Consider the following 124274-nt stretch of genomic DNA (forward strand, 5'->3'; position numbering starts at 1 on the left):
AATGAATGAACGCATATGGGCCTGACATTTATATGAAAGGCTGAACTGTCTGTCTCTGTTACACTTTGCTTTCACATGCACCCCACTTCAGTGTGTGTAGTTTGTGTCATTCTGCTTGTGCATATGTGTGTTTGCAAGTGACCCTCTCCTTTTCCAGCTGCAGCTCTCATGCTGGGGCCTCCTCCTGGTAGCCATTATGGGTGTGTGTGTGTATGCGTGTCTGGGTGGTCCAGTCCCGTCTCTCTCCTTCTAATAGTTTTATACTGTTCTGCCCTGGCGGTGCCCGAGGGCAATGGAGTGTTGGGAGTTGGTGATGGTGGTGGTGGGTGTTGCAGGGGGGGTGTGACCGGGCCTGTTGAGAAGAGCAGACGACAGGCCTAATAAAGCTTCACAGGGTCTAGGCCCATCGCTCTCAGCACTTCCTCCCCGCTGCCCTTTCTGCTCCCTCCTGCCCCCTTGGTCCGCCACTCCCCCCACCCCTTGCGAACACATGTGGTTCAGTCCTAATGGGACCCAGCTGGACTCCCACCTTCTCTCGCTCTGATGGACCCCAGCTCTGGCTGTCCTGTCTGTCTCCCTTTCAATGTTCAGTCCCAGATGGCACTCTTTTAGGTGAGACACTCACTGCTGGAGGTTGTTTTTATTTTCCTCTCCTTGCCCTTCTTTTTTTTAAATGATTTTTTTTTTAATTCAGTCTCATTCACAAGGATGAACAGTTGGGACACAACACAGTGAACAGATTAAGATATCCTGTGATGCAGCTGACCCTCACCAATGCCTGTCATCCTTCTTTTACCTCTCCCCTGTCCCATCATCACCAGTCGTTCAAACATCAGACTTCTCACAGCAGCTCTAATCAGTGCACTCCCGAGGAAACATTTGTTCCCCAGACCAACTCTGCTCCACCCCCCCCCGGAGTCGCAGACCTCAGCATGTACAGTAAACAGGGCGGTTCCAACAGCCTGTTCTTGAGTTTTTATGGTACTAAGGCAGAGCAAACAAACAAACTGGAGAATTTTATGAAACAGTGTGCAAAACATTCTCACACTGCTCCAGGGGGCAAGTGTTGCCAAGCCTTCTCGGCTGTAATTCAAGCAAGTACATATGAGAGCACGCTGACATGAAAGCAAATGTATGTGCATGAATTTACACATACATATCTTAGCCAGTGATTGCAGCACATGTGACATGACTGCCATGTGCAGATTAATTACAGAAGTTTCTTGTTATGTAACCACTGTTATTGCCAAAGTCTCTGTTGCAGCCTTTGAGCTGAGTTTTTAAAGATTTTTTACAGTTAACAATTATAGTGCGGCAGTGACAATTGATATTTAATATACATGTGGTTGTGTTCAAACTCTTAGAGGATGACAATTGACACATTTTTAAACACATTTCCTCTTTGCAGTAGTAAAAGTGGAACTATTATTGTAATCACACTAGGGACAGGCAGACCGTACCGCACAGTTTTCATAATACCTTATCATTCCAAGACCACAACTATAGTAGATGTTCACACTGATGAATGACTGAGCTCCAGCTGTGTGGTCCCTCTATAGCTCCCTTAGATTGTGTACAAGTGGTTCCCCTCCATGTTAGAGATGAGAAGGCTGGGTGCGGCAACCCTGTGTTTGTGCTCTTGAATTCATTATCTCCGACCATATCTGTCCCTGTGATCAGAGCGGTCAGGATAGTAGAGTAACGGGACAAGGAAATCTTTCTTCCTTTTTCTTTGAGCTACTCTTCCTGCATGCACACACCATATCAACATGAAATGTTGCAGATTTTTCATTCCTCTAATCGTACTAGCCTTAGAATTTTCAATTTGTTCTGTTAAAAGAAAGAAATTACAGAAAATGAATAAAACAAATATGAGATAGTAACCAAGAAATAATCAAACAAACAGAAAACTTTTGAGATACAAATGAATGTCTTGTAATTTTAAAATAACAGTGCCTGTTAATGTTTAAGATCAGCAAATGCAAGTAGATTTTTATTTGTCATTTATGCTTGTCGCTACGTAAATGACAGCTTAACAGACAGCTAATGTGGCTATTGGCTTAGTGCTATAGGCTATTACATTACATGTTATTACATTTTATACACACACATGATAAGATAATTTTAACTTAATATTTCTTCATAGTCCTTTGGTGACAGAGTACAACATGCAATTTTTCATTGGTTAAATTTCTGAGAGCAAAAATAGCCATATGAAACAACTGCTTTTGACATATAATTCTGGATTAATTATTATTCAATCTACTGACAATTAATTGTAAATAAGAAATATATTTACGTCCTGAATTATGATTATTTCCCTTTAGGATTAATCTTTTTTTTTTCAGTTTGATATAACTTGCTATGTATAAGGTCTCCACCCTCCCACAAATATTCTCGTCTAGTTCTTTGCTGTAAAAACAGGTGCATGCACAGCCACGAACAGCATATTGAGACGGTGTTGATTAAACGCTGGCATTTCATTCATCAAAATGTAACCATGATACAACACTGATTCATAGATAATGTACAACATTTTATCCTTTTAAACAACTAATCCACATTTCAACCTAAACTCAAATTTTTTAACCCCGGATTAACTTTCAATTGATAAGATTTGCTGTCTGAGGAGCAAAAGTTGTCAGCACAGCAACATTTGCAGTCATATAGATCCACAGATTATATTTATGTGAGAAATGCTGAATATAAACATATTGTAATCATCTTCGTTTAAAGCCAAATTCCATTGGGTATCTTTAGACAGAGGAAAAGGCGAGTTTAGGGGGAGTTTAGGTTGATGATCACAGCTCTACAATGGCCCACCCTGTTGCCCCTTGTCAGTCTGTCCACTGGTCTTCTCTGAGGTGGCTTTCTAGGGGGATTGAAACCATGACTCTTATTATTCAAATTCATACATCCACAGTGAACGCTGAAGCAGACAAGGCCCCATAGTGTTTATGTGCGGCAGACGCCCAGGCTAAACAGGAAGGGACATGAGACCGTCATCAGGGATTTAGAACAGAGCCCCAAATCCACAGGCTCTTTCAATGTGTATCAGGTTTGCCATTGATCATTTAAATTAATGTCGCAAACATGACCATAAGCAAAACACCTGCAGGTAACCACATAGTTGCTTGAGCCGCTTGGGTGGGGAATGGAACTGTACCCTGCTGTCAGTGAATTTGTCTTCACACCTGCAGTTGACTTGGTCCTGGTGTGCAGTGATCCTCGTGACAATCCAGGCTGAAGGCTGACACTATGCTGTCCATGCTGGGCCCCATGTGAGCTGCTCAGACAGAAAAATAAATACTGTCAAAGCAAGAGAGGGGAAGAAAAGAGTGTGTTTGAAGTCAGGGTGCTGCAGAGTGGAGCTGAGAGACAGATGAATCATCCTGTTTCAGAAACCTGAACGCGCCCTTGTTAAAGAGCAGCCATATGTATTTGTGTATGGTAGCAAAAACACAGTTCCAAGACTTGGCTCTGTGTATACACATAAGTCAGTGTAACCCTACACACTTTCCTGATGATGTCAGATTAGCATTAAGCAAAAGTTTGGGCCTGTGTTTACACCTGTGTGTATTCAGTGTGGTGAACAAGATGTCTGGTATTGTTTTTTGAGTAGTAAGAGAAATGTAAACAGCGGAAGGTAGTGGCTAAGGGAGAGTGGAAGAGCAGACGTTTGATTCCATGCGTGGGTTTCTGTGTGTCTATGTGTGTGTGTGGCACAGGGATGATGACATCAGCGGCTGGGCAGGGAGTAGGTGAAGGGGCTCTGGTCAGTGTGAAAGTCGAGTTTGTTACACAGACGTCGTCCAACTGCACGCCACACTCACAACAGAGCACTCAACCACTGGCAGAGGACTGAGGACTGGCCGATGGTGGTCTGCCAAAAGCTGTCAGCTCCCTGGCAGCTTAAATGTTTCAGTGCAGAAGTCTGGATTGAGAAAAGTAACAGCAAACACTGGTGTTGGATTTCTACATTAAAAGGTTTCCAACTTAACTTCATGGCCATATTGAAAATAAATGGTGTGTACTTTTGTATGCTAAATTAAACATCTTAAGGTAATTTAGAAATGTATCTTGCACTGAAACTTTCTCTTTTAAGTAAATTCTAAATTTATTTTTAACAACCTCAATGTAAGATAAGGCGAGAGAAGAAAACAAAAATAGAGTTGAGTAGTGAATCCCTGTAATCTCCAACATGCTGTGGTTCTGTCTGTGGATCAGCATACATCTGGCTATGTGCCAATCTAGTGTGAATGCTGCCAATTCCAGCAGGGAAATGGTGTGCGGAAATGACCACCTGTTTCCTTTCCTTCAGATTTTATATTCAGTTATACCACAGACTACTGCTATGAATGCTCATTTTGCACAGTTAGCAATTTTTGGGAGTAAATCCTTTATCTAAATCACAGCGCAGGCAGTCTATAATTTACTTTACTTCTACAGTTCCTTCACAGAAGCTCAGCTTCAGGGCTTATGAAGCACTTCCATTATTTATATGGTGGTGTAGCTGATAAAACCTTGAGCATCCTGAAGAAAAATAGTGTCAGTTGAGGTGCTTTTGAGCAGCGAAACGAATACCCTGACCAAGCAAGTGTAAGAAATGATCCCAGCAGGCATTAATGGTGTATCACTTTTTTGGTAGGGTTTCTTTAAGTATTTTGGTGAAGATCATTAAAGATGAATGAGGTCCAAATGCAGTAAGGGGAATGGTGAAACTTCTCTCAGACCAAGGCTCATTGCTTCTCTTTCTCCCTCCATCAGAAGAGGTGGTCCTTGGTTTTTCTGTAGTCTGTCTTTGATCCCTCTCGCTCTTCTCTCCCCATGATTCATACTTCAGGCACAGACAAAGACAGTCCTTCCAACAAATGCAGCCGCTGCCTTTCAGGGCCAAGCGTCAGGCTGTTGAGAGAAGGAGACAACAGGACACGAAGGGAAGCAGAGCAGAGGAGAGGAAAGGAGATGAGAGAAGAAGAAAGAAGAGAGGTGAAGAGAGGAGAGGAGAAGAGCACGCAGTTTCACCCACTCCGGAGGTCCCAGGCAGCCCCCTGCTCTCAGTACCCTACCTTCAGAAGACCTTATTCAGAGACTCACCTAATGAACACTCCTGCCCTCATTCAGCCCCACAATAGAGCCCTCCACAGCTATTGAGCCTGTCCACAATGGAGAACATCGCCCCAATTAAACCCCAGAGACAATGAGCAGGGGTAGGTGAAGGGGGTGGAGGTGTGTGTGTGTGATATGTGTGCGTATGAGGGGTCGAGCTGGGGGGTCAGAAGGGTAATGAACAGACCCAACGTAGAAGATCTCATCGGAGGTCCACTGAAGTGCTGTTGCCTCTGATGTACTATTTGGATCAGTAAGAAGCAATTAGTTGCCCATTGCCAGCACATGCAAAACCTTTGTCCCTCCCCAGGCCCATCTAGAGAGAGTTTGTGTGAGTGTGTTTTGAAGAAAAAAATAGGAAAGAAATAGGAAGGGCAATGACGAAGTGCAAACATCAGCCAGGGTCTGCCAACAGAGCAAACTGGGAAATGTCACCAGACCTCATTGCTTTAAAACCAAAGGAAATGTCAAAGAAAAGTCTCAGGGTTGTGATGACATATCTGCTGTTTTCAGGGTGTCAAATGCTTTGGTCCAAAAAAAGAATATCTAACATTCGGTCCAACATTCTAACCCAAAAATCTGAAAACATAAATTGACAGGCAGAGGGGCACTGAGGAACAAAAAGCAGCAGGGGACCCAGCGAGCATTTTTCTGGTGAAGAAGATATTAAAAAGCGCTTTGGACACTAGTGAAAGCGCATTCAGGATTGGTAAAACAAAAGCTGATTTACAGGCACTATGAAGACATTGATAGTCCACCAGAATTTGCAATAAGGTAAGTATGATCTGAGTAGGAGTGGCCTTATTGTTCTCCTCTTAAGTGACCGAACTACACATTCATCTAGCAAATGCAAATAACACCACAGTGCTATCAGCAAGGCAAAGGGGGCTCAGAGGGAAATTTGTAGAAACTTGCACATGCACAACAGCAGTATGCACATTTTCTTGTTTTATGATATTGTGCACACCAGCTCCTATAATAATTTCCTGGAAGTGTTCCACAGTCCACATATTTTCATATTTATGACTCTTTATATGAAACCTACATCTAATTTTAGATACTAGTGAGGAAAAACTTAGACATTCATGAATTCTATTAGATTATTATGTATTTTGTGACGTATTGATTTCGTAACCACGCTTTAGATGATCTTTTTTAAAATTGGAAAACAAAAGTTGCTCAATGACGGAGGGTAGGAGAAGAGGGAAGAAAACAGATATCAGTTTCAAATAACAAATATGAGGCCAAATCTCACAGCAATGTTAAAAAAATGCTACATTTAAATTTGTGTTCATGGGTATGCCGAGGAGATGTAGAAACAAAGCACCAGACCACACAGATAAAGAAATGTATTAATGTGTCTTGTGCAATGTGGTCCTCAGGCTTCCACATTATTGACACTGATGCTCAAAGTTTAGAGTCTGCAGAGACGTGACATTTGACTGAGGCAGAGGCAGGGAGGAAAGCCAACAAACGCCAGAACAAAGGCAGGAGCTGGGTCATGATAATGCAGCTCAGTGCAGATCCCACTCATGAATATGTCAACTGTGGAGGTGACAATGAAAATGGTGTTTGTGTGTGAGATGCATGCACATACTCTTATCGTGTGTATATCTTATTATGTGTGCTTACTAAAGTGCAAATAAGAGTTTGACCTCAAATGTGCATGTGTTGCCACAGTTTGTAAGCACTTTGATGTTAAGGCATGTGTCTCTATCTGCATGTGTTGCACCCCAGCGGGACCAAAAAGTCAATCAAATAGTCTGCCAGGGGAGCAGGTTGCATATTCCTCCAAGGGATCAATACCCCCTTGCCCCCGGGACTCCTGCTTAGTCAGTGGGGGCGTTGCAAAGCTGCTTAAATCCTTCGTACAGCCCTGACAGCTGTCTGCAGGGGACATTTCTGTTTTAACGTGTGTGTGTGTGTGTGTGTGTCCTTTTGTTTTGTTTTTTCATAATAGCTGTGGTGTCACTGTTATAAGATGCTTTTAATTGAGTCATTTCAGCATTTGACAGCTCAGGTCTTGCTTTTGGATGTGTGATTGCAAGTTTTGGAAAGTCTTTTTGTGTAATTGCACAATTTTCTCATGGAGCATAAACATCTCTTTAATCTGTGCTTCTTCTTAATGTTACTACATTGAATTTCATTTAGCCATCCTTCAACTGAAGGCTTGCGGGAAACAGATAAGTGCTTCAGGTGCTTTACTCTGTTTGTTGTTTCTTGGCTCTCTTTTAGAATCATTGGTTTTGTGCTGGATTTCTCTATGACAACCTCATCTTTCAGACAGTAGGCTAATAGCTTTGTTTGTCTGTATGCATAGCCCCCCTTAAGCTGCTCAGGAGCAGCAACCTTCATTCTCTACTCAGGCACTTTTTGTAGGAACGAGCTTCACTTTGTTCAGGATCTCATCTGCCCCCAATTTACTCTCTCAGTGACCTCCCAACCCTGACCTATCAGTGCAGCGTTCCTTTCTTTATTGCTGAAAGCCATATTGTTTTCAAATGAAAAAGGACATAAATACTTGCTAATATTCTAGAGCCTCACTCAAGTGGAACTGAGAGTTGTAGTAAATCAAAGGCCAAGAAGAGGAGTCCCACCACTGTTTCCATGTGTGTGTGTCTGTCAGTGTGTGTGAGCTCCCTTGTTGTGTGTCAGAGTATGTTTTTCTTTGGGAGTGTGCGTCTTTGCTGAATGGTGGAGGGTGTTCTCTTTTTTTTATTTCTTAATCTCTATCGTCTTCCTCGCTGGTGTTGCCACAGACCTCTTCCTCTCTTCCTCTCTGGTTCCTGTGGCCTCCCCGGGCTTCCTTTAGCCATCAAGACGAAAGACTGCTGAGGGACTTTGACGATGGCAGTGGGGGTGAAGGTTTGGAGGAACAGGGTAGGTATCATGTTCTCCCTCTCTCTCCTACTACAGATTTATGGGGGCTCAGTCCTTCTCTAAATATTTGCCTTTCCCCCTGTACTGTGGGAGATTGATGGCCTTTGATGTGGGGGGTTGATAGCGAGTGGAGGTGCAGAGGCTCAGGGTGTTGGGATGGAGGACAGGAGGAGTGTAGGTAAAGACTTAGGTCTATGGCCACTGAGGATCCTTGTGGTTCTGTTGATTAGTATGGTTGCTACAGCTGTGATGTGAGTTACTATATATCTGATGAGTGGAGGTAAGCATCTGCTGTGCTTTATTTGAAGCATTCGTGTGAATTGATGTATTTAGATGCTTTATGCATCTAATCTAGAACATTATGAAACCAATGATCCAATGGTTTTAAGATAAATGTTCAGGAGTAAGAGAACAAGGTCTGCCAATTACCTGCTCCATTGAGGATTATGCTAAAAACAATCCTATCCGGAGTCAGTTATAAGTCATAAAAACATCTGCTACAATTCTAACTCTCAATCTCTCCAAATCTCTTTTATAATTAATCGGTTTTATACTCCCAAATCTATGTCCTGATCCAGGAAGTCACCTGAAGTTAAATTTGTACGTTCACTTCTTGAAAACTACCCTCGCTAGCACTCCCTGAACACTAATTGCACACTCCCAAATGCAAAAGCCAACTTATCCCAGACAATGATGCTTGTGTGTGTGTAATTTTTGTTATTGCACGGGACAACGACCCCATTTTCTCTCTTTATTGTTGTCTAATCAATCTAAATAAATCCCATGTAGACATGCCATTGGAGTAGTGACTGCGCTGTGAAAGCAAATAATTGCTTTGGTTATTAGAGCTGAAAGGAAAATAAACAAGCAATTTTAGCTACCATGGTGGCAGTGCTGGTGACTCAAGCTTTCTTTTTTCGTCTTTGGTTGCCCTCCCCCATCAGCACATTTCTAATTCTATACCTGCCACGAGACACACATCAGTCTCCTGTAGCTATCCTCATTAGGACATTGCAGTGACTTCTACTATTATCATATCATACTCTTCCATCTAACGCTAAGCTGGAGCCCAGAAATGACATTTAACCTCTTCAGGACAAGGTTTGGTCACCATGAAGGGTAATGTATCTATACTATAAATGTTACTTTGTCTCCACAAAGTTGTTGGATTATACAAGTCTACTTTTCCCAGTTTATAGCTCAGTGTCAAGGTCTAAGTACAGGGGCCTTACCGCTGTACTTCACTGACTTTTTTCCTTGCACATGCACACACATATTTAGACCCTGTTTTTACTCAAATGCACATCTGAATCTGCTCATGTAGGCACAGATGAAGACATGCAAAAACAAACAAATGTACACAAATCATGTAAACACAATATATACTGTGTATGCAGATAGACATATAATATTCCAAGACACACACACACACTCACACACAAACTCCTTTCACCTCTGGTTCCTATTTGCCCCCTCTTCCCCAGGCAGCCATTGCTCCACAGCAGCGCTGTGTTGGTGACATGGAAGGGAAAGGGGAGGAACAGAGAGGTCATTCGGATGACTAATGGCAGAATTCACAGGAAACTCCAGGAACATTCCTCCTCAAATTATGCTATTAGCTGCTTTGGGGAGCAGGAGCATGAATAAGGGAGAGAGCGACTGAGAGAAAGAGGAAAAAAACAGGATTGGATAATATGTGTGTGGGTAGGATGGGGAGCAGAAGCCTTAAAACAACAGAAACAGAAAGAGAAAGGAACTCATAACCATTTGGCCTCCTGTTCTTTAGTGGAATGCAGTGCAGTGGCATTTACACGTTTGCAGTGATTTATTGGCGCTGGCGTCCCCCCCTCTGTCTCTGTCAATACAGGCCTCTCACAGCCAGGAAAAGGCCCTAAGCCCAAGGAGACAGTGGGCCTGAGCTTTTCTCGCTCTCCCCCTGCACCTGTTCCCTCGGCGGGGGAAATGATAGCCTGTAATTATGTGTGAAAGGGGCTCTGCCGGATAGCCAGTATGATAGTGTCAATCCGCTAATGTTTTGTATTGGACTCTGTATGATCCCATGAGCACGAGAGGGAGAGCTCTTTGAGGATTTGTCTCAATAATGTGACACAGTAATGCATATGCATGTGCTGGCTTCTGCTGCTGTGTGTGTGCAGTTATCTGCATTATTGCATTGGCTATAGTTGTCATGGTATGTTTTTTTTTTAATTTCCCTTAGACTATAAGCAATAGCATGCATGAGAAGTACCTAGTGTTACTGTGCTACAGACACTAGTGTTAGGCAGGTTCCCATCACAAGGCCTGCCAAAGCTACAACATTGTTGATGAGAGGTGGATCAAAAACATCAGCACACAAATATCTTGAGGGAGCACTTACAATCTAAAGGTTGTGTTTAGCTTGTACCCTCATTGAGTTGCTCATACACTACATTTCCATTCAATTTCGAGACTGTTAGGCTGTTACGAAAGCGAGGGGTTTCTTGTGCCAAAAAATTAGATGCTAGTTCTACAATACACTCACCAAAATGACTAAAATGCTACATTAGATGTCAAAATATAGCTTTACGTACTATTTTATCATTATCTTCTTAATCTCAATCTATATAATAAGATCAAGTATTGTGCTTGACAAGATTTTTACTAAAATCACTAGAGATTCTTGTCTAGAGAGAGGACAAAATCTCTTTCCCTGCTAACATATGTCAAACATAGCTGTTCTTCTTGTTTATGCACTTTTACTGACCGAAAGTCAGTGGGGACAAAAATAAGGGGTCCCGGAATTAGGGTTATCAGTTTATGAAGAGCACAAAAATAAATGCACACATGAAGTAGAATTAGGGATGGATTATTACAGAGCCCATTTCATGAGTACAGTGGACCACTTCAAAAACTTGTTCGGAAAGGTTTTGTTGCACTAATAGTAACATGAGAATTGGTATCTTTTTCTCTCCCTGCTCGACTGCACTCGCTGTGTGTCACAAAGACAAAGACACACTATCTAAAAGATGAAAACAGATGACCATACAATTGATTTTGCCAGAAAAAGGCTACAGTGTTTGATCAATCAAATCTTTGAAACGTGGTACATGTTCCCGCCACCAGGGTATTTCCGTCTAGTATACCTGACATCGTCAATAGAAAGAGTTGTTTAATTCACAGTACATTCTGCACTGCCATATTGACCCTATTACTGAAGAAACAAATGGTTTACCACTGTCGGCATTGTCAGGTAATTTAAAAACCTGTCAGAAAAAAATGGAATGCTATTCTCCTTATATCTGGGTCAGGTTTCTCTGACTGAGTGGCTTAACTTCGAAATGTTTGCAGTGTGACTCCAGTCAGTCATTAAATACAATTTCTGCCCTCCAGGTACAAGCCTCTGTACTTAGTGGACAGCAGAAAGTTTTTTGAACTTTAAATGTTTTGATGTCTTTGCCATGAGAAATTACAACTTTCCTCAGCTGCTGTAAAGAGGCCAAAGAAGGCTAACAGGAGGAGAGGAGCGGCCATTAGTATATGTATGGCCTGCTGTGGCAGCCATAGTGTGGGAAAAGTCTGTTCTCTCACTCATCCATGAGACAGACAGGGAGACAGGAAAGGTTATTTCAGTTTTGCCAGGAAATGTGTGTATTGTATATATATGTGTGTGTGTGTGTGTGTCTTGACAGGAGTCGGTATATACAGGAAACCACAGAAAGCTAACATTTGTCTCCACAAACTGCGGGAAAGGTTTTGCTCCACCTGCCTGATACAGAGAAAATCACAAAGCACAGTGGTCAGACGAAATAACCAACGATTTTCTCCAGCCACCACTAACTTTGTAAGCCATTTGACTTTGTGTGTGTTAGTGTGTGAGAGTGAGAGAGAGAGAGAGAGAGAGAGAGAGAGAGAGAGAGAGATTGTGGAGCGACTCTGTGTGAGTCATGGAGAGGCTGCAGGTGATTGGTCAGGAAGTGGTCATGTTATTATCTCTAATTGAGGGGTAATTGTGGAGCTGAGTTTACCGTACTGTACGTGTTAGTGTGTACGTCTGTGTGGATCTGTATGTGTTTCTTTCTATGTGTCTGTGTTTGTGTTTAGGTGTATGCAGAGTGGAAAATTACATCTACAGTTTGGGCTTACCGTGATTAAAAACAAAACAGAGTAAACAGTGGGCTTTAGTGGGCAGCAGTGGGAATGGATAGATGATCCGTATCCTGTGTGTAAGATAGTGCACTGCTCTTATCGCCAGGCAGACTGTGGTGAAAACAGGCGATCTACAACTCACTTAAGCTGCCAGCTGTAGGCAGTCTGTTTATTATAATGAAACTGATATTTAACTTTAATGTTTAATTGTCAAGTCACAGATTAATTGACTGAAAAAAATAGACTTAACTTGTTGCTGACATGAAGGAAGATAAACTTTTAGAGTGCACAAGTCTAATTCCTTGCTTTAAACCTAGAATTAAAGGGCCATTTCAAACATACTACAAAACAAAAACTATCTCTGACATACTGTCTGCTTCCAAAACAATGTAGAGAAATGTGATTTTGCTTGCGGAACCATAGCTACAGCTGCGGCACGATATCCTGCAACCCTAGCCCACTGAGCATTAAAGTAGCCTCACTGAATAAACAGAAACCCATAGCAAATGGGTGAGAAATTCTGCATATTCATTTATTTTCGTGGTAATTTGGGGGAACTAATCTATTAACGGTCAAGGATCTCTTACCATGCTAAAAAGCACATTTTGAACTGAACTTGTGCATACTCATATATCAATGATTTTGCCTGGGAACCAAACAAATCTGATAGGTCATGTTTCATTTGCTTGTCAAGCCTCCTCCTGTCCAAACAGATTTCTAGACAGCCTCATCTAGCCTTAGACAACCCCAGTTGTTTATGGAATTTTCATGTGGTGGCTTTGATACCATAAGCTGATGAGAGTAGTGGTGCTGCTAAGGCATGTTGGTGAGTGGTATGTAATCAGTTGTGTTGCATTGAGTGGATTGAGGTTTTTCCAACAGTGTACAGAGAAGGACTGTCACAATATCAGATTTTCACTCCACAATTATTGTGGCCAAATGCATTGAGGAAAACTGTATTATCACAAAACAATTGAATTACATTCAAAATCAGAGGTTATGAACTCAAATTGTACAGAAAAAAAACATTTTTGAATCAGTAATGCTTTGATTTTATAGTAGCATAAGTATACTATCAAGATAATACCTTTTTTTCCCCTGTCATTTCACAACCGTCATAAATACCGCTTATATTGCGAGACCCTCGTCCTGAGGCACTGTGGTCTGCATGTGTTGTTCCCTTGGAAATGAGAAAAAAAAAACAAAAACAAATGAAAGGCCGCAGATCTACTATATCAGTGCTACATTTAGCTCAATCTTAGATTCCCAAAATACAAAAGATTTAAGTCAGTTAGAATAAAGATCATCTTTTCAGGCTTATAGTGTAGTTTAATTTTTACGGGGGGGCGTATGGAGGTCGTTTTATCTATTTGTTTATTTGTCCTTTTTCTTAGAAAATAGTTTTGTATAAATGTAATTTTCTTGACAGCATGTCATTGTGCGCCGTTAAGATTTCTTAGCCCAGAGCACACATGTGCTGGTCAAACTCGCCTCCCCACAGAAAAACTGCACAAAGTGGTAGTAAAAGGAAAATATTATTGCATTGCCAGGAGTTGCTCAGGAGTAGGAATTAAATGTTGTTATGTCAATACAAGTTAGTAATACATTTGAAAATTAGATCATTAAGTTGTGGTCATTCGTTGACTTTACTAGGAAATGCATTATCAAGATGTGGGCACATCTTTATTTCTTTTCAATATGTGATGAAACAGCATGAGCACTAGGTAGCCCAACATCTGCATATTACATGTTAAACTGTTTTAAGCAGTCAAAGCATCTTTTACTATTGATGATATTTTTGTTAACCACAAGAGAATGCAAGATATCATAATTCATAAATATTAAAAAGAAATATGTATGTATGCATGCTTCAACTGGAATCATAGTGGTACAGAGCTTCCTCAGTTTTGTTAGTACAGCAAACAACACTTTTAATATTTTGTGGCTAACTCATGGCCATTCAGTAATATATAATCTTTCTCTCCTTTCCTGCTAATTTCAGCCCAACAAATGTCCCCACCCCCCACCCCCACATATAGCTGTCTGTTCTCGCCTACTCTTAGCAAGGATCTAATTGAGGGTAATCATTAAGATAAAAAGCCCCCTATGATGCTACGTGCATGTTCATTTATTTATGTGTGGTGTGTATATGGGAGAAGAGGAGGGTTGGTGGTGGTGTGAGTGTGCGTGTGTGTGTATGTGTGTGTGTGTGTGTGGGGGGGGGGTCCTCTGCCTCTACCTCATTCAACTTCCCCACCTCTTCTCCTCCCTTACTCTCTCCATCACCATTAAAATGCCATGCTGCTTCTCGACTCGTCTACCCTACTATCCCCTCAGCAAGCTTTTTGTGTGTTACAGAGAAGAGGCTGAACTGAAGCCGACAGAGGGAGATGGAAAAAAGAGAGGCAGGGCAGCCTCTGTTGTTGACTGGTACCATTGTGTCAGACCTTTGGGAGCACCTCCTTTACATCGCCAGATTCAGGGTGCTTCCAAAAGCATTCTACTTTTAACTCCTCTTGGTCCATCCATTTAAACCACCTTCCACCATTGGTCCAGAAATTCATGACTCAACTCCTCTTTCACTTTTATCAATTACTGTTTTAAAATAAAAGTTGAGTTCAGATATTGTCAGTTTTTTAAATTTTTTTTTATGTTCTTTGTATGGGAGGTTTCATGCATTTGTTACTCTCAATAGGATCACAGTACAATTGAGTTACTGAGGCTGGTGGCAAAATAATAAGTGTTTCTGTCTATTCTACAGAGCATCTGTAGAATATTCTCATACATAAACGCATAAGAGGCACAGTGCTCAAGTTTCATCCCTTGAACACATTTTCATTTAAACTTTAATCCAGCTTGAGTCTCCCTAATTGGAAAGGGTGCTCACAAGTATTGACTTAAACTACTTTTGACCACAAATATATTCTAGAATCACTAAATATCAGCCACCACACTGCATTTTCCTTATGATCACAAACTGGAACATTTTAGTCAACTTTAAGTGCTTTTGTTATTCTTTGAAAGAGAAAGCTGCAATTCAAGAACTACAATGCAACATCTTGTAAACATGTTTTCAGTGTTTGATTTTTTTTTTTTAAATTAAAGCATGATCCTATTAGGAACTAACACTTACAGAATTTTGTTACAATGACATTATGCACATTATGCGCAGTAATTGCAAAGCTCTCCACTTGAAGAGCACCCCGCCGTCCCCTCTCCCTACTCACCCAGTAAGAGCCAACGATGGTGTCATTGTAGAGGGACTGGTGGTGCGACCTTACAGAGCAGGGGGATGCAGTGATGGGATGGGGGGGTAGGGGGGCTTTGAGGGTTATGGGGTGAGACAGGGTGTTGTTAAGTGATCCAACCCCACTTGGCACCACTCTGCTCCCAACAGTGTCCGTTTCCCAGGTTTCAGAGTATTTCTAGCTCCCCAAATGCTCCTTTACAATTCAGTTTGAAGAAGTTTCATTAACATAAAATCATTGTTACATTTCTTGAAATAGTTCTTCTATGCCTAAGGTCCACCCTCCCTCTGGCACCTTGATGGATATAGTAATTGAGAAGGAGGCACACATAATAGACTATATTGAAACTGTTTGAAATGCAAACATGGTAGAAAAAAAAGTTTTAGAATGCAACTATTAATGCCAAAAACAACTGATAATCAAATAAATCATTCAACTGATTAATGATTAGTTAACACTATAATGTTAGACATTTACTCCGACAAAAGCCTAATTTACATTCGGAAACAACTGTCCTCCAATCGATTTGATCTCTATCTTATCTGTGTCTGAAGATATCCCTTGTGTAAATATATATATATATATTACTGAATAAATGCATAAGCTTCCTATATAGGAAATGTACGTTTGGCTTTTTAATAGTTTAATAGTAAAAGATCAAATTAAAAATTTTTTTCCTGCAAAAATTGTAAAATATTTTTGTCTTATTTGTTCACTTAAATTTGTTTAATTAGTGCATCTCATGAGTGCTTGAGTCATGTGGGTATAAGATAAACTGTCAGCAAGAAAAAGAGAAAATAGAAAGGAGGAATGTACAACAGTCAGAGTTAAAAAGCCACTTTGGGAACCTTTTTCTGCATTTGCTCACACTATCGCAGGTAAACATTAAAGCCACTAAGTATAACTGAGTGAGATTTCTCCTTTGACTGTTATGTGATTTGGAGATTTTGCTTCTATGCATGTGCTGTCACTGGCTACTGTACCTGGTTTAATGCGGTGTTCTGTGCGTGTGTGTGTTAGTGTTTCTGGTGGTTTTTGGAACAGTAGGTCATTGAGCAATCCAACAGGAGGACCCCTCTCCAGTACCAATTAAATTTAGCTGGTTGGTCGACCAGCGGCCGTCACCCAGGTTTATCCAGGCCTCTGGTGCACCAAACACACTTGCAGAGAAAATATTAACATAAGTAAGCCCTCTACTGACAACTCCCTCTCAAATTCTCTCTCTTATACCCCCCCACACCGCATTTCTGCATTCTCTCTTTGCCTTTTTCTTTCTGATTCTCCATCCTCCTCTTCCAATCTGTCCAGTAGAGAAATCTGTTATGGAGAGAGGAGCGACAACAGTGTAGCAACTGCAAACCACATGGATTGTTAGTGCTGGACCTGGTGGATGGGTAGGGGGCTCATGTAATTGTCCAGGCCCTTGTCACTGTTGATATAGGCTCTTCAGAAGGCGAGGTGATTTAGCTAAAAGCTATCTGTAGGCCAAGTAATTAGACACACCATTCAGGGTGGCATTAGCAAGGGCGGCTGTCACAGTGTCCCTCACACTCTGTGTGAATACAAACACACAAACACATCTCACTAAGGCATTATCAGGACACTCTGGGTGTTATTCAAACCATTAGCAGGGAGCAGGATGTTCTAGGCTGAGAACAAGTGTGCATGAATTTCTGCGTGTTTGAGAGAGAACTCTATGTTTGTGGCTATGTCTGTTCCGGTGTACCTGCTTATTGTGTTTACCCTCATGTATCATCACCATCGGCTGTTTCTGCCCACTGACACAGGCATTCTAAGATCGAGTTGAGGTAGTGCAACACACTTGACTTCCCTAAAGCATCCTGTGCTCCCCATCTCCTACTGTGACATCATGCACTCCCATTAAATCAATTAAACCAATCCAACACTCAGCTCAAAACAGACAGGGCAGAGCAGAGCAGGCACTGTGCCCCCCTGTTCAATGTGTACTTCAGTGGCATTCTAACCTAAAACCCAGGGAAATTGGACTGAAGTGTGTTGGATTGTCTAGCTATACTCACTCCAGGATAATGCCTTCTGTAGAGGCCCGTTTACATTTGAGACCTTGAGATGAATAACAATATGCCCAGTCTGAATTCTATTTTTTTTTCTTTTTGAGTCAATCCACATAGTTTGAAGGATGAATGGCATTCGGTACCTGTCATAAAATCTTGACACACCTTCCCATCCTTTTTTGATAAGCCTCTGTCCACCTTTTTGGCCTGAAGTGTATACCAGCACTTCTCTTTGTTCCCGTCCCAAGGCCAAGAGGTTCTGTTGATCACTTTGTTGACAGGATTCTGTATAAACTGACTTTGTATAAACTGATTTTAAAGGAAATTGATTGAAAGGTGGCGCATCGAGAAAAATACCAGGTATTCACCCTAGCAGAGGACTTTGCTTTTCGGAGAGCCTATAAGCATTGTATAAGATAAATAATCTTAATGCTAATGTTTTTAGGTTTTACTTTTTTACATATTGTAGTAAATTGAGGACATAGATGACAATTGCAATATTGATTCTATTCTAATTCAATGTAATCCCTCAGTCACTAATTAGGTACTAATTTACAAATTATAGACTACCGTGTCTTTTCAAATTTATTACGACATATTGACACAACATCTGGGCTACAAGTTTGATTTAGAGCTGTAGGGGACTTGAAGATGAAGATGTATTTGAAGCTGAACAAATGATAAGGAGTTTGAAATTGTGGCTGTCATGACTGTAGTTGTACGACACCGACTGGATTCTGTTTTTATAATTGTTTTAAATTTTTAAAGTAACTGAATGATAGTTAGAACTGTGAAGGGATAAGCAGCCATTTGAGTCGTCTTAGTTATGCAACAGTTCATGTTTTCTTTGTTATTTTAACCCTTGACCACCTTGAAGAGCTAATCCAACTACCTCAAATCTCATAAATTTAATATTTTTTTCTGTAAAAGAAAAACAAACCAAAAAAAACCCAGTAATTTTCAAATATAACAATATGTTTCAATGCCTGCATGAGACCTGGGAAAATGGCTCTATTTTGTTGTTTGGCTTTGCAAGCCCTATGAAAGGTATAACTGTAAGGTATCAAATAATCAGAAAGTATGTCCCCTTTTGGTTACAATGTTTGACTTAATGGGTCAGAATAAGAAATTATCAACGCATAGTATATTACTTAGTGCCATTAGTTATTATTCAGCAAAAAATAAAATGCAAAAAGCTTGCATAAAAAGCTTAGTCGACATAACTGTTTCCATAGGAATTGTTAGGGTGAGTAGCAGCAGATACTGCTAACCAAATTAATGGATTAACTGATAATCATCAAGTGTGAGGACCTCTATAAAAGTAATTCAGCTTGGAGAGACTCCACCAATTATGTAAGGTGAAACAATTAATTAAAATTTGAGCAGACTCAAGACCCCATGACGATGAGCTTGAGGCTGGAGCAGATGATGGCGCTTTACTGGTGGGTGGAATTGAAGGGGTGGTGAAAGCCCGTGAGACGAGCAAGAGAAACATGAAGGTAAAGCACCATTTTTTTCAAACTAAGAAGAGACATAATGGAAGATAGAAATTTGTAAGTGACAGAATTGTCTGTTTTTTGTTATTGTTAATTCAAGACTCACTCTCTCTGCATCTGCCCCAGAATTAATCCCATACATAAACTTGTTCAACTGTGACCTTCACAGTTTCCTCCAATTTTGATATGATGTTTATTCTTTGGAAAGAACTCTTTAAAAGAGTATTTGTGATATCAAGTTACCTATATACTACATACATCCCACAACACTTTAGATCCAATCAAAAGATTGCACTTTTTAACTTAAATGTATTTATTTGGCTACCTTGGGGGGGGGATTAAGATTGTCTGTAGTGGACAGCATGTTAAGCTGTCCGCTGCAATGACTTTCACATATTTGGCTGTCTCAGGTGTCAGGAGACAGTAAAACAGTGACAATCACTTTGTAATTCAAACGGCCATAAAACCAACTGGTAGCATAGCTGTTGCGTTAGCTTTACCCTGCAATGATCCGGAGGGCCTGGGGGAGGTTTGTGTTTGAGTAATGCAATTGGAAAGCACTAAAACACCCTCCTAAAAATGATTCCCTTTCTCTTTATTTTCCACTGTGCTCCCCTCTTTTCCAAACCCTCCTCCCGTTCTGCTCTCTCTTTATAGGGACACCGGACTCCCTGACAGTTTGTTTTAAATTTGACCGTGCAGATGTTTCTCTGGGTGACTGACTTTTATAGTTTAGAAAAGATTATATCAGCTTTCCCTGAGATTGTGTTACTGTATTTAAAAATGACTGGAGAGTAAGTATGGGGCTGGGGAGTGGGGAATTGTGCAGTGGGAAAGGGAGGGGACATGGGGGGGTTTGTAGGTCTCTAAATCCTGGGTCTCCTCCTCGGCCTCAGCAACACAGGCTAGACAGGGAGTTGCTGTGGAGCAAGGAAGATGGGGGAGAACAAGTGGGAGGACAAGGGGGAGGACAAGGGGGAGATGGAAATCACTGGAAGGAGGTTAGAGTTTGCAGCAACCAGGTCTGGCTTACTGCATTAGACACAGATTTTTTTTCATTTCAAACGACAACACCGACTTCAAATTTGAGGGTATTGTTTTTGATAAGCGGCTGGGGCAAAACACAGTAAAGTGACTCGAAAGGAGGACAGGGTTAGACTTTTTCTCTCTATATCCATGCAACACCTTCTCCCTTTTTCCTGCAAAGTAAAAGTCAACGGCACTAAGCAAGTTTTCATCAGTGAGAAATCAAAGTAAAACCATGAGATTTGAGAGATGGTTTCGAGCTGAAAGTGAACTATTCTACTATTCAGTAATATTCTACTTATGCATAGAATGAAGCGATTGTATTATCTAAATATCGTGTCATTCCTAGTGTAATATCAAAAGAGGCCCCAAAACATTAACAAGGGGGAACGGATGAAAGAGACCGACATTAAGAGAGACAAATGTGTAATACGTCTGTATTTTTTATATTTTACAGCCTTTTTTTCTACATCAATGTCAAGTTGAATCAATCAGATCATTCATCCAAATTCTCAGAAAGGGAAAAACCCATCAACAGCAACTCCTAATGTTTCCTTACAAAAATATGCAGAATAGCAACAGTAATGATAATTGAAAGATGAAAGAAATGGAAGGCAGCCATTTAGTCTGGCTGGCACTGTACATCCAAGAAATTTTAACGAGAGATGAAGAAAGGGTGATGTGGAGGTTTTCTTCACAGGTTCAGCCTGTTTGTTTAACGAGAAGCTCTGGTTACATTCATTAAACCATGGGCTTCTGCTTCACTGTAAAAGTGTAATGCATACGTTATCAGACTGCGTGGCAGAGACATGTTTGTATCGCTGACTGCCGTCCTGGCGTGCTAGCTGACTCCCTGCATGCCGGTTGACTGATCTGATGGCCTGGTGGATTACTGAAAGATCAAAAAGCCCGACATGAAACCTTCTCAGAGAAAAACAAAATATATATCCAGGGTTAATGAATGAGTAGCACAGGATGAGTATAACAGGAAATTATATTTCTCTGATGACAATTCAGCAGTGTAACTGACTGAGGTTAATTACGGCTGAAGTTAATTGTCCATCGGTTCCCGTTGTGGTTCTGGTGCATATAGCAGCATCAAAACAACTCTTACCATTAGAGCTATACTTACTTGCTGCATGAGAGGAAATTGGGCTTAGCGGTCGTAATTTTCTTTCTGCGGTCGCCCACCAGTGCTGAGGAAATGCATAGGAAATGCTGAAGGACAGGACACTGACTCCACTGGTTGCGGTGGACTTACTGGCACCCTGTATGACCTGCTGTCTCTCTAATCCATTTCACTGAATCACCACTACCTCTTAACTCCCTGTTTGTAAGGTGAAAAGTGTGCATTACTTCACTGCGCTGGACTAAAGATATATGATCTGTTCACAGGGTCATTGTGAAAGGGTCATAAGTGCAGCTCGAGCTATTTCATGCAATACCTTTACCTAAAATACATAATCTTTTCCTGCAAATATAGTTATATAGAATGCACTAAAAATAACTCATTCTTGAGAAATACTGTCTATTCTTTTAACTCAACAGCCAAAAAAGACCACACATTCCCTTCAGTGTGTATCCAGAAGCTTCTATTACACATCAAATTCACGGGTGTGCATTGCCAAGACAACAATACTCAGCTGTCTGACCAAAACAATTGTTCCAGCCATATGTATTGTAGAGATGGATGTCTTAGCTGAATTATTATGATGATATCATATGAAACACTATGAAAGGACACAACAGATAACTAAACTAACTAAAAGTCAGCTGAGATTGTGATCTTGCAAAGCAACACTGGTACGAAGCTAAGCTAACAAGGATTAAACAAAACATAGCATACGGTAATATTTTAAATGGCGTTACACTTTATCTTGTGAGGGTTTTCTTTTGGGGATCAAGGAGTAGTGGTCATCTAACATTTCAACCTGAGCGTTGGGGCCCATTTAGATGACTTTATAGGAATTGGGCCTTTTCTAGTCATAGCAATCTAACTTAGACTGTGTCTGAGCACACTATGTGCTCATGTACAGACACCCCATGGCTATGAATATCTCCAGTTATTTACTTTCTGTTACTTGTTGGCTGGAATAGTTTCTGGATTTTCCAATTTACTAAACCAGAGTTTTACAAACACTTGCATTTTTAAAAGTGTGTACGCAGAGACAGGTGGCAGGACATGAGTTTATATCTGCTGATTCTAATAAAATCTCTACTGGTTTAGATTGCCTGACTCTCCATGGCTGACCTTTCATTCTCAGTAAAATATTAGGTTTTGCTTCCCAAGTCTCCTGCACTTTGGTTTAGGTGCGGGTAAAGTCGTGGTTTCAGTTAAATGGAAACAAAGTGAATATGTCCTGTCTTATAACAATGCACTGCTATTGTTAATGCCCATCTTCTAAAAGCCCATGGACGCTCCAATGTCTTCACAAGCTATCCTGCTTATAATGAAAATAGTCAATCAGTTGCTACTAATGAATCTGGTATCGGAAGTCTATATTACAGGGAAAACAAATTAAGTTTACTTGACATTTTCTTTAATTCTTTTGGACTTTTATACCATAGCCACAACCACCAAGGTTAGAGGCAAAAAGTATTATGCAGAAGTTAGTTGCGCCACCACCTCTTCACTTCGCCCTTCCTTTGGCTCCTTCAGGAAGAAGCAGAGATTGATAGTTTGCAGTAATGTACATGTAGAACCCAACATGATTGTCTTGAAATAGATGAAAGGGCATGTCTGCCTTGAACTCTGAGTGGCTTCTATCTTTTTATCATCTCCTGTTCTGTTCGCCCCTCCAGGCTACTCAGAGTCGAGGAAGATGGCAGAGGAGACAAAGAGCCTGTACCTCCACCATCTCGCCTTCCCTTTGTAGCGCTCTCTCCATTGCTGTTAGTCACACATGATTATGCCCTGTCAACGGCCGACCAAGTGTTGCTATTTCCCTGTAATAGCGTGACAATCAGTGTCAATCTGTGCCGGGCTCAAATGTTACTCACACAGTGTCTCCTTTGACTACGTGTTTTACATATGGTTAGCATACACAGATTTAGGCTTGTCTCCACGCTGCTCACCCTTTGCATGTATTCAGTGTTTGGAGGATCTGCAGCACAGTGTGCACGTATACACTGTTAATAACAATGTGGATTCATTCATATCAATACCCACTTGAAACAATATTGTAGTTTACATCTAAAGGATACACAATTGACTGTCTGCAAATCAGTTATGGTTCTGTGGTGAGAATGCACCACAAGATAAATTGTTTTCACGATCAACACCAAAGATAGGAATGAGATGAGGGTTAAGAAAGAGCAAATTGATGGGAGAGGAAACAATAGACAAGACAAAAGAGAGGATTCAAGGCAAGAAAGGAATCGATTCTCATCTCCCTCAAGTGCTTCTGCCTCACCTTTAATCTATGGAAATGTATGGAGTACATGAAGTATAATTGTAAGGTGGACTCTGACCACTGAAATCTTTCAAGTGCTTGTTCCAGGAGGAGCCACAGATAAGGCCGTGCAGTAATCACTTTAGGTTCACTCCGCTGATAATGGGGAGGGGATTAATTTATCCTGGAGAAGAACAAATTAAGGCTCTACTCAGTCCAGTGCTCTGTCACACAATAGCATATATAAATATTTTATCTTGGGCAATCCAGGTTGGCAAAGGTTTAGTACATCTCCATTTACACAAGGGCCTGCTCTCCAAGCTGTGGCCTCCGCTCCCCTCAGAGCTCTTCTCCTGACGAGTGCCTACTGCCCCCTCCTTCACCTCCCTGTCTTCCTCCTTTTACTTTCCTCACCATCTCCCACTGATATCGTTCTTGCTCATTTCTCCACTTGTGCTCTCATCCATATGAAACCTCGCTCTCTTTTGTCTAATCTGTGCTTCCATCTTGTCCCTTTCTTCAACACAAAAATCTAAATATTCACTGAGACTGAAGTTGCACGGCTCCTAAGTCTTAATCCCCTCTGACACAGACGTATCACTTGTTGACAGACAGTGTAGAGTATAGCGTGAAAAACAGGATTCAGCTGACACAGTTGAAATGCCACAGTGATTTACGGACCTGTGGATAAATCAAGTTTGAGGCTGCTCTGTATTATAGAAACAACTTTCTTTCCTATTTAAAACTGGAGCTCTGATCCTCTTGAATGTTTTTGATTGCAATAAATTTGCCCAGGCAAAAATGTGGGGTTTGTTATTTTAGCATCCTGTTTCACTTGCTCTCCAGCTGAACAATAAAAAATAAGAGTGTGTCATACTATATTATAGGAAATAGAATAATATTGTAAAACAGCTTTCCATTGAATTGGACCTTGCTTTGCTTATGCTCCTTGTAAAGGAATACTTTCAGTTATGGGTCTCCTGAATGTGATTTCTAGCCCACAGCTGAATTGGTGCAGTGTTGATCGAATTAACAGTAATAACTGCTGTGTTTCTCTTAAACTAAAATTAATTTCTATTTATATCAGTAGATGTTGGCCCTCAGTTGGATTTAACCTTAGTGTTTTTCCAATGCATGCAGAGATGCTGTATATGGATGAATAGGGCCTAATGGATGTATGAATGTTTGATGTTGTCTTGGTGAGGGTTCAAGTGAAACCAATCTTTGCATGCAACAATTCTTTACTTCCAATGTAAGCAAAGGTTTAATGTTGGTACTTTTACTGTAAGTTCAATACTGGCAAGTTTTTGTTCCATTCGATATCATGATGCTATCTAATTGTTCTTTATTGAGGGGCTACATTTTAAAACGTTGCTTCTATTCTCATTTACAAATTTTTACCAACTCCACATCTACTTTGCAAATTAAGTATCTACATGAAACATACGATATGCTTAAAAAATCTGAAGGATGGCTGTGTGTGAGACTATGGGGCTATTTAATGTACACACTTCAAATAAAACAGAAAAGCCTATTTACTTTGACTGCATCGGTATAATCCTGTGGTCTAATAGTTGAATGTCAGGCAGGCACACTGTTAATTCTTTTGTAGCCAACATTTTATACTTTATAACACTTTAAAAAAACGTACATACCAAGTTTACTTTAATTCAACTTGCATTCGTTTTTCTACAAGATATTAGTACTTATAAATAAGAAGTGGGCTAAATCTAAATAGCATATTTTCACCATTATACAACCTTGAGTTGAAATGATCGTGTGTTGTCGTGTTGACGTGAAGTTGTTCTTGTGAGCAAAACGAGGTAATTAGAACTCCAGCAAGCCAGTAATGACTGCTGTGCGGGGGGAGCGCGCGAGGTCATGCTGACACCCACGGTGAGAAACAGCACGCGCCCCTGTTCCGTGTCCCGCCTCTCAATGATGAGGCCCGTGCTCTGATGAGAGGGATTTAATGGATTTATAGCGGTGGAAGATTCCTGTGGGCCTGTAGGCTCCATGCTTCGCCAACGCTAACGCCTGTAATAAATTGGTGAGCCGCCTCCAGATTAACACGACCCAAAAAGAAGGAGGGAAAAAAAAGCATCTCAACTGCTTTCCCACGGATGTGATGAAAACAGGTAGCTCAGGCCAAAACAGATGCTGCACAAAGACCAAGGACGGTAGTAGGCTTGGCACTGTCCTTCCTCACATGGTAATGCTGTTAGTTACATTTGCCTCGGTAGACCATAGCTAAAAATTGAGTTAGCAATCTTGTATTTAAGTATTTAGCTTTCATGACACCTTATACTTCTACCCTACGGGATTTAAATTGGAAGTGCTGTAACTTTTACTTAATAATATCTGTCTTTTTGAGGTAGGATATAGTGTCACTTAAATAAAAAAAAAAACATTACACACACAGCACATGTGTGGCATGTAAAATACCTTTTTTTTCCCATGAAATAAACAATCCAACAGTTTATGCAAGGAGCTAAATTGATTGGTTAATCCATTTATAGACTGATTAAGAATTCACAAGCAGCTATTCTTAGAATGATTATGAGCACTTATGGTATCATAAGTGACAATCAGTCAGTTGATGAAAAAAGTAATCAGCAGGTTAATCCATAAAACTTTACCATTAGTTACAGTACTTTGTTAACATTTACGATGCAGGAATACGGAACTGGTGAACTGTCTGGGATGTACCCTGCCACTCACCTGTTGGCAGCTGGAATAGGCTCCAACCGCTCTACCTGCTGAAGAAGATAAAGCTGGATGGATGGCGAAGTGGAAGAATGGGTGGAGTACTTTCACAGTGTGGTATTAATATTTACTCAAGAAGATATGTGGTAAACGTAACAAAAAATATACTGAAAAAGTATGCTCTGGTGTCCTCTGGGAGTAGGAGTAAGACTGAGAATACGTTCTTTTGGAGAACAATTTGAATTATATCTGAAGCCAAAGCTGGGAAAAATTCTTCAGAAAAATTAAACAGTTTCAGTATAATAGTTAAAAAAGATCTATATTTGTTTTTGTTAATGTTCTGGAGGTGCAGCTGTGAAGCTGTGTTAGCAGTGAAGCGTTAGATTTAGTGGCACAATTCATGACTTTGGTTGCCTGTTTGATCCAAACTTTGCACATCAAGCCTCTAACCATCTGTCATTGAGTCACAGTGCCCTCTGCATTGGTAATCAATAGGCCTATAATCTGCTAATTTATTGTTAAAATGTCCATTGATCAAGCCCCTCCCCCGGGACAGACAGCGCTTAAGCCTATTTTGACAAAGTTCTTAATGTCATGTATCTCAATTAGAAACCAAATGTTATTGTCTTACAAGGTAAGTTATTATTGCTAATCAAATATTGTGGCAGTTTGTAAAATATACAATATTTTATGAGTAGAAATGATTTAATTTAGCATTTTCACTTGTATTCATGATGGATAACAAAAATATCTATATTCATATCACATCTAATTCCATTATCCTGTCTTCCAAATCTCATCGGATTCCTATAATTCACATCTAAAAGCAAACAGTGGTTGAGAAAAAAAGTCATGAGCACTTACATGCGTTTACAAGTTAATTTTTCCTTTCTCTTCCTGCTTGCCACTCGCAGGATGAGGAGGATTCCAGAACAAAAGAAACATTTAGTGTCTCCTTGTTTATTCCTGTGCTCGCTCTGTGTTTATTCACTTCTGTCACTCATTTTTTTTATTTTTTCCTCTCTCCACCTCCTTCTCCCCTGCGGCTTTCTCTCACACACAGCCGCAGTAATGGCGCTGCAGCAGGGAGAGAAAGATCTGGGTGACCATCTGAAACCAATTATGGCGGCTCTGCAGCCACCCAGAAACTCAGTGACGGATGGGGATCTTTGTATTTATAGCTGGGATAATTGGCAACATTCAGACACGCACACACATAACACGCGCACACAACACAAGGAAGTACAAAGACATAGACACTTTTTTAAATGTACACACAGTTAGTTTAGGCACACATTGTGTTTACACACAGGAATAGACATCGCACACACGCACAGGCCTCACAGATGGCAGGGAAGGTGCACAGTCCCTCAGTGTATGCGTGCCTTGCATGCAGTCAAAGTGACGCACCCTGTTTATGAATCAAAGACTTTTGTCATGGGAAGACAAATAAGGCTCAAGGATGGTCAGAGAGGCATGTTTGTGTTCTCCATGGTCTAATCAGAGATGATGTTTACAGCCAGTCCTGCAGTCAGGACAGAGGTTGTTCATCTCAGCTATCTGTCTCGGGCTGTCAGCGTGTCAAACCTGCATGTGAAAACATATACAAAACACATCTGCCTCTTGTTAGGCACCATAAATGGCTGCCATGTGGTCTGCTGATAAATAGGCCAGTCTATTTATTGGAGCACAACAAATTGGCTACAAACATTGACAAGGAATTGAAGAACTATAAATATTGCTACGTGATGAAATCTTTAAACGTGCTACAGGTATTTTACAAGGGTCCCACTACTTTGCCTTTTTATGTAGTGGGAGGTATTTCTTTTGACGGCTTTCTTCTTTCACACACCGCCTTGTTAAATAGGTGGGGGGACAATGGCACTCTCACACTGAGCATGTCCAGGGCTGAGGGTAAGTAGAAGGCTTGGCCGCACTAAAGCTGAGCAGATCTGCCACTTGAGAACGATAAAGAGCCCTGTTACACCCGAACTCTCTGAGAGACGTAACCAGAAATTCCTGAATGAATCGGCAACAGACAAGCCCTAAACCCCGTGTAATTACATATTTGGAGTTTATCGGGGTTTATGCGAAAATGCACGAGTTTCCCTTCCCTGGTGGTCCTTAAACACATCCATATGTTTCCATTTCTGCTCCTCCCTCTGCTCTGTCTCCCTTTCTCTTTCTCTTTTACCCCTCCTTTATCTTCCTCCTCTGATTTTCCCTCCACGAAGGATGGCTGTGGCGTACAGATGGATGATATGACCCATTGGAGTGGTGTTTTCCTATTGTTAAGTTGTTGCTGATGCTCTACACTCACAGTATGACAGATCCAGTTTGGTGTTTTAGGGTGCGCTGAGGCCATCAGCACCGGGCCACAGCTCTTGGTGGACCTGTGTGCAAACATAGGAAGCCGCAGCCTGTCCACATTGTACAGACCGGAGCACACACACAAACGTGGGGAGGCCTTCTATCGTGTGTGGGCCGCTTTTTTCATGTCTCTTCCTCCCTGTCTGACTCTCTCACTTCTCTCCCAGCTTCTCCCTGCTTGAGAAAACCGATCTGTTTTAAAACACGTGCTAAATATTACCATATTTACATTTTCCTGTTTCAAGAAGGCAGCAAAGTAGGAGTGTGTGGTGTGGATTTTTCTTTCTTTTTTTCCCCTCTTAGTGGAAAGGTCTCAGTCTGGGGTTAGGCTTTGTTTGAAACTTTAAACCTTTTTCATGCTTATTTGTTTTATGATTCTGCAGGGCACTGTGTTTACACTGAGAGTGCAACATCTGGATTAGATAATTTGTTGAGAATTAACCGGGCTTGAATGCTTATCAGCCCCTTCTGATTACATCTGTTTGATGTTTCGTGCTTTATTTTTTCAGGATTCATCATTTTTCAGCCGGCTCATCGGTATTCACTTGTTGCTGTACATTTTTGTTAGATATTCTTTCAGACAAATGCAGTTTAAGTTCGTCCACACTGACTTAGCCTATAATCACCAGCAAGACACACACATCCTTCAAGAGCTGCAGCATCTCTCCCTCCTGCAGCAGCTCTGACCTTTCCACAATGGCTTATTTCCAATTAAATCTCACATGTAATGTTTGACTTTCCAGTGACGCCAGAGGTTAGTGGAGTGGACATGTCAGCAGCAGTTGCTGCTATGGTTGCATGTGTGGTTGTGTTAAAAGAATCCATTTACTGATTACACCCATAACCCTCTTTACAGAATAATGTAAAACTTGATGATGTTAATAAAATGTATATAAAGTGCACACATCAGTAACTCACAAAACGTTGCAAAAAAACTAAGGAGCTCCAGACTCCTGGAAAGGTAGGGAAAAAGCTGCTCAAATTACTTTAAACAAGTGAAAACATTTAAAAAAAGAGACTGTTCCAAAAAAAAAAAAAACAGAGTAAAAAGAACTTGCAAAAATGAGCAGATGAACAGATAAAGACAGATACATATATACATAATGTCGTGTGGAGCATTCATCTCATGTATTTGAGACAACTCTCATTCCTGCCATTATGATCGTGTTCATTTTTTTTTATTTGTAATAATTTCCGTTATTCCCTCTCTGCAGTACTCACAGGATTCATTCGTCTCCACTCTTCCCTCACTCCTCAGGTTTACTTTCTCTTCTCTTAATCACTGTCTCTCCTGTGTATTTTATTTGCTGCAACCGGCAGCGAGAATACGTCCCTGTGACACACACTTAGTGAGATGGATGTGCCAAATATGTTAACAAACTCACGTCAGTCATTGAAGTTAATAGAGCCTCATGAGAAACTGCTTTGCAGAAACACACACTGGAAATCTTCAAACCTTGGCGAGTCAGTTTAACATCAGCCTGAATGCAAAGTTTCATGCCTCTAGTCTTAAGTTTTGTTTTTTTCCATTATTATTATTAGTAGTATTACCCTTATTATTATTATTTTTTTTTAATTGAGTGACACAAGAATATCATACAGTCATACTTAAGAATATATAAAATACTGGTATGGTTTTCTATAAAAAGTAATCTGGTTAGAAATCATTAAAATGACGTCTGTACCTCTTTCTTTAAGTATGCAGAGGCTTATCATTTGATTTCTAAAGGGTTGATTCAAGGTGTTTTCCTACATGACAAAGACCTTTCTCAATGTATGTCCAGTGCAGGCTTCATGTCTTCATGTCCTTTTTGTATATGCTGCATGTTAGGGGATTGGCTCCTAACCTAATTTTACCCTCACAAATCCTGCTGCAGGCAGGTACACACCTTGAATTTAGCTGAAGATCTTTGTGAAGATATGTCTAAAGATGGGCTTTTAGGATCAAGATCTGAACACGAATCATACACAGTGAAAGTTAAGTTAAGTAACACCAAAATGATCAAGTCACTCTGAAGTTCTTTAACAGTTAGCTTATAGACACATGATGTAACATTTATTTCTAGCTCTCATCAATACTTTCTTTATCTGGCTAAAACATGTCATCCCCTGAGCCCCTGTGCTGCTTTATCTCCAGCCTGCAATCCCTTACAAAGCCGCCTGCCGTCCCCCGGGTGATCTGCCCTGTTCCCTCTAATCTGGCCGAGCTGCTGTGATTCCATCACTCCCGTTGAGCCACACAGAAAGATTAGTCAGCCTCTCCGTACAACAGATGTGTCCAGTGCTGATTTGTGTGTGTTTTATTGACTCTGGCCATCTGTTAATACAGTTGCTGGTTTCTCCTCTTGTGTTTGTTGATGCACACAGACAGGGGAGCTGAGTGCCAGAAGAAACATGGAGCACAGACGAGAGATTTAGAGATAGAGAGGAAAGTACAGAGGGAGAATGATTTGTAGATATATTTCAGAAAGGTTGCTAGTTTAAGTGCTAGCTTGTGGCCGGCTGTGTCCCCGCAAATAGAACAAAAGTGTTTGCCCTTGTTTTTAGTATAGTTGGAGAAATGATTCAGAGTAGCAGATGAGCAGTGTTAGCTGATGAATGACTCTCAGATGTTGAGTGCTCTCACTAAACAGTAAGAGCTTAAACTCGCTCACAAGGAGGAAAGTGAAAGATTGCTTTAGATATCTGAAATTCCTTGTGGGACCATTCCTCAGATTCTCTCTCAACTCTGAAGGCACATAAGCAGCAGTTGCTGTCAGCAATCCAGGGATTGTTCATGCGTTTGTCTGTATATACGTGTTTGTGCATACTTATGTGCATAGCAGAAATGTCTTCTCTTGCAAAAGGATGATAATGTGCAACAGTTGCAGTCACTTGTGTTGGGCTGTTGTCTCCTGATCTCCTGTACATTCCACCCTGACTCCTTGTCTTTATCCTTTCTGTGTCACTCCTCCTCACAGACTTCACTCCCATGGTGTCTCTTTCCCTCTTCTCCTGTCTCACATAACACTTGTACGAATGCCTTGGAAGCCACAGAGCTTATGAAAACTTCTGCCTCACATTAATTATCCTCTGTCACACTAAAGTGCCTAAAATGTGAGATAGATTACATCTTAAAGCTTAACCTGCTCACTCAGCATGAACTGCATCATTTAGTTTCCACTTTTTTTGAGAATATTTTCACACTGATCTGTTTCATGTGTCATTTTCTCCCTTGCTGACTCTTTCCCTTCATTTCTCTCGGCCATCCCTGCTGAAACTGCCTGTTTGCTCACCAAATGGAAAGTTAAGAGTAGTCCGCATTTAGCTGCCTTCTCTGTATGACATCGAGGATTCTCACTACCCTCTCTGCCATGTCACGATGATGGGATTTCTTGACATAGGCATCACTCGGTCAGCTGAAACCCCAGAACTCCATGTGAACCTGCTGAAGGCGAGGTGGCGTCCAGCCTGAATAAACATAAAGTTAGGGGGAGCCAGGGACACAGCCTGTTGGTCCTAAATGTGGAAGAAAAATGTTCAATAACTGGGCCTGTGGGGAGCAAGCAGGGCCAAGGCATTAACCCCTTACACATGCTCACTGGGAGCAGGTAGGAGTTGGATGACAACGGCTCTTAGAGACACATAGGTAACAGTCGGGATTGGGTCTGGGTCTTGCAAACAGGAAATCATTTTCCAGGGGAAAGTGCACAGAAGCAAAGATTAATTTTCCTTAACCTGCCATTAGATTCTCTTGAAAATAAAAGTTAAAAGCAACCACAAAATTACTGTTCCAACCATATAGAAGTGAACCGTAACTAAGTGCCTGTTAGCATTAAATCAACTGCTATTTTAACTTACATGTCAGCTGAGTACATGTGAGCCACTTTGTGTCTCTACATTCACCCTCTGCAGAAGTATGGATCTACTCTCTTTGCCCCCCCCCCCATTGAATCCCTGTTCCCCCCTTCAACTTTCACAATCTAAGTTTTGAGACCAAGTTACACCAGCAGCAGGAGTCTGTGGGAAGGAAATCGCTCACAGAGAGAACAATGAACAGAGCCAGAGGTGTTACGTTAGTTGTGTCTATGCGAGGCTAGCTCAGCCAGATTTGGATAAAATGATATGAATAGTTCTGCATAGTTCAGCCTGCAGTAAGAGCGACATGGATGGAGATTAGCCACTTAAAACAACACACATAGTATGATCAAAACAAGCATGTAGTGGCATGCTTAAATAAGAGTTGGGCATACCCGGTCAAAAAAAGGAAAAAAAAAATTCATCAAACTCAAAGAAATGTAAGCTCTCTGGTAACTTTTAAACATGGTCTCATACCATAGCTCGTCAGGACTATGCAAATGTGTTCACGGTAATAATTTGGAAAACTAACTTTATACAAAAAAAAATAAATCAACAGCTATGTGCTCCTCTAAGCAGCTGCCTGCCTCTATATTTGGCTTTAATATGAAAGCGGTGGATTTTCAGGTAGCTGTTTCCTTAGTTCTTCAGTAGAAATTGGCAATTAACAGGAAGTATGGAGGTTAAATCTGGAAGACCTTAAACACTATGTGGGAGAACTACTACTGGAAAAAAAGACATCAGAAAGATTCGGCAGTCTCTGGAGAGGTGGTGTTCTACTATGCAGTCCCACCTGCACAAATATGACCACCATGGAGGAGCCATTAGATGACCTTTGCTGTGCCCTCGCAAAACTCACCATCATAAGCTTGCAAATTAACACCCAAACAAGCCTGGTACATTTTGGACACAAGTCACGTGACTAGATTAAATCAAAATAGACATGTCTGGAGAATAAAAGACTGGAGAATTTTTCTTTGAAAAATCTGTCTGAAACTGTTCAACACAGCGGTGGAACAATCGTTCTTTCGGGTTGTGTTGCAGTCACTGACATAGGGAACGATTTGCTGGCAATGAGAAAAAAAACCCGATTAATTTGAATGCCAATAAAGTCTGAAATCAAAATTCAATTTAAAAAAGGCTGACAAAGATGAAGTTGAAAAATCATAGCTTATACAACATGATATCTTTCCTAAACAAACCTCGAAATCCACAATGGATCATAGCATGGCCATTTTTTTTGCATGAAATACTGGACACAGAGCCTCTGAAGACTGAAAGACTTAGATGGCTCCTGAAGTCTTTCATCGTGAAGTCATGAAGTTAATCTCTCTTCTGTCCGTCTTTGTTTTATTGGGATAAAAAGATTATTTTGCTTCAGATATTAAGGAAACGTGTCATCTTTACAGTAACTGAATACCTTCTGTACTTCAGGTCATCTGTTTGTGATTTGCAGTAATAGAAGTAGCACTTCTTTTTCTCAACTTCTTGACACTGTTATGTGGTAGGGTTAAAACATGCAATGCCATAGACAAAAATCAAATGTATTTTTTGCATTTTTATTATCCATCTGTAGCAGATGGATTCAAAATGCTGCTTCCACAAATGTAAAAAAAAAAAAATGTGTGTGTTTTGTGTGTTTATAGACTGAGTATGTAAATTTGAAGTCATTATTAGCTCTTGACTTCAAACAATTTGCCAAAACACATATTCACTGTTTAACGGTTGGAAAAATCTGTGATCTTTAACTGTGCAGTGATGGCACATCAAATGCAATGAAGTAATCTTTTCTCACCATAGTGGCCCACCCTTTTCTTCGTCATTGTGTTTTAGGGAATAAAACCCTTTTGTATGTGATCAGCCCCATCACCACCTGCTCCATGTTCCCCCCTCGGTGCTACCTCACAACCTCTGGGAAGCGGTTAATGCTTTAATTGGCACTTAATTAGTTAATTGACCCCGGCATCATGGAGAATTGGGGTAACAGGGGTGCCCGTGAGGGTGGAGAGGATTGGCCCAAGGTGCTTCCTGTGTCATATCACCAGTGGAGGTTCCCATCAACCCCTTTGAACTTGGACACAAACACTGGAAACACTTTCATCGGGCCGATGTGTCATCACAACCAGGTCCCATGTATATGTATGGGACTGTCTGAAAATATACAAAGTCCAATTTGCCCGGGACAGGCCAACCTCAGGATAATGAATCACATGTGATGTGCATCTGATATGTAGCCTGAGTCATCACCAGATGTTTCAACGGGATTACTTCCAGTTCTGGAGAAGAGTGGTGGATGTTCAAAGAGAAACCAACAACTCTTCTTGAAGACAGACAAAAGAAGTCAACAGACCTTTTCTGCCGTGATGAGCAAAACAGCAGAGTTTATAAAGATTCAGCCCTGGAATGCTCTCAGTGCCTCTGGAAAGCAGACCAAAGTGTTTCTTGTGTGAATAATTGGGAGTACACATGCCAAATGAGAGGAGTTTTGAGGTCAAGTACAAAAGAGGAAGTAACTTGGGCACCGGACCTTCAGATAAAAGCTTACAGGTGTAACCAAGTACAGTGTTACACATGTAAGCAAGCTGTGGTGCTTGTTTGTTCTGGTGTCTGTTTGTATGTTGAAAATGCAACTCCCACTGCGTAATGTGTTTGCTCATTCAGAGCATTGCTGCACTCTGGATAGTGTTCCTTGTCTCCTTCACTCTGTTAAAGCACATCTGAGCCTGCGTGAATTTGTGAAGCCTTGAGAAAACCTCACACAAAGGATTGAAGCCTCTCGTCCCTCCTTGCATCTGCTAGCTGTCTCTTATCTGAACTTCACACACACAGATGCATGTAAAAATGCACAACCTAATATACCTGGAATTGAAAGTATCATCTGCTTTCTTCCTCAAGATTAAGGGTATTTATTTAGGGAGAAAGATGGGAGGCCTGATCTGTGTGAGAATCTGTGTGTGAGTTCGAGCATTTGCCCCTGTATGTTTGTAGCAGTGTGTGCATCAGAGAGGGACTCCCAGCAGGCAGTGTTGTTGTAGGTGAGGGTGAGGAGCCCCCTGATGGGCAGCTGTGGCAGAGAGGCTAGCTTTGATCAAAGGCCCAAGAGGAGGAGGAGGGCGGGGAGAGCAGCAGGCCAGGACAGACAGGAGGTGAAGCAAGGGCTGCAGAGTGGGAAACCCAGGATGACTGTGTCCTTAAATCCACGATGGGACCCTTCAACCAAACAACCAAGAAAAAACACCTGCTTCTCTGCTACCATACTGGGTCTGACTCATCGGAGTGCACTATTCTGACTGAATTGAAGTATTTGAAAACTTGTCATGTTGATCGGAGACAAAAGACTACTAAAAGTCACATTTCTTTCTGAACAAATGTCCTTCTTTCGGAGAACCACTGAGAGGACGCCGAACGCGATCCCATCTCTGCAGTAAATTTTCTCTGATGAGATTAAAAAAGCGTGCTCTGAGTATTCCAAACAATTGAATAATGTATTTATTCAATAGGCTCTGGGCACCGTATTGATTGTCGACAGATTGAGTTACCAGAGATTGTGTGGGAAGTCTCGCAAAAGGAGACGACCTAACCAAGGGCATGTGTGTAAGGAGCTGTGCGGCTAGACAAATGTATTCAGACGAAATTCATGTGGCTTAGGTCATTCAGCCTGCACATTTGCCTTGGGGGAGATGGATTTAATCAAGGCCCTCAGTTCTACCAAATAAGACGCTGTTGTTGTGACCTCTTGCTGTTTCATTGTTTTTTTTTTTTTTTACTTTTTAAAAATCATATTTATAAGTGTGCTTGTCGCTTCTAAACGCCCTTAATAAATGTACTTTATTTGTCAAAATATTTGGTATAACGTTCACGTTTTGTGTTATGTCAAACGAGGCATTTTCCCGGTGGAAATAACTGCTGTAGGTGTAGCAAACCCAGCAGAACTCAGGAGCTGAGTTTTATATTTGCAGATCGTGCAGCCTTGGAGTTCGCCAGCTTTTTTTTGCCAAGCACAACTACAAACAGCCCTCCATAGCGAGCCTCCATTGGCTCTGAATGACTCCGGGAGAAAATAAAATTTGACTAAATAGATTAATACCCGCGCGACACTTCAGCGGACCTGCAGCTGCACCGTCACGCATGGCTCATTCTGCTGGATGTAAAACATAAAAATGCATATACCCACTCCACCCCCCTATTATTATCATTATTAGTCGCAGTATCATTATTATCATTATCATTAGCGTTATTATTGTTGTTGTTGTTTTATTCATTATGAACATTTTTTGTTTTAAATTAGGAAACAATTATTGCCACAATTTTATTCTATAAGCTTTTAAGGTATTTTCATATACACAGTGAAATAGATCAATAGGAAAACAAAGACATTCAGTTAATTACATTTATTTCAAGACAATTGTGCATGAATCATGTCTTACGTCGTGTAGTTTCATTGATTGCTGGTGTTATTCAGTCTGTGATTCACGGCGGAGCACAGCAGCGTCAGTGAGTGTGTGGAAATGGACAACATGTGTTTTAGCTCTGACTGCACGATGCAGCTTTACAATGATGGAGAATCATTGTCTTAACCCCTTCACTCACCTGGATAATGTCGCTTCTCTGTATTGCAGTTGACGACGTTTAAATAAGGATAAAGATGGATTAGGGTGAAATTAAAATGGACAAATAAGAGGAAGAACGAAGTCTGGCCTCAGCTAGACCTCGAAAATGGATGTTCAATGTATTCAGACCCGCCTTTGTTGGCAGGAGAAATCAGTTATGACAAATGAGTGGGGGCTGCTGGTCCGTGGAATGGAAGCAAGCAGACAATTAAAGACAGCCTGAACTAGCAGTAATTAATCTTCACATCGTGTTATTAATGTATCAGTGTAATGACCGGATCATCACTCGAGCTGTTTCACACCGGTTTAGACAGACTTGTCCATTTAAACACTTCACTGGTCCCTCGCACTGAAGTGTGATTAATTCCTCCATCTCCACCAAGAAAGTCAAGTCATTTACAGTCAAGGGAATGGTCCAACTCTGAGCAAAGCAACACATTTAAAGTAGACTTGCTTTGATTGAACGAAATCAACTTTGACACCCTTTTTTAACATTTTTTAATTGATGTATTTATTTGTTTGACCTGAGCTACAGTTTAGCCTATATGCGTCTTTTTTCGTCTTGTGATGCAGGACATATTTTTCAGGTTTCCTTGTGACTGATGCTAAAACAGACATTGACTTCCGTTGTAATTATGGCTGTGTTGATCTCCATAGAGAAAGTATGACGCTGGGCCGCAAGCCCGGTCCCGCTGCTCTGCATGCAATGGGAAACGCTGGCCCTGCGCAGAGCCGTTTAGTGTGGTTTTAGAGGAGTACCGATGCCATATGCGCTGTCTGTCTTGCGTGATGCATGTGCGCCTTGTGGGGTACACTAGAAAAGAAAAACAACGATTAGACGCGAGTGTGTGTGTCCAAACAAACGAATCAAAGGCCCGTTGTGTTTGAGGGAAGATGACTGGTGGGGGAGAGATCTTCCCCCGTCTCTCTTTCTCTCTGGGCTGACCCCGCGTTTGAGTCCTGCAGAGAGGGGCCGACACACACAGATGGATGCAGTCTTTCTTTCTGTGACGCCTCTCAGTCTTTCATTAGCTGTGTTTTAGTCTCAGTTCATATGGAATCAGTGCAGCTCAGTTAATCTCACTCTGTTATTGAATAATCTATCTATCTATCTAGAGGGGGAAAAAAAATCATAAAAACATCCTTGTGTCTCCGTCCTACAACAAACAACCAGAGCCTCTCCCACACAGGGAAAAATACAGTGTTGTAGGCTTTTCCTGCAGAGACGTGAGGATGTGGTTACGCTCCATCAAATATAATGACAGGACCAAACAACTGTCATGCTTAGGTCATTTTATCCAACAACAATATGGGCCATGATGATTTACAAAAGCTGCTGACCACGCTTTAAAGTGGAAATGGTTGCACAATGACGATATATAAAAAAACAAAACAAACAAAACACAGAAATGTTGACAGAATCAAAAATAGAAGTGTGCTATTTCAGACTAGTGTGTGCGCAAAAGCGCAACATAACCCAGTTGGGTTTATCTTGCTTTGTGATTTCTGTGTTTCAAATGTGAATGAATTTATGGCAGTAAAATCAACGCCGAGCCCTTGGTCAGAAGTGGCACGGTCGCGAATCTGAAGTTATTTTAGAGCAATAAATACGCGTTTTCTCCACAGACGTGCTCTCTGTCGTGTGAATTCTCAGCACAACTTGTGTGGGCCTGCAGCGGTGGAAACCTCATGTCCTTTTAGCACCGCTGTCCCGACACCAAACTATCTGAGCCTCAGCCACGGTCTCAGTCCCTCCCAACCTCCCAAGCAGCACACAGAGGGCGTAAAGCTCCAGAAGTATATCGAATCTGAATAGACCGGGGGCCAACAAAGTGTTAGAGCCGTGGGGCCCCGGCAGTGCAGGGTCTGTGTTTGCAAGTCTCCGGTGGTAGAGACGAGGCGGTGCATGGGGGCTGCCGGTGGAGGGGGCTTCCAGAGCATTAGGCAGTAATAGGTTTGGGATGACCTAAACGATTTGTTGACTGGGACAATAAATCTGTTGTGTGTTTCTTGGCATGCTGAGGGGAGGATTACAAGTTGTCACACAAAGGAATGCAAATTGCAAGCCAAACTCTCCGAGAGGCCTGTGGAGTAGCCAGCTATTTAGAGCATTTGTGCGGATCTCTGCTTCTCTCTCTCACTATTTTATGTTTCTCTATTAGTCCTAATAACTGTGAAGGGCCTGAGAGTAGCCACTGTATTCATCTCAAATCAATAGCTTTCCCGCTCCAGGCCCTATAGACCTTTAAATTTGCATTCCATGCTGTGAGATGACCAGCAGGACAATTGGCGTTAAGTCTCTTTCAGGCGGCCAAATGGAAATCTTGAATCCTAAATTACGTTTTTCTCAAGGCTCTAAAATCCACTACACGTGATTTTTATTTTTTGCACTTTTTTTTATTAAGTTTTATATATATATATGTTATGGTTATATATACATATGCGTCTGTGTTGTTATTGTTTTTTCCCAACATTGTACAACTCTTGATCAAAAGTTTGCGGTGCTGGATTCACTGCTCTGGCGCGGCAGGCGCAGGTGGATTAAGTTCTGTTGCAGAGGAATTGCCGCGGACATCAGTTTGCCCCTCATTCACACCTCCTCCTAGCGCCCGTAGAACGAAGTACACCAGCCCCTTCCTAAATTAAGATAACTGCATTTCTAGGCGGCGCACGGGCGGCATCAGCCATAACATCGAGGTCTAAAACCAAATCAGCTGTGACGTCTCATCATACACTCTTATGGTTGTTGATGAGAAGTTGTTTGAGCACGACGGTCACTTTGGGTCTCGTCAGCGTGCGCCGGTCTCTGGTCTGTGCGCCTCTCTCTCTGTTTGGAGGCAGATGTCTGAGTTCGAGTGGACTAAAACGAGGGGCGAGGATCAGCACGAAAACTCTGGGACTGTTGCTCTACAATCTCAACAGTAGTCGGCCTGACTTCACAGATTTCAGAAGTTGACGGCTCACACCAAGAGGCCCTCCTGAAAAAAATATTCCAAAAAGGTGTCATTAATTTGAATGTAAATAGATCTAGTAGGTTAGACAACCGTAATGAGTCTCCACAGAACATTTCTTCTGCTAATTTATTTGTAATTTTGCAGGAAAAACTATAACAAGCTAAACCAGGGAAGTTACAATGATTATTGCGATTGCATAAATTCTTTGGGACAATCCGCCACACTAACATTATCACAAAATTAACGGGGAATTTACATCAGCATATCCAAACAAAATAAGCGTTTCTTTCCACTGCAGATAAATTACCATTCCAACAGGGCCGTAACTATGCTCACTGCTCAGATATCAACATTTGCATACATTATCATATTTCAAATAATCAGTGGGAAACCATTTTTAGTATAGAAAATAAATAAATAAAATGAAATAAATAGTATTCAAGTGATGCAGCTTAGTATGTAGCTGACAAACAATATACATGTGCAGAGTTTATATCCCAGAGACCTCAGAACTGGGTAATGCAATGTGTTTCATCTGCCTGACACTGAAGTTTGTAAGTTGAAGCTACTTTTCCTGGGTATTCACATGCCTAAGATAAAAAAATTGGGAGACCCTATTCTCCCTTGCTACTTTAAACTGCACAGCAGAGATAGTTTAATTAAAAAACAACATTAGCTTAGGGAAGCTGCACTCCTTGCAGTGAGGAGTGCCCTGTTTTCAGTGCTGCACCGGGCAAGAAAGAGAGCATACGTCTGCTTACACTCCCACAGTCTTTGTGGCCCAAAGTTTGCCAATAGCTTTTAACGGTGTGATTGTAAAACATTTTGTCACATGAGAGTGTTACAATGATGTTTTACAGCCACTGGCTTTCAAAGGTGCGCCTTAATATTGCTCCCTATAACATTTAAGACAAGTCCAGTGTGTACAAAGAGTTGCATAATGCCATGCTCCCTTATTTCCAAATGCAATTAAAGACAGTGTATGTGAGTTCTGATGTGGATCGTAAAGTGAGTAGTTAGACGTGGCCGAATTGAGGCACATGTTGAGCACACTTATAAAGGTTCTAGCATGCTCATTTGTACAGGAGCTAATGAAGATGGATGGAGCAGGACAGAGATAAATGATACAAATCACTTCCTCTTTTCAAATATCATGTCACATTGACAAAAATATACAGTTTGCTTCCACTTAGTAATGTGTGTTCCTTTATCTAACCTGTCTTTAATGAGTGCTGGTGTTTGAATGCTGATGTGTTGGCCAGGTGAAGTCTTGTCGGCTGCCTCATATCTGAGGCCAGCAGAGAGGGCAGGCTGTTTAAACAATTTTTTTTCTCCCAATCAACACAATCATAACCCCTGCAGAACAAAGACATGAATATCCATTTCCAAGGAAAAGGGTGAGTGCCCTCTCCATGCCCCCCTCACCCTCCTCGCCCCTCTGTCTTCTGTAGTCGTTACCCTGGTAACCCCATGGGCAGAATGCAGATCAGGGGGACCAACGAAGCAGCGGCCCCTTGTCTCCCCTCACAATTCGCCCTGATGATGACTAACACTTTTGTTCATGGAGAGAGCAGGTGGGAGTTACAATACGCTTCAAATCATTGTCCACGCGAGATCTCCCCTTTCCTCTGTAACGTCCCCCTCCCCCTTGTTTCCAATCTTTATTCTAAAATGTTTTCTCTTTCTTTAACTCGCAATTTCTCAGCCTTAAAAAAGAAAAAGAAAAACTGCATCCACTGTGTATGTTTCATTTCCCCTTTCTGTGATTGGTCTATTCCTGTCACTCTGTGGTGACAGCAAGCCCCACAAAGCTCACTCACAGCAGATGTGGCAGTGGTTTGCGAGAGGTCAGTGTTATCTAAACAGACCCATTGGGCTATTTGCTATAGCACCCTCCATCAGGCAGGAAGCCCTGAGGAATCAACCCATCACTTCAATCAGCCACGACAGCATACAATGAATTTATAATGGCCGGATCTCGGCGAGAAATGAAATCAGATGAGAACCTATAGAGAGAGAAAGGTTAGGGAGCAAAAGATGGAGAGCAGGAGAGGGGAAAGCGAAGAGCCTGAGGAGGGCTGAGTTTCGGTTGGTGTCAATGACCACTATGTGGGGGAGTGTGTTGTTTGTTTGTGGTTTGAAACAAACAAGGGAATGTTGAGGAGCAAGGATATGAACTGCGACTTTGTTTGACAGTAAACTGTACAGCAAGCATGTGCACGAGGTTACAGCCTTCGTTCGGCACAATACACGTGCGCATGTTTGTCTGTGTGCAACATTTCTGTTTAAGTGTCTTATACATACACTAGAAGCAGCAGTTTACATGCATTTATGTGCATGCTCTGGTTTGTGCAGTTAAGTGTATTTATTGGCCTGTGTGCAAAGAGAAGCGGTAATCTTATCACTGTTCAGAGGGTAAGTACATGTGACAGTAGATATACACAAACTCCTGATCAGTATCTTGATAAATTGTCAGATAATGACTCTTCAGGCAGATATGGACGGTCGCTTCAGTATGTATGTTTTCTTGGCTTGTGTGCAGACAGATTGGCTACAAGTCATGATCCAAAAGCAGATCACGGCCCAGTTTCAGCTGCTCCCTCCTCCGTGTCCGCTCCCCGCACAGCCTCTGACCTTTGACCACATTAACCACTGCAGTCAGACTCATCCCTCTTATCACCTGCAATCAAACATTAAAAGAGGGAGGGAGCCAGAGTTACTCATAAAGTTGGAGAAATATGAACACAGAAGGGGGGTGAGTAATAGATAAAGACAGTGAGAGACAGAGAGAAGAAATAAAGAATAAAACCAGAATAACTCAAATCAAAAGGTGCTAAGATGGCTCACAAACAGAAAGGAGTGAGGACGAGTATGAAAGGCAAAATTTGAAAAAAAAAAGGATGACACTATACAGCAAAACCACGCCACCGCGTTCTGCACCGTCGCTTCCTGTCTCTATAAGTTTTGTGTCTAAAACAAGCAAGGCAGAGTTCAGCTGAAGGCAAACAGGCTGTTTTACGAGTACCATTCTGCAATTACCTGTTACCTTGACTGTCGTGGTTTTAAGAGCGGCTTGGCCTTGGAGTTACCTGGATACACCTGGAGGGGAGTGATAAAAGGAGCAGCGGGTGTTGGGAGCGCAGGGTGGGGATGAGTTACTATCTGAGCGCCATATCTACTCCCAAAACTCCATCTGTCTGCCCGCCTGCTGCTCCGCGACGGCTGGCGCCCATACACATGTCCTATCTATCTGTCTGCCTGTCTGCCTGTATGTCTGTCTGATCCAGAGTGTGTAGGTTCATCAGCCAAACATGAATACATGTCGCTCGGCCATCCCTGCGCACACACACACAAACCCACGCACACCCACACACACACACACACACAGGCTGTTCAAGATTTTGGGCAGGTGGTGTGCTCATAGTGATGGGTAGGAAAATATTTGAAGTCCCCAACCTTCCCATTTAACATTCTCACCCCATGCTCTGACCTTAAAGACTGCACGTGCATGCATACAGTGTGCATGACTTTATTTGTGTGTGTGAGAGTGTGTGTTCTCTCAGCTTTTAGCCTCAGTTAGCCCACCAGACCCCCTCAGTCCTTTTCAAACACCCATGCAAACACATAAACACGCAGCATCCTATTAGCAGGACTTATCAGAGCCTATTTGACCTCCACCTTCTCCCTGACCTCCAGCTCCGTCCCTCAGGACAGCCAGTCAGCAAGGCGAAAGTGTGTGAGAGTGTGTGAAAGGACAGGGGGGGGGGGCTGCTCGACCGTCTGACTGTGAGCAAACACTGACGTTCAAACACACAGCCTCCTCCACCCCTTGTATTCTCCCTTCTACTGCCGTGTCCTGGCTTCCCTTTCCAGACGTGTGTTGGATCAGGTCATCTCATTCCTGTTTCTGTAATACTGCCAGAAAAATACAGTAAAAAATTATTTTGCAGCAGTGTTATCGATTCATATGACTTTTTTCTCTTTTCAGGCACCAAATCTTGTCAAATAGATGATCCGATTTCACAGTGCTTTACCAAACTTGGCAACTTTAAGGGTTTTGTAATATTCTAACACGACCACCCGTTATTTGAAGTGGATAAAAGTTTAGTAATGATATCGATGAAAATTTTGGAGGACCAAAAAGTTTTGTTGGCCAGCTTCTGCTTCCAGATCCTGTTACACATTTCAATCCCTACTCCTGTCTATTATATATTGCAAAGTTACTCTCGTGGGATACTTCATCTGCAGACAGACCAAAATCAAATAGTTTCTCAGTCATCTCCAGCAGACCTACAGCCAAACATAATGCTTTCATTTCAATCTCTTACCTTCCTAAATTGACGCCCCCCCCCCCCCACCACTACCAACCAGACTTCTGAGATGTTTAGTGGAGCCAAGTTTCGCTGCTGCTGAGCTTTACAGTCCAGACTTGGCGAATTTCTAATAAGGAAAAGATATCAGTTGCTGCGAAGAAAAGGGCCAAAGTTAAGGCAGCCCAGAGAGCTCTCTTTCTCGCACATTTTCTTTCTGTCAAAAGGGAACAAAAGGGTTGTTAATCAGACGACCTTTCCCCTTTGCTTATTTTAGGGTCAACTGATGGCCCATATTGCTTTGTAGTAAGTGAACAACATAAAATATATGTTTATGAAAAGGAGAATTAATCACAGTGGATATCTTTGGATAAAGTCATATTTGTTTTTTATACGCTTCCTCCAACTGCATCTAGGAGGGCTTTTATGTGGCTGTAATTACCATATTTCATTAGCGTGTGGAGTGTCACCGCTGGAGCATCAAAGCGGTTGGCTCTTCGTATATGTGCGGCAACCGCTGCCAGGGAAGTACACAACTATCTGTTTTTTTCCCCAGAATAAATTCGCCCTCGCCTGTTTTTGAGTGCACTCTCTCCCTCAAGCTGCTGTCGATATCAAAGAGAACCCATTCCGCATGTGAAGTGCCCCTTGTGCGGAATAATAAAGCAGTGCATCATGGCAAAAAACTGTGAAACACAACACTCTCACCACCATCCCTCAATACACACAAGGACATGTCGACACACACATATAAACATGGAGGTACAAGCACACACGGTATTCCTCCCTCCTTTGTACCTTCTTTACTCTCCTTGGTACACATTCACTCTTTCTACCTCGGCACTTAAAAACATACCATTTTGTCTTATCATGTGTTGTAACACAGAACTACACTAGAGTGCAACATATAGGCCTATTGTGGTTCTTGCAGTAAACTACTAAAGTTTTCTGTCAACACAAAATGAGCACAATTTTATTTGTGGGGAAATTTCTTTTAATTAATTTAATTCATTATTTTTTTATTACTTATTTTATACGAATTAAGCATTTTTTTTATTTCTAATTCAGTACTTTATTATCAATAAACAAATTTAACCGAATAAACAAATCGATGCAGATGATGCTTTTTTGCCTTAACTCCACTTTACTGACGACAGACATAAGTTCATTTTGTTGACTACACATTGTGATTTTATTTCAGTCACAAAGAACAATCTAGTTTGGTTTGTGTTATGTGGAAATGTTATTTTTTGTGTTGAAATAGTGACGTTTGAGTTGTAACAAATATCATAAATTTTTGCACAGACTATACTTTCTGCTGTAATTATGAATGAATTATGAAAATAAAAAGGAGAAAAACCCAAACCAGACATTTCTCGAGCATTTAAGACTTGCACCTGTCTTGTGTTAAGGCACGAGGAGGCCATGGAGCTCGTTTCTGCTGCTCAGAACACCACATCCTCAAGGGGACTCGGACAAAAGGAATAGAATAATGTCTCAACCAACACAAACACAGATGAGCAGCGAGCTAACAGAGCGCCGCTTTGCCACCACTATCAGCAGGATTATCTAAAGGGAGATGAGCTATCAGTCGTGAGGCTGAACACACTTTTGTTTTCCCTGAGCTTTATGGCTGTTCTCGGCTAGACAGAGAATCAAAGCTCTCCACAGGGTGTGGGTAGGCTGGACAGATACGTAATCACAGGTGCAGTTTTTAAAAGATGACATTCTCTAAACATCCCTCACAAGCAACCGCAGAACCACACTGTGTGGCTCTGACAGACCTGCTTGTAACTGAGAGACGGCAAATGTGAATATGACTGTCACTTGTTGACTGAACTGTGGTGTAACTAACTCCTTCAGGTGTTATTGCTGTGATCACTGTACACACAACATCAGTGAAAGCAACACACCCTTGAAAGGCTCTTAACAGCTTCAGCTGCATGAGATCGATGTTCTCCTTGGCTCCAGTGACTCTTTATTAGGTATTGATCAAAGATTAAGCTGTAACACTTGTCTCATCCCTTATTTTGCATTTATTTGTCATTATGTCATTTACACTGTAAAGGAGAATATTCATGTCAACAGCTGCAGCCCCTACATTAAAGAACAGGTCAGAAGTTAACATATGACCCCTTCATGATGCTCCTATTTCTTCTCTCCCATCCCTCAGTGTGTTGTGAGTTGTCAGTGAGAACCTTAACGTCCTCTCAGGGAAAACTTCCTAGTTTGATTCTTAATCCTTTTACCAGAGGTGATTTTTAACAACTTCCTCGTCCCTTTTTAGTGGGTCTGACGCCTGATCCACAGAAGGTTTCCTCAGGCCCACTAAGCCTTAACCTTGGAGTACCCCTCCATGTCCCTAAGAGGCCCAGTCCAACGGGGAAGGAGAGGAGGAGGGGTGGAGAGACCAAGGGGTGTCTGAGGTGTGCAGAGAAACCAAGGACCTGCCACATTATATGCTCTAACATGACTGGCAAATCCACCACGGTTAAACAAACTTAACCTTCATTTGTGAAACGGTGCAAATCAAAGGGCAAAAAACGACTTGTGCAAGTAATTACCACCGGGGGAGAGCAACAGGGTGAAGGAAGGATGGAAGAGAGGGAGGGGAAGTAAGGGGTGGGACGAGGCTTTGGTGGTAGCGATGTGGGGGAGGGTGGTTGGTCTCATGGACAGATAGGCGTTAACAGGTTGAATGGAAGGAAATGGGAATCATTTAAGGTGAGGGGCATTTTTAATGAGTTTGCTCAGAAATTGATTTTCCACTGTAATCTTTTATTTATATGCGGCTGGCGGCATGTCCCCGGCGGAGTGAGGGTCAGCCCTCAGAGCACCCTGTCAAGGCCCCCACTCCTTCAAACAACACCCGAAAGCCCAGGGAAAATGGTATTCTAACTAAGGCAAATATTGCCCTGTCTTGGCTTAAGGGGCTGTTTGTTCTAGAAAAAAAAAAAAAAGTTGCTCTTCTTTTTTTTTTGTTTTTGCCATGTCTTTCTTTTTTTTTTTACGTTTAAAAGAGGACGGCCCTTCTGGAAGATAAGTATTAAAATTAATCTAGCAACAAATGTGTAATAATGAATAAAGTTTCATTCATATTTATCGAAAGCTTTTAGATATTTGATGATATCTCAAAAAGATTGGGTAGCATATTTGTAATTTAGCTGAATGTACATTGTTATACATGTTTGACATATTTAGATCATTTTGGTAATTTTTGTTGTATTTATGAATTACCAAATGACCAAAAACACAAGTAATATCTAAGAAACACATATTAATTCTATCTTATGCAAGAGCCTATATTGTTTCATGCATTTCTTTATGGATTTCTGTATATTCAGGTATGAAGTTTATTATTTTTCAGATGCTCAGAAATGTCAATAGAACTGAAGAAGAAATCTGTGAAAAATGTTTGGAATAATCTAGAATTAGGTACAAGGTTTATTAAATTTTTTGCTTTGTCACTGTTTTTTTTCATCATAACTTGAACATTGTAACGTGATAAACACTGATAAAATTCTGATAAATTTCAATTTGAAATAATTGTTTGTAAATTTCATAATCACAAATATTTTTCCAATATTCTGTTAATGCAGTTTTCTTTTGATTTCTAAGCTTGTGTCAGAATAAAATATGTAGTTTTCAATGGCTTAAAATATAATTTGGCAATAGATTTTGGACTTTTTGTCAAGATGTTCTCACATGGACATTTTGAAACCTGATATAATTTCCAAATTAATAGTGCCTGTTATTTTCTGTGCATGTCTTTTCTCGCTGCTGAGTTCGATGCCTGCAAACGACTTTTCATCTGCAGTAAAAATATGACTTTAGTGACATCTGGTGGCAGAAGTTTGAACTACAGCAGCGCAGACTTGCAGCCCAACTGTGTTTTTAAAACGGAAAAGAACAAATTGCGTATTTTAATTGTGTTGCCCGAAAATAGTTTATTTCATTCCTGTATTAGATGTATCTATATGATCACGTTTTTGTCACTTAACTGGGGAATCAGTTTAAAACAGTTGAGATAACTAATTTTCCTTTTTCTTGTCCATACTGTGTTTTAGCTCATACTTAAGCTGTGGCTGTTGCTCCACCTCTAAAATGCCTCTGGAGACTATGAAGTTTTTTTTTAATCATATTGATTCTTTACACAGTCTGGCTCTCTTCTAAGGCTTACTATTACCAAAATGAAATGGAGATACAGGTCCAATCAAAAACAAAAACTTTTTTTTGTCTTCTATAGATAATAGTGTAACATCACTGTAAACCACAATGATCAGTTTAAAGTAAAATAATGATCTGAAGTCAGATCTCCCCTTGACCTCCCATTTTAACAACTTCACAGTCAACCGAAGCGCTCCACCTGTCACTGCTACTCAGAGCATCAAATTAAATGTATTGCACCCAAACATCCATTCTCTTTACCCATTTTATCCTGTTCACGGTCTTGGGGTAATGGGAGTTTACTCCAACTGACACTAGAATCATAAGTTAACCTGATGTGTATGTCACTGGTCTGTGGGAGGAAGCCAAACAAAACCCAAGCAGCCACAAAGCTAACATACAAACTAAATACAGAAGATGTAACACAATACCATGTATGTCAATTTCTCTAAATATTTAGTAAAATGAGATTGTTAGCAGTTGTTCCTAAGATTGAGCCATATTTTAAAGTTTTTTCTTGCAAGATGATGAAAAATGACTTCCTTCCAGCTAAAGATGGAAAACAAGTGTTTTTGTAGAGCTCACAGTAAGTTAACAGCTACTTTAAGTTCTTCTTTTCACAATAAAAAAAGCCAATTCAACCACTATGGCTGTGGGAGGATATTCAGCTGAATGTTGAGCCAAAAGAATCTCAACCTGGTTTTTAATATGTGTAAAAAATTGTGTGGTCTCAAATCACAAACTTCACACATCATGGCCCTTTTTAGGTAACCATCTTTTTGTTTGTTTCTTTGAAGTAGTTCATTTTTAACATTTGACTCAGTGCATCAGCTTTAATGTGATTGTACACTCTGATTTACAGTTACTCATTGATCAGTGAGCAGCACAGACTCAGGAGAGTGTTTTTTTAAATTCCATATGTTTTCTTGATTGCAACCAGCAGATGGCAGATTGAGCTTGCCTGTTGCACAAGTTTCCCCCTTCAGCTTTAAAATCATAGCTTCTCACAGTCCCACTTCCAATTTTTTTTCTTAAGAAGTGAAGACATTGCACTTTAATAACCAGGGAGAGAATATTTCAGTGAAGTTTGAATAAAGTGATCAGTAACTTTGGTTCATAAGAGTGTGTGCAAAAAGGAGGCAAACATCACACTTTTTTCTTTTTTTGGCTACAGTTAAGAAGCTGTTATTGATTTATTCTTTTTCATTTTGCTTCCACTACTGATATGTCAATTGGAAGGAAAAACTCACAATGCGCTTCAGTAGGTTTTAGTTTTTTTTTTTCATTTATCTTGAAATAGCAAGAAAATATATTCTTTTTTTCCCAGAAATAATAAATATACAATATTTCTTTATAAACAAAATGCACAATTTACAAAATGGCAACCGAGTGCTCCACCTCATGCACAATACTATATGCATTAAACTCATTCATCACAGAGTTAAACCTGTTATTAGTATGCTCTATTGTAATCTTCAGGGTGAATTTAATTGTTTTATACAATATTACAATTTCATTAGGTTGAAGACTCCGACTCTTGAAAATTACAATTCTTCATTGTGCTATGTGTTTGTTATTCTAAACATTCATGAGGTTTGGACTTGCCAGTCTACAGTTTAGTACAGTCCATTTATTGCCCCTCTCAGGACTAAGGGCCTTTTCCACACATTTTGAAACTTGGCGAGTTCTTAAAGACTTGGCATTCCAAGAAGGTTGAAGCCAGCCTCCCTCCCTCCCTCCCTCCCTCCCTCTCTCCCTCCCTCTCTCCCTCCCTCCCTCTAGTGGAAGCAGACAGCAGATTGTCCCGCCTGAAGACATCTTGTCCAGACTGAATCTTCTCTACATCTCGTGCCTGCATGTGCTGATGATGGGCATTCTTGTTTGTCTTTATCAGGTACATTCCACTGCTCTAGTATAGATGCAGTTGTGTCTTAAGTGTTGGTCTGTGAGATAACACTGTCTTGCGGTCAGGAGGTGAGCAGCAGATGTGATAAAAGCCAGACTAACATATAAGACAGAGTGAATGAGCTGTGAAGTAGCTGGGCTGAGCTGGGACTGGGCTTAGAGGAGGAAGGGGAAGGGAAGGGATGTTGCTCTGTAGCGTAGATCTCCATCCGTCTGTGCTGCTCTTGATGGGTCAGTGGAGGCTCCACTGTCACATAGCCATTGAGTATCCTCAGATGAGGTGGTGGGGTTGAACTGGAGTAAGGAGAAGGACACAAAAAAATCAATTCAAACTTCAAAAGTAAAAAAAAATAAAATAGGACTGATACCACTTTCATGTCTTTACTCTAACTCTTTCATCTGAACCGACAACTAGTCTGACAGGAGAAAGATGACAATGAGCATGCACTTTTTTGGTATTCCAGTGCACCTTTTACTCATGCGTGGAGTATAATTTTGAATGATTTCAGTGGGTTCTGCAAGATCATCATATTTATAATGTATCCCATACATTTTCAGCCACCAATCCCATACTGGTCCTTCCTTTATGGAATGAATCTCTTTAGTAAAGTCTCTATAGTAATTTTTTTTCAGTGCTTCTACAGTGCTAAATTCTATATTGAGTTTCTTTATTAAACTAAATATCTTCTAAAAGCTGAAATTGGGTCACAGTAAAGTGATTATAATAGATATCTCACCCATCCCCAATGCGAACCCACAAGTCGCTGAAGAGACGGGGTCTCCCATGGCCACGGTGAGCTTTGTGGGGCCGCTTGTGTCGTCCAAACTCCTCTAGCTGGCTCAGGCTGTCAGGGAGCAGCATGTGAGGCAGCTCCTCCACTCCAAGGCCAGGCATGTCTTCTGGTTCTTCCAGTTCCATCTCCGAACCAGTTGGCCAGCTGGTGGGACTCGCTGTGCTGATGTCAGAGCTCTCCTCACTGGATCCTGCTGAAGGCAGCTCAGGATTTGGCTTACTTCTGGAGCAGAGGGAGACAGAAAAGAGCTCATGGATGGAGTCAACTAATACTTTACTAGTAATATTAATACTTTTCATTATATTCATTATATTAACTGAGCATAATCAGAGGTCTGGAATATTTTACGTAAACAGCAGATGGGAAATAGGAAGCCATTTGTGTGTGATTCTGTTGCCTTCCTAAGATTTTCAACCTGCTTTGAGTGAATGTTGTTTTTTTTGTGGTTTCTGACCACTCAGTTACTTTCCACTGCCAAGCCCTGACTTCATTCAAGGACATGAACACCACCAGGAAAGACATGCCCTGTTAGTACTGTCCTGCATGTCTGAAATATCTAGCAAGCAACATTAGTGGCACTTGTAATTCTTGTGCCTGCTGTAAGTTGTCTATTAAAATTAATATCTGACCAAAGAAGACCACCCAGAATCTATGGTCAGTCCTTGAAAACCTTCAGCCATACTTTTTGCTTTCACCTATTACTCACACTTTCTTCTCTCTTGCTCTCTTCCCCATCAGCAAACCCCAAATGTGACTGTGCATTTCAAGGTTAAACATAAAAATGCTGCTCTGCGCATCACGGTAGTTAAACTGAAATAAAGTGCAAGAAAAAGCCAATTAAATCCAAAAATACAGCAACAGTATTTTCCATGCTGATGTCAAACTTTGATCTAACTAAATCAAACAATTAATGATGGGCTGCAGGAGGAATCTTTAAGTCATGATTTCCACCAGAACTGCTCACTCATGAGGAGTTATTTTTCTTCAGTCATTATAAATATAATGGTTTCCACGACTGCTTTTACAAGCATCGATCCCCCACCGCTCTCCTCCAGGTCCCAATGGTCAGTGCGATGATAGCTCAAGGCCTGCGGTCAAGCTACGCTGCAGCCAGACTCCGCTCTGGTCCGATCTATCAGTCAGTCAGTCAGGAACATAATCATTCTTCAAGACATTTTACCAGTCAGTTTGAAACACTCCAAATCTGAGGCTTACAGCTTTCAGAAACACCTCTCGTGCAGACATCTTGTGGTGTTTAACCCCCTCCCCCCATCACATCACCTTGTGACAAGTGCTCGCTTGCATGCAAGTGTGTGGCCACGTGTGTGGCATACATGAGTCTTTTGTGACCGCAGTAAGTTCACTTGTCAGCTTTTATACCACGAGCCACTGCTGGCTGAGGCCTACAACTGTGCAAACAGGGCGGAGGGAGATAGAGAGGGCCACATTTGCAGCTGTAATTTGCAATAAAAAGTTTGTAAAAGCCCCAAATAGATGAACGGGGATGTTTTCACTCTTATAAAAAGGTTCTTCATGTTGCGCCTTGTTTTTTTTCCACTCACACTCCGATTCAAGTGGCTGTTGTTATTATTTTATGGCTCCATGGATCAAGCCCCAAGGTGAAGGAGGAGCTGCTCTATGCCAAGGAGGCACAAACACACGCACAAACACGAAGGTTTGTAGAATTTTTTTGTGAGGAAACTCTGCAGTAGTGACTCCAAATCTCCATGTGAGTCTCGTATATCGAGTACATGTGTGAGCTTTGGAGCGTTCAATTCTGCTTCCCTTGCTCCTTGGCATTGTGCATCATTCCACTCACCCTGCATGCACATGCGTGTGCATGTGCCTCTGTGTTGTGGTGAGAACAGGCAGAACCACTATTGGCAGCTTGCTTTGGCAGCCACAGGAGAGAGGGAGGTGAGGGGGAGAGGGAGGAAGGTGAGGGAGTTGACAATGTATCAAAGGGATCCTGCATAGCTGCGCTTTATTCATTACAGAGCCCAATTTGGATCGTATCTACCATGCGCTCCAATAAATCTACAGAGATTAAATGCTTCAATTCTAAGACTTAGATAGCTGTGTGCTGGCTAAGTTGTGTGGAGGCACAGATAGGGGGCACAGATGTCCATATCCCTACAATATAACCAGCACAAAAGCACTGCATAATCACCTGGTCCTTGTCTTTTTTCTTACTCATTATCACGTCACATGTAAGTTGTGACTGACTACAAACACAAAACACATACTAACAGAATAGAATAACAGGTGTCTTCATCAATGTCTTTGCCAAATGTGTTTCAAATAGTTTGATCCCTAAAGAGTAACCCAAGCGATCTCCTGCTTTTGTTGTTTTTCAGAAACAGATGTTCGTATTACTTTGTTAACACTGTGCCTCTGCCACAGTGCACCTTTGTCTGCTTACTCACTCTGTGCTTGATGGCTCTTGATGGTCAGAGGGTGTGTGGAGGATCTCATAGCCCTCTCGCCTGAGGATGTCCAGCACACTGTGATTCCCCAGAAAATGACCTGACAGCAGACAAAAAGCCAAAAGTCACAACAAATTTGACTTAGAAATAATGGACTAAAATCAACTTGTTGCTGAGCATGCATTTAATCTCTGACAAGCCTGGACTGTGCTTGCTGGGGACTAATTAATACAGAAACACTGGACAAAAACAACATAGAAACTCCCCAGTGCTTTGCAGTGTATGCAGCAAAATGATTCCATCGTATCTGTGGTCCACAGAGGAAGTGATGTTGGCTCGTCAGCTCACCACTTTAGTCAAGACTTGAATATTTAAACAGATGTTAGATGATAATCTTAAACTGTTGTCACATTTACCTGTGTCCAGACATTCATCAAACCTGTTTAATGATGCTATTGCAGTTTCTGAGCTTCCTTTGTTTGCTTTTTGTGATGGTAAAGTGTAACCCCACATCTTAATATCTGCAGTTGTGTGACAACTTAGACGGATATTGTGTCAGAATTTTCCAAAGGATACTAGGCAAATCTAACTAATAAACCTGGCAGAGAATGAGTTGTCATGACTTTTGCTTTTGCTTTGTAAGTGACCAAACTGGACTTGTTGTCTTGGTTCTTGAAGATTGTGTAAATGTTCAAAGCGAAGTCTGTAAGCCTTAAACTCCCCACCAGTCAGTTAGAACTTAAGGGGCCTTTCAGAGGAAGGTGAGATGTGAAAAGAAAGAAGTCCAGATGCCTTCAATTTAAGCACTTAAGTCCCACTTTGGCAAGTATCAGATTTTGTAAACACTTTAAGTTGAAAGCTTTCACTTTTCGTTTAGGGGATTTTCGCTCATTTTTCGCAACAAGCCTTTATTTTCTGTTGAATTCTTGATCCATCTTGCAAGCACTGCTGTTCTGATAAACAGTTTTCAGTCATTATTGTATCATAAAAGCATTCCTCTTCTGGTTTTGAGCTTTTAAATGTGTTAACTTTGCTTTCAGAAGTCGTTTGTAATTAAATGAATCCATTTTTCCCTCTAGTTGTTCCCTTTGCTGATCATTGCACAACAAACCCAAAGCATGACTAATCCACCCCTGTGTCTCACAGTCAGAGAGGCGTTCTGCAACTTTTTTTCCTCAAAACATATACCTTTGCTTACGGTGGCCTAAGACATCATTCTGTTGCAAAATATACTCACAGGGTACTAAATGTGTACTAATGTCACTCTGAAAACAGTCCACAAAGACACAGTTATAGACTGAAGTCATGACAGAAACACATGACAGAGGTGAAGGATCTGCAACATACAGTGAGATACAAGCACTGTACAAATTCAAACCTGCTTTTATCTATTGCCCTAAATTGTTACTCTCTAATAACCCCATATTGTCGACACTCAACCTCTTGTTTCCCTTTCAATCCTCTCTCACTTTCCATCACCTTGTAGGTGATTCCTTCAATCTAACATCAAACAAGCAGGCCTCAGCCCCATGCTGATGAAAGCTTTTTTTCTTGATTTCTCCCATCACCTGATAATCCTGTGCCTCACTCAACTCACCAATAAGTAGTAATGTAGCCTGACATCACGTTCACTAACACACACATACCCTAACGGAGGAATTCATATTTGTGCTCACACACACGCACACATACCTGCACGCACAGGAATTTGCACACGCACACACCTCAGCTTTCTCCCGCAGCTTATTAACAGCATGTTGACAATATTCGAACTTCTTATTTGCGTTCTGTCGGGGCCGTCTGCCTCCAACTCAGCTACTCACTCCCTGCCAGTTTTATCATTATAATGTTCCTGATCATTCCTGAAAGTCAAAGAAAGAGGCACGCGGTGTTACACTTTCTTGGCAGCCAAGTTCAAAGCACTGGGGGAGGCTGCGGAGTGAGAGGAGGCTTCTAACAACAATGTCGGCAAGCTCAGATGGGATTACACAGAGGACTGAGTGTGAGTTTTTGTCTGGGTGATGGTGGGTATATGTGTGCGTGTGGGTGTGTTATGCAGAGTAAATATCCTTAAAGGGAGAAATTATGTCATTTTCTCAATTATAACTACAGTTAAAATATGTCCTTAACCTTCAGTGCTTGCAGTCTTTTTTTGTAATGATGATTGCAAAGAGAAATGTTAAAACAGATTACTTTAGTGGAAAAAAATGAACAACAACTAGGGCTGGCTTTAATGATGCTATTGGCCTATTAGTCAGTCTACCACTTTAGAGGACTGAGTGGAGGAAGTCAACAGAACAATTATGCTGTCCAGAGGATTTAGGCTACCGATATGAGTGAAAATGCAACTTTTTACCAAACCCCCTGGAGCTGGTGGAAATGTTTGCTTTAAGTGAAATGTTTCAACAACTGTTGGATGGATTGCCATGAAATTTTATAAAGATATTTATGGTTTCCAGATGATGCAGTCTTATGCCAATAGTGATTCCCTCAAGCATGACTACGGTTGACATTTGAGGTCTGGAGTAAAATATTTCATCATTTCTTGGCTGGATTGAATAGACTGTATTAAAATAGACGTAGCAACTCTGACATCACTCATTGGTTTGTGGACTGTTTTGATGCCTGGAGCTCAATATTTTTGCCTGTGACCTGTTCTTTTTTTAAACCAGATGGGACAGTTTGGTCTCAGATTCCAAAGGACACCCTGTGCATCTCTAAGATGCCCGGGGCTTTGACAATATGACAGTATTTGAAGATCAGGGAGCAAGAGAAAGTCACTCACAATGTAACACTACACTTGTCTTCTTCATCATTTCTATCTACTCTAAATGTAACCAAAGTTTACGAAATTAGCACAATGTTGCATTAAAAGTAGCAGCTGAGAGCATAAACTCAAAAAGAACATGTTAGCAAGGTAATAAATCAAGTGAGAAGAAGGTGTATATTCTGCATAGGCTTTTTACATTGCAGATAAAGTAGGTGCTTCCAACGCTGACAAAGGAACAAACTGCATTTGTCAGAAACTCTTAAGGGCTGATCAGTGAATCGCAACATAAAAACTGCATAAAAACTGTTTCTAAATGCACTGACTTGATGCAGTCTTCACTAAAAACAGTAGATGTCACTACTGGGAAAAATTCCCCCTGGTACACTGCAGGCAAAAAAAAAAAGAGGGCGTCACAAAGGAAGTACATTATTGATCCTTAAACATCACTTCCCTTCTCTGTGTGACTTTTGAGTGGTTTTTAAAGTTCGATATTTTCACTGTACCAAACATTTAACTGTACCTTTTTGGGTTTGATGGATCGTATAGAATCCTATGCACACACGCGCTTTACTTCAGTTCTTCCTGCTTTTCAAACGTGCCTCACAAAATCAGGAGGTGCACGCCTGGTTAAAATCACAACTAAAAGCAGCCAACGTGCCAAGTAATTTGTTGTAAAATTTGGCCAAGGCTGAGAACGTGGGCCATGAACCTAACTTTACACCCACACGTCAATGCAGAGGGAAGCCTTTTGTGTCAGTTTTGAACAGCCAGTGAAGAGGTTTATTTAATAATCAGACACATGGAATTAGCACTGTGGAGCGCTGTATTTTGAAACAAACTATGTATGTTTTTTTTGTCTAAACCTTACTAAGTCATTTCTATTCCCAAACCTCAACGCCTAATTTTAGTGCCTGAACCTATTGAGGATACCATGCTACTGACACTTAGCCAAGTAGTTTCAATACATAAAACATGTCAAACGATGTGTAAAAATGAAATCTACAACAAATAAGGTGAAAGACAAAAAAAGAGGCTTTTTTCCCCCAAGACTTTAAGCCTACGTCAACCTTTAGGAAACAGTCAGTTTAAGGATATCATACATTTTTGGTACATCTGCTTAATAACTACAAGTAAGAGTGAGAGTAATTCTCACCTTTCTCTTACATTCTTCTCTCTCTTTCATCCCCTTCTAACAAGATGGCTAAGCCAAAGGCAGCTCAATCAGTGACTGCATGCTGACAGATTCAACCGCCCTCATATCTGTGTCAAGCAGCTATTTCATTAATTTCTGCAGGCTGAGGGCAGAGGAGAGCACGTCCTGTGTGTTCGCCGTGTGTGAGGTCAAGCTTGCTGTTTCACGTGTTGACTTGATTTCCTCTGCTCTGGCGTCATTCATGACACACGCTGAAAGAGTTGTGCGTGTACGCACTTTAGTTTATACAACAAGATTGTAGCCCCCTTTCAAAGTGGGCAAACAAGCATGCTGTGTCATTTTTAAGACACACTTGTTGTGAATGAGATATTTTTCATTTCCTTTCAAGTCACATGCCATTTGGTGTATCCAGGATCACAAACATGCCCCCACTCCTTAAATAACTCACTGTACACTCAAGCAAAACACTGCAAACACTTCTGTCTGGGGCTCAAGGCTGAAAAACCCCATGCTTACGCACAAACAGTCATTCTCAGGGTGAAAAACCCCACTGCTTAATTTGACTTGTTTGAACTTAAATTGAGGGATTGCACGGTTCTCCATGAGTTGGCGCAATTTGTCAAACAAACAAAACACTGGTACTTTTGGGGGGAAAAAAAAGTTTATACTCAAGCTTTTCATCTGACAACGGTGGCATGTGCAGTGTTTGTTTCATGTGTGGGTGAGAGAGAGATAATAGCTCTTGAATGTGTGTGGGGGAGACTGAGCCTGTGTGTTTGTTTGTGGAGTATCCAGTAAATAGTGTGGTGCTTCTGAAGCAGAGAGCAGACCCAACAAACAGTTCCATTAGCTAAGACTTAATGAGAGGTGAGCTGATGCCTAATCGCTCCCCTGCTGTATTTAACGCTCGTAGGCAGACTGCAAAGATAGTACACTGAAAAACATGCTGCTGCATGTAAATGTTACTCCCAGCGCAATATTCCTACAGTCACTGGTGGACATTTTTCCATTTTTCGCAACAAAAATTCTCTATCAAAGACTTGACAAAGACAAAGAAACACTTTTTTTGTTTGTTTTTGAGTTTCTTCTTGGATCTGTGTGACCACCCTCTACTCGCTGTGGTTTTGGTTATACAGTTATGTAAATATATTACATAAGCACTGTTTCCTATCACTGCATTGTGCGTAGTGTGTGCAGATGCCTTTGTGAAAAGCTTTAAGATTAGTTGATTTAGGCGAGAGCAAAAATCAAGAGCCACTGTTGCTTTCCCTGTAAGATCGGACATGTCGAACCACATATTTCCCTGAATCAAACCAAGAAGGTCTTTTTGGGGGCCTAAATCTACTAAAACAGTAACTAAAAATGAAAGTTAAAGTCACCCGTAAAAAAAACCAAACAGAAAACAGACAATGAAAAATTCCACTCAGGAACTGAATCATGGTTTCTTGATCTTGTATTCATTCGCTGGAAAAGGTTTACTTCTATGGAGTTTTATACTTGTGTCTACCACGGGAATGGAGGTCACTTTTTCACCATCACGTGAGAGTCACTTGTTTATTCCATGACAAATTCTTACTCGTACGCAATCAGTATTGTGCGTGATCACGTGAGAATGAGCATGTTCATGTTCTTTGTGAATTTGGAACTGAACAAGGGTGTTTTTAACAAAGCGACAGTGAACACAGCTCTGTCTTGTGGCATTAAATGATCCTCTTGTCAACAGTGAACGTGTCATGACCTACACAGCAACATTCCCACAGCAAACAGCATGAAAGTAGCTCACAAAAAGGAGCATATCAAAGCAAAAGTGGTTTTCAGAATAGAACTAAACTAAAAAGCGGTTAAAGCAGAGAAATATGAAGGATTATCTGTTGTCGGACTCCCAGACCAGATTTTGTCATTTAGCCTCTGGTCTGTTTTCAGTTTCTTTTAGGGGTCATGACATTTTGCTATTGATGGTTGTTTTGAAGTTGCATTTTTTCATCTGTTGCTGAAGTTAGTATGATAATAATTGTGAGATTAAAGTGTTTGTCGCTGGCTCTTTGGTTGTTAATATGCTTTAATCAGTGTATGAATGTGGTAAATTGCAGCTGGGAGGACTGGGATTTCAGGTTGAGCTGCCTAAATCCATGTCGATTCATACCAGCCGTCCAAACCAAATTATTTAAATTTTTCAGAGCTTGAGCAAAAAACAAACAAACAAAAAATAACAAACGTGATTTAATGATTTAATTGGCAAAATGGCCTTTTCCTCAAGATGAATTTGAAAAATACATGAGAAGCCTACACACGTGGAATCTTGGGAAACTATGTCCAGAGGACATTAATGTTCAATCATGTTCTGATTGCTCTGAACTTCTGTTTTCCAGAGTGAAATCAATATTCAGACTCCACTTATTATTACTATTCATTTGAAACTGGGACAGCGCAGCTTCTACCTTCGTCATCGCTTTCATCGCAGTGGTTAATCTGCCAAGCGGTGGCTCTGGCGAAGACCAAGGCACAAACAACATGGTAATGTGGCTTCAAACCACTTACAACCACTCACATATCACCCAGCCTCTTTGCTTTTACTTGTCAATCTTCTGTCATCACTGATACGGTTCATTTGCTTCAAATGCTTACATAAAAAAAAAATCCCTTTTCAGGAGCAACCACGACTTTTTGCAGTGTAGATGCCTTTGTTCAAGGTGTTTCCCCCCATGCGGCTCTTGAGAGCAGAGTTAATGATCCAGTTACTCCTCTGTTTAATAACCCTTCCACCCTGATTTCCACTAACAGTGGCAACCTAATGTACTCCATTCATGACTCTGTCTGTGTTTACTGCGGCCACTTCTTGGCTGCTGTCGATATCTTAATTTGTCTGGCTTTTAGTACTTTTAAAGTGCTTTTTGATTGTTTAATTGTTGCTGTATTAGATCCACTATTTGCCTGTCTTTCTCTCAATTTCTTACCTCCTGCAGGTTTTAATGTGAATATATTACTGTGTATGTCAAAAAGTTGGACTGATTTATGTTTAGTTGCCTCTTTTGCTTCTCTCCATCCTTCTTAACATATATTTGCTCATAGCTAGTGTTAGTTAACACTCTGATCCTCACCACTCCAGGCTCAGCCTCGCTAAGCCTCCCTTTGTGCCTGGCTACTTTAGTCTATCCCTCCATCTCACTATCCCTCTCTTTTCTAAAAGCATCCGTCAAAGTGTCATGTTAGTTTTGTTAGGTTTTAAGTTCGTGGTTTACTCTTTCTGGTTTAGTCTTTCTTTGGTTTTGCCATGTTTTCCTCAGTTTCTTCTGCCCTGCCATCAGCTTCACCCACATCACCTGTGTTTTTCCCCTCAACTGCCTTCACTCACCAGCTGCCCTCCCTTCAGTATTTAGTCTCCAGGTTTTTGTTTTTTTTCATGTTCAGTGCCAGATCCTCACCGTCACTGATCCCATGTCCAATCAGGTTTGTCCTTGTGTTTCGCCCACAGTCATAGTCAGGTTTTTGTTTTGTCATAGTCAAGTTTTTTCAAAATCATAGTTATGTTTTTGTGTTCCGGCTCAGCCGCGCTTTGTGGTGTTTTACTTTTGAAATTAATTTGAAATTAAATTTATTTTTTTGGATATCCTACCTTCACCACGCACCGGACACCACCCAACGTGACACAAAGTGCACTGAGAAGCTGGGAGAATGGCAGGAGGACAGGGGAAAATGGAAATATAGTGAAGAGTTTGGCACATGTGGTCCATCCAAGAATTGAGAAAGCAGGATGAGAATTATGTTATTTTTCTGTTTTTCACAAACAAATGTGTTTGCAATTACATCATATAAACACTGCATCGACTGATATGCGCTGGTGGTTTAAAGAAAAAAAAATTCCACATGGCTTGCAATCAGACCACCTCATACTCACCTCAAACAAATCGTAACAGAAGAAAACTCAAGGCCGAATGGCAGAAATATGACTGGAAAGTGGTTTTAGACAAAAGAAAAAGAAGGATGCAGGATGGACAGGGGGTGGTAGAGACTGGACTGATGTAAACCCACCGCCTGAACAGAATGCATGATGGGTACTGTTGCTTTATTATGGTCCAAACAAACACAAGCTGTTGCCTCAGAGCAACATACAGATAAAAGAGAGCCCAAATGGTGGTGGTGGTGGTGGTGGTGGGGGGGGGGGGTTGAAAAAAGGATATAGAAGACAAATCTAATGACTTTAAAGGGTGTGTGCTTCTTTAGATTTGTTTAGGAATGTTTTGCTCGGGTGAGTGTCCAAGAACAGACAGACGTAATAGGGGGGAATTCATCTAATTTCCACATGTTTTCTTAAATGTGTGTGTAGGTGTTAAATGGGTGACAAATGAAAGCAAATACATTCAACCTGCTGGACCACCATGACTTCCCAGAAGAGCTTCAAGGCATCTTTGCATATATTCTACAAGCTTCTTTTTTTTATTTCTTTGTCTTTTAAAGATATGTAACTAGCAACAAATCTAGCAATTTCTGCACTACCTCAGACACTGTCCTTAGGATGAGTGTCTCTACTACTGTTCTTGTCTGAAGACAGAAATTCCTTTGTGTCTAATCCAGATGGAGGTTGTACACTGTGAGTGGAAAAACATTCTATCACATCAAACTTCCTATCGAAGCGATTATTATTCCACTCAAGGTAGTTATGCGGGGCAACGACCCATTCCATTTTGACAAATCATTGCCCCTTGAAGAAGAAGTTTTGTTTTACATGTAGATGCAAAATTCAAAGATTTGTGGACTCTCAAGTCTCCCGCACCGAGCATGAGAGTAATACAATTTACAATCTTCCCAGTTTCTCATAACATGCATTTATTTTCTCACACGACGAAAACGTTAAATTAGCAACCGATGACGCTGCAGCAAAAAAGAAAACTCCGACACCATCAGGGTTGAGAAACTTGGCAATTTTATCGCCGTAATGAGCTGCTTTTCAACCTCTTCAGTGTTATTTTTCAAAACAGGGGCGAGTGACAAATTTTAAGACTTCAAGGAGAAACTTCCCCTGTACTGCCTTCCAAAGGGCAAAGTTTTCCCGTCGCAACAAGAGCACTTTCTCTCTCCTTCTACTCTCCTCTGCCAAAGGCAACTGTGCCTGCCTGCACATCCACAGTCTTGCTTTGTGGTGCTCTAAGAGGCTATGGACAGTGTGGGAAAACATTCAAGTCATTCTTTCGCTTCTAACTTTCTCCTTGTGAGGTCACCCTTACATGTGAATAGGCTGCACTAACGTACTTTGATGTTGGTTTTTGTCAAACAGCAATATGGTCAGATAGAATTCCAGTTCTACAATCACAAATACATCAACAATTTTAGTCATTTGAACTGAGATCTACTAAGGATACATCATTGTCGTGACAGACATGACAGTCGGATACATGACAGATATTTTTTGTCAACTTCTGTGTGAGATGCACCTGTTTGTGAAATAAGAGAACATCTTCCTCTGACTTACTCGATGTAGTACTACCACACTTTCCTTAAACAACATATGAGTAATGTAGCAAAGATTTTAATAAGTCCAACATCCCTGCGCCTTGCTGTGCACTTCCATTTACAGTTTAACAGTGCTGGGATCCCTCTATAAATCACACAGCAGCCCTTGGATTAACAGACCGGAGCTGGAGAAACAGCTACCCACAGCGCTTGAGGAATAGTTGAACCACTGCCTTGAAAACAGAGCACCGCTTTCACTTGATGTGTAAAATCTAAAATGGTATATTCCACCTCTCAGTCTTGCTCAATGCTTCTAGAAGGGGAAATAATGGCAGTCTGGAGTCTCCCCACAGACCAAACTCACCTCCTCACACCTCTCGCCCATTCCTCATCTCCATAATGACTTCATTTCCTTTGCATGCAGCGAGACGTCAGTCTGTCTCCCTGCACCACACTGAGGTGTTATGAATGACAACTGTTGATGGGACTGTTCATGTCCAATTCTGGTTGACGTTCTGGTCAAATACAGAGATCAAGAGAGCTGCAGGGATCAGATCCAAAGGCCGACCACAGCAGTAGGCCATGTAGGAATTGCTGGAGGGAGGGCTCAATGGTTCATTGTCTGAAGCTTTAAAGTGATTCCTCACATTTAAATACTTAGATCGTGTGAGTTCGCTACTGCAGTTTCTTTAAAGCTCTGCTGTTGCGCTGAAATGGAAAACAATAGATGAAGTGATGGGAAAGTAGAAAAGCACAAAGAAGGAAAAATAAAAAAAGTAAAGGGGTCAGAGCATGTTAAATTAAAACTGCCACTTTCGTTTGTTTTGATTTCTCTGAGATGTTGTCTTCACTGTGTGTCTATACACACATGTAATAGAGGAGACTTTGACATCCTCAGAAACCTTACAGAGGTCTTTGAGGAAGTAGAATGCTAATGTGTGTGTTCTTTTGTTTCTGGCTCGTAAATGATTGCATATATGCACTGCTGGCATAAATTACATCGACTTGTTTTCAAGTCCGCATGATCTCAGTGAAAAACATGAAAGCGTGCAGATATGTGATTGCATGTAGCCTACAGCAGGCATGAGAGTTAATGTGTCTGTATTTCCGAGCTGCGTCTGTTTCTGCAACGGCTGATACAAATGCCTAGCATCTCAGAACCCAGAGGCCGGCTGGTTTTCATTCTCTCCTTTTAATCAGGATCTGATTTACACCTGGGAAAACAGGTGAATGCAGTTAAGCAATACCAGCGTGACCACTGGTCCCTTGACGTGAGCCCATTATTCTTACACTCTGGACTAGCATGGTTTTTGCTGTGAGCATGTGGGCCATCTGAAATGTTAAAAGATCAAAGCAAAGAAAACTGAAGCATCAATTTGTGTATGAAATGTAGCATTAAACTTACTGGCTCCCAACAGGCAATGAGATGTTCTTTCAGCTGCTAATGTACTGTGTAATCTTTGAACAAGCTAATGAGCTGCGCTGATTTAATTAGAGAGGAATCCACCCAGTGTAGCTAAGAGTTACCATAAGACATAAACTCACAACCCTACATTCCCAAAAATGTACAAGATGACAACCATAACAAAGCTAATTTTCTTTCAACAGTCATTAACTTAAATCAAGAGCTCTCTTATGTAGCAGATAAAACTTGGACTTTGTGGTTTCTACATATCCACAAACATTGTGGGAAACATTTTTCAGCTATTTCAAAATGCCATATTCTAATGCTATAAGGTCACATGTGCATGAAAGACAAAAGGAAACAAGTAAAACTCTTTGTGTCAGACATTTTTCCCTCAGTTAAAATGAAAGGAGACAGCAGTAATCAAAAGGCAGCAGAGTCAATGAAGAAGGGTGTTTTGCTATTGTTGTCACTCAGGAGATTGTAAAAAAAAAAAATCATAAAATGTATTAATCCTAAACAAAAAATGCAAAAAAATCCCTTTTTCTGGTAAAACTCTGCCTCTTGTGATGATAACTTTTAAAGACCAAAGTTACAAAATCCACCTTTCAACGAACATTCTAACATTGACACAGAGGCAGGATAGAAGTATCCTTGTGCTAATCCACCAGTTTACCCTTCAGAAAACAACTCTGGCCACTGAGTCACACCACACTCATGTTAAAAATAAATCTGGATGTGTGCTAAGCCCAAACTGTTAGCAGAAAAGCACTTAGAATGTCTTTTCATCATTCCTTCTCTTCCATATCTGTCTTCTTGAAAGAGCAAAAGACTCACAAACACATAACTCCCATACATGATATCGCTGTCACCTCATGAAATACTCTCAAACTATGTGGAGTGGAGTACAGAATGAAGAAAGACAGAGATAAACAGAAGCAAGGGATGGTAATTGTTTCGTAAATTAATTTGATAAAGGAAAAACAACAACAGATGGAAAGGACCAAGAGAGCAGTCTTAAGCAACAGCTTTGTAACACAGACACTAATGGTCAAGACAGAGAGACACAAGGATGCAGTTATGCTAAAGACAGACAGACAGATGAGGGAAAGAATTGAGAAAAACAGATATGTACTAAGAGAGGAAGAGTTGCAGAGACACAATGACATGCACGCCAGGAAGGCTCTTTCCCTCAGTCATCACTTCAACACCACAACACCGCAAGTGACTGCAAAACACATGGGTCCACTCTGTCTGCACAATGGGCTATTATAGCTCTGTGCAGCGTAACATATGCACAAAAATCAACTTTCAAGCAGATTTAAAGTGGCGCAGACTTCAAAACAAACAAAACTACACATGTACTTTTGACAGTGACTACTATTTTTGGTGATAAATATCTGGGGATCATATGACTTTTTGTCACAAACATACACAGACACTCGTGTAAGTGTGTGTGAAGTGGTGTCTAGGCCGTGGCAGCGTCAGGAAATTCCATGGGATGTTTTCAATAAGAACGGGCAGCAGGAGCCAAGGAATTGGCAAATGAAAACCTGCTGAAGCACACCACAGAGCTCTAGCAACAGACCGTCTACCCTCACGGAGCTCTTCCACTCCTCAGCACAGATAACTCACATGTGCTTGTATGGATGTCTTTAGCTTATGTTTGACCGAATCACGCGGCAATGGGATGCATTTTGTTGAGCGAGAGATACAAAAAAATGTTGAGTTTCATTTGTATTTACAATAGCAACAGCATCAAGTGTCCAGTATGCGTGTCACATGTTGCTGAGCATGCTTCCCTTTATCATTATTATGTATATTATTATGTAATAATGTTTATTATTATTATGTTTCCAAGGAGGAAACTGTGATTGGTCCATATGAAGACAGCTACATCATGCTACAGTACCCCAATTACATGACAGTGATGGTAACAGTGAGCAGCAGTGACCGCAGTGGTGTACAGGAACAGCATGAGAGAATTTTGGGAGACAGAGGGAAAGAAAAGGAGTAGAGAATAGCAGAATTGAAATGTTTGATAAAGATCAGCTTAGTAAAACTGTGTTATGTTGCTTTTAATGGCGACTGTAATGATAATCAGAAACAGAACATTCCAGAAACCACTAAAAGCTGAAAACACACAATAAAACAGAGATTATTTCGGAAAAACACAACTTAAACTGTTATAACAAATAGTATGAGCAACAAATTACATGTATGTAACACACTATGTAACAAATTACAAAAGAAAAAGTAAAACAGCACATCACAAAATTAAGGGGGGAAAAACAACAGTTGTCAAATGAATTGTTCTGTTGTCTGATTTGGTGTTTGTGGTTTTGCCTCTGGGTTTTTTTCTTTTTTTAATCTTGTGCTTTTACTTTATTTGGTGTTTTCTGTTTCTGAAATGTTCTGTCTTTGGTTTTGTTGTTGTTTTAGTCAATGTAGGCATGTTTTGCTCACAAATACAATGCCTGTTTGATCTCTGACTTGGAAAAAAAACCCTTCTCCATAAGTTTCTAACCCATGACAACTTTTTTGTCCACCTCTGCAAAACAATAAAATCTCATCCATCCATCCATCCATCCATCCATCCATCCATCCATCCATCCATCCATCCATCCATCCATCCATCCATCCATCCATCTTCTTCCATGTATCTGGACCGTGTCACAGGGGCAACAGTCTAACCAGAGATACCCAGATGTCCTTCTCCCCAGCTACTTCCTCCAGTTTTTCTGAGGGTACACAGAGTCATTCCAAAGCCAGCTGAGAGCTATAATCTCGCTCGCAGATCCTGGGTCTTTCCCAAGATCTCCTCCTAGTGAGACACGTTCAAAACACCTGCCTCGGGAGGCTTCTGCAGGTGTCCTGAACAGATACTCGAATCAACCTAAACCAGCCTTTTCCTAAGTTGAGGAGCAGTGACTCTACTCTGAGTCCTTTTCAGATAACCAAGCTCCTCACTCTGTCCCTAAGGGTGAGCCCATTCACCATTCAAAGATGCTGATTTCTGCCACTTGTATTCACAATCTCATTCTTTTGATCACAACCCACTGATAATGACCACTGGTGAGGGTTGGAACGTAGATCAATTGGAAAGTCAACAGCTTCACCGTCCAACTCAGCTCTTTCTTCACCACGACAGATCTGTACAACATCAACATCACTGTGGATGCTGCTCACATCCACCTGTCAGTTTCACAATGCTTTCTGCCCCCACTCGTGAACAAGACCCAAAGATACTTTAACTCCCTCACTTGAGACATTGACTAACCCCCAGACAGGAGAGGGCAATCCACCCTTGTCTGACTGAGAACTATGCCTTCACATTTGGAGATGCTAATTCTCATCCAAGCTGCTTCACATTAAGCTGCAAAACTCCTCAGTGCCTGCAGGAGGTCACTGCTTGATGAAGCCAAAAGGACCACATCATTTGCTAACCAAAGCTAACCAAACTGGAAACTCTTTGGCCCTGGGCTTTCTCAATTCTGTCCATAAAAGTTCTGAACAGAATCTGGGACAAAGGGCAGAGGAGTCCTTCACATAATGAGTCAGACTTACTGCTGGCAATGAAAACCAAGCTCTCACTTATACTTTAGGAAAAAACAACAAAAAACAACAAAGACGAAAAAAAAACTTATTTTTTAACATTGTTTGCTTCAGGGAAGTCAAAAATGACAGAACTCTAAGCTCCAATTTCTTACATGCATGTAAAGCATAAAAAAAATGTTTTCTGTTGTTTCAATCTTTCACCTTTTTTCTGTTTCCATGAAGCTGCTTTTATTTGGACATATAAATGCACCTAAATATTGGATGGAAACATGACTAAATAGTTTTTAAAAACAGCTGAGCTGTGTTCAATATTTTTGGCTTACAATAACAAGCTTCCTATTTCACAAATTTAGTCATTTAAAACGGTGCCAAAATTTATATTGACTTGAAAAGGTTTACTTTATTGATGTTTTGTTGGATTTTAGTAAACTCACTACAAGAAACTTCAACTAAATATAGAGAATTACTCACTAATATCTGTCTAATAGGCCATTGTCAACCATCAATATCATTAAATGTTGGCAGTGAGACTGTAATAGTGCTCAGTTTGTCTCTTGTTACCACTTGGGATTACTCAATTACACCTGTGCAAACCCCATATACCTCTGTAATTTGTGATTAACCTGTTGGTAAAAGTGAATGAAATAAAGAATGTGTGTTTTCTGTCTGTGATCACAGAAGCATGGGCAAGAAGCAGGAAAAGGAGCAGAAGAAAAAGCTACAGGGTAGCATACACTTAGGCTACAGAGAGGTGTGGGTTACAGTGAAAGAAGAGGGGGAGGCTTGGAAGCAAGGTGCTGAGCTGAGCAAAGATGGATTTCCTGTCTGAAATACTTTAAGCACACATCGTATAGTTTAATTACTCATTGGTAAAAATCCGGCATTGGTCTATGACATTAGTAACTAGAGGCTGTTGACCTGAAAGCTGCCCTGGCTCCTTCCTGACAGTCCTGTTTTTTTTCTGCACTTTGTTCATTGTGGAAGTTGCTTTGGACCAGTCCAAAGCAAATGCTGTAAGAGGGGCCATTAAAACAGTTGTATGGAAGAAATTCAGTGCTAAACACACATCCAGCCAATGGACACTAGCAGAGGTGTTTAGTAATAAATATATCATGGGTCTGTCAAAAACAGATGCAAAACATCCCGAGTCCCGCATGATGATTATTCCATTTTATAATCCACAAGAAAAGGTCTGTAGTTCACTGCCTGCAGTTACACACGTCATGTTAATGTGATTTGAGATCTGACCATAAATATTGTGTTTTACGTGATCACATTATTGTACGCCCACATTTGGCATGAAAATGACTGTAATTCATCTCCCTGGGCTGTATTTATTTCAAAATATGTCTGGATAATCTTAACCCTCGCACCCCTTCTTCTCTTTATTTCCCCAAAATACTCAAAATGTGCTCTGCTGTGCATGAGGATTATAAGCGGAACTCTTTTCCTCTTTTACAGAACTCTAAAAGCTTGACGAGAAAGGCGAGCATAGCCAGAATTCTGGGGGTCCAGGTTGTCAAATAAATACATCCTGGCATCATTGGATGATAAAATTTCATGGCTGGTTACGGCCAGTGGGAAAGTGGGACCAGCAGGGACAGTTACAGGACTGTAAAGACATGTGTCAGTGTCGTGAACAGAGAAAAAAGACACGAGAAGAAGGGAGTGATTTGTGATTAGTAGCCTGAGAAAGACTATTAAGACTGATTTCTTAAGCCTTTTATCTCAGTTTTGTATATCTGTAACTCATAGGCCCAGTTTGCTTTTTGTAGAGCTTATTTCTAGTGTTTATTTCTGTTGTATACGCACTTTTGGTGAAAAATATTTTTTATCAATAACCCTAAACTTTAAAGATCTGCAATTATGTGTGAGTTAGAACTATTGGCTATTGGGTCTTCCCCTCATGGTGCTACCCTTTGCTTCAAAGTTCCTTTTTACTTTAATCTATCTGTAGCATAATTGAATAGATAAACTGCAGGCATAGTGACGGTTTTAAGAAATCATGAGGACATTGTTATCAATCGGTATTTTTCATTTTGTATCACTAGTTTTTGAAAAAAGCAGCTCCATTACCTTGCTGCTTCTGTAGTAAATCAAATACTAACTACATGCAGATTGTGAGCATAAAATCAAACAAACATGTTGCCTGAAGTATTCCCACTCCTTCATAAATCTGGTCCTTATTGACTTATCTCTGCTTTTCTATCCCAAAGCATTTTACTGAGACTTCTGTGTTTACTGAATACTTGAGAGTGAATGTGTCTGCGCATTCTGTACAGTAAGTATGCGCCTCCATATGCACTGGTATGGTCTGTTAAAGTATGACTCTCAGTGTGTACGTTAGTGTGTGAGAGTTCACACAGCAGGAAAACTGTAATGGTTCCTATCACTTCACACTAGCTGTCAGTCTTGTCACATGCAAGGCGGCAGCCTGGAGGTGACCTGACACACATGTTCAGCTCTCATCTAACCAGGCCATGTTGGACACGCTGGAAAACTACAGTAATACAAAGCTGCTTTGCTGGAGGACAAAATGTTTTACAGAAACCAACCTTGAAAACATGAAGCGGCATCTAATGTGTGGCTCTGTGACTGCTCACTTTAACTACTCAAGTGAACCAAATGTCCAAATATTCCAGTCTTGTTTAAACTGATACATTGCTTTGTCCAAAAAAGCCGGGATGCTTCGTAAAATAGGAATACAAATACAATGGAATGTTTAGTAAATTCTTTAAACCCAGTATTTCATCAATATAAGATATGTTAATGATTTTATTAAACATATGATCATAAAATTTGATGCTATCAACACATTTACAAAAAAAGCATAAAAAAGGGCACGTTTAATTCTGCTCTGCATCACTTTTTCATTTAGCAAAACTGACTACTGCTGTTGTGTGAAAGCAGTTTTTTTTCTTTTTCCATCTTATTTGATAAGATTCCTGCTGCTCAAGAGCATGGGTTTAATTTTCTATATTTCTATGATCATAATTAGCCAGTTTAGCCATCATATTCTTTAAATCTGAGGCCATGCTGTTAAAATACAGTTTGGCATTGTCTAGCTAAAATAAGCTCTTCCTAGTAAAATTCATAATCTTCTTGGCATCATATTGTGCTCCAAAGCCTGTAAATATGTCGCTTATCATTAATGGTGCCTTCAGAGATGCTGGATTTTTACTTAACTTTCAGGACTTGTTTTCAGCCTTGTCCTCTACATGAAGAAATTTCTAGAGATTCTCTGAATCATTTAATGGTGTACAATGAAAATACCGGCATGGTTTTCTGTTTCATTTTAAGCTCTTCGAATAGTGTTATGGTGTATGTTGTCCCTTCTTTTCTGTCCTCTCAAACAACAGCTGGTCGAAGCGAATGGCCACCCTTCCTGAGTCTGGTTCTGCCAGAGGTTTCTTCCTGTTAAAAGGCAGTCGTTTCTCTCCACAGACACCTCATCCATGCTCAGGACGGGAGACTGGACCGAAGAGGAGTTTCGGTGCAATCTGTTGGTTTCCTGAGCTAGGATATTGTTTTTTGAATTGGCTCTGTATGTATGAATTGGACTAATTTTGAATGTAATTAATTGGATTTGATTACAGTGAATTGGACTTTAATTGGCTTGAATTGGACTCTATCATCATCAAGTGCCTTGAGACATTTATTGTGATTTGGCGCTATGTAAATAAACTGAATTGCATTGAATTTCTCAGTTTAAACATTTGACATTTTGTATTTCTGCAATTCTGTACTAGATATACACCTACATATATAGGGTTTCAATGATTTATAAATCCTCACATTCTGTTTTATTGACTTTTTACAGAGTCACATTCAGATTGTTATGAATTGTTGACAGTCTAAGTAGGTTGTATTACCCTCAACACACACTGACACATATTCATCCACAGTAAACAGCACAAGCTTTTACATGAAGTTATTTTAGATGCAAGTACTTCAGTATTAGTTCAGTTAGGGCAAGTTTTATTGTCTTAGAGAGATATTTTTATCACATCCCTACCAAACCTGTACATTTCAAACAATATTACACCTATAAAAGGTAACATAGTAGATTATTCTGATCCACCTTCACTTGCCTCCACTCAAACTCCGTACTGGCTTTTTTGTCCAAAGATGCTGGACACAATTCAGTCATTTTATGTTACTTTCACTGATTCATAAACGAAACATGAAATACAAGAAGTACACTGTCATCAGCATGTAATTACTCTTGTATTGGTAATTTGTGTGTTATTACGCACTGTCACTCCTCCATCACAGACTTACAGTGTGCAGTCACATCTGCACAGTTACACACAAAGCAGCTGGATAGAGAGCTGTGGCCCTGTCCAAACAGCACAAAGAGCACAGGGATCAACAAAGCCCAAAGGAAGCAACCAAGCATTCTGCATTAATCATACACTGCGGAAAACACATGCACGTGCATACATACACCCTAGAGGTAATGCCACCCATTTTCACATGCAAAAACACAGATGTATGGTTGTACAGTAAACAGACAAACAGATACGCACTCACCACCAGTTCATGGAAGCAAAAATTCTTACATGTGTGCCTCTGTATATTGATACACTCACGCACACATGCCCGTTTCCCCCAGGACACACTACCATGCAGGAAACACTGGCAGCATTAGCCAGGAATGCTAATTGAAACAAACAAGTTCATGGTTTCTTCATTTCTGAGGAGGGAGTTGGCTGTAATTGAGACTTCTGTGCATGTGCGTGTCTGTGTACTCCTGCGTATACGCACATATAATTTAGCATGCCAAAGATCTGGGAACCATTCCACACCATTATTGTCCTGCTTTTTCTCAGGTTTGACTTTCAAACACAAATAAGAGAAAATTTGTTCACCATAAACAGACATCAGTATTGACAGAATTTCTCTTCCAGACTTAAGTAAACCCGATCTCTCTTCCCCTTCACAATTACATTCAAACACACTCTCAGCTCCAATAACTGTACTTGGAAAGATTTAATTTAATGTGAGAGAATCCGATTGGAGTTGCTGCCATGATGGATCTGTGTGTTTGGCCTGCAGGTTAGAGAGGCATCCCAAACCAGAAGGTCAAAGGTCAGCTGTGTGAACATCCTTCCTAATGTCCAGCGGCAATAAACATTAACCTCAACCTCATCATACAGATTCCAGATGTAATGTCAGGGATTGCCTTACCTGCACCAAAAGCAAAAAAGTATGTCTGGTTGGGATTTCTCTGCAGCAGTGCAGACACCCGCCGAGCCATTCGCTCGTTGCGTTTGTAGATGAGCTCCTGGCGGAAGTAGCTGTCAATCTGCTGGGCTGTCAAGCGGTCGTGTGCTGGCAGAGAGCTGTTGATGAAGTGAGGCAGCTGAAAGAAAGAGAGAGACTGTGAGAAAAAGCTTTCAAAAGCTTTCAAGTTGAATATCTAAAGCAGACGTAAAAGTTGACGAATTGTTCAGATTATGCATCAAACATAAAAGGCAGGGCATTAAAGACAACTGAGATGAAATAAAAGGAGAGGGCCCAATGTGGGTACTGGTGCCCCAAAAAGAGTGAGTGTGACTCCTGGCAGCTAGAAGTGTTTCTTGACAGAAAACAACCAATGCAATGCTCCTCAGGCTGACTTTTAGATGAGTTAGCGTCAACAGATCGAGTAAATGTGAGCATGGAAGACTGCTTCCACTCATATATACCTTAGTGCGTATGCCTTACTTGTTCCACTGCCTGAACGTCTGTTTATGTGTGCGTGGAAAAGTACAGTTTATCAGTAAATGAGTGTGCTTAATTACTGTGTGATTTATTATGAGCCAGGCAGGCAGAGACAGACCACGTTGGCTCTAATCCACTTTTGGCTCTATCAGTGTATTCAACAGGTTGTTAATCTACAAGGATGAGTTGAATTCATCTGTAGAGTAGCAGGGGGGTTAACATGAGGGTCTGAGACATCCAACTTGATAAGGCACACTTAAGCATGCATGTTTGACCACGTATGTAAAGCAATAGACACATTCAGACACATAGGTGTACAAAAAGAAAATCAATGAATAATTTTTCAAATGTTGAGAGTGCATTTATGTCATTCATGCATATCTTTAAACTACCAGAGTTAAAAAAAAAAGTTCTCTATGTGTAAATAAAACATAAGGAAATTACGAAGCAGATCTCTAACATGACCGTGCAAAATATAAAGCCAGCACCTACTAAGTCAGAAAATGCAGCCCTGGTAAAAACCTATGTCCCTATATCATTGTGTGTGTTGGAGGCTTCAAAAGATCGTTAGCATGATATGTCTGCTTGGACAATCAGGCTGGCCATAGACTGAGAAAATATATATATATGATACCCACACCAAGGCTAATTCAGATTCCATACGCTACACAGTTACTCACATTTAAGTGCATTATTTTTTACTTCTACAGTTAGCCTGTAATTCATGATAGATAACTAATTTTAGCCACAGATACCCAACTTGATGCAGGTCTGATTGTTAAATAGGTGGGAAACAGATCAGTTGAGTAGGTGGTCCTTTCGAATGGCCTACAGCGAATGTATGTTCACACTACACACAAAATATGCTCATATGTGGCGCAGACCACCTCTGATTGTGGTCTGATTGATCATATCTAAACGCATTCAGGGTACATATTCATGTTAGCATGTTAATGCCAGGTGTGAACATGGCTAGGAGTTCACATTGGGCCACCCTGCCTTCGGTTTTCCTTCCAACGCTGGAAATAGTGACAGAATGGAGAGACTGGAGACAGACGGTGGTGGTGGGTGTTGGTGTTCCAAGTTTAATATTCGCAGATGTGTTTATGCGGATTTGTATTTGAGTGTGACAAGAAGACACATGCATACAAAGTATTACTGTCTACAAGTGGGTGACAAGTTGATACAACTGTAGAACCACAGCAAATGGTGCGTAAATGTGTGTGCATGTGTGTCTCAGTGTGTGGTTTCTGAATACATGGGGGGATTTATTCTACCACATGTGAGCAAGGTGCTCCTCAGCATCCATCCAAAATCTGTATCTGACACATTTCCTCTCACTCTCCTCACCGCTCTTCCCACAGTCTGTTTTACATAAAAGTTGAATGGTTTTAATTCACACTTACACCAGTCATATAATTCTTGCTTTTGTCATGTGCGTTTTACACACCGATGATAAAATATAATGTAGGACGGACACTTTTCTCTGCACTTTTGACTTTTTTCTGTTTTTAGGATATTCACCTCATCTGGTTATGAATGTCACCAGTTCAAATTTAACACCTGTATGAATGGCTACTAGCGAAAAAAAGAAGATATTTATGGCATTGTCTGTGTTTTCTCAGGGTGAGTGACCCAGGTTCATCCTGATAGAGTGATAGATTGATAGAACCCAATGATTCATAAATAAAATGAACCACACTTTGCTGAATGTGAAGGAAGAAGTTAAAAAGAAATACAGAATGGGCTGAAAAAAAGATGTATGATTACTTTGATGAGTGAGGATAGAATGACTGTTCCATGACAAGAAAAAAAGACTGTTTGGTCAAAATAAGGTCAAGGTGGGAGTGCAATGGTAAATGCAGATAAGCTATCGCAGGAAGAGTATTAGCTGCTTTCTATCCCGGCCTGTTAGGGAAATTTAAAGTGACAGCAAGATGTTTCCTCCCCTCCTCAATACTGGTACAGCTCTGTATTCATTTAACCTCTACTCAGCTGTTTTTTCTGAGAAGTTGCTCCTTTCTGGGATATGTCCTATTTCTTTCTTTTTTTCTTCTTCTGAGTTTATGCGGGTCAAGATGAAGGATGTGATTTGGAGGGGGAGTGTGTCCCATAATTTCCCACCAAGAATTGGACTCTTCCATTTTTTACATTCTAACAATTTTCTTCATATCCATTTAAAAGAAAGAAAAAGGAAACGCACACTGTGTCCCTGAGTCAATGCCAAACTGTTTGCAGGTATCTTAGGTCTGAGTTAGAATTATTGCTCACTTAACTTTATTTCTTGTGTTTTTTTTCTAACTTTGATCTTAATTCCTTAAAGGATTTGGAGCGTCTTGTGTAATGAAACACTTTTTACCAGGTAGTGGTCTGTGGCCTGTCATCAGCTTCTTTTTATTATGATGAAGACTGCGCTGGGAGAGCATCAGGAGGGCTGGAGGCCTCTAAATGAAGTCCCATCTATCAAAAAAGACCTAATATTTGACAGCCCCAGAATTTCATTTTCACACACACTCTCATCCTGGCATAGATCACAAGACTATGAAAGGGGGCTCAGACATATGATTGCCTACCAAGTTCTATAATGACACAAAAGAGCAGGAGGAAACTGCTGTGATTTAAAGCACTTATGAATAAGACAACTGTAGCCATGACAGTGGGTGAAACTGTGTCTAACAAGCTCCTCGTAATCCTCAGGGAGAAAGAGATGACTAGAACCATATAATAAGCAAGAAAGATGGAGAAACAAGAAAAAAAAGTCTTGTGTTTTGGCATAAGAACAGAGGAATGGTGTGTGTGCTTTCCCATCTTTTGTGTGCCTCTAGAGCAAACGATGTGGAATCTCTGCAGTCAAGCAATGAGTTGAGGTTACATGGTGTGTTGGCTTTAATGGGACTTAAGGATCAGTTAGGGAGGTTGACATTGCAGCATAATTGACTTATGAGGGGGGGCTTTAGAGTAAATCTGCATTCGAGGATAGAAAGTGCTACTGCATGTGGTGTTTACCATGTATGTATGTGTGCTACATACTGAATAGCCTTTTGAGAGCTGGAGGGAAGACTGGGGAAGAGGCCATCAGTAAAAGAGCAGGGGCTACATTAAGAGAAGGTGAGATCCTGTGTTTTCAGCTGTATCCAGAGTTATTAAAGTGTCAGAATATCAAGTAACTCGAGCTTGAGAAGGATTAATATGGCAATGTGAAGATTTGTGGAATTAATGTGAAAGCCTAAAAGTTTGAAGTGATGATTGTGTAATGGTAGAGAAGCGGGTGTGAGAGTTATGCCAACTCAAATCCTGGGTCTTGGCAAATTTGGGTTTTGGACGTTGGTGCAGATGTTTCTGTGCTTAAGATGTAAGTGGCTGGTATTTTGTCTAAATCTTTTACTATACAGGAAATTACGACTAGACTACACTTTTTTTTTTTGTCCCGAGAATACACAGAACAGTAGCATTTTCAAATCTTTTTTCAGTCAGAGGAATCGTCATTGAGTGTTCATAATGGTCACTGTATGAATTGTGAATTATTTGTAACATGGCAAAGAGAAATTGCAGACTACAGTTTGGTGCCATAAGAGGTTGTGATGTAGAGAACAAAAAGAGGAGAAGATGATTAGAAAATTAAAAAGTGCCAGCCAAACCTTAAATTAAAATATTATGAGATGGTTACAAATTCATTTATATTGACATGGCAATAAATAAACAAAAGGCTCTCGTGACCAGTTGCTGTCATTCTTGGCTGAAACATTGCCAGTGGCATGAAATAGAATAACTTTGTGTGTGTTTAATGTTCACGCATTGATTATTTTTACCAATCATCTGCAAAATGGTGATGATAAGAACTCTTTTGTTAATTCATGTAAGGCGCTATCAGGATGATATTGTGTACTGTGATCATAGCATGAAAGTTATTTAGTATCTGACATCTTTTGGCTACAACTTTACAAACAGTGAAGAAACACTTTATTGGGAGCATAAATACAGCACATTGTTGTTGGACCACGTACAGCTTTGTAAGTGGGAAAATGTGGCAGATAATATCTTATTTTGTGTGTTTTGGCAACGTGAAGTAATGGCATCAGATCATTTGTAGTGTGCTGGGCAGGTGGTTCATTTTATGTTTTGTATGTTTTTCTTAGTCAAACTCTAAAAAGCCAACAGTTCTAATTGACTTCAGTTGTTCTGCAGAAGGCTGACATGACACTGAATAATGAGTAATGAAAAGGGAGTGATCATGTTTCTATTTAGGATGAGCCATCTCTTATCTCTGAAAATTAGACTGAGAAAGAGGAAACTAACCTGCGAAGTGTCATGGTTGAAGATGATGGAGCTGAGGTCACCGCAATTGTAGTGTGTGATGAGATCTTCAGTGGTGTAGGAGCCTTGCAGGCTTCCTGCTCGAACACCCTCGTGCTGCAGCAGTGTCTGGTTCAAAGCAAACAACACCTGCGGGAAAGGAGAGGTAAAGTCAGAAGGGATGCTCTTACTTTTGGCATTCACAAACTTCAGCACAAACTTTAATACAAATGGGGGAGACTGTGCAGATACAATTGACATTCCTCTTTAAAAACCAAACAGGCCCTTTCTATATAATGAAGCTGTTATGCTCATACAAAAAGCATTTCCATTTCTTTTTGGATATTTTTATACACTTTCCATACATGCCCACGGCAGGTAGAAGCAGACCATAGAAGACATGGCGAGACTCCACTGAATTTCTCCTAAAGGAAAGAGAGAACTTGGAAAAAAAGAGAGGTAAATGGAGAGAAAAACCTTTAAAAATAATCCTTTCTCTTTCACCAGGACCAGGGTGCTGTAAATTTACAGCAGCCATTAAAATCAAAAGTAAACCCTCTTTTAGAGAGAATTTATGGTGTGCAGCCGCCAGCCAGTCAAAAAAACTCCACAGCTGTCGAAGGCACCAGGGGTTAACCTCTCCGCTCACGCCCTCTACAATCCCACGCCACCTCTGACTGCCCTGGCAATCGAGACTGACTTGTCAATCACTATGAAGCTGTCTTACAGTAACCAAAACCAGTATGTTAGATATTCAAATGTTTTCTTTTGACTGTATTGTCCTGCACAGATTCATATAGTTCTACATTGCAACCAGTGAGACTCAACTGGCTTCATTGGAACAAAGCACTAAGCTCATCATTGCTTCAAACGCCACTGTACTGATCCATGTCTACAATCCTAATTACCTAGAAACCTGACTTCGGAAAATACTGCTGGAGGAACGTCAGCATCCAGACTCAAATGATTTGTGGAGCAGCTTAAGGCTGATACAGCTGCACAACTGATTGAGGCCGATGTCAAAAGTCTGGGTTGTAATTCACACAATCATGTTTTTGCAATCATAATGCCCATATTGTGCACATTGAATGTTTAAACTCCAGGTAACCTTTATGCGGGGATAATCACAACCAAGCTCTAAGCTCAACCTTGTGACTCTCCCTCTCCCTCTGTCTGATTCCAACCAGTCTTGTGGGCTTCTTTTAGCTTGAGTCTGCTTTTTTCATAATCCAAAGAGACAACTAATGAACCAGCAGCATATATAACACTGTCATTACCCCCCTTCCTTTTCCTTTCTTCTCTTACTCTGCTCTTTCTCCTCTTTAACCTCAGAAGAGACTGCATCCTCCTCTCATCCCTTTACTGGGAAAGACCTCTACCCCTTCCTCTGCACGCCAGAGAGCTGAGTCTGAACTTATTCATTCCTTTTGACACATTTCACCCAACTACACAAATGCCACGCTGTCAGCCTGCCAAAGGCGAACAGTCTAGGAATGGGTCTTGATCAAACTGTAACCATTTCAGGCTGACAAAAGACATAACTTGAGCTTTCCTCAGCCTATATCTCTGAACCTACTTCCCAAACCCACGATCTGGATTTGTAATGACATTATACATAACTTAAGTTTCTATTCACAACTGATGTGAGATTCATAACCACTCATAAAAAACAGGATGATGCCATCCCCACAGAGATTAAGACTAACAATTGTAGCAAATTTTACTGCAATTTAAGTTAATTCTATGCCAGTGAGTTGCCACTGCCTGAAGTTCTTGAACCACCAAGCTCTCTGCCACATCTCAAGGTCTTTCCAAGAAAAACACCGCAGCAAGCCTTGGGCAGACTCAGGGTGAGGAGCTGGCAGGATACACACACCTGCCAGGGTTTCTGTAACCAGGCCAGCTTCCATAGTTTCCCTTAACATGGCAAAGACACAACAGACATGAGAAAGAGCACATGATTGGTTGAGTTGTTAAGGGGGTTGTTCAATATTGTCTGTCTCCTGGGCAAAGAACATCTCTGCAGCTGTAACCATGGTGCCTGAGTTTGAGCTGGCCAGAATGAGAGGGCATGTCAGTCACTGTAGGGAGGCAAAGAGGGGGAAGGAGGAGGAGGAGAGAGAAAATGTGCAAACATTTCCCGTGTGCATGTGTGTGTGAGAGAGAGTCTGTGCGTGTTTGCATGCAAGCGTATGTATAAATGTGAATATGTCTGGGCGTATGTGTCTGACAGGGAGGGTATTCTCATGCTGAAGTGGCCTACTCACCGTGACAAACCAACCCTTTTGCAACCGGGTCTCTCTAAAGTAACAAACATTAACCCTGTTCACCCCATAATTTACCACTGCAGGTCTTGCCTCTTTCTCTTTTTTTTCCACACATTGTCTAACACATGCGTGAGAAACTCCCATTGTAATTAAATAAAAGCTTTATTAGAACTAAGCTGGAAGGGGAAGAGTGCATGGATGGTCTTGGAACCTGCAATCTGAGCACAGCACTCCAAAAATTCATTAGCGAGCATTGGCAGGAAATCAGAAAGATTGGGTCCGGCAGGGGTGGGAGTAATGTAAAATAGAAAAAAAATCTGAGAGATCTTTTAAGTTTCAGAAAATGTGATGTATCCACAATGTGAGTACATTGCGGCAATTGACTTTAAAGTGCATGGCTGTTAGCTCCAATAAGGTTGGTTTGTTTGAAGTTTTTACAGGTCTGAAGCATATAATGAGTAGGTGCCAATGACAAGGTGCTGGAAGTGAATGAGCTCACACTTGTCAACTGCCTCATTTCACTATTATGCCTCAGCAAATCTGAATAGGAGAATGTGAGAAATGGATAGAGCAGAAGAGCTGCAGGCTGAAAACAACCAAAAGAAGTGTAAGGCCAAACCCTAAAGTAAAGCCCTAAATTTATTTGAGACCTGGGTAACTTGCATCATCCACAAGAGCAGGTACAAAAAGGTCCCAACACTCACACCCATTTTCCCAAAAAACACCTTTTGAATGGCTAATATTATTGAAATATCATGTTTTCAGTGCTTGAGAACATATGTTTGAGTGTCTGAGGTACCAATGACCAGCTCAAAAAAATTAAGACATAACACAATCCTGTCATTTTTTTGGGGGGGGGGGGGGGGGGCACCAACGTTTGAATATATCTCCTTAATGAGCCGTTTGGATTTGCAGGGTACTGTTACATCACACTCACATCTCAGAGCAGAATTAACCAGACTCCTCATATTTGCGTCAACCTACTGTCTCCACCTACAAATTCCAATTTTTTCCTGTATCGAGGAAGTGGGAAGAAAAACAAATGTTCTGCCCACGCTTTTCTGCTTTGCTGTTGCTATTAATTTGCCCAGCCAGATGTTGTACATTCAAATTTCCCATTTGTTTCTGGAAAGGCCAGTACAGGGATAATCACTATTCAAAGAACATACTTGTGACACCGGTAAAAGTTTGTCAATATAAGTAACGGTTCTTAATGTTAACCACTCAAAATTTGAACGAAAGACAGAGAAATGGACCAACTGGGAAGCCCAGGATTTATAGAGCTTATAAATGATGGAGGAATTACAATGGGATTTTGAACAGCTGGCTGGCCATTACATTACTTTAGTGTTATCATCTGTGGTGGAGTGTTTAACAACTGGATCTAGTTCAATGCATGACGTGCAACAATACTGTTCCTAAAAGAGGGATCAGTGCCAGCTGCAGATGAAGGAAATGTAAGTATTTGATAATAAAGTTGCCAGTCAAGTGTTTTTGCTGCAGTTTGATGTGGGTTAGTCTGAGGTTGGTTTGGTGTGTGTGTGCAGCCCACTTTCACGGAAAAACGGAAAATAGTCACACAACAGAAAACTCACGCACACTGACAAATAATTCAGAAAAAGGTATTTTGATCTGATACGTTGTTACAGGCCATTTTTAATGCAAGCCACAATGTGTTCTTAACCTTGTTTTTATACCTAACCTTAACTAAGTGGTTTGTAATGTGTAAAACTGTGACAAAACAGAAAGAGAGTGCAACACGGAAACACTGTCTCAATGGAAAAATGACATTTCAAAGTGAACTTTATTGAAAGCACTGGTAGTGAGGATAACAATCGATCTTGACCTTTTGCCATTTAAATCTGATACAAGAGTCAATCCATGAGTCTTAAAGACATTGTTTAACCCACTGGAGTTTTTTTTGTGTGTGCTGACACACACAATAAATTTACTTGACGATTTCACATTTCATTTAGCCACGAGACTGTAATACTGTACAAATGTGAGCTCTCAGGTTATGCACTATATGCTTTCTGATATAGTAATAATGTGTTTCAAGAGTTACTGACTGTAATTTGTGTCCAAAAATACGTTTGCATGGCAAAGTCCCGCAGAAAAAAAAAGAAAATAGGCCTGCAGGACAACTGGCTGCTATGACCAGAGCTGTAAAAATACAGCTAAAAAATGGAACTGTTTTATTGTTTTCCTGTATCATTTAGACTAGGGTATGTCACAGACATTTCATTATTTCATTTCATCACAGAAAAGTATGTCAACAATTAAGAAAAGACTTGATAAGTCTTTTGTAATGATACTATCCATTATGCATCTTTTCTCTCAATGATACAAGACTGAAACACAAATTGTTGTTTCTGAAAACTGACTGAAAAAGAAAGTAATAACAAATGAAGGGAGGAGAAATGGCAATGCCGAAGACAGAGAGTAGAGAACAAGAGCCATAGCGAGTTAAAATTGTGAAAAAATAAGGGAAATGAAGCCTTGTCCTCTGCAAGGAACACGTGGCATAGAAGATCCCTCTGCAGTGGTGAGTTTGGGTTATTATGCATAAAATGTAGGTATTAATAAGAAGTCAGGTTCCTTCAAAAGCTTGTCATTGTCAGTTATGAGATCTGAGATGGTTTGTTCTCTCATAAATTTTATTTTTTCCCTTTCTTTATTGTCTTTTCTCACTGTTGCTGACTCATTTAAATAGATCTAAACACAATATTGCTTTAGTGAATCCTTTCATTTCAAATATGGACACGTTTCATCTCACTAACAAAACAATCTCTCTATGCAAATGTTTTTTGGCAGATTTTTTTAACTGGAAGTGCAGTGTTTGGATGTGTTGTCCTCAAATTTTGGCAATAACATCATTTCTGTCACACTTTTAAAAGTGTAACAGAAAGATTGGATCAGTTAGGCTCTGTTTTGATTGGTTGTTTCACTGTCAACTGAGTTTCATCATATAGAGGTGTTGAAAGTTTTTTTTTTTATTACATTAAGCACATGTTACATTCAAAATTAATCAGGTTAATGATGTGACATGTGAGTTACCCTTTGATTAATTTTACGAGCAATGAATTGTTATTCATAAACTTTTTGGCACATTTGAATTAAACAAAACAGAAATGGGAGCCCAGCTTTGTCTCTCTGTATTTATCTCTGGTCATTTAATCAGCCCCCGATAAAGAAAAAAAAACAGTCCAAACTGTTTCAGGGTGGTGCGTTCCTCTTGACCGCTCCCGTTTCCCTGAGAGATGCTTGTATTTCATAGCCTGAGAAAGAGAGGAGCTGGACCTCTGACCCAGGATACACACTGCTGGGCTCCTGTGGGTCGAGCCAGCTACCCTGTGGGCTTCAGCTATACAGACCTTGAGAGGGAATTGGGTTCACAGCACCCCGGGGATGACTGGAGGGAAGGAGGTAGGGAGCTGAAATAACATCCTGGGCAACCCAAGAATAGGAGAAGTGCAATATCTCATCCCAGTTCCCCACAGAGCAGCCCATAAAGGTTTGGATATCAGTGTATGGGATTGCGCTTATCCCTTCATGGCCACAGGCGAGAACCATAATAGAATCATTGAAAATAAGAAAGGAAAAAAAATGCCTCCAATTTTTTTAACTCTCACTATCTCGGTATGACTTCATGCTTGAACATGTATGCAGTGGCGAGGCTATTTCACAAGCCTGCAGTTGTCTGAGCCTTTACTTCTTACAAGCTCTTAAATCCACCTTGAATACATTAGCATAGTAAGATGGTGTCACACACAACCACTTCAAAGTTGTCCAGATGGTCTCATGTGATATCTTTACTGTTGTATCCCACAATTTTATAAAAAAAAAAACCTCCAGACCTGATGCCCTTTTTTTACTCTGTGAGAATCATGTAGTCTGTCAAGGGCTTTTAAGGCAACATTTGAGGACCAAAATACCTTAAATGCAACCTCCAACATAAAAGCATTACCAGAACAGTTTTACAGCCCTTCACCAGCTTTCTGAATTTGCTTATTTGAAGGTAAGCAGCAGTTTCAACTCATCACATCTGGCATGAGCTACAACAACCCAAACCATTGCTCCCTTCCAAATCTTTATCCCTGCTAATACCTACCATACACACATATGCATGCACACTAAAAAAAAAAAAAACACGTATACAACCACCCATAAGTACACATGCTAACAATTACATACACCACAACCCTCTTTGAGCAATATGTGGATATGAACCACATAATGCAGAAATCACAACACCGCTGTTATGAAGACTGTTTCTCTTTTGTCTCTGCCTCTTTCTCTTCCCACTTCCTTTCTGTTTCCCTCTCTCGCTGTCTCACTAAGTCTCTGGCTGTGCCTGGTCTACCTCCTGTCTCAGCCCAGGAAATCCAGGGATTACCAGGGGGACAATCCAAGCAGCAGAGGCCTGCTGCTCCCCTTCTTTCCCCTCCTTCTTCCTTCCATCCTGTCTTATTTCCTCTCTGAAGCAGGGGGTGTAGATCTAATGATGGGAGATATCCCTCTCTTAGTTTGGTATGGTAAAAAAAAGAGAACAAATCCCCTAAATGTCAACTCTTTTCTTGTATTTTTATTATATTCTGGCTAAAGTTTACACGCTAAAACCTCAACGAAAATCCTCCTTCCTCTGCTTGTTCTCCTCTTTGTGTTTAACGTCTTCTATGGACACCCATACATCCACTCCTATAGAACCCCTCAGTCTCGAGAGTGTGCTATCTCTCCTCTTAATAAGGGTTTCCAGTGAGTGGGAGGTGGGGGTCTCCTCTACACTTGTCTACAAATAAACCCTGCTGTTTGCCTTGGCAGCACAACCGCTGCGTCAGTCTGGCTCTGGCTTTCCTGCCTCTACAGAAAAAAAAAGGAAAGAAAGAAAATAAAGTATCGCTCAAACCAGGGTGACAAAGCGAGCACCTGGTTCCTCACTGTGAACGCCTACCAGTGAGTAGTGCAGGGTATGAAAGAGTGGTGGGAAACTACAGAGAGAGATTCTAAGGGTGCAGATATATGGAGACAAAACAATATATGACAGCATTAATGTTGTCACGTTTTGAGTTATGTTTTGTCTTGTTTTCAGGTTTCTTTGTTAATATCTGGTCATGTTTTTTTCCCCTGTCACTTAGTTTCACTCCAGTCACCTGTTTTCGTTCACAGCTGCACTCCATCACCAATCACCTCCCCACAGTTTCCAGGTTTCCCTCAGTCATGGCAGAATCCTCACCTCACTTCCTATGGTCCAAGTCTCGTTTGCTCATGCTTTGTCAGGTCAGGTTTTGCCTCACAGTCTCATCTTATTTTCAGTTAACCATAGTCTTGTCTTGTTTTGTTTTATTTCCACAGTTAAGATTTTTGATACCCAGCTCAGCCATGCTTTTTGTTCTTGTCTTGCTTTTTGCAAATAAATCTTGTTTTTCTTGAGAGTTCTGCATCTGGGTCCTCCCTGTCTCACCATGCTTCTGACAAATGTAAAGGAGAGAAATATGCCCATCTTTTTTCTTCTGACTGAAGAGAGTACATCTGAAAATATGAAGCCCACTTTAAAAAGGATGACTTCAGTTCAAAGCTATACATCAGTGTATATCAAGAGGAGTCTTGCAATAAATATAATCACAAAAAGTAATGTGAAACGGGTTGCTCAAGTGTGGATTGAGCCCTAGAAAATGTAGTAGAGTCACTATCCACAATTACAAATTGTTAGGACACTAACCTTTCCTTTGACTGTTGTTTCCATTACATTTACATACAAAACTATAACATTACTTTTACCCATGAATAATTTAATGTGTAAGCCCTAAACAACATTTTTCAAACTCTAACCATTTATTTTGTGACATCTATACCTATATTCAAGCCTTACCAATCACAGGTCAGAGCAAATGAGAAAAGTGAAAGAAGTGATGAAAACATTGTGTGGGATGAACAGACTGAGTTCTCCTTCTGACAATGCTTCCTTTCTCTCCAGCATTTGTCCCAAAATAGACAGTAAGAAGTCTAGAGTTGATGTCGAAACAAATACAGAAAGATGTCAAGCGTCAGTATAATAATAGTGAGATGTAGAAAGACGTTGAAACCACCTTATAATCACACAGTGAGGCATAAACTGCTTGTCTGTGAGGAAATATGTAATGAAAACATAGTCATTGTACCATGTTTGAGCCTTTTTAGTGAAATGTTTTGTTCTGTGGATCAACCAAGACGTTACAAAGTCCACAGAGGCTGGGTGGGTTTATTATTCAGGTTTTTTTTGTTGTTGTCATTTGTTTTTTTTAGATATTCATTGTGCAAAACACATTACTATCACCACTGAGAAAAAAGAAAGATGGAACTTTCTTTATGTTCATTATTACAAAATGGTTTATTTCATCAGAACCTCAAGCTAACCGAGTACTTTTTCCTTCCAAAATTTCCAACCAGTGTCTTTAAAAAGGTAAACAGTAACTGATCAAAAAAATGTTAAATTCTGCATGTTTTTTTCAGTGAAAAGGTTACTAACTATTATATTAATGAAAAATGACACAAAGATAAGACATAAAGGCTTTTTTGTCATGTGGCTTTGATGCATGCCAATACAAAAAATAAAAAGGAATGTAGTGGATAAATAGCAGGCATCTCACAATTTTCCAAACACACATAGCTGTCATGTCACGTCATTTGATGAGAGACGTGGTTGCTCTCAACACTTGCATTTATATTATTTCAAGATGTAGCAACTGTTCGTTCAAGGACAGAAACACAACATATATCAATCCAATCCACTGAATTCCTTTTGTTTTTCTTGAAGAAAACGAGATTAAGGCTTTTGTGTCAATGGACATTTGATCAGGTCACGCTAACCATACCTCTACCAAAACCCATAGTACACCTCCACAGTAACTGCCTTCACTAATCCCAACACATTTCACATTCACGTTTTTTCCGAAGGAAAAACTCATTGAATTCCATTGGATTTATCTGGCCTTCCATTATGATGTGTGATGCTATGCAAACCAGATGAGCTGGGGCTTCTCCACGTCATGAGAAAGAAGCAGTCGTGTATGTTTAAAACATACCCCAAAGCGGGGGCCCAACGACTCTCTCTTATCTCCTCCAGTCTGTTTTGGTTGAATTAATAGATTTAGTCAGAATAATTCCCAAGAAATGATTTGTGCTTTGCGTAGTCCACATCTGAAGGCCGTTTGAAACACGAGAGAAGCACATACTCTGCTGAATGAACATAAATTGTGTAATACAGGAAATACTGCATTCAGACAGAGAAACAGCAAGTGTTTGAACAGCTAGCAGAAGCTGAAGTAATTCCAAAAGTGGAATCCATGCAGACATTTCTGAATGTGTATGTCTTCATGGGTCCCTCAATCATAACACATCATTCTGATCAAATGATGTCATGGCAAGTTGAGTCAGCTCTTCCCTTGAAGAAATCCCTTTCTAGAAAAAATTGAAAAAGAAAAAACTTGAAGCTCAACCTTTCACAGATAATACATCATAGAAAGCCCACCAAATGTTCATATTAATAAATTTATCTTTTAAAAAAATGTGACACGATCCTGCAGAAGCTCTTTGGAAAAAGAGAACTGTCACCTATTAAAGTCATTATGAGCAATATGAAAGGAGGCCTTGGAAAAACATTTTCTTTCAAAACTACAGTGTCAGGGTCCAAATGCATAAAACTCTTAAGTTTGATAATGAGAGCTAAAGGCAGAAATGTGCAAATACATTGTTTTGACCAAATTTACGAAGCCGTGAGTATCTGTGGTTCTCTGTTATAAAGCTCATTTCACGTAACTGCTCGAGCCTGAACCTGATTACCACTCCCACTTCAACCCGTGAATGGATCCAGACACTCGCCCACTTAACCATTTACATTTAAAGCAGAGCTTGCACCGCAACTAAATAGATGTGACTATGAAAGCAACAAGAAAGGAGAAACACAATTTCATAGAAGTCTGTTGTGCACATGCAAAGTTACTCATAGCACTTAGAAAAGCTTAAGACAAGAAAGAAAAGAATCATGATCCCATAGTTTTGTTCAAAAATTCTGTTTGGTTTCATCCTATATTTTGTTGCTTTTTTCCCCTGATCTCTAAAAGTTGAGATCAGAATATTAGGCTAAGGGAGCTCTAAAATGTGTGTACGTGTGTACTATGAATGCTACGAATAATTGAGGTTTGCAGATTCACACCACGCATTCTTTTTGAGTAGGGAAAGGTTTGTTCATGGTTTTTGCGTCCACATCGTTTATGCATCTGGTCTCTTAAATATTTGTAATGTGTATCTTGTCTTTGTGCTACTTTTGACGAAATGCAGGATAACGATTTTGATGCAGAAAGACCACAGCTATAAAGAAAAGTCCCACTGAAGTGTCACATTGAGGGCATATAAATAAGAAGAAAGAGAAATTAAATACAATAGAATGAAAAGAGAGACAAAATGAAGAAGTGCAAGACACTTATCAGGAGATATAATCCATATAAAATCCATGAGAGTAAAAAACAAACGGAGATAAAAGGCCATATGTTTACAGTTAACCAGTAAATGTCCATATGAGAGGAGGAAGCAAGCCTTTTCCCCCTCACCTCCTCCTCGTCCTGCTCCTGGCTGAGCAGGTCTGCAGCACAGCTGGCCAGTCGTATCCTCCACACCATCACCCTTCTTCATTCCCACTAAGCCTCTTCATCCTCAGACCTGTCCGCATCCCTCCCACAACAACTCGTGTCTCCTCATCGATTCTTAAACACTCAATCACCACCCTTCCCCCCTTTCCGCTCCCAGGTTATGTGTTCACAGTAACAAATCTCTAGATTATACAGTTCAGCCCTTCATCTCTCTCCCACCCACCCCAACCGTCCAAACTCTTTCTCTCTTTTCTTTCATTTGAAGCGGATCTCCTTCCACCATCACTGATCTTTGTTTATTTAGCTTTCATGTCCTTCCTCTTTCCTGTGCTCCACATCTTACACACTTGCACACTCGGAAGCGGTGTGCAGTTGTAACTCAATGCTTGTGTGCATACGTGCATACGTGAGGATACTCTGTTTGCGTTTCCATAAGCGTCTGTCTTCACCACAGAGTTTGTCTAAATTGCACAGTGCTCTCACTGTCTAATAGACTGGTCTAGCATAAGTTGCAGTAAGTGGACCAAGCTTCCTCTCCTCTCCTCTCTTCCCCTCTGTCAGTCACGCCTCTGTTAGGCTCATTGCTGAAGCTAACAGAGAGTAATCCCACACAAGCACACCATTTCACGGCAAATCAGCTGGAGAAATGTTCGATTTCACGCAAGTGCATTCAGCCTGCAGAAAAACAGAGAGACACGGAGTACAAATGCAATGTGAACCTTTCAGGCACTGAATGAGGAGTGTGTGTGAGACCGAGTGTTAAATTAAGGTTTTTTTAGGGGTTGAAATCCCACTGTAACCAAGGTTTGTTCTGCTCAGTCATTTCCAAACCCTCTGTCAGCACATCCAGTTAGTCCAACTCATCTCCCCAGTTAAAACAAAGAGAAATAAAGTGTGGACAGAGACACTCAAATCCAGTTGATTCTAGCTTTTCCAAGTCAAGGTTCACCTAAAAGCTGTTTGACCATCAATAAGAGTTCTAATGTATTTCACAGATCATCTGTCCATTGTAATTTGATGTCTTTTGTATTTCTTTTTTCTCTTTTTAAATATAGAGGAAAGACAAGTCAATGGGTAGCATATTAGCCTCTGTCAAAAGGGGAGGTATATGCCCTCCAGGAATGTCAGGGTCGTCTTTTACATGCTGTAATCTGGAATGCAGCCTCACCAGTAGTAAGGCTGGATTCGGGAATCAGCTGGGTTTTGTCCAGAGGTATAGTGTGTTTGAATACCACAGACTGCCTCATGCATTCACTGAGGCTGAAATAGCTGTTGGAGGTAGTCAGTAAATAATGAACCTCCTGGTTATAAGCTGGCTGCAACTGCATTTAGCTGTGTGGACCTACGTTTTGATGTGAGATGGGCTGGCGCTGCGTTGGTTTGAATAAAGAAACCATGCCAACTCCTAAAACCCCTCCTCTGCTTCACTCTGTATGAATGGAAAGCAGACGAAGAACTGACTTACAGACAGTTTTCATGTGCTGGGTTGATTGGGAAAACAGCTGAGAACATCTTAATCTAGTCCACAGTTGATGCTCTGATCATAGGAATCAATACTGCACGCTCACAGAAATAACACACACAATGAGTGAACTCAACCAACTTCCCACAGGCGTGGCAGCTAGAAACTTGTACAGATGAGGGAAAACTCAGCTGATCAAGCTAAAGAGGAAAAATTAAGAAGAGGCACAATATGTGAAGAAGGAAAGTAGATTTGGAAAACTAAAAATGAGGTTGCATAACAGGGCTTGTTGATATTAAAACCGAAGTTGTAGCACATATGAGCTGTAGAAGAAGGGTATGTTGTCCAATAATAGAAATATGGGATGTTTGATGCCCTGCTCCTCTTGCCCACATGTCTAAGTTTCCCTTGGCAAAATACCGAACTTCCCAATTTTAATGTGGTGCATGTGTGTAACAGAAGTATTATTATTATATATTGACAGTTTCTGGAAGTTTAGGCCTGTGCTTTGTGTCATTGCGCATTTCTTTGCACTCGGCTTGCGCTTTTCTTTGTGTACACAGTTTAATCTTTAACATAGCAACTATTTCTTCGGGTATCCGCAATGTCTCTCCTGAAAACAGGCCTCCATGTTGTTCTTTTGTTTCTCATCTTTGTTTATTATGTTTTCTTTTTCTGAATGGAGACTAATCCAGACACATGCATAGTCGGCACACTTAATCCATGTGGTTACAAATATTTGGGCTGCAAGCAGTCAGCTGCAGAGGGACTTGGTAGACTCCCATGGACTGATGCAGATGACAACATTTGACCTCACACAGGCCTTGTGTACAAATGTGTGCAAAGCATGAATTGCCTTGAAAGGGGACATAATTTTGAGAGGGTCTCTTTCAACTCCAATTATACTTTTTTCTAAAGTCAACCGAGTAGAACACCAAATCCCATCAACAAAATGAAAAACAGCAGCTAAATATAAAAGGTCCCACACAGGACAAGAATTCCAGACTTAAGAACATGTTAAAGTATGGCAGGAGAGTTACCACACGTGAGTTTAACACCTCTATAAAATGACTATTAACTTGATCTTCTTTTAAGTGGAAATCTTCATTTATGAAGTTGGGACATCAGCCAAGCTGTTTATTACGATGTTCAGAAGATTTTGCTGTTTCATACAGCGTTCAATTACCAGGATCTGTTCAAACTGACAGTTAAATCAGACATCAAGCCTGTGCAGAAATGTGGACTTGTGAGGAATTAATCATGTTTACGAGCAACCCTTGAATGAGTCTGCCTGCACCATCAGAGCAACTAATCGACGCTGGAGGGAAGGGAGTTGGAGAAAACATGGATTTGCGTAAGTGTTTAAGTGTATTTGTGTATGACAGAGAGAGAAAATAGAGACAGAGGAAAAATATATTTGCGTGTCTGGAAGAGGGTGGCCAGAGAAAAAGACGAGGAAGCCAAAATAGAGACAGAGCAAAACAGACGAGCAGACAGGGAAAACTCACCGAAACACTAAGTGGGAGGCAATGAAGGGGGAATGAAGCTAGTGATAGCACATGGGAGGTAACTCCTTTTTGCTGCCAATGGTTTTCAAGGGTGGAAGGCAGAGTCTGGACAGCATGCGGTGGAGGGGATACAGTGACGCTGGCCATAGATTAGTAACTCTTCCTCTGGCTGGCCTTGACTTTTAGCTGTGCTGGCTGTCACATCAGAGACTGGGCATTTAACTGCCCTCATAAGACTCTCATTATTTCATAAATCTGAAGTTTAGGCAGTCAGCTATGTTGATTTGAGCCCCTGCCAGGGCTTAAAGAATGTTTTTATAATCTCCTTAATTTATTTACAACCTTGATTCATTCTAGTCTGTATATGCATGTGTGTGGGTGGCTGAGACAGAAAGAGAAATCAAGAAAATTACAGAGTAGTGATGGACAGAAAGAGAATCTGGTGAAAACAAGTGAGCCCTTTCCCTCTTTGCTTGTGTGTGACTGTGTGCACCATCCAACAGGAGCTGTGATGTGATAATTCTTGAACAGTGCCAGCAGGGATTTCAATTTTACCACATCTGGTGTGCACATGAAATTAACCTTTCATGAATCTTTCAATTTCTTTCGTTCTGTCACATTCTTGGCCGCTCCTTTATCTCTGTATTGTCTCAGTTATCAAGACTTTGATGCCTCCGAGTGTTTGGCTTTCCACAACATAACTCACCTCCTTAATTAGAGTATATCATACTCAAAAGCATGCTTTTATATGAACTATACATTTATGTATAGTTACACTTTAGTATAAAAATGCATCTACATGTCAACATTTATCACTGCTCTTTCCCAAAGCACACCATGTCCTTGTCTGTGGAAGGAAATGTGCCAAAAAATGTGTTTGTTTAGTTCGCTAGACATGCAAAAACGTGATATATACATTAACCAATATTCAATATTCATCCTCCTGCCATCCAGAGCACTCAGCTTTGTAGCCTACAAGGAAAAGTGCTTGGTATGAAGAAATCCAATATGATTAAGACTATGATTGCTGCTTCTAATAGTTTTAGCACTCATACCATCTATTAAGGAAAACATTGGGTTTGGACCACAGCTCAGCATAGGCCTCTGACAGAGAGAATAAGCCTGTGTGAAACCTATTATTCAGCATTTGAGACTGTGTGTGCGTACTTGTAAGTGTGAGTTGTACATACATCAGTGATGAATATTGGATTTTTTCTCTTGTGTGTATGTGAAATTGTGAGCATGTGTGTTTGTGCATCCCACAGCAGATCAAGAGCAGGCTTGGTCAGCCATGCTGAGGGTTTGTGGTCACTCTGACCAAAGGATCACAGGATTGTGGCTTTAAATGGCCCACAAATCATCAAATAAGCCACACCGATGGAGAGGAATGTTGGAGCAGACGGGAGGAGTACTAGATAAACAAGATTACAACTTCTGCAGTTTGTCTTAACAGGAAAAACCAAGAATAAAACCCTAGGAAGAAACAGCTCATAGCAGAAGCAGAACGGATTACTTCAGTGTGTGGGGCTACATAATTACTGCATTATATGTGGCTGTTGAGAGAATTTTTACTGACAAATTTGCCCTTTTGTATTTGCAAAATATATTTCTTTACCATGACCTAATGTATACAGAAAAGCCTTCTTTGCTTGTTTGCTGACTTTTCACTCGAGTTTTCCTCAGAACAAGAAATTAACCGGCTTAAATGACAAGGCTAGCAACAGTCTGTCACAAATAGTTTCTTAACTTCCCCGGTAATTTTGTTTATGTTTTCCAATCTTGAATAGCCTCTTCTGGGACCTATAACCAATATACATTAAAAATCTTAAAAAGGAACTTACAGATCAGTGAGTTATCCAAGAACCTAAGACCAACCCATTCTGAAGGCACCGTATTACGGTAATTTTTAAGGGTGCCATAAGTGCAACAAATCAACAGCGAGTGACACATCTTTAGTCAGATACTGATGAGGCGGCTCAGCATGGTAAAACTGTGTATCAATCATTATCAAATGTTCTGCACTAATATTTGAAATCCACTTGCAATCTTTTCCTAAGCCTAAACAAGTAGTTTTAATGTTGAACTATAATCAGAAAAACTATGTTGCACAAACATTATGAAGTGGTTGTGATGTTTAAATCTAATCAAGCAAATCCTTTCTGGGCTATTTTAGTAACTAAATTGTGCTGCAGTGAAGTGCAGTGGGCCTTTTTATTTTTTTTTGGATAAAGTTCTTGCGCTGAGGAAAAAATTTAGAAATTTAGAAAAAATAACCAAGCACAAGCACAAAATATTCTTCCAGTTTGAAAAAATTTTATCCTAAAAGACATGCAAAGTGTTTCTTGAGCTCACTTGATGGGAATTTAAATGGGGGGGGGGGGGGGGGTGTTGTTTGATCAACAATAGATCAACTAATTGGAAAGAACTGGCAATGCTGTTTCTAGTCTGTTTCTAGGGCAGGTGAAGTCGCAAATCTGAGTCAGAAAACAGAAGTTTATATGTTGCATGAAAACACTGGAGGCAAATTTAAAGGTGTCCATAAACAGAACATTGTTTGAGTAGAACAGAACATTGGCAGCTACAACACATTTCATGGAGGGCAGACTCTAAAAAGTCACACACACTATATTATGACTCAGGGACAACCTTTGTGTTATCTCCCACCTGATTACTGCCCGAAACTGTAAGACAACCGTCTGCCTGAACTGGAGCCAGAGACACACAAACGCATTCTCAAAGTCTATTACGCACCTTAGCTTAATGGGTCGAGTCTTAACGTGGAAACAACTTCCTACCCAAGTTGCTTTGAGTTTCCAAAGCTTCTTATTTAGCTTTTATTGTCAAAGACAAGATGCCCTTTCACTGGGTTGCCTTAAATGTTTTATGGTATTCTAAATATATACATATATTTTTTTACATCCTTTTACTTGTGTGTATGTATTTATGATGCCATTGTCTAAACACAAAAAAGTTATTTTTTCCCACACCAAGCCCCTATCCCACCACACTCCCTGCTGGGCCAAAGCCTATCTTAATTAACACTGGGATTTTTACTAGATCACTGTTGGTTTAGAACAGGCTACACTGCTTTGACAGTAATGAAGTGCTGAAGTTAAGGCTAAGGCTCCATTGTGTTAACAGAAATGAGAGAGTGTCACACTAACACGATGTTATCAGCCCCACTGAAAACAATATCTGTCAAAGTCAGTGAAAGGAACTGAGTCTGTTCAAGCAGTGCCACACTGTGGGTGTGTGTCTGCAAATGTTTATGTGTTCTGCTGCATGCATCAGTGTGTGCCAGTGACCCTATCATCAGTGTGGTTTCGGGTGAGTAGCCGTGGTTTCGATGGCTCCATACACTCACACACAAACATAGGGACCTGCTGATAGATGTTTAACACAGTTAAGGGTTACAACAGGAGAGTGGAATTGAATGATTGTATTCTGTGGCTCCCACAAAAAAACGCCCTGTCATTCACAGCCATTGTTGTGAAAATACCATGAAAGAAGTAACACACAATTAAACATATGCTAGAAAACATACATGCCTACAGAAACACGTCAGTCTTCACAGATTTTTTGGAAAGCCCATGGACACACCAAAGTTTATCTTTTGAACCACCAAGACAAGCTCAAGAACATGCAACCCTGCAAAATAAAACTCTCTCCAACTCCCCATTCCTCTTCTTTTTTACTATTTACTATTATTCTTGTATCACCTACCTTTCCTCTCCTCAGACCACATGTGAAAGTGTCATTAGGCAAGACAGTGTACTCTACATTACCTGCGATGCATCCATTGGTGTGTGAATGTGTGTGAAAGAGGAAAAAACGCACTGTGTAGCCTGTAACACTGTATAGACATGTCGTATGAGTGTGTATGCGTGAATGTGCCTTGTAGTGTAAAAGTGATATAGGTAGAGGTCCTTCCTTTAGCGTCTTGTCACATGATGGGACCAACCAGAACGATTATAAGTTTAGATCATGCAAAAATAAGCCTACAGATAGACATGTCTCTTGCATAGAATTAAGTCAAGGACCTTCCTTTAAGAACATTAATAATGCATTAATACTAAAACCCCAACTACAGTTGATTAGAACAGAAGGTTATACAGTGAGCCTGCAGGGAGTACAGGAGCGGTATGTCAGAAACCCACTGAGGTCTAAAGGAGAATAGAGGGGATAAAAAGTAGAGGAGATGAAAAGTTTTGCTATCTGGCTCTGGTGCTTTTCTAAGGGTGTGGTGGCTTTTGTCATTTGACACTCTAGCCGGACATTTCCCGGCTGTTGCCAAAATGGTAGATGAAGTGTCGTGTGTCTAAATGTATATCTTCATCTGCACTGTGCACTGTGCATCTGTGGTGTCTGCAACAACACAGTCACACGCTGTCTCACACCAACACACACATGCATAAATAGAGCGGAGTCCTGCAGGATGGGTGACACTGACACATGTTTATCATTGAGGGGATTGACTGGATTCCTTTCATCTGAAAATGGCTGACTGCCTCCTCACTCCCAGCCTGACCCCTCGACTGCCTTTATCTCCCTTTTGCTGTATGTCGGGCTCTCTTTCACTTTCTCTGGAGCTCTCCCTTTGTGTCTTGTGTCTCTTAGGCACTTTTTCATCTCTCCTGTATTTAACTCTGACCCTTTGGCCTACATCTGACTCTGCGCCTGTTTTATTCCTCCTCATGTCTTTCATTCTGTTTCTCTCTGACGACCCTTACCACCCATCTGCTTCCCATCTGAGCCCAGATTGACGAGTGGAGAAAGCTGGTGGTTAGGGCCACGATGCAATTAAGTGGGGAACAGGAGGGAGGAGCACTTATACCTTACATTTCCAATCAAATTCCTAAATATTATCATTGCTGACTGATTGATGTATGTGTGTGCGTGCAATTCAACCCTCTGTGTGTGTTTATGCGGGCACATTCCTGCATGCATGTGTGAGAAAAAAAAAAGTGTTATTAAGCTTCACCAGGGATGTTTGCCTTCTCATAATAAATGCACACAGATATTTGGCACGCTCTGACACCAACCCCCCCAGCACCACCTTCACACGCACATATGCACACAGCGGCTCTCAGTGCGAATAGCTGTCAGTCTCTGTTAGGCTTGGCATTCTCGTTAGCAGGCGGTTTAGATCCCCTTTCAGAGGAGCTGAACTCAGAACCTTACCCCCTCTGCACTTTAAGAGAGTGTCAGAAGCCAGCACTGGCAGGGAAGCAGCAAACATGAAGGAAAAAGGACAGACAGGAAGTGAGAGCCAAGGAGCTTTCATGATATCGGAAAGTTTGTATTTAATCATTTGTTGAAATAGCTTCCATGCTACGTGAGTTCTAAATTTCACAGAGCATGTTCCTAAACAGTTTCGAAGGCCACCTCTGTTTTCATCTGGAATAATTGTGTCTTCATCTAAACCACCGCAAGATCAACCTAGTGTGTATCAAAGGCCAGCTGTGGGAGAAAGAAATCATGCTCACCAAAGCACATTTACCTTATGAATAATGTTACCTAAAGATTCGATTACATTCTTTCCAAATGAGCCCCTGAAGAACCCACTGCTGATTAAAAGGAATTTATTTGTGTTTCTCTGTGAGACAAAGTGGAGCTGATTTTTTATTTTTTACAAGAGCCAGATAGGCAGATCCACCTGGGTGGGCAGTTGTACCCAACCCAAGCCAGACATCATTCGGAATGATTTAATCTACAATCTCTGATGACTGCAACACATCCAAGGTAAGCATTTGATTTGTGAGAAAATTGCTTCAACAGAGGGGAACATCTACCATCTATAAGTTTTTTTTCCCATATACTGTTCTGCAGTATTCTTCCCAAATACTGTCCAAAGCATCCCAGGTTAGCCCAAAATGGATGGAATTCCGGGGAACATATTGTGGATGCAAATCAGACTTAAATTTATGAATTTATCTGTTGTGTAGGTGAGCTATCAAAAGCAAAAGCTAATATTTCACAATTGGTATCATATGGCCAGAGTTGAATTTCATGTGCTCTTCCAAATAACTTCATGTAACGAGCTAGTTGTGACTAAAAATTTCCACATTAAAATCAATTCCTTGGTTCACTGTAGTTCTAAAAAAAAAAGATAAATTAATGACAGCATTTTTGCCAAACTTTGAGGATGGCATTATTAAATGCCAAACAGCCCTCTCTGCTGTACAAGAGTCACAGCGAAACTATGAGTCAAATATGTTTATGTAAAAGTCTTGGAAAGATAAATCCTAAAGTAATATTACATGACATAAAGTAATCAAAAAGAGAAGCTTTATTAGTCAAGCAGAAATCATATCCATAAAAGCATCAGGACTTTTTGCTTTATTCGCACCCTTTCTCATTTTTTCGGTTTCTCTTTCTTCTCTTCTTTGACCAACTCAGCCCCTGCCCCACCATTCTCATCTTCTCTCTCCCTGGTTTCCAAGCAGCCTTGCAGCCTTTGTTTGAGTAGGAGGCCATTTTGTGTAAACAGCAGCCAGCTGAGATAAGATAGTCAAGTTATTGTGGCTTATACGACGTGAACAGTTAGTTACATCAGTATTCCTCATCTGATAAACGTGCTGTTCTGGCTCTACATGTTTTTTTTTACAAAGTCTTTCATCATTCAGACAGATTGAATTCTCACTTATTTCAATATTGAAAAGAGACTTGCATCATTAGTAGTGCAGTGTAACTATAGTAACTTATTACAAGCAGCAGGTGATAGAATACACAAACTGCATAGCACAATTAGAAGGGCTAACGTACCATTTTTCTGTACCAAAGTCACACAGATGTAGTGTCTCATCTGAAGTTTTTACCATAATTCTTTTGGATGTTTTAATGAATATACACTTTAACACTATCAGTTCTAAATTTCCCAGAAGTTGGGCAAAAGGATATGTCTTTCACACTGAGGATGTCCACATCTTAAAAAAGCACATTTTATCCCTTTCATTTTCTAAAAGCATTGCTTTTAAGATTTCTCTGAAAAAAAGCTAACACAAAGAGACTTGTACATAGCTGAATGTTTTGAGGAGGGTTTATTTGCACAATAATTAACAGAGAGAATTAGTTAGAGTTAGTCTGCATTGCGACTAACTTGTTTGGCTGTGAGATAATTAATCTTGCTTTGCAGAAGACCAACCTTTGTTCACTGTTTTTAATTACTGATTGTTTGTTGAAGCACAGTGAACATCACTGTGCTTCAGGCACATTTAACTCCAAAATGTATGTCATATGGACCCGTAATCCACCTTAACCTAATTGCAGATGCAGAAAGAATGTGGCAGTAGCTTACAAGTCCAACATAAACCCTTAAACTGCTGGATGTCGCAACAGAGCATCAGCATATCAGTCAAAACAACTGAAAACCAAAGCTAGCATGGAGTGCTTCAGACAGCTCATACATTTCTCTGTCTCAGAAAAAAACAATATAAAGGCAGATCAATATGAACTCGGATCCTCACCTCGAGTACGTCCCCAGGGGGCAATTGTCCATAAAAGCAGAAGCAGCCTATGATTACATTTGTACAACATGTGACCTCTAGTGGTCATGAGAGCAGCTACATTTAAATTGTAAAAATGCCATCCACAAAGGTGACAGACACAGTGATGATGGAAAATGTTTTTTTAAGCTCGAAACATGCTCCGTATGTAATCCCGACAGAGTAGTTTTGGTTTCTAACTTCTAATTATTGGCAAAACCCAACCTGGAAGAGGCAAAGTTATCATTTGTCTCTTCCATCCAGTAAAATGGGATCCATGGTCGCATTTTAAAAATAATTTCAGCTCTAACCGTGATCTCTTTCTAATCCTAACTAGCTAATGTTAAAGCCTAAACCCAACCAGGAAGTGACAAAAGGGTTACAGTAAAGTGTTCTTGTGTTACTAACTGAACCTAAGTCAGAATTGAAAAAGTCATCTTGAAATTGTAGAGCTTTTAGCATGAACACGTGAATAAATTGATGGTGGCATGTGCTGCAGTTGAGGATGTGAACAATAGGACAACTGTCACTTATAAAAAAATGGCACTTTGAATTTTTTGGGCTATGCTTTGTTGAAGAAAAATGTGTGATACAAGGTCAAGATTAGATCAAAGACAAGCTAATACCAGCCCTCTACTACCACAATATGCTCTCAGGACAATTTTTCAGGACTGTTCTTGATATCAGACTTTATGTTACGCATGTATGGGATGGCATCTCAAGACTGAATGTGTATGCTTTTATTAAGTGTGTAGTCAGCAGCCAGCAGGACAATCATCTATATATAGTAGAGCAATAAAGGCAATTACACCCATGATTTCTCTGTAATTGAGACTTCATTTGTGTCAGTCTCTAGCAAAATATCAAGACCTCAAGAAAAACACTGAGACACAACCAAGATAAATGAGGCTGGAGTCAGAGAAAAGACCACAATATTATATATGTGATCACTAATAGCATGAAGCACACATTGCAATTGAGTCTCACAGTCAAATAAGGCCTGTGGGGAGGGCAGCAGGGTAGCAGAATTGGTTAGTGGGGACCTCTTGTCCAAACATTGTCGTCACTCATCCTTTCCCCATTCTTCCCATCCTTCACTATATCCCTTCATCCATCCCGCCATCCCAGTAAATACCCTGGCTGTTAGCAGGCATTAAAAAGTCATTCACACTGCTCTCAAGTGCTTAGATTGGCCGTCACCACAGCTGACTACAGCGGCTCTGAGGGCCTCTGGCCTCTCCCTCCCTCTCTTTCTGACTCCTTTTCTTTTAGTCTCTTGTGCACTCTCCCCTTTGCATTTTGGCAAGCTGATAAAATAGACTTGTGTTTCCATTCCAATACTCACTCGCCCTCTGGGAGCTTTTCACAAAGATCGAGCTCTTGGCTGGCAACAATGGCATGCTGTCTTGAACAGTACATCTGTTAGGTTTGTATCAGCTGCCCCAGGCACTGACACTATTACTTGTAATAACTCAGCAGCAGAAAACTCACAAGATTTGTTCATGCCAATTCAGAGCATGGCTTGGCTCACACTCAGACCTGCTCATATTTTCCATATCGTCAGATTATGTGGTGAAGTCACAGAGAGACATGATGCTATGGATCTCATCCTTTAGAAAAAGCTCAGCAGGGAGTCGTAGACACATCACCAAATGATCCGAGGGATCAGAAGGATGCATAAGACCAATGTTCTTGAATTTTTTATTTTTTTTAATGTAGCAGCCCAGTGATTGTTTATTTGTTATAAACTTAATAAATTGTAATTCAACCATGGTTACAAATGATTATGTTTTATTTTTGATTTTCTTACTGAAAAGGTCTCATCAGAAAAACAAAAATGTTTCTCTTCATAATAATTCATTAATTATTCATACTGTTGTACATTTGCTGAAATTAGACACCTGCTGAAAATGAAATGCTCTTTTTAGTCATGACGGATAATAAAGACATAAAAAAGCTTGGAGATTTTCATGGTAAAATGATTTGCACCCACATTGGGTGGTATCTTATGGGATGCCGTTAGTGCCAGAAAGGCAGGTGGTTTGGCACAAGGTTGACAGGGGCATCAGAAACCAATAACTGCATGTGCTTACACACCGACTTTCCTCTGCCAAGTTAAACTTACACATGTGAATGGGCCCCTACAGAATGTCCATTTCTTTATAAATCTTATTCTTCCCATCAGTCTCTGACTATCTGTTGCCAAAGCTCAGTTCTAGGAATGCTCACTTTGTGCAATGACTTTTTTTTTTTTTTTTTGCCAGAATTGACTTTAGCTAAAAACTCTGCTGCATTTTGACTTACTTAGATAGTTTCTTCCTTCTGTTCCTATAAATTTCCAATGAGTCTGCTGGCTGCCACATTATTTTTTCATCAATATTAACTTTGTGTATTTCATACAAATGACAACAATGAAGAAGAAAAAATAATCATGGGACCCTTCATTGAATAGTTTGGCATTTTGAAAATGAAATGCTTAAGTTCATACTTAATAAAGAATTGTGACCTCGCTATGTCTAACTTTTGAATAATCTACAGTTAACAGCCTTTTAGCTTAGCACAGCCTTTAAGAAAACTGCTAGTTGTGTTCCTTGCACTCTGCTAAATGAATGAGTACATTTAAAAACTTTAGGCTTTGATAAGTGGATGTGTAGTTAATCTGGACAGAGACAGGCTATGTGGTTATGTTATTCCCTTGCTTGCCATCTTCATAGTTAGCCAAGCTAACTAATTGTATGCTACTGCTTACAGAAAACGTTTTCTGCAAGTTTTGTTCAGTGCTTAAAGTTTAAAATCTCAACACTTGTCAAACTGGTTCATTTGTAGTCATTTTTTATACTTTTCAGACTACTAGTCAGAGCTGAAAATGTCATCTTGGTTGAGTTGTGGTTAATTGTTTTAAGAATAAAGAAAGGACGCAAAACTCTGGACAAGTGTAAGATTTGTAGGGTGCAGATTTAGTTTAGAATAACACACTTATAATATTTCAAAGGCTTTCCCAACCACAACCTGATAGCACTGTGATGGACTGGCGACCAGTCCGGGATTTACCCTGCCTCTCCCTGGTACCTGGGATATGTTCTACTTCATTATATAGACAGGGAAAGTTGAGGATCAAAGCAGCAACTTTCTGATTTAAGGATGGCCAACTCCCAAGTCGCTGCTGCCAAATAAACTAAAATAAGCTAACCAAACAAAAAAATATATGCTAAATTAAAATCTACAGTATGTTAAACAAATGTTGAGGGCTGTATCAGACTGCTTGATGTTTTCTGAATAAAAATCATTTGTCGGGGCCCATATAGCTGAACTGGTTAAGCCTGCACCCCGTGTACAGATGTTGTAGTTCCTCAATGCAGCTGGCCTGGGACCTATGCTGACCCTTTGCTGCATGTCTTCTCCCACTCTCTCTGCCCCCTTTACTGTCTACCTACTTTCAAATAAAGTATATTAGCACCCAGAATATATATATATATTTTTTTTTTAATCACCTGTCCCCGAATCCTATTGTATCCCATGTATCTTAACACATATTGGATTTTCTTATAAGGGGAGATACCGACCCTTGAAGCTAATTTGTTTCAAGAAATGAATGGGGGTGTTTTAGAGATATTAGGATGATCACTTATTGGTGACCAGAGTTGAATTTTCATTGTCCACCGTCCTTAAACTTAACCTTTTGCATATATGACTAAAGCAAAGACATCAAAGTAGTGAATGCCAATGAAGCCATTTGAACATTTGCATATGGATAAGGACGTATGTATTGAATATACATATAAAACTGTGCATAAATGCAGCTCCTCCCGCAGTGCCTATGACAGCAAATTTGTCTGGTACAAAGTCGATTACCTCACCTGTTCACCATTAATAAAACCTTACTCCATCAAACTTTTTCCCACACAATCCCACATCTGTGAATCACACAGCACACACATTCACCTCTGCAGTCTTTCAGGCTGACATGTTGCCTGCTAATCTGTTTGCACAACTCTGGTGTGACCACAGGCCAATTACATCTGGTCACATGAAGCACACCCACAAGACAGCACGAGGAAGAAAAATGAGAAAGAGCCACCCACTGAGAGCCCCTCTTTCAAAACTTCTTCCCCTTCTCACCTCTGGTTTCTTCCCCTTGGACACCCCCATGCTCCCTCTCCTACAGTCTCTGTCACTGTTCCCACTCAGTTTGTGGCTGTAATTACAGCTGCCTATCATTTAGGATGTCCCCAAACAATGGCACCCCTCAGAGACCACAGCCCTGCTATGACTCCCGAAGTAAATTTGATTTCTCATCTCAATTACGTTCCATAAACTCCGACATATGTTTAATATTATATTTAAACAGTTCCAGTGGTCGCCAAGAGAGTGTGTGCCTTGGGAAAGGTAGAGGAACTGCTCTGGAAAAATTGCACTAAGTGAATGACAGGTGAAATTGAGCATGATTTGAGGTGAAATAGAAAACTAAAAACTAAAACCTAAAGTAGAGACGGGAGAAAACCTTTGCAGCAGCATCCTATTTTTTTCCACTGTTATCTTTTATTTTGGCACAGAGGAAAGTGTTGACTAGGGAAAGTGAAAGTCTTCCTGTGTTATTGTTTCTTTAGCTCTCTCCAGTCTCACCAAAACTGAACAGTTTTTTTTCCTATTCTCTGTTCCAAACTTTTGCTTGAGTGGCACAGGAGCTGCTCTGCTTCTTCTCTCACTCCCTGCATGTCTCGCCACTTTTCTTTTGTCCAATCTCTTTCCCCTTTCTCTCATGGTAAGGATTTATCAGGTCACATTGCAACAGCAGCGAAGTTTGTTTTATTTTTACTTTTTTTTCTCTTCATGCACCACATAGGCAAAGATTTTTAATATAAGTAAACATTTTTCATCGATTTCCAGATGTTGCACCTTAAGGTACAATAACACTTGAAACAGTCCTCTTAAATTTCATGTAAAAGATGGAGCTGAAAATGTGGGAGGGGGTTAAACAGGATCACTGAACATCAACCGGATTAGCAGGGTTATCCAGAGGGCAAGTGCAAGACCAACTTACTCTCTTGCCATTATAATTCACTCTTTGCTGATACAATATTTGAAGAACAACCAAACTTAAACACTTTGAGGTGCCTCAAAACTGGATAAAATGTTTATTATAAGAATAGAATCATAGCATTGATCTTTCTGCTCTTGTATATGTTACAGGATAGAAGTTGGCTGCTGTTAGGAGTTGGGTAACTAAGAACCGGTCTGTAATGAGGGGGTGAGAATTTGGATGGAGCCTAACATTTTTCAAATTCAGCTCACTTTGACCTGTTAAGTTCTGTGTTTTTGCTCTCTCTTATCTCTGATGTAATCTATCCCTGCAAAATGTTGTTTGTACTGGTACCAGAACATTTGATGTCTTGTTAATGGTGCTGGAGCCTTCCTCCTGCTTCTCTGCTCCCTACCTGTAATCTTGTTTCACCTCCCTGGCTGCCTGCCTGTCTGTCTGACTGTCGGCCTCCCTACTCAGTTGTCTTATTACCCGCTGATATTTAGCACTCCAGCTTGGACTAAAATGTTCTCTTTAAAGAGGAGGTGTGTAGGGGGAGTCACTGTGCCCACTTGTAAGAGGGAAGATAAAGCAAGAGGATTTATGTGCTACCTAATAAAGTTTATGAGTGGAGACTTGTTTCAAGAGCTCCAACTAGCAGGATGACACAGCCACTGGAACTTTTATATTCCTCTATACTGCTGATCAATCAATTAAAGGTATCAAAGTTTCTGTCAAGATCAAAAGTGCTGTTATACGGAAGACTCGATTTAAGGTAGATTAGTTGAAAGGGAAAATGTTTGGTTTGCTTCATACAAACCACTGCTTTTTTACTGTAATTCTACTTTCAGTTGAATGACAGTATTATTTTTACCTACAGGTAAAAGTATGGAAATCTATCATGTGCAACAAAGTATTGCCCAAAAAAATGGCATATAGGGTTCCCACAAGTCTGACTAAATGAACACATAAAACTCTATAACTAAAATGTAATTATTTGACGTGCAAGATGACCCAAGTGTGATAGTATGAGGGTGGGAACTAGCTTGACCTTGTACTGTTTTGGGAAAAAGGGCTTTGGAGAGTTGAGGGGTAGAAGGCAGAGTGTGAATGGAGGTAAAGTGACTGCATTGTATACAATGAAAATACAGCAGAAGAGGGCAGAAAAGAGGCATAGATCACATTAAAACCAGGTTCAGTCAGAGGGCTCTGTGAAAGCTACCTAATCCCCAAAAGGCCTGGATCACACAACACATATGCATGCACGTGATTTTTCTCTACATTTGTGATTGTTGGCCAGTAGTATGAGAGGTGTGAGTGGTATGTGCGGCTGATGTCACAGGCAGACCAGGAAACCAAGTTCACCACGGACCACCAAGCATTCGACATGGAAAGTTGCATGCCTCAGCAAACTGTAAATCTTTTTTTCCATGTTCACCTACCCTAGCTGATAATGATGAACATTCTGGTTAGATAGTTGTCATGTCGTGCTGTTTCACTCTGCACATTCTCCCACATAAATGCAAAGTATTTCATAGGCTTAGCATCCAGGGTCACAAACTATCCTAAGGGGGGAAAAAAAGCACTGATACAGCAGTTGCATTAAATGACAAAGTCAGCGGTTGTGGAGGTTGAGTTGGCCAATACATGGGTCAGCTAAACACTGGAGTTTTAAATGACAACCAACCCCAATCTCACCTGAAATATTTGATAATCAAAAATATAGCTGTGTTACAAGCCATGGTCATGAATGGGTGTCAAATCTGTGGCCTTTTCAATAAGAAAAGTGAAATAAAAAATAAAAAAAAGTCCACAGATTCGTATTCTGAAGATGTCCGTTATGGTTTGTGGGAAGAGTGTTAAAGAAGGACCCAAATACAGACCATAATTAAGATAATGAGAGGAGGTCGATGGTGAACTCGATTTATTTTGAATTCAGACAGTAACTAAAGGCTGGGCCAGAAGTACGTAGAAATAAGAACAGGAGAAAAAAAAACTAAACAGTGGGGGGAAAAAAAAGAAAGAAACGACAAACCAGACCATGACCGCGAGGATGTAACAGTGAGGATCTGACAAAGACTGAGGAAAACCAGGGAGCTTAAATACAGAGGAGCATTGGTTGGTGAGTGATGGCAGCTGAGGATAAATATGCACAGGTGAAGGGAGTGGAACTAATGACAAGAACTGAAGGGAACTGAGGACATGATAGAATAATGATCAACTATGAACACCAGAAAGTCAAAAGACAAAAAAACAACGGAAACACAAAACAAATCACAGATCATAACAATGGATACACATAAGGAAGCATGAGAACAGCTTTTTTTTTTAATTGCATCTGACCTGGCAAAAATTAAAAATGAGTGACTTACCTACTATTTTTAATCTGGGCTGGGAAACAACAAACTTACATAGCAAACCAGAATCTTCCCATATACGATACAACGTCCCAGATACTCTGGGAGATGAAAATAATGCTACTGTCCATTGCAGTATTTGTTCCATTTCAGCTACTTTTACTATGGCTTTTACTTTTACTATTGAGCAATGTCGCCTATAGCGCCACCCTCTGGTGAAACTATATCTGGTGAAACTATATATATTTTGGAAATCATGTCTGAGTCACATTTCTTTTTTGAGGCTTTTCAAAAAAATTCTCTATTGTCCGTGATAGTGACTGGACCCCTACTGGCAGAAGTTACATGCTGTGCATGTGTCTATCCGGAGGGCAACGATATGTGATGTAATGTGTCATTTCAAATGATTCTACATACCAACAGATTTGTAATGAAATAAAGTTGAGGCTGCATTCCAACCTGCAGAAAATATAATCTCGACACAAACCACAAGGACTACATTTACAATCTACTGATTGTCGTGTTACTTTTAAACCACTGCTCAAAGTGAACATCTCATGAATACGTTGGGTAGAACGTCACCATGAGTGCGGTGTCAAGAACAAAAGCTGATCTTTGGTTCCAGCAAGGCTAAACTGGTTAAACAAATGGGATAAAACAACAACGTCCCAAAAGACAACAACATTCCAGAGAGGCCAAGTGGGTCTCTGAGGAAATCAGTCAGTCACATTCTTGTCTGTGATCAATCAGCTCCTGGCCCAGACAACCTGAGGTTAACCCCAGCCATCATGGAAACTACCTGCCATTCCCATAGTTAACATCCTCCCGCCCTCTATAATTTTATGCAGTCTCTCCTGTTGTGATGAGCAAATACTGTATGCCATAAATAAACATAATTGAGACTACTTGCCTGTAGGAAAAACATGCTCAACCTCCCTTTGATTTACTGCAATTTCCACAGTAATGATGACAAAAAAATTGTGCTCAGCAGCTTGTGAAGATGAGTTGAGTGTGTGACGTCAAGGTGGTACAATTTAAGAGGAAAGTAATGCTTGTCTTCTCTTTGGAAGAAGGAAAGAGGGAAGGATTTGGCACACTGAGCTTAAAGCATGGAAGAGCACTCCAACCTGCAACACTTTACTCACATCCTCAGCAGCACTCAGCTTAGTGACAATGTGGTGGACTCATTACCTCAGGTCTCTCAGGTACGAGTGAGAGGGGATGTGACCTCAGCTGGATTCAGTGAATGGAGACGACGCAGTTTATTGCGGTGCACGGGGTTTACAGGTTCCCTGGTTCGACTGAAACCGATTTATGCAAAACTGTTAAGGTGTGAGTCAAAAATAAAACCAGCCCTTGATACTTAATTACTTTTTGGGTGTTCCCCCTTTCCATGCATCACACCTATCTCAGTTTTTTTCCAGAAAAAGAAATTAAACTGAACCTTTCATGTAGCCATATATTTTTCTGCAATCACCTTCTGTCTGCTGCCTGCAACTGGATTCCACCGAAGAGGCATTTTTGTCTCACAAATTTTCTCTCAAAATATGAATCTAGCACAAGATTTATTGTCATTTATTCTGTTGTCAAGTGCACAGTGCATCGCTCCATCTCTCTGTCGGCCTGCAGTGATCCGGCCAGAGCATAATTGTCTAAGTGCTTCTGGATGGCAGAGGGCTATTTGGTCATTAAGGGGCCTATTAAGTCATTAGTGTAACAGTGGAACTGCCGTCTGCCTGCCGACAAGACCAGATGATCAGTCTGATATGTGTTGCCTTGCAGTTTTCCACATATTTGTGCAGGTAATTATAGCTTAGATGTGAAACGCCCTCAGATGTCACACTCAAAGAGGGAGTATATGTTACCGACACACTTTAAAGGTAACCTCCGCCTCCCCTTTTCGCCCACCCTTTTTTTCCACTTGCTGTGGGCATGTTGGTACTGTGTATGAGAGCAGATGAGCAATGAGTAAGCAACCAGACCCTAGGGTCATGCCAGAGAGAAAGATAATGAGCAAAAAGATTAAATCCAAAAGTAGTGGGGAGGTAAGAGGAAACAAGAGCAGAGAACAGATTAGCTTTTTTTTGTCATTCAGACTCAAGCCAGCACATCCCTTCAAACTCAAACTTACACACCCATTACTGAATGTAAATATTTGGATGTGGGCAGGGTTGGATGTTACTTAATTCCCCTTAAAGATGTATTGTTTGGATGAACACAATCCAAGGAACACAGAGCAAAATAGTCAGTATGATTTGATATGACGCATGAGAATCTTATTTTGACTTAATTTCTGCTGTTACTTTAAGCAACCCTAGCTCAGCCTTTGGAGACACACTGCTCGAGGCTCTCTATATTGAATTAACTACTGACCATAAATGCTCATCAAGTAACTTCCATGCACAGCCAGAAACCTCTGGATCTGTACAGAGGAGGACATTCCCCCTGGATATGCTGTGTTTGACTTGTACTGTTTTTAGATCATTTTCAAATTGCTGAATTGTATCTTGGGGATATACATTTTAGTAGGTTCCTTCAGAATTGGAAAACCAAACACAAGTCTAACTGAACATCATATAAAGTAATGGTGGAGTATGGAAAGCACAGACTGCGTAGGTATAAGCAGTGAATGACTTTGACCCAGACAGAAATAATCTCACTATATGACCACTGAGTGTAAACTCGGTGGTTGCGTTCCAAACAGTATGTATTTATCATGATATCTTTTTATACATATATTGGAGAAACTCAATGTTATCAAATTACACATTATTTTACCATGAATACATACCTTGTTGTGATATTTTGGCCACATCTGCAGGCCTGAAAGAGCCCCACTGTGACCACAGCTTGTATGAGTCTGCAGCCTCAGCAATACAGAGAGTCTCAAACCAACAAGTCCTCCAATCCATAACCCCCCATATAGGTCATTTGTTCAAACCCTAAAAAACAACCCAGATCTTATAGACTAGCGCCACTACAGGCAACAGGAGGTATTGCGCGTTAGGAACTAAACAACCAGATGCTTGTATGTACTTAAACTTGAATCAGTAATCTGTTTTCCACACTGGAGTAAACACCATTCTCAAATATTTTCTTTAAGTGCAGCACTTTAACTTCAACTGTTTTCTTCACTTCCAGGTTACTTTCAGGCAGTAAATTGATACCATGCTATGAAAACACTCATTTCCTACTTGGTCAGAATGAGAAAAACATCATGGTTGGGACTAAAATACTTTCTTTTGACTATACAACCATCATTAATCATTAACTGACTTCAATGGTGGTTGTTCTAAAGACCACTAGAGGCAGCATATTCAATAAATGTTGTTATCAGACCTATTTTTTTTTTTTTGAGCAAATGACCCATGGGGTCATTTTTGTAAAGAGGACAGTCTTACCGAAGCAAAGGGATTGCACAGGCACTGTCCTGACTGAAATAGACACATCAGACTGTCAGTGAAGCTGTAAATGGTGCACATCCTAAATGGGAGGAGGATGTCTTCTTGCTGAGAGGAAACCTGATTCTGTCACCCACCATTCTCCCTTTATCCCATCCCCTATCCACCCCTGAGGTGAGAAGAAGGTCTAGCAACTGTCAGCCACCTCTCTCTGTGTTTGCACAAGTCACAGTACAAAGAAGCGCCACCTGATGGAAACTCAACATGGTCAGAGGTTGAGTTCGGTACTCCACTAGATCGGGCCTTGTCTGCACGCTCAGCAGTGCCCAGACTTGACCCCAGCAGACTGCGGGTCTCCTCACTGCTCTGCTGCTTGTGGCTCCAATACCACCTCCTGCCATGACCCATGACCCCTGCCCAGGAGAGAGGCGCCACCAACATGATATAATTTCTCCTCGACATGGGCCAGCAGCCTCGTCTGCAATGTGACCTCGGGAAAATAAATATGGCTGTTTATTTTGTGGGAATAGAGGGGGCACACGGTCTGGTGCTGCACACAAATTTCCCAAAAGCAGTGTCATGAAGAAAAATAAGCCATTACAAATTTTGTAATATGCATCACCAACAAACAGCACCAATGTGATGCTGGAACTGCTGAAATAGTTACAAAGAAGTGTTTTTCCACTTACATGAGACTGGATCAAAAATGCCTTGTATCTTTTAAGTCAAGCTGCTGTAGTCATGCAGCTTGCACTCTCTGAACTGACTAAGCTTTCTCCAGCCTTTTCCAATCTATAGTCAAAGTATTTGATACTAGCGGACTTGCCTTGCTGTCAAGCTACATCAGCTTTCAAAGACCTGGAGAGGAACCATGCACCGTGACCTGCCTTTATTTCCACAGCCTCTACACTGCCTCTCACAGATATATCTGCACCTCTCTGATCTAAAGAGATCATAGAGAGGACTCAGACAGACAAAGCTCTTGTTTTACCACAAAAGTCTTAAGAGGTCTCAGGCACACTTAATGTCTCTCCACCTCTCCCAAACTACAGAAGATTACAGCTTTAAAACACATGCTCTGCCTGTTTCTGCTACTTCAGATTGGATGATATATTTGGTGTTCCTCGTTTTGTCCTAAATGACTTGCTCTGAGGTCATGGGTACTGTCATGACGAGGCTCATGAGCCATGACAAAAAGGGAGAACGCACACTTCTTAAGTAACTTTAAACTGAAAATGTATTTATAAGTACAACCCAAAACAACATATTAAAGAGTCTGTAATCTGTTAAGTCAGTAATGTATGCAAGGATGTACGTAAGTGAGGTGTGGTTATGAAAAAATTGTGAATGAGGAGCCAGCTAAATAACCTGGGCCCAGACAGTCCAGGTGTATGTCATCAGGTCCTCAGCTCTACCCATCTACCTGAAATGAGCCTGGAAAAAAATCCAAAGGACGACCAGAAGAGAGGGCGGGGTCGTCACAGTACTCAAGTAACACCTGACCAATGAAGGTGTACAAATCTGTGTCTTGCCCATCTCTAAATGATCCGAGCTATATTACAGAGATACCACCAGGACTGAATGTTTGGGATGAACCTACACTGTGAGATGTGATAAATCACCAGCCAGCATCCAGAAACTTCTCCATCAAAGTTACAAAACATACATAAGCGGCTGTTTCACATAGGCCAGAAACTTAGATTTCCCCTTTTCTCCTGTTTCATATTATTGTTAGCAAGATACAATGCACTTAAATCTCCCAGCAATGTTATCCCTAACACTCCTTTACACTCTTTCTCTCCCCCGGTCAGTCTGACTTTCTCATTCTGGTGTTTAACTTTTCTTTATTCTGCACCCACACAATTTCCCTTTGACTCTGGGTCTATCCATTCTTCTGACCTCACCATTGTTACAGTCAAGCGTAGAGGGATCCAATCAACCATAGCTTTCAGATTAAACCGTGCATTATAATAATTGGGAGTAATGGTTTCCATGTCAGCTTCAGTACAGCTCTGAATTGTTTTCATACATCCAGTGTCCAGTGTTGCCTGTACATGGTGTAGGTGCATTTCAAGTTATTCATGATCAAACTTTGCCTGTATTTTCATGGCAGAAAAAAAATTCTTATCTATTTTTTACTGCCCACTGAGAATTACATTCTGCAGTCTGACTTTTTCTACAATCTGACTTGTGCTAATACTCGAACGCGTTAGGATGAAATTTAAAACAGCAATGTTTCTTTGGGCAGTGCCTGTCGCACTAAATGCAGATCAACTCTAAATACAATTAGGCTACAACTGCGAACAGAAACCATAAAACTCCAGACATTATAAGAAAAGGGCATGTTATCACGGATCAAAACACGACAAAATCCACCCAAAGGCATTAGTGCTTGTCCTCGTCATTACTGAGAAACAGTGTCCCTTGCAGAGCTTATTTCTAGGGGCAGTAAAGCTCTCAGGTATGTGCAATGCATGCAGTTTCATTTTGACAGTGTAGTTAGGAGGTGCTGATGAAAGAGGAGAGCCCGTTCGAAGCCTGCTGCCTCTCAAATTAGCTGTGGAGCCCTCTGTGCTGTCACATGGACTCCTAAGCCCTCAAAGATTCTGTTGCACTGTGAATGTGTCATAGAGAGATTTGAACGGTCTTCGTGCGAATCGTGCCGTGCATGCAAAGCACATGTGTTTGGTTGTGAACACTTTATAAATACAAATATTGAGATGTCTTTTTCGATTCATTGCAGATCAAAGGCTGTTAGAAAACAGAGCATCTTCCTCTAACTGTTGAGGCCATCAGACACGTTTTCACCCTCAGTCTTGCCATCTTCATCCTCAAACTAATCCTTCAAACAAGCAAATTCCAACCTTTTCATTAAAATACAAGAAATTAAATATGGATATACTCCCCATGTTTTGTTCATCAAGTGATTAGGTTGTTTCACTAATCTGTCTGTCTCCAATTACATTCCGTGTTCAGCAATACAGCAGAGAGCCAGACTGTCTGCATTAATGAAAGCAAGAGCTCTCTGCTCTTCTCACCTTTGTTAATCTGTTTTTTCGTGTACACCGCTCTGCCTGACACCCTTTGTGCAGATTCAGCTGCTGAGTATGTTTATTTAGTGAGGTGGAAGGACATCTATAACCATAAAGCTGTCTCCATGCAGACACATTTTAATCGCTTCTTTCTCCCCATATTGTCTTCTCTCACGTTCTCTGGTTCTTTCAGAGAAAGCAGCACACTCAAATTTGTGCATTCACTAAACTTTTACTGGACTATAAAGCCAAACACGCTTGTCTTCAGAGCTTCTTTTCCAAAAGCAAAAGGATAAAGGATACGCTTAGGATCTGCTCATGGCCCCTCTAGGCCTGGCAAGTATTTGCAAATCCTTCAGTAACTTCAGCTGTGTACACACAGGGAATCAGTGGCAAAAAAGAGCAAAAATAAACATCTCCATCCCATCCTCTTACCTGAGAGAAGTTGAGCCCATTGAGGGGGTGACACTGCTCCTCCACCCGCTCCACCGCCCCGGTCGTCTTTCCCATTTGATCGGCCTCTTGAGCCAAGAACAGGTCCAGCACTGGTGTCCCTCTGGACCGGACGTCCCACTCTGTCAGTGAGTTGACCATCAGCATCACCCACACGGGCCTCTTCCTCTCCCAGTTCCCTGCGATAGCGTTGAACAGGTAGTCGGCATACAGGCCACGACCTCGTTGGTCAGCAGTCATCCAGTAAGGCATCATGTGTTTGACATAGTCCAAGTGGCGTTTGAGGCGACGGTACAAGTCTCGTGGTAACAGGGTCTGCAGGTTCTCTCCGTGGGGAAGCAGCTGACAGCTGGTCAGTTTGGAGATAGTCAGCGGGTCTGTCAGGTCCAGCTCAAAAAAGACATTATTGCTGTTGCGGAAGGCCTGCTTGGAAGTGTTGGGGATGAAGTCCCAGACTCGGGTGTAGGGCACGTGGATGGTGCCAAATAGGTAAGATGGAGGGTGTGGAGGTGCACGCTTTACTGTCCACAGGAAAGAGTTCAGCTCACTTTGCTGCAGAAGAGAGGGAAAAAAAACAAGAATACCAGAACCGTCACATTCGCACAGTTCAACATTAAAGCTAAAGCTGACACTTTTTTCCTCAGTTGTGGTTTCCTGGCTCGTAGGCTCAGGTCAACAAGTTGAAGATTGAAACACCATTTAAGATGACGGCAGGGGAAGTATAAAGTCTAGTCAGCTCGAGGCTGTGCTGCAGGCAGTTTATAGAGGGGCCTTCTGGGCTGTAAACAGACCTCCGTGTATTGTTGAGGTGCATACCTCGGTTGCCAAAGCCTCTTTCGGTCTGGGAAGCATTTTCAAGGCAGCAGTACAAATATACTGCTCTGGAGCTCATAAAAGCCCAAACCTGAAAGAAACCTGCTCTCTATTCTGACCTCACTGTGATACTTTTATTTGTGATTTTTATTTTCTTTTTATTCTTTTTTTTTGTTTGTTTTTTGTACAGCGGACAGGGAGATGGGATGTTGACGGTTTTAAGTCCAGGGCTGTTTTTATCTGTGGTTTATAAAGCAGGAAGCATTTGTCTATTATGGTTATCATCATGGAAGGCAATGTCACGATGAAAATGAGATAACCACAGTCAGTCTAAATGAGCATCAGGCTCTATTGCATTTTGAATATGTTTCCTGTTAAGCGCTTAGCCAATGTGCTGCGCATGTGCTATGGCTTTGATGTTGGCATTATTCAAACGTGAAAGAAGAATTAGCTTCTCTAAACAATATCAAACTGCTGGCCATCGAGGCACACTGTAATCAGGCATTTGAGGGATGAATCCCGTTAGAGTAAAATAAAGTTATTCTTTTAAAATGTTTACTTCTGTAATTTAACCAAGCTTTCCTTCAAATGCTGGCGCTCCATGCATATTACAGACAGTCATGCCACTTTTAAAAATTTAAAGTATCGCAGCCAAAAGCAAATCAAGTCTTATTGCAGGATGTTCTCTAGTTGTCATAAATGCTATTTTATTTTCCTCTCTGATGTAACCTGCTGCTTGACAAATTAAATCAAAGGTGTTTTCTTCATAGTTTCCTTAGATTTTTCCTTAGAAGATAAAATAAAATTGCAAGTTTGTAAGGTATCAGTTTTAACATTTGTCTCTGTAGACGAGAGAGTTTTAAAAGATACTGGACACGTTTGTACAGTTTCCGTATTTCCTACAAACGGAAACTAATAGAGCATGTTTGCACGAGCAGGATTTAAGTCCGGAGTAAAAATATGCGCAAGGCCTCTTTACATAAATAAGGAATTTTCGACATGGAAAGCGTCGTGCTCGACTTATAGTGAGTCCTGAGGAGAGGCGAGATCCCTTCTGCTGAGGCAGCGCTGACTTTTCTGGAGAGCCTTGACGCGCAGGACTCCTTTTTATGGGAGTAATTACTCTTAATCCAAAACAGAGACCACTGTACTGACGCATACAAATCACATGAAGTGAATGAGTACAAGGAGTCTTCACTGATCTCTGACAACAACTCCATTATGGGACGTTATGAGCAAACGAAACAAATGCCTATGATCTCTGAGCGATTCCATGATGATATTGAAGCTGGACCACAAATTTAAGGATCATCAGCCTGGTGAGGTGAGGTATGTTTTTTTCTAGTGCAGCGATTTTCAGCAGGAACGCGTGTTGGATGTGATTTCTGCAGTTATGATTCCCCGCGCTGCTGCAATACATTCAGCGAATTCAGGACACATTGATTTTCCCAACGTGCACGGTGTGTGTGTGTTTGCGGCGTGCTGTGCGAAAACATGACCACTTCTGAGAGGTCAATGAAACTTTTCCAAATGAAGTCAAGTCACCCGTGGGTGTTCCCCACTTTGTCACATAAACAGCCATAAAGTTGGCGCAAACTTACAGTTTCTCTTGGCAACCTCGTTCATTGTTAAGGCCCCGATATACAGCTGCACTCAAGAACCATTTTTTAAATTATTGTTATCATTATTATTATTATTACTACAGACTGAGTAACAAGATTTAGTGCATGGAAAACTTATTTGTAATTATAAGCTATTTCTATCTTACTATCGTGTGTGAAGGGTTAGGGTTAGCTGCATCTCCTTTTAAAGTTATGAAGGCTGCAGACTTTGACAAATATACAATACAGCTACACGATTAGTGATATTTAAAGTGCTGTTCTGTCGCCTTCCAACAACATTAACATTCCTAAATTTAGGTTCTCCATACTCCCCAACCAGAGCCCAGTGCCGGTTTATTCTGATAACAAGTGTCACAGACCTGTTACGGAGTCGCGCTGTTATCTTGGCTAAATTTCAAACTTCTCAGGGTTAAATCTTACAATGGATTTTGTAGCTATTACTTCCAGATTAGAACACGCGTTCGTTTGGGAAAAAAATTAGATGCCTTTGACTCAATAAAGCGCCGCAACAAGACTCACCGACTTGGGTGCGTCGCACTGCCTCGGTCTGCCCGGTCGGTCGGCGCCCCAGGGTGCCACAGTTTGCAGGAAAGCGCTCAGGAGGACCCAGCTGAATCCTTGTGGAAAGACCATCGCGTCGAGGTGACAGAACACTTGTGACAGTCAGCTCTTGGTGAACCTTTATCTCTTTACCCTGCCCTCTCCTCTGACTGCCTTTTGAAGTAAGAAAAACGCTACCGGTGGCCTCCGGGCTCACATGTGCAATCCGGCTGGAGGACCATTCCGCCTCTTCGCCATTCCCTGACGCACCCCGCCTCTGAGTTTATTGTGGTACTTTTTAGAACTTTTCGTGTGTTCCTCCAGTTCAGTGCAGTTCCTGAAACAGGAGCGAAAAGCTCTTTGGAAAGTGTGCGCTCCGTGAATTTGGAGCGTCTTTACTGGGCGAAAGAGAGGTGGGACGATACGAGCACCCCCACCCCGTTACACACAACGTATGCACACACATCCAAGCTTCTCTTGAGCACAGGTTCACACCGGGGACGACAGGTTTGCGTGAGTAAAACCCGTGAGGACAGACCCGTAAAGAGTGCAGAGGGGGGCGAATGTTCTTGTAACGTTTTAAAGTTTTGACGATCATTCGTTCTGATGTTTTCTCACAATTTCAGGTTTTTTATACGTGTTACTGAAGCTCTCAAAGCATTAAGATGTTATCGTTTGATGGTTGACTATTTGTATTTGTATTGCTGCAGGGTTTTTTTGGGTTGTTTTTTTTTTTGCTGAACTTATGCAACTTCAAGATGTTGAAAATGTTCTTTAAATTTTGGCATCCATTTCTGTCCATAAATGTTCACTGTATTATCTGGTAGAAAACTTAGCCTGTCTTTGTATTTTGCATTCGACATGATTGGATGTGTGTACCTCTTTTATTATACTCTAGAGGACAGATGTTACTCACAGTACTGACAGCCCAAAGGTTTGTTTTGCCTGATTTTTCAGCAAAGTCATTTCAAAGTCATAAATGAGCAATTTTTCAAATGTTGTCATTTGCTTCCTTTTTGAAAGGATTGCATTTATCATTGTCCTTCTCTGTTTGACAATACCTTGCATGGGGGCCGCTGAGGCAGATTGCCTGTATTCAACCCTAAATGCATGATTAATGGTGACAAATAAATAGGTCCGATTAAAGACAACTGTGTGAAGCTTTTTATTTATGCTACGTGCAGCACTCCTCTTAAGCTGCATTAGTCATGATGTGGAGCAGGCGGATCTGAAATAAACACCAGTGTTGAGAGAAAGTGACCCCTCTCTGCGCAGGCCGCGATGTCAACGCTCTACTACTCTGCTGTGACCTCAGTTATTGTCCAAGTGGCAGACAGTGTGACAGAGTCAAGTAGTGGAAATTTATCATGGGGACCCCCTCAAACAAGTGGCACCGGGCCCCTCCCTGCAGGCTGGTGGCAGACAGACTTCACACAAACTACTCTTTGTCCTCGGCCGTGTTCTCCCCTCCTCTCCACTCCTCTTCTCACCACTCTGGGTTCACCTCTGTTGCCGGGCAGCTCTGTAAGCAGCCGACTGTCCCTCTGCACCCCCACTGTGTTCTCCATTGAGGTGACCGGCTGTCTCTGTTGAGTGTCTTTGATCAGTTAGTCTTTTAACAAAGTTTCATGTTGTAAAACTGTGACATTTCTGCCCCTTGACCCTTGACTTGAACAACTTTTACTGGCTGTGATTTATCAAGATTTGAAAAATCCATATTCTTTAGACTTAAATGCAGCCGCAAATGTTTTCAAATGCACAAAGCAGCATATAAAGAAATAAAACAATAGTTTCTCACCCTGAATGGCTCTTGCTCTAACACAGGTGTGAGATTTCAGTTAGCTTCTTCATCTTCTCTAACATGGCCACCTGTGGAGTCAGGTACCTGCTTTAACCACACCTTGCAGGAGGCTTCTCTTTGAAGGAGCTTTTCACATTCTTGGCCGGTTAGAAGAGGGCTTATGAGTGGCTGGCTGCAGGAGATTCCTGGACTGGGGCCAGCGCTTACAGCATGGTGCACATATAGCAGGGGACGAAAGAAGACTTTAAAGTTAATGTTCTGTAAGCAGATTGCAGAAATGTTCACTTAGAGAGTGCACATCTGGGGAGGCGTTGGACAGAAAGAAAGCTCTCTACACTCTAATGGTATTTTTGAAATTTTAAACAAAATGTGTCTGCAGCTGAGCTCTGTTAATATGCTTCCCAGCACCTTCTCTGGCTATTACACAAAGTGAGCAGATAAAGATGAAAGTGCACGGTAAAGGAAGAGAATGAGACTTTGTTAATGTCTGTGGCACTGCAGCTGTGTGTCTGCTTGTCCTTTTGGCTGCCTGTCTGTCTGATGCAGTGCAGAAATTTCTAAAAAATGTATACAAGTTGTGTTGGTAGATATACAAGTTATATTACTTCTCTGACAAATTCTACCTGCACTGCACACTGCTTGAAAAGGAGACGTCCGTATGGAAATACGTGGAAACTCTTTGTTTATTATGTACATAGAGACCCCTGGTGGTGTTAGGAAGAATTGAGATTACCCACAGAGTGGGCAAAGGTAAGAAATACAGAGGGAGATAGATGACTTGAGGGCAGAGAGATAGCACTTCAAAGAAATTGTTAGTGTGATGAATATGAAGGTACGGCTTATTGCTTGAGGCAGCCATATTTCAGAGACAGGCTGTCAGACTGGTTGCGGAGGTCACACTTTTGTTGTCTCTGCTCTCAGCTGGACTACACACACATGGACACACACACACACACCCTCTGCTACCTCCACCCGTCTCTTGCTAGGGCTCCAATATCCTCTGTCCTGCTTTGAAGATGTCAAGGAATAATATTGACTGAGTCTCTGGTGAAATGTTATTGTGGTCTCCCATTCGGGATGTCCTGGGAAAAGAGGGGGTTATAGGAAAGGATAGAGGTGGTGGAGAAGGACAATTATGTTTGGTGGAACATAACAAAGGGTTGTGTGGTGGTGGTGGGTTCAGAATTTATACATTGCAACAAACAGGAGTGATTCAAGTTAAGCAAAGTCTGCTATCTCTGTGTTTGTTGGTCCCTCAAAATTCTCTCAGACACCAAAGACTCAGTTAAGTAGTTTTCCCCCAGTCAGTGCGCCGATATCTCCCATAGCACGTCAGCACATGCAGTGGATGGCTATCTGTTTATCTTCATCTTTCACAATGAGCAAAAGCAGGAGGGGAGAGATGAGAGGAAGAGATAAAATGACAGGGGTCACAGTCAGGGTTGTTTTCTCTTATTCAGATTCTTTTTTAAAACATCTGCCATGGTTTTGGGGTGAAGTAAGGAAAGAGGGACCTGGCTCTTGATGGGATGGCAACTTACAGTTAGTGATAAAACTTATTAATTTTGATGAGAGGCAGTTTTATATAGGGGTGCCATAATAATGTATCTGTAATTATGAGATGTAGAGCGCACAGTGATAAACTCTGATTTCAGGCAGAGCAGTAGATGAGAATATGCCATTCTCATATTAGACTGTCTCCAGTCATTTGTTTTAAGGTAACTTGCTGCTGGCTCCAGCTTAATCATTTCCTGGTGGATATGACAGTTGTATCTATCAGATCAGCTTTTATCAAAAAAGCAAATGGTTCTTTCTTTTAAGTGTTCTGAAGCGCTTTAGGAATGATAAGACACCTTAAACCTTTCCCCCAAAATCAACAGCCACTGGCTTCCCTATGCAGAGGAATAAAAAATGTTGTCAGTAAAAGATATATCTTATACTTGGCAGTATAAGAATATTGATGGAGAGCAGGATACATTAAGTTAAATACCAGCTAATTCTGCACACAAAAAGGAAACATGACAGTAGTGTGGCTATAGCAGGTTGAAAATCCCTAAACTCACGTTACATTTACACTGGGCTATCGCGAGTCATGCAAGCTAGTGGCTCTCGTAGCTTCAGCATCATGAAAATATGTGGAGCCGTGCAGAAAGGCAAAATTATCTCACAGATTCAGATAGGACTTTGCAAGAGAAATGGTTAAATTTCCATCAAGGTAAAAATAAAAAACTATGGCTACAAAAAGTATTCAGAAGCTGTGACGCCCGTCAAGGGGATGTAGCTGAATGGTCACCATGCGGCGTGACCAGACTTCTATATGTGGACCTTTGTGATATTTTAAAAGTTTAAGATGTAGGAATACAAAGATATATACTAATTAAAAACTTCTAGAAACATGTCAACTTCATCATATTTGGAAACTTTTACTCACTTAACTGTCAACAGCAACAGAAATGTTGGCTAGTTTCTGAATGGAGAATGTTAAGGTACAGTTTGTAATATTGTCTAATGCCAGAGCTGTCTTCTAAGTATAGCCCTCCCATTCCCTCTGCCTACTCCCATTGCTGGAAGATTTATTTTTGTCTAGTGTTGGAAAATCTAGTGGAGAATACATAAAGAAAGGAAGAGAAGCAAGAGAGGGAGAGAGATGAACCGTACGAAAGTCATTAAATCACACTGCTGAATGTAAGATCTGCTAATAATTAAAAAGTCAGAATCATGCCAAATTCTGGTCCGCTCCAAAATGTTCTCTTTTTTTTTTTACTGAGGTTAAAGAAATGATGAGAAAATAATTTTAGTAATTCCAGTTATGTTTAAGCAGTGTCTTTATCTTATAGAATCATGTGCACTGATTTTTAAAAGTCACAACATTCACAATAATGATAATGAGAATGTGTTTTAATCTTAAAACTCCTTAGAAACACATTTTTTCACTTTGTTTTTTTTGAAGAAATAGAAGTGAGATAGGATTTTGGAGGCTGATCCTACAGTTTGAACATAGAACCACTATCCTAAAGTTAGAATTTAGGGTTAGTACATACAAAAGGCAACCTCAGACCGACACGTGACATCAGTTTCACATTTTCCATTTGGAAGACAGAGTTGAGTTCCACAGAATCTACCTCACGAATGGTGAGGCCCGCTGATGACCAAACATCTTATTAACACCTCATGCTGAGGTTTCCTTTTATATGCCGGCTGCTCATTGATGCTGTTCATGTAAGGATAAAGAAGGCCTGCATTGTTAGTAGCAAAATACTGCTGCTGTCGTCGTGGAAATGGATTCTGTTTAGAGATTTTGCGCAAGCAACACTTTTGATCATGCCATCTATTTACTTATCTATTCATTTATTTATTTTACACTTTTTGTATGCACATACTGACTTCCTTCAGAGAGAGCTGAATCTCATGTTTGTTTTCTAGAGCCTAAAATGCTACCACATCAAAGGCAAAGTCACCCTGTGATGCATTATGCTCTCTCCCACTGATCATTGGCACTGTGAGTAATTACATTATCCATATCTGCAAGCCCCCTGCTATCTTCTTTCTCTTTCTGCCCCATTTACCCCTAAAAGCCAAAGCAGAAGAGGTGGAGGCGCGAAAAGGCTCCTCCAGCTGTTAAGTAGATCTGCCTTTTAGCTATTTGAATGGTAAGATAATTAGATGTGTAGGAATAATGATGTTTTCCCTCTTGTCATTTCTGCAACCATTGTGGGGCTCCCACAAATCTCAGTACTGGACAGTAGTTTCCACTGATATCATGATAAGATGGAAATGTGATATTACTAATGTTAGTCTCTGCTATTGTTGTTTGTCATTGTAAATGTTCTGTTTGTGGTTTATTCAAGCAGGGGGCACAACCCAACAAGGCATTTCTGCATTTCCTGGGAAACAGCATAAACAGCATGCTTTTTGATACTATGAAAACAAAAGACCAGGTCTGTAGTGGAGTGCAGGAACCACGTATGAATTCCTGCCTCGAAGATCAGATGAGCTCCTCTGTAATTGGGACTTGAGATCCTTTTGCAGACGGTGGTCTGCTCTCATCCTTTAGGATTAGCTAAGAAGATAGCCTAAGACGCTTTAATGCCCCATGTATGGTACGTTGATGGCATCAATGTTTGCCTTGGTTAGAAGACATCAAGCTTAAAGAATAGCAGAGAATCAAAAGTGGTAGCTTTACCCACTGTTCTGTGAGTTTACACTGATGAGAGAAGGTTAGGCCTGGCTTCAGCTTAGTCAGTCCGGCCTATGGCTGAGAGTTTAGTTTGGTGGCCCAAACAGTGTTTATTCTGCAGTCATCCAAGGTTTATTTGATGTATTGCAGTTCTCTGTCTCTGGTCTTTTTGCACCCCTATTGGTCTTCCCTTTGCTTGGGGGCGTAATGTCTTACTCGTTGACTCTCTTGAGCCAGGTGTAAAAAATAACAATGTGTACTCGGCTGCTTCGACAGACATATGTTTTGGACATGTGTTTTAAGGAATAAAAATTATTTAATAGCCAGACTCGTGCAGTAGGTTGTTTCCCTTTGGGCTTGAGTGGACCCCAGCAAAGTTTAAAATAGGCCCAGGAGCGCAAACATCATGACTCAGATACCATGAAACAAAACTCTTTGATCAGTTTGATTAATTGAACTCAACTTCAGCAATGAGGTCAGAGCCGTTATAAAGTTGTGGGAGAGAGTGATGTGACAGTTTGCATGTAATGTTGTTTTGGTAAAACAATATGACATTGCATGTTTCCTCTCCATCATCTGTTCTTTTCTGTCTCTTTCTCCACACATTTCTGGATTCCAGGTCTGTTTATTTTCAAGATCGGGTAGCAATTCTGAAACATTTGGCTGGTTTGCTCCTGCAAACCTCAAGAGTTAAGTTCATGTGTCAGAATGGGTACACGTTCATCCCAAAATGAGACGTGAAGGTGGGAGAGGGAGGTAGTGAACTTGGCTGAAAAGTAAAGAAATAAAAAGAAAAGTTGGTGACGGAAGGCAACTGATGTAAAAAAATTTTTAAAAAAAGACACAGGAATGCCAGAGTGGGAAATGATTAGGTGTGATTGATGATGACTCTGTATTGACACAACACAGACGTACATTTCTGCTTTTATTTAAAGTGTCTGCAATTATTCGGTTTGTGGAACGACAGCAGGGAAACAGGAGGGCTTTTTCATGATCGGTTTCCACAATGACAACCTCGCTGACAAGTCCCATAGACGTACAGACATGTAGACACTCACACAGGTGCACACAAGTAGACATACACACACCCCAGACTTGTTTATGCTCTCTGGGCATCGTTCCTTCAGCTGCTCTTCACTCACACATAGAGCTGTTCTTGAGGTTGACAGGGAGCACTGGAGCTGTCAACAGGCCCAGAGCCTGTAGAGAAGCAGGCTGCGCTACTACGCTACACACACTTATACACACAAGCTGATATAAACACAGATCCATAAAGGTATGCACAGTTGAAACATGTCAAGAAGCATGATTCCTTTGACAAAATACACAGAAACACACACATAGTGGGTCAGGAGGAACACATTAAGCAGCCCTGCTTGTATGACTGAGCCGTAACACCCACCCACACACACACTAACACACTCACGGAGCAGAAATACATTAAACAGCATGACCTTTATGACTGAATACACAAACACACACATGCACAGACAAATACACAAACAGTCCTCCAAGGAAACGCTCGCAGAAGTAATTTTCTGCTTCTTCAGCTGATCCTGAACATGTGTCACGGTTTACACTGTAATCTACTGTAAGAGTCTGAACAAAGAATATACACCAACTTCATCTGCTCTTTCATCTCCAGGTTTGTTTATGGACTTTCCGAGGGCTCTGTTTGGGAATGTGCACATGCTGTGCGTGCCTATCACAAACCACTTCATTTCGAAGAGACTTTCAGTGACTGAGACAGATGATAAATAAATATCGTCCTAGATTTGCTCGCAGAATGAGCCTCTTATTTATTATAGTATTATTGCGTCGAGCAAAGATTAGCATGGTTCTTTTAGCAAACCAAGCTGGGAGTATAAGTTCTACACATCAATAATATTGTGATGACAGCCTCCAGTCTCCACCTGGCTTCTTGGAAGATGAATTTCAGGCTGAATCTGCCTGAGCTCTAACACTTACGCCTCAACGGGGAAGTGAATAACA

General features: G+C 40.8%; 1 protein-coding gene across 2 annotated transcripts; it reads right to left on the reverse strand.

Annotated features, from left to right (window-relative positions):
- Positions 1–50033: 50033 nt before the first annotated feature.
- trabd2b (TraB domain containing 2B) lies at positions 50034–116688 on the reverse strand. Of its 2 annotated transcripts, none has more exons than XM_072389632.1 (7): positions 116284–116688; positions 113312–113881; positions 77725–77871; positions 72913–73087; positions 53389–53488; positions 50906–51181; positions 50034–50462 (listed from the first exon to the last, which is right to left on the reverse strand). In XM_072389632.1, exons 1-7 carry the CDS (start codon positions 116395–116397, stop codon positions 50231–50233), a joined length of 1614 nt encoding a protein of 537 aa, XP_072245733.1. In that variant the 5' UTR covers positions 116398–116688; the 3' UTR covers positions 50034–50230. The 2 variants fall into 2 exon arrangements, with proteins under 2 accessions (XP_072245733.1, XP_072245732.1); XM_072389631.1 differs by having other exon boundaries at positions 50906–51184; positions 116284–116686.
- Positions 116689–124274: the final 7586 nt, after the last annotated feature.

This window comes from Leuresthes tenuis, unplaced genomic scaffold (genome assembly GCF_036924035.1).
Source record: "Leuresthes tenuis unplaced genomic scaffold, fLeuTen1.0.hap1 SCAF_7, whole genome shotgun sequence".
In the NCBI taxonomy this organism is placed as follows: domain Eukaryota; kingdom Metazoa; phylum Chordata; class Actinopteri; order Atheriniformes; family Atherinopsidae; genus Leuresthes; species Leuresthes tenuis.

Coding starts and splice junctions, on each gene's coding strand:
- trabd2b (XM_072389631.1), bottom strand. CDS start 116,397: ATGGTCTTTCCACAAGGATTCAGCTGGGTCCTCCTGAGCGCTTTCCTG. Junction 77,872..113,311: donor ATGGGCTCAACTTCTCTCAG/GTAAGAGGATGG, acceptor CCTTTCCCGCAG/GTGTTGTTTGCTTTGAACCA. Junction 53,489..72,912: donor CTTTTTTGCTTTTGGTGCAG/GTAAGGCAATCC, acceptor GTCTGCTGTCAG/GTCATTTTCTGGGGAATCAC.